Source organism: Camellia sinensis, chromosome 9, assembly GCF_055761805.1.
Source record: "Camellia sinensis isolate YWXY chromosome 9, ASM5576180v1, whole genome shotgun sequence".
Classification (NCBI taxonomy): domain Eukaryota; kingdom Viridiplantae; phylum Streptophyta; class Magnoliopsida; order Ericales; family Theaceae; genus Camellia; species Camellia sinensis.
Genome location: NC_138969.1, coordinates 84,852,590 through 84,996,768, shown reverse-complemented (window position 1 = coordinate 84,996,768; position 144,179 = coordinate 84,852,590). Strand labels below are relative to the sequence as shown.

The 144,179-nt window shown below is 42.8% G+C and overlaps 1 protein-coding gene across 1 annotated transcript in view; it reads left to right on the top strand.

Annotated features, from left to right (window-relative positions):
- Nucleotides 1-143,157: 143,157 nt before the first annotated feature.
- Nucleotides 143,158-144,179, top strand: part of LOC145799592 (uncharacterized) — a 1,124-nt gene continuing 102 nt past the window's right edge. The window contains exons 1-3 of the mRNA XM_082889191.1: nucleotides 143,158-143,650; nucleotides 143,734-143,795; nucleotides 143,898-144,179. The exon at nucleotides 143,898-144,179 is cut by the window's right edge and continues 102 nt beyond it. Of these exons, the coding sequence (XP_082745317.1) occupies nucleotides 143,158-143,650; nucleotides 143,734-143,795; nucleotides 143,898-144,179 (837 nt within the window). The remainder of the gene's footprint in view (nucleotides 143,651-143,733; nucleotides 143,796-143,897) is intronic.

Genomic DNA, 144,179 nt, shown 5'->3' with positions numbered 1-144,179 from the left:
ATTGCTAATAAAAGTGGAGGAAATCAAGGTTTTGGGGACTAGGGTTTTGGACCTAGAATGAGAAGAAAGAGGAGGGGAAAAGAAAATGTGAGAAATGATCTAAAAATCCCGTTTTTAAGCTGCTGAACTCGCGACATCCGTTCGAGCGCCTCTATTCCCGCTCGAGCATACCTGCTTCCAGTACAGATTTCAAAGCTTCGAATAGGTATAACTTTCCCATCCGGACTCCGTTTTAGGTCGTTCTTGTGTCCAAATTGAAGCCCCGAAAATAAGCTTTCCAATGGTTGTAACCTCACATCCAAATTCAAAGTGTGGAAAAAGAAAAAGAAAAATGAGTGATCGCTGATCGCCGGATGATTATCTAAATTAAAGTTTTTAGTCCAATCTTACTTTACCATCATATTACCACCTCAATCAATACCCCAAAATAAATAAGGAGGTTCCAAATACACTAATAAAAAAATGCCACAAACGACCCACATGCTTCAGAAATCCGCTCGAGTGTCTAACCTTGCGCTCGAGCTCTCAGACCAACAAAGTCGTCCGCTCGAGCGGCCACTTCTACACTCGAGCGGAAATTTACAACTCTCAGAATCTCAGGCAGCCTGAAAAAAAATACTGGGGGCCTCACAAGTCCACTCGAGCATCAACTCCCCCGCTCGAGCGGAAGGAAAAATTTCGAGATCGTCACAATAAGCATATAAATACGCATAATGAGGGACAGAAATATACCAGGAACACATGCGAGGGTTGGGTTATTACAGAGGGAGAGAAGAGAGCCTACGCATGTGTGTGTACATCTATGTGTTCTCCAAGAGGGAGAGAAAAGGAGTTATGATGTGTGTGTTGATCCCTTGAGAGAGCGATCAAGTTTCAGAGATGGGTTGGCTTCATTTTTTTTCTCCTTGTATATCAAGTTGCCAAACCCAGCTAGAGCAAGAGAGCGAGAATGCATTTGTTTTGTGTATATGTGCCCTGCCCTTCCACTCAACTGAAGTTATCTGCAAAAACCCCATTATCATAATCATACAAGGCTCCACAACAATTTTTTTTATTATCTTCTTCCTCCACCCATAAAACATTCCACCCAGAACAGCATAATCGTATGTTATCTTCTCTTCTTCTCTTCTTCTTTTTTTCTTTTTTTAATCTTCTTTTCAATATCTAAACATATGCAACTTGAATAGGTCGGCACCTCTCTTTTTTTGTTTTTTTATTTTATTTTATTTTTGTTCATTTTTTATTATTTTATATTTACAAAATATCTAAAATGTATTATTTATACCAATTTACTGAAAAATATGTACAAACACATTAAATTATATAAAATTATAAAATACTGGTGAGGTTTGGAATTTAAGCTTCAATCTGATTTCTTCACTGAGAAGTGTTCGGAATCAAGCGCCCAAGTCTTAGGGCCAGTCAAAAATAGGGTGTCTACAGGTTAGAAGATATGCACACACACACACACACACGCACGCACAGACACACACTTATTACAACAATGTGCCCTCACGAAGGAGTGTCCGAATGAATAAGCGCTAACTAGATAAGCTAATCAAACTAATCTAATTAATCTAATTAGACTAATTATTATAAATCAAATGACTAACTAGTAAACTAATTACTAACTATTACAACACTTAACTAATTAGCAAACTAGTTAATTAAAACAACATGCACACTAACTAAACATTCAAGACATTAGGCTATACTGCCACAGCTCCGTCTCGAGAACTGGAAGATGCATGCGCTTGGTTTTCGCCCCGAAAAGCCCTCTGTTTTGCTCTTGAGAGGCTCTGTTTGCAGGGTTGAGTACACTTCAAAACCTTTCTGCTCCAACATAGTAAATCTCTGCTAGAATTGCATCAGTGGCCTGCCAGCCATAGGAGGTTACTGCCAACCCCCTGCCGGCCAAAAAGGTGTTTTGCCGGCCCAAAATGAGGAACTGCCGGCCATGGATGAGGCACTGCCGGCCACTGATGCTCTAAGTCATCACAAAGCAGCAGAGCACAAACCTCCTTATCATCTCAAAACCTCAAAGGAGTGGCACACTTGGATCCAAAACCACCAACCAACCATTTTCAATGCATGATGGCCAAGGAACCAAGGAGTACAATTTCAATGTATATATATATAAAAAAAAAAAGACTCAAGACCATCACCTTATCATGTGTGATCAAAGGCGATGGAGACCAAGGAGATTGGCTCATTTTATCACTTTGAGTATGAAATGCTCCAATCTTCCTTGTGTTCAATATAACGTCCAATTGAACACATGCAATGCAACACAATATACTTATCTTGCTCAAGTTTTACTTATCACTTTTGTTTACTCATTTTAGTTACTGATCCATTCTCTAACCGGTTAAGTCCAAGGTGAGTGTCCTCTAATGAGAGAGGTGTCAACCAAGGGATGACTTAAGGCAAGAGAGAGGTCATGCCTTTGGTTAGTAGAAATCCCCAAAAGAGGATTAAAACCATTAAGCACAAATCTCAATCTCAAGCTTAAATACAACACGAAGGTTAACCAACACTCAAAGAAAATGAAAAGTGATGAAATGCGGGAGGTTGCAGAGATTGTGTGCTGAAATTAGGATGCAAAAAGAACTAAAACATCTTTCAACCCACAAGAATGATGATCAAAGCATTAAAACATCAAACTAATGAAGGAAATTGCACTACAACCATGTAAGGCAAAGCTCAAGGGACTTTACCAGCCCCAAACAGAGGTAAAACAAGTCAAAACAGTAGCAAAAACATGCTGAGATTAAGTCACAAAATGCTAAACAAACATAGTCACATGTTAAGCTATCTACGCATGCAAACAAGGCACAAGGAGGGGAGGCTAACCCCTCCAACTTTGGGCTTCAAAACAAATTTTTGCCACTGAAATAACTCTGATTTTCAGTGGTTAAAAGGGCCAAAAAGTTTGATTTAAAAGCTTTGAAAGATGGCACAACAACCTAACAACCAAGCAACAAGAAGGGTGGACCACCCCTAACTCCAAATAAACCTCAAACCACCATTTTAAACCATAAAAACAAAGATTTTAGAGGTTAAAACCAGCCTTAAAATAGTACTCAAAGATGGCAAAACAAGTATTTAAGTAAAGCTCAAAACATAAGTGTTCTACCTCTCGAAGACAAGATGCAATTTAGGCACCAAAGTCAAGCCAAATCAAGCCAAAACCCACTTCTAAAGCTCAAGAAGTTCCTGAAGAGACCTCAGCTCCAAGGTGAGAGTGTTTGGTTTGGGGTTGATGTGCAAAAGTGTAAGACACAAAATAATAAGAGAGAGAGGAATTGTAGAGAGAGAGAGAATTTTTTTGTCTTCAAAATTTTCTAACCCCTCCACATGCAAAAGAGGGCTTCTATATATAGAAAATACAAAATCCCCTCATAAAGATCTAGCCACACCCGTGTTGGAAGATTTATCAATCTGTGTTAACAGCTGGCACAAAATATCAAAAAATATCTGCTGAAACACTGCTGGTCAGCTGCCCATCAGTGATGGTCGGCAAGGGTTCATTGGTGGCCGGCCAGGCACATAAATGGTCGGCAGGCCAAAAGCCATGGCCGGCAGCCCTCAAAACTGGCCGGCAGACCACCACCGATCTAAATCTAAAAGGACCTAAGTATGGTACAAAGATGAGGCAAAAAGGATGTAGCGTTTGGAAAACTCAAACCTATGGCGTTCCGCCGCGGACTTCAAGCACTCAGTGAGTAATTTGCCTCGCCAGCGGTTGTATCTGGAAGATCATCCAAGTCTTAAAAGGCCGTCAAAAATGGGATGTCCACAGGGAGTTTTTCGACCAGAGAAGAAAGAATGTCGGCCACCAACAGTAGCCTACCGACCATAAAAGTGGTCTTTTGGCCATCAGAAGTGGCATGCCAGCCACCAATGTGCAGATGCTCCAAATTGTTGGCACCTAGCTTCCACTCACTGCCTTATCTTCTACCAAAGCTTCACCTTCATCATTTCTTCTCAATAACTCATTCGAGCTGCTGTTTTTTCCACAAATGGAGCCATTTCTTGCCCAAAACTTCGCGAATTGGACAGCTCGGAAAAGATGAATTTCTGGGGTTTCACCATAAACGCACTTTTTTTCGCTCAGTCGAACTACACTTTGTTTTCCATTTCTTCATGCTACGGCTAGATGCTCGAACCCGATTACACACGTCTTTAGCTTCGAGGGACAAGCAATGTGCCCAACAATTGAAGAATTTCAAGCATTAATGGAATCCTGGCAAGACGAGGAAATCATACCTCAACCCCGTTTCAGCCACATCCACGCTTTGGGACGAATGTGTGGGCTCACTCCACACGAGGCTAGATCTCTGGTTTACAGTGGAGAGCTCGATATTCCCAGCCTGATTCATCGATTTTCTGATGTCGGTGACCATGGCAACCTTTTTTGGTAAGGTTTTCGACAACACGCCGTTTGCTTATGCATGCTGGCTCATTTCCTTCTTGCCCCTAGTTTCGACGGGTCTAGCATTCGCCTCATTGAAGTGGCCCAAGATTTCAAAAATGGCAAGAGTTGCATTGGCTTGGTGCTAGCTGAGACTTTGATGGGTTTAGATGCCTTCCATCGACAAGAGACTACCAAATTCGCAAGGAGTTCACTGCTTCTTAAGGTAATGTTTCCCACCATTTCTCAAACGTGTTTCTCATATCGCTCGGCACTCATGCTCTATTTTTCTCTCAAAGCCCTTTTCTCACTTTTTCCTCAACATACTTCTCTCTATTCTTTAATCTCTATTTTCCTTCATCCCTTCCCAGGTGTGGCTGATGGACCAGCTGAAGGTAGTGGACTCTTGCCCTGCATACTCTGCTCGAGGTGACTTCTTCCACCATCGACTAGTGGATTTCCCCAACAAGGGGCAGTTGTGTCACTGGATGTGCAACAGCTCTGCCGCTGACATTGCTTGTCGTTGCCCTTGGCTTAACCCGACTGAAATAAGCTACAGCATGACTTGGCAACCTGGCATACAGCTGATCAGCCTTACACACTGTGTATTATACTTCCCTTTCTAGTTCAAACATCAGTTTAGACATAATCAGACTCGCCCAGAGGAGGGGGTAGAGTATCCGGTTTCATTCTTCATCCGAGGTTCACATTTGGCTATGTACCTCACTGGTTAGAGGATAAGAGAGCTTCTGGCCCCTGCCCCTAGTTTCAGTTGCGCCCTTTTTTCCTGGCGAGTGTTTGGCTTGGCTCGAAGATGAGGCACAAACCAGGCCCACTTTGGCATCAGAAGCTTCCACAAGCATGAGTGAGGGACGTAGAAGCACCTTACTAATCTATGCCCCTAGTTTATTGCTTTGATCTTTTTTTTCAAGTTTATAAAAGCAACTTTGATTTATATCGAGAGAGTTGGAGAACTTTGTATTGAAATTATTGAAATTGAAGTTGCGAGCACTGAAAATTTTCCTTTTAATCCAAAAATGTTCAAAGTTATAAAAGGTAAATTTGACTAAAACCATTTTCAAAAAGCACCACCACTTGACCCGCATAGAATCAATCCTCGAGATGTACAACCCCGAATCTAAAGATCACAACTTGCCCCTTGATTGAATAACACTACTCAGCATTGTAACTAGCTCTTCTCTTAGAGTAGAGATGACAACCGAACTTTCAGGTAAAGAACAAACAAAGATGGCCTGATCAAACATGTGGACAGGATAGTTGAATTGGAGGTGTTTACGGTTAGACATCGGGATGAAGTTGCGTACGTATCCCGAAGATAGGAATCAGGCCTTACGTAGTTCGGTTCGGGTCCACTCGAGTATTAACGCTCTCCTTTTGTGCTCTAACTTTTGCTAAGGCTGCCATCTAGGGTTTTCAACCTTGCGAACTCAATTTATCTTTGTTTCTAATTTTGTGTGCTCTAACTTTTGCCTAGGTCGCCCTTCCGGGTTTTCGGCCTAGCAAGCCTCTTAGGGATAGTATTTCTTTAACTTGTCCATGTTGATTGGTTGGGAAAATTCTAGGCCATCCAGGTCCATGATAATAATAGCTCCACTTGACTAGATAGCTTTCATAATGTAAGGACCAATCCAATTGGGCCTGAACTTGCCCCTAGGGTCATGGATGGGAGCTCGATTGTCTTTTAGCACCAAATCCCTCTCTTTGAGATTCCAGGACTTAACCTTCTTGTTAAATGCCCCAGGAATTCTGCGTTGATAGCCCTAAACATGGTACAATACATTCATCCTTCTTTCATCAAACATCATCAGTTCTTCAAACCTGCTCTGTTGCCATTCCGCCTATGCTATTTGACACTCAGCCATGACGCAGCGACGAGACTTCTATTTCGATAGACAAGAGAATAAGGAGTTTCTCCTGTAGATGTCTGGATTGAAGTTCTATAGCCCTAGAGTGCAAATGACAATTTGTTTGGCCAGTCCCTATAGGTCTCAACCATCTTCTGCAAAATATTCTTGATGCTCATGTTGCGGCCTTAACAACTCCATTGGTTTGCGGCCAATATATAGATGACTTATGGAAAGCCACATTATATTTCTCCAACAGGTCGATCACTTCTTTCTTGAAATGGAAGCCATTATCTGATATAATCTCATTTGGGACTCCATATCGGCAAATAATGTTGTTTTGGATGAACTTAACCACATGTGCTGCTTTCAACACTGCGTAGGACTGAGCTTCCATCCACTTCATAAAGTAATCAATTCCCACCAAAATGTATTCATGCCCATTTGACCCTTTTGGCGTGACCTCACTGATGACATCAATTCTCTAGGCTGAAGAAGGCCGTGGTGAAGTCATGTTGTACAGTTTTGACGGAGGGATATTCATGCGATTCGCATGAATTTGGCATTTGTGGCATCGCCAAACAAAGCCGATACAATCCTCCTCCATAGTGAACCAACACTAACCTTTCCTTAGAATCTTTCGGGCTAACATTACTCCGTTCATGTATGCTCCACACTCTCCCCCATGGATGGCCTCCATCAGGCACCTTGATTCCTCTGCTTCGACATACAACTTGTGCATTCCCGGATGACCTCTATTGCATAGTTTACCTCTGCTGATGATAAATTGAACGGCCATTCACCATATTGCCCTCTTGTCTTTAGCGTTTGCCCCCTTATCTTTGGCATTTGCCCCTAGTGGATAAACCTCATTTTCCAGGAAGTTGCAGATATCATAGTACCAGAGGTTTTGATCCTGCTCTTTATCTATTGTGGCAATAGTTTCATAGGCTGGCTTATATCTCTGCTCAATGATGATCGGATGCATCCGGACTCCAAGGGGAATGTCTATCATAGAAGATAGAGTTGATAAAGCACCAGCAAACCTGTTGTTCTCTTTTAGTAGATGCCTGAAAGTCAGCTTTTCAAACCTTGGAATCAGAACGTCCAGGGTCTGGTGATAGATCTTCATCTTTTCTTCTTTGACCTTCCAGTCTCCATTGGCTTGAGAAATAACTAGGTTCGAGTCCCCAATAACGTCCAACCTTTTTGCCCCTAGTTCTAGGACGGCTTTTAAACCAACGATACATGCCTTATATTTTGCTTCATTATTGGATACCTTGAACCGGAGTTTGAAGGCTAAAGGTATATGGGAATGGTCAAGTGCTATCAGCAACACACCTATCCCATAACCATACTGATTAGACGCTCCGTCAAAGTACATTGTCCAAATCTCTTCCTCAGCTTACAAAATGGCTTCATCCGGGAATAGGTATTCTACCACTTCATCCCCTTCTACTGGGTGATTTGCCAGGAACTCTACTATAGCTCTTCCCCTGACCGACTTGCGAGTGACATACTTCAGGTTAAATTTGGAAAGGAAAAGCAACCAACAGGCTAGCCTACCTGTAAGTGTTGGTTTCTCAAAGAGATATTTGATGGGATCTAATCTCGAAACCAGAATTACGTAGTGGGCTAACAAGTAGTGCCTCAACTTCTTGGTAGCCCATACCAAGGCTAAGCAAGCTGTCGCTAAAGGAGTGTAGCAGGTCTCATAATCAAGCATTTTCTTGCTCAAATAATAGATGGCTTTCTCCACCCTATCCTTAGATTCTTGAGCAAGCATGCATCCCATTGTTGTGTCCGTTACTGACAGATACAAAATCAAAGGCTTCCCCAGCTCTGATGGTGACAACACAGGTGGATTCCAAAGGTACTGCTTGATCTGCTCAAAAGTGAATTGACATCGATCATCCCATCGGAATTTCTTTCCTTTCTTCGGGAGACCAAATAGTGGTTCACAAGTCAAGTTTAATTTAGAAATAAATCGTCTTATGAATTGCATTTTACCCAGAAAGCCTCGCACCTCCTTTTTAGTCCTCAGTGGTGGCATTTCTAGGATGGCCTTGATTTTGGAAGGATCTACCTCAATGCCCCTCTGTGTGATCAAGAAACTCAACATTTTCCCGGTTGTTACGCCAAAAGTACACTTCTGTGGATTCAACCTCAGTCAGTATTCTCTAATCCGTTGAAAGAATTTTTTCAAGGTGGTGTAGTGGCCCTCTCTTTCTTTAGACTTGACAATCATCTCGTCTACGTACACTTCGACCTCCTTGTGGATCATATCATGCAGAATAGTGGTTGTAGCCCATTGATAGGTAGCCCTTGTATTCTTCAGCCCAAACGGCATCACCCAATAATAGTAGGTTCCCCACGGTGTAGTGAATGCATTTTTCTCTCTATCCTTGGGCGCCACTAAAATCTGGTTATACCGGAAAATCCATCCATGAAGGAGAGCAATGCATGACCTGCGGTGAAGTCTACCAACTTATCAATATGTGGCAGGGGAAAGTTGTCCTTCAGATTGGCTCTATTCAAATCTTTGAAGTCTACACACACCCAAATTCTGCCATCTTTCTTCAGCACCGGGACGATGTTGGCCAACCAAGTTGGATATTCAGACACAAGCAAGAACCCTGCCCCAATCTGTTTGGTAACTTCTTCTTTAATCTTCAAAGCCCAATCTGGGCGTATTCTCAGCAACTTTAGTTTGATGGGTCGGGCCTTGGGGTCAAGAGGGAACCGATGTTGTACAATCTCAGGATCGATTCCGGGCACGTCTTCGTAGGACCACGCGAAAATATCATCCAAATATTTTAATAAAGCAACTAAGCACTCACGCTCCTCCGAAGACAACGTTGACCTGATCTAGACCAGACTTGGATGCTTCTCAGTACCCACATTAAAAGCAATGATTTCATCAGCAAGGGGTTTTGCAAACCTCTCCTCCTCTCGATTAATCAAATTTTTCAACACTAGAGGAATTTCTCCCTCATCGTTTTCATTAAAATTTTGAAAATCCTGATCAACGCAATGAACATGCGACACAGAGAAATACTCAGAATCTGTAGTGGCATTTTCATTCATAAGGTCCAGGCCATCCAACTCTTCGGTTACAACCGACTCAAAAGAAAAAGAAAAGAAAAATATGACCTGGACAAGACCTTGGCATCCGGGTTATCACCCCTAGGAATACCGCAATCAGACTCAGAAGAACCAGAATCTGATTCTAACTCCACAGACTCCGCGAAATCAGATTTTGGCTCACTACTCGACTCAGAATTACTAGACAGGTAGCCCTCCTCTAGCTACCAAATGAGAGATGGTGCGTCAGATGCATCCAGAATGCTGCTAGAAGGGTTCACAGCCGGTTGGTCCGTGATCATGGAAATGGTCAGGTTATCTCTCTAAGTTGGCCGGAGGATCTGAAAGGAGACATGACAATGTTATCCATACTTCAAGTTTGCTACTGTCCGAGTCGCTGTCCATGCTCTGTCCGGCTTCAGCAATCAGTTTAGCCTTTTCCACTGTATCACTGTCTTGCAGTTGCAAGTCAAAGAAAATTTCAAAGCCAGGAACACGCTGCTTCTCATAATTCAACCAGGGCTTGGGGAAGTTGCAAAATGGGAAGTCTTCACCCTTCTGAACAAAATGGTTGTTCAGTGTTCCCCGAATCGGCCTGTGAACAAGCTCATAGTGCTTCTTGGTCTGCTTAGCTGTAGCTCTGCCTACTATCTCTTCTTTTTTCTTGACCCAATCCCCTTTGGTAGGTATATAGCGACGACCAAAGGCATGTGGATTATGTGGCACATCGGCCAATGTTGTGACACCTTTCCAGCCACTTCTTCCCAGTCCCATTCTTGGTATATGTTGGAGTCTATTCATGAAATAGATTGATTGGCTGCTGACATACAATCCCTCATCAGCTGCTAAGATGGTTTGCACTGCTCGGGCCTCAGCTAGAGTGACCCCTGAAAAGAATACATCCTCCTTGCCATGAACAATTTCCAGCACAGGTGTAGTTACCTCTAGCAGAGGATGAATAGAAGAATTCCCGAACAAAATAGCCACCCCCTTCCCATGAGGGTATTTCAGCATTTGGTGGAGGGTAAAGAGACAGCTTTCACCTAGTGCAACTAAGGTCTTCCTAGTAGTAGATTGAAAGTGGTCAACATATCCAGGACATAAAACTCAATATCCTGTTGAGCTGGGCCCACTTGAACTCTGATTTGTACCATGCCCATGACCTCTCTGCTCGTATTGTCATACGCCCGAATCACCTGGGCTATAGGTACGAAATCTGCTGGTTTCAAACCGATGGCATAAGCTGCATGAGATGGACAGACGTTGATAGCCGAACCAATATCGACCAACACCACTGGTACCTACTTTTCTCTGCACTCCACTGATATGTATAGAGGTTTGTTATGTGCTAAGCCTTCTGGCGGTAGTTCCTTGTCCGAGAAGGTTAGGGTTGGACTGGCACCACTTGGGAAAACTAACCCCACTAGTTGTTCAAGAGTGGTGTCAATGGACAATTTTGCTTTGTCCATTGCTAATAGTACAACCTGTCAATGCGCCCAACAAGCCATGAGCAGACCCCAAATTGAAATATCGGCTTGAATTTTCTTTAGCTGTGTTAGCGCCGCCTCTTCTTCCAACTATTTTTCCTTCTGCTTTTTAACCTTTTTATCTTTCCAAGACGCTTTAGCTTGGTCCAAGTGTGGCGACTTGAAGTATCGTCCACTTCTCGTTATGTGGTCAATATCTTTAGTGTACTCCGTGTTATCTGGCAGGCATCCACCTCAGTCTTCATCAGTGTGAGCCAAAAGTAGATCGTCACCCTTCCACCATGTACCTTCGACAACCGACAAACAGTTGTCCGACTCCGTTCTAATCATTTCCTCATCATAAATATCCCGTGCAGGGAGTTGAGATGTTTCAGCTTTCTGTTTGTCCTGATCCCTTTCTTGCACAAACCGCTTCAATGCGGCTTCCTGTTCTATATCCGCAGTACTCACAGCGCCTAGTTCCTGAGCTAAATTGTTGATGTCGACGCTCTCCGGCAGTTTTCCCTTTTCCTCGGCCATTCTAGTCACTGCAGCTATTCTTGCTTTATTTTCTTCAGGTTTTGGTTCAGTTCTTTCCTCTTTGTCAGGCTTGTCACTAAGGCACCCGGAGTTGTCTATCGACCCATTCAGATTAAACCAATAAATCTACATGTCCCCCTAATCTTGTTCATCATAGAACTACAGATTGTCTAAGTCCTCCTCCAACTCTGCTAGATCATCTAGTCCCTGACTTGGGCCATCCTCTCTAACCACATTGACCTCCACTGCTATTGGCAAAACCACTTCGGGCTTGGCTTGATCAACTGGCACAATGTATTGCCACGGATCATACTCTCCCTCAGTCAAATCCTCAAAGCACTCGGGCAGCGGACTCATGCTCTCCTCTAAGGCCAACCTCCCTCCTTCTACTATTGTTACCACCATGGGTCCAAGTTAATGTGTGGATGTGTCCATCATGCACAAATATGTGCTTTCAAGAATGAACATGCCAATTTGGGTAGGTGGGAAGGGGTAATATATATGCTGGGGTCATAGGCGATGGCCAGTGTATGTATTAGATTTAAGTGCCGAGGTGGAGGAACTTCATTGTGGGCCGGGAGAGGGTTAGTGGTTGCATTTGGCTTTTGGGGTGGCGCTATCACCTTATTGTCGATGAGATCTTAAATCTCATGATGTAGCCTAAAGCATTAGTCGGTGTCATAACCGTGCTGCTGGTGAAAAATGCAGTATTTGGCTAGGTTGTGTTTTGGTAGGAGAGGATCGGTAGTGGGCAAGGCTCTAATGGCTTAAGGTGCCACTTTTTGATTAGCACCCTTAGGGCTTGTGATAAAAGCATATAGAGTGGGGTGGATGCCCTCTGGGATCAGGCCTGGTTGTTTAAAGTTTGTGGAGTTGTGCTAGCGAAAGGGTTGGCGGTCTTGGCTGTGGTAGTGATAACATTCACGTCAGATGGCCGCGCAGTTGTGCTTCCACTAGTGGTTGCATTGGAACTGCGTACAAAAGGCCTCTTGACCTGCTCCTTCTCATCGGTTATCAACCTCTGTTTCATTGCATCATTAATCTGAACCCCTATCTCATGAAGCTCAGTGAATGTGAACAATGGTAAGATAATCATCTTCTGTAATAATTTCCCTTGTAGATTGCAAACCACCATCCTGATTTAATCCTTCTCGGATGGCCTAGTAATCATCATCGAAGCCTTGGTTCTCCACCTCGTTACAAAGTCTGAGAAGCCTTCCTTTGGCTTCTGGCGGGTTGCCTCAAGATCACAGGTTGTGACCTCGATTTGTGTGTTGTATGAATATTGTGTGATGAAGGCCTTAGCCATTTCCTCCCAACTCTGCTTCACAGAGTCCTCTAGCTTTGCATACTAGATAGCTACTATACCTAACAGTGTCTGGCCGAAAAGCAACAGCTTTTGAAATCTGGTGAGGCCCATCGGCCGTAGGATATCGAAGAACAACCGCAGATGAACCATGGGATCTCCAGAGCCATCGAACCAATCTGTGTGTGGCATTTTGAACCGATCCGGCAAAGTTACTACAGAGTCAGTATATCCATCTTCAATGTCGGGGATAGAGTTCACGCCCTATGCCTGCTTGAAAAGCTTCTCCAGCTTGTTGACCTTAAGTACAGTCGGGTCAACTTCAAATTCAAATGGAGGTTGGGTTTAGTACACTGGTGCCTTGGAGACTTATGGTGCGATGGAGTCCACTGGATTGCCCAGATTTTCTTGAACATTGACAGTGATTTCGGGTGCTGGGATACCCGCAGGAGGTGCGTGGGAAACAGAAGCCACTGCCAGCTATGTTTGCTATTACTGCAGCCTGTTTATTACTTCAGCTTGATGGGCTGTAACTTCAGCTTGGAGGGCAGCATCTTGTTGCATGGTTTCAACTGCTTTTTCGAGATGATGATTCAAGTCCTCCATATTGGCTACAGGGTACTAAGTCATTTGAATAGGCGAGTGATCTCTTGTTGGCCTAGATATAGAAGACTGTCCCCGACTAGATGCAGGTGAACTGAAGGGTGTCTGCTAGATTGGTGAGTTGTGCCTAACTCTCCTCCGTCTGGTAACCGGTGGCAGCGAAGCAAACACAAGTTGTCCCCTAACAAGATGCCTGGATCTATAAAGTCTCCTAACACGGGTCCAAAGTGCTCGGGGGATATCAGAACTATCTGAAGCACTTGTGATAAACTACCTAGCAAAAAGAAATAAAGTAGAAGGAAAGAAAAAATAAGAAACTGCACAGCACCTCAGCTCAGATGTTTAACCATACATAGATATAATCAAAGCCGATAGGACTGCACTCAGCACTGAATTCTGCCCCCCAAAACTGATACCCAATTTGCCAATGATACACATATTCTTATAGAGTTTGACTATAAAAGAACATACCAAGTAAGTAAGAACCAAAACACCCTTATGAGGGGATAGGGTTACCCTATGCTAGTTTCGTCAGGAACTGGGGTTCTCTATTCAAGAAAAATGATTTCACGCAATCCTGTATTCAGGTGAGCAACCTATCCTAGTTTGGAACATTCTCTATGACTTTCAATATGCAACTAGGGCGATTGGTCAAAAATGGTACCTCAGCAAGACTACCTAATATACCTCTCACACCTAACACCGAGAAGTGAAAGGAGGATCAAACGGTACAACGGTAATCCAGACCCAAGGGTTGTGTTCCTATTGTGGCAAAGCCCACGACCGGTCAGCATTTTTGCAAGCTCTTAGGCAAGCCTCTGGAAAATTGTCCAAGAATAGCAAATGGCAAACACAGTGACTTAGGCGCACCAATGCAAATGCAATGCAAAGAAGCATATAAGTGTAAATAAAATTTCATATCATGAGTTCAAGTCAAGTTCTCTTATTTCCCCAACAGAGTCGCCAGAAACTATGGCTCAGCTTTTTCGCGCCCCCTTTTGGAAGCTCGAAAGAAGCCCTACAGTTCGGACCCTCCGTGGTTCGGAATCTAATCTCATAAGTTCAATGTGAAATTGATAAACACCACAGAGTCCAAATCCAACAAATCTTTTGGAAAATCTATTTTGAATCAAATTGCCAAAAAAATGGACTGCTTTGCCAGATACAGAGTCGCCACCTAAATATTTTTGAGGGGGAAATTTAGGAAACCCATGACTCATGCCAAAGGCCATGTGTCTGTCATCAGCAAGATTGTCTCGTCTCGGGAAGGGAAGGTCATGAATTGAGCACCTCCACTCCCCCGATCAAAGATCAGCCTCTACTAATTATGATATGATTTTTATCAACATTATATGCTCTTGTTCTGGTTTATTAGGCTAGCATTTACTATGTGACACGCACACAAGGTATACCTGAATTTGAGCAATTCAATTTTATGTTTGTTTTTCGAAAAGGGTTTGATTTTGCCACTTAACAAAGTGGGCTTAAAGCTTGTGAATTTGCCATTTGACAAAGTGGGCTTAAAACATACATTCATTGAATCATTCCAATTCAAGCAGCGAGTCTTCATCCACAGGTACTCAAACATTTTAACAATTAAGCACTCAGCCTCATGGCAAGCATGCTAGTGATGGCAATCACTCACACTCATGCAAGTATGCTAAAGCACTAAAAACTCACCTAGTACTCCAAGCTAAGATAAAACAAAAGAGTTAGAAAAATATGTACGATTCCTAACTATACAAGATGGCTAATGGAACGCATGTAATAATGGAACTAAAATAGGCTCGGCTACTTAACTTGTTATTAGCAACAATTTCATAGCATGCGTTTAAACACATATTCAACGAGGTATTGAGACGACAATGCAAGTTTGAATGATAAACTGAGCCTCAATGCATGCGAAACAAATGAATGGTTAAAAACATACGATATGCTAACTGAGACGTGATGCTCCTAATCTAACCATCAAAACCAGATACATAAAAGGGAGAAAAACGTGGGGTTGGAATACATACACATTATTACATTATGGTCTCATGAAGGATAGTCCGAAGGAATAAAAGCTAAGCTACACTACTTAACTAATTATTACAAAACTTGAATGAATAAATTAACTAACTTCTAAGCTAATTAATTAAGAATTTAACTAGGCTAAGCTAATTAAATATTACAACACAAACTAATTTAATTAATGAATCTAAACTAAGTAAATAAGTACAAAACAAACTAATTAGCTACAACTAATTAATTACAACAAATAAATGATTAACTGCTAATTAAACTGATTAACTAGTCCTGGGAAGCGAGGGAGGCCCATTCATGCTCAGTTTCCACCCGAAGAACGTCCACTGTTTGCTCTCAAAAGCCTCTGTTGCACAACCCTTGCACTGATTTCCTCTGCCAGATCAACTCTACTATGCTTCACAAACACACTGCTCAAAATTCACTGGTGCCCGGCTGACCAAAAGTTGTGGTCGGTCGGCCACCGGTAGGGGGTTGCCGTCCAACACTAATGGCCTACCAACTAGTAGCAGTGGCTGGCTGGCCACTGATGATACACTATTCATTGCTGCAACAGAGAGCAAACAGGGCAAAGAGAGCATATTCTCATAGGTTGTGTGTACTGTATATCCCTCCTTATCATCAAAACATCTCAAAAGAGTGATACACTAAGTCCTTAAGCAATCAATTCAAGTAATTTCATTGCATGATGGCTAACGAACCAAGGTGTACAAGTCTAATAAATGCACAAAGTGAACAAGAAACATGACCCTATCATGCATGATCAAGAGCGATGGGGACCTTTGAAAAATTGGCACATTTCATCACTCTGAGTATGAAATGCCCCAATTTTCCTTGTGTTCAATTAATGTCTGATTGAAGACATCAAAACACAATCAAATCTTTGCACAATTTTAGTTTCAACTTTTATTTACCCATTTTAACTTGCTAACCATTCTTTAACCAATTAAGTCCATTGGTGTGAAGTCCTTTAAAGAGAAGGAAGTGTCAAACAAGGGATGGTTTCAGGCAAGCGAGAAGTGTCATGCCGTTGATAATGAACCCTCAAAAGAGGATTAAACCATTAAGTATGGACCTCAATCTCAAGCCTAAACAATCCTAAGGTTGAAACAACCCTTAAAGCAAACAAAAAAGTCAAGAAATGAGGGAGGGGGTTGAAGAGATTAGTAAGTGCTGAAATTAAGTAAAAAGAGCACTAAAACATGCAATCAACTCAAACAAGTGGTATCTAAGGGCCTAATACACCAAGCTTGCGAGGACACTTACACTACAACCATGTAATACAAGACTCAAATGCAATAACCAGCCAAAAACAAAGTTGAAATAGTCCAAAATAGAGCCTCAAACATGCTGGAATTAAGCTATAAAAGGCTATAAAATTAAGCTAACATATAGAGCTATCTAGGCTAGCAAACAAGATACAAGGAGGGAAGGCTACCCCCTCCAAATTTGGGGTTCAAAACATAATTTTTACCACTAAAAATAGTCTAAAATTCAGTGTCCGAAAGCCCCCCCAAAAAAAAATAGTTTGAAAGTGGGAAACAAAGGTGGAAAGGCCTTCGAAACAAGGAATAAAAAAGGGTGAGGCACCCCCTAACCTTAAATGGCCTAAAACCAACAATTTCAACCTACAAAAACAGAGTTTTCTACAGCCCAAAATCAGTAGGAAAAGATAGAAAAACAAGTATGCAAAACAAGTTAAAAGAGCAAGTGTTATACCTCTTGATGCAAAGATCAACTTTAGGCAACAATTCAAGCCAAAACCACCTTCTAGTGCTCCAAGAAGGCCTCAAGGAACTTCAGCTCAAAGATGATCAACTTTGGTTAAGGAGGTGTAGGCAAAAGTGTGGTGTATGTAGGCTAATATGCACAAATTTGCAATAGAGAGAGGGAGAGAGAGAGAGAGAGAGAGAGAGAGAGAAAGAGAGAGAGAGACAGAACTGTAAAGAGAGAGAAAGAGAGAGATTTTTGCCCCAAAATTTCTAACCCTCAAACGGGGGAAGAGACCTCCTATATATAGAAAAACATACATTTGGCCAAGATATATCCCTTCGTACATGTGTAGGGGATGAAGCCAATTGTGCCAACAGCTGGAACAACTGTCAACAAAAAATATCTGAAAAAAGACACTATGTGAGACCCCTAACTTTTGTAAACCTTATTAGATCCCAAAATTTTGAGTTACTATAACAAAGCCCTTAATTCGTTGATTGCTCGCAAATTAAACCCTAGAGTCGAAAATGCATCACGGACGAAACCATACAAACCCTAATCGACCCTGGAAGCTTAGAAATCATTTATAACACTCTAATATTAATTATTTAACTCTCAAATTTTAGATTAATTGCTCTAAACCCTAACTTCCGATTTTTACAGTCTTCATTCAGTTATTTACCTTTAAATTCAAAACAAGATAATACAAACCGAATTATTTTTCCAAAACACTAATTTATTAACTCTTCATTTGGAATAGATATTTTAATTGAGCCCAAGCCCTCACATTTTTATTAAATCATAAATTGACCTCAAACAAGTACCATTATATATTTATATATACACTTGTACCCTAAAATCTTTTTTTAACATTATGTTTTACAATTTTCAAGATTTGTACACAAAATAAATAGGGAAATCTCCCTAAATCTCGAGGATATGACTAGCCGTCATCATTATACTTTAGTACAAACAAATCCCTTGAATCTTGGAGCAATAATGACTTTGGTACCAATAAAGATTTGCTATGAGTATTTAAATTTTCCCTAAACCTAACTAGATCATAAGTAAATACATAAATAAGGTTCCAATACATGAGTTTAATTATAAGCCCTCATTTCTTTTATTAATTTCAAGAATTATCCCAAAAATAGTACATGTACCCTAATACTATTAGTACCATCAATCAATTGAAATCTATATATATGCATACATTGAGAACTGTGCCCCTAATACCTAAAATGATTAAAATAATAACCCCATCACCCTTCCCAAGGGCCAGCCACCATAGGGAAACGTGAAGAGACAACTTTCAAGATATATCATCATGAAATTCTAGAAAGAAACACCACCTAGTACCCTAGACCTAGGATGCTAATTCCTAAACTAGTTCTATTTTAACTAAATCTTGCCAAATCCTTGAGTAAGCCTCCCAAACCATCCCTTTTCCTTTAATATTTCAAACAAATCCTAAACTTTCCATCCATTTTCAACTAGTGGGCTTTTAGGACATTTTACATCATGAATTGTCTATAAATATCAACCTCCCCTAGCTTGGCAAAGCACAAACACCACACCCACATACACACATTAGGTTAGAGAGAGAGAGGAGAGCAAGAAAGAGAAGTCTAGAGGAGAAGAAGGAGGAAGAAGAGAGCTTCTTGTGCAGAGCTTCCTTTTTCAAATACATGTTTCTAAGGGTTCTAAATAATGTTTTCAGATCTGTTATTGATGAGTTCCTTTTGTTAAGAATGCTAAAAGTTGAGCATTGATTCCATCTCTCTTGTATTTTCCCCATTTTTGGCACAAAACCATCTTCTTTTTGTACCAATCTCTCAACTTTTCAAGAGCACTCTTTCAACCAAATTTTCTGAGTCAAACATGTGATAGTCAGCATATTTTCTTCACAAAAGAAATGAAACTTTCCCTGGATGGAACCCCTTTTTCATAAATCTTCTTGTTTTGGGCAAAGCACCTTAGAATCTGTTTTTTTCAGCCCACTCCAGAAATTCTAGAAAAATTTACAAAATTATTCTGGACCTCTATTTTATATCAAAACCTTCCTTAAGATTTTAGCTTTCAACTAAAATTAGTTTCATCGAAAAACATCAAGCGGTTTGCAAGAAAATCAAATTTTCGTAACGGTCGACGGATCTGGACAGATTCTGGACAGCGCTGGAGTATTTTCTAAATAACTTAAAATCTGGAAAAGCAATCCCATTTCCGAAAATTGTTCTAGAAACTAGATCAAATTATCTACAAACTATAGGAAGACCAAGTCCGGTGGAAGATCTAAAATAGTCCTTTCATTTTAATCTTATGTGATGTTGAATCTGGAAACTGTGTTATGCATGGATGTTTATTGCCCTTGAATTCATGAAATTGCCTACTTACTTATGAGCATATCTTGGCATGATATTATATGTGTTATGGTTATGTTATTTATCTTCCTCGTCGTAAGGATGCATGCTTATGTGGATATTATTGTCTTATCAATTAGACTAACCTCGATGTAAAACATTTAACTTCAACGGGAAACCTAATTGGGAGGGTATTGGGTTTTAGAGAACTTGAGTAATGAAAAGATGAGAATATGTGATATATGGATGTTTGGGATGCGTTCCCTATTTGAAAGTTAAAGTCTTGCGCAAGCAATTGTCGCGTAAACCCTGGAATGGAACGGACGTATTCGGACTCCTTGCGACGGTTTGAACGGTGAGATAAGGTTGGGTCCGGATGGGACATTCAGGATGATAAAAGTTTTTCTGGAAGGATGAGGTTGGATTCAGGAGATAAAACTTTTTCTTTTCATTGTCCCTTTTGAGGCCCTGCGGTTAGCGCTACGCGGTATATAACCGTTGGTAGGCATCCGAGGTTAGTTCTGCAACAAAGCAGCAAAAGAGGGAGTTCTGAATAGTCCGGTGTCCAAGTCTTGTGGTTAGGAGGATGAAATCTCTTTGGGGGATTTTTAGAATACTAACCACTAACATTATAACCTTGTTATCTATTTGAATGACATGCTCCTTTTCTCTTCTATTACTATTCTTGGCTTGGATATCATGCTCCACTACTTGTTTGCCATAAATGTGATGGTGTATTGGATTGTGAAAAGGGGACGGGGTGTGCGTGTGTTTACTGGACATTCAAAGCTCACGGCGTGTCATGCCAGGTGCCGAAGAGGAGCTTATAGCTGGAGACGACAAACCTGAAACCTTCGAAGACTTTTGGCTATCTTAGGAAAGTTAGAAATTCCTTTCGATATTTTGTATGACTCATATGAAGATTTAAGTTTTCTCTTGGGATGTAATGTAATGGATCAAGCTTTTGAAATTAAGAATATTCAAGGTTGTTATGTACTTATGTTCTATATATTTATATGTATGAACCTTATCGTTGCTTATGAGACCTTGTGTCAATACCTTTTAAGATCTGTCAAAAGGGTAGTGCGCTGCCTAAGAAAGCTGGACTTAGAAGGGAGGCTAACTTGACTCTTTCGGCGATCTGGGATCTTACTTGGTTATTGACCATAGGACTCATTAGTGACTCTCCCTTGACTGCAACCAATAGTGTAGATTCAGGGCGTCACACACTAATGGCCGGCAGGCCACACCATTGGCTGACAAGGCACAAGGGTGGCCGACAACCCACCAGTGGAGGCCTGCAGGTCCTACGGTCTTGAGGTTTGAAGCACTAAGGTTTTGGGCTTGAAACACTAAGGTTTTGGTCCAAAACAAGGCATAGAATGGACAAGGTTTTAAGGCTTAAAGACAGGGAATTCCCCCGAGGACTTCGGGCACTAAAACGAGCACATACAATCATAATCATCGAGTGCACAAGAGATGACGTCCAACTCTTGAGAACGGTCAAAAATGGGGTGTCTACAATCCCAAAGATAGGAATCAAACTTTACGTTGTTCACTATGTAAGTCTCAATCGAGTATTAAAACTCTCCTTTTGTGCTCTAATTTTTTCCAAAGCTGCCCTTTTGGGTTTTCGACCTTACAAGCTTTTTTTTTCAATTTTTTTTTTTCAATTTTTTCATTTTTTATTTTTCATTTTTTTCTTTTTCTGCTCTAACTTTTGCCTAGGTCGCCTTCCTTGATTTTCGGCCTAGCGAGCCTCTTAAGGGTAGTAGTTATTTTATTTGTCCATATTGATGTTTGTAAGATCTCTAGGCCATCTAAATCCATGAGAATGACTACTACTCTTGACCAGATAGACGTGATAATGTAGGGACCCGGCTAATTGCGATTGAATTTACCCTTAGGGTCATAGATAAGAGTTTAACTGTCCTTTAGCAATAAACCTTATTTTCTCAAATTTTGGGATTTGACTTTCTTTCTGATCTCTATTGGCTTAGGAAACAGTCTAGTTTGAATCTTCGATTATATCTAACCTTATTGTCCCTAGTTCTAAGGTTGTTTCCAATCCAGCTATACATGCCTCATATCCAGCTTGAATTTTGGAAATTCTGAATCAAAGTTTGAAAGCTATGGCAGGTTGGGCCCCAGATCGAGAGGCATCCAATATTGTACAATCTCAGGATAATTCCAAGCATGTCTTCGTAAGACCACGCAAAAACATTTTTTGAAATCTTTTCATAAAGTAACTAAACACTCGTATTTCTTTGAAGACAATGTAGAACCAATCTAGACCAAGTCAGGATCCTTCTTAGTACCCACATTAATAGAAATCATCTCATCCATTAAGGGCTTAGCACGCCTTTCTTCCTCTTAGTCGATCAAATTTTACAAATCACGAGAAATTTCTTTCTCTTCATTTTTATCAGAGTTTTGGAAAACATTTTGAAAACTTTTGATCAAGGCATTGAACTACAAGCACAAAGAAGTAGGCAGAATCTATGGCACTTTTATTCACAAGAAACTCCAACTTAGTGGTGACAACAGACAAAAGAAAATGAAAAGGAAGACCAAGAGAGGATAGTGGTGGCCGAATTTCCACTCCCAAAAGCAATAGACTCTGACTGGCTAGACTGACTCGAGCCTGAAAGCAAACTCAAGCTCACTACTTAATTCAGAACTCAGAATAAAACCATTCTCAATAGTTACGTATAGGCCATCAACTGCACTTACAAAATTCATGTCATTCACAAGTGTTCCACCTCCGATTACAGAATTGGTCACAATATCCTCTAAGTTTTCTAGTCCCACGATAATCTTAAGATCTAACATAGATTCAGCCAGTGTCAGATCAGAATTTCTCTCGTGCTTCTTTGCTGCATGATTATTCCATGGCTTAAGGAAACCACAAAAAGGGAAGTGCATGGCCGTGAGAATATCTACCATAACATCCAATTCTAGCTCCAAAACATCTGCCATCACAGGGTTTTGGGGTTTTGGTTGGGATTGAGGTGCATATATCATGAATAAATCAGTGCCCTCTAGAATAAAAACCTCGGGCTTAGGCAAATAGGAAGGTGTGATGTATATGATGTGGCTAAAAGTGGGTAGTAGTGCATGGACGAGGTTGAGTTGGGAAGGCGATGGGGCTTGGTCATAGGGAGGGAATGGGTTGAAGGTGGCTTTTGCTCTTTGGAGTTGATGCGGAGCTGTGGTTTTACTATCGATGAGATCTTAAATCACACGATGAAGTTGGATGCAACGGTCAGTATCATGATTGTGTTGCTGATGGAAGGAAAAATATTTGGTAAGATCATTGCTTTGTAGAAGATGAATATGAAGGGGTTGGGGATCAAGGAGCTTGAGGTGCCCCTCATGTAGAGAGGGTGAAACCTTCGGGTTCATGGTCGGGCTGACATGGTCCGTTATGGATCAACATCAGCAAAAGGCTTGGCTATTTTGGTAAAAGTGGTGGCCGTGTTGATCTTTGAGGGTATGGAATTGGCAGCTGTGCTACTACTAATAGTAGCATTGGAATTGCGAGTAAATGTCTTTCTCACGAGCTCATTTCCTTCTGTAATGATTCCCTGTTTGATAGCATTCTCAATTTGAACCTCAATCTCATGGAGGTCCTTCAAGTTGAAGAGTGTAAGAATTGTAATCTCTGTAGTAATCTTCCATGTAGGTTCTTGAAAACCATGTAGACTTGATCTTATTCCAAGGGTTGGTTTGTCATCATGGCTGCCTTTGCTCTCAACCTGGTGATAAATGCCCTGAAGCTCTCATTGGGCTCTTATTGGGTCGCCTTCAGTTCCCAAGTGGTTACTTCAATCTGTGTATTACAGAAGTATTGTGTAACAAATGTTTTAACTAACTCTTCCTAGTTTTTCATGATCGAATTATTTAACTTGGCGTACCCAATAGTAGCCACTCCTGACATGGTTCTTCTAAGATTTTGAGCTCTAGCTAAGCTCATAGGCTTCAGAATGTCTGAGAAGAGGCGGATATGAACCATAGGGTCATCAGTCCCATCAAATCTATCTATGTGCGACATTTTGAGTTGCTTAGGCAACCTTACAATTTTTTCCGTAAGCCCATCCTCGATGTCTGGAACAGAGTTAATCCTTTATGATTTTTTTTTTGAACATTTTATCTGATTCAGATATTTTCAACATAGTCGGGTCAACTTCATCAATATCCATGTGAAAAAGTCCTCTCATTAGCTTAACATCTTTTTGCAACTTAGGTTCATGAAGTTCCACAATTGGAGTAGGTGGTTCCAGATACCGATGAACCACTAGGGGTGGATGAGCTATAAATGTCCCGAATGGGTGTTGCGATTCGGTAAGAGCCTCACTATTCACAACAACCATGTTTGTAACAACATCCATGCTTTGTTGAAGGGACAAAAGCGTGTTTGCTATATTTGTTGGAGATTGATTTTTTAGTATATCTATCACCACTAGAGGCGGATCCATCATAGATTCTAGAAATTACAGCTGGAGAGATACTGATTGTGAGGTTTTAACCTTTCTCCTTGTAACTAGTGGCAGAGAAACTAACATTGGCTGTCGCTGAACCAAATATGTCCACCAACACGAGTCCACAAGACTTAGGGAATATTAGACCTTTCTGAAGCTATAGTTCTATGACTTTTTAGGAAAACAAAAAACAGAACTCCTAATCAAAATTTTCATAGCATTTTGGCTCAACTTGTAACGCCCCAACCCTTCACATGTCATCGATATTATCCGCTTTGGGCCACGCCTGCACGGATTTGTTCTTCCCAGTGGATCACCCATCCTAGAACTACTCCAGCCTAAGCACGCTTAACTGGGGAGTTCTAATAGGGATTTCACCACCTGGGAAAAGGCCTCGATGCTACCGAAAGGTCCAGATTTTTACTTTTATAGCCCAAGATCTCTCCCTCCATTCCCGATGTGGGACACCGGGGCCTTACAATCCACCCTCCATAAGGCTGCACGTCCCCGTGCAGTAGCCTGCCAGCTCGCAAGCCCGCCCACATGCACCAAGAGACGCCAGGGGCCCACACTCGGTACTCCGGAGAGTCGGCTCTGATACCATTTGTAACGCCCCAACCCTTCACATGTCATCGATATTGTCCGCTTTGGGCCACGCCTGCACGGATTTGTTCTTCCCAGTGGGTCACCCATCCTAGAACTACTCCAGCCTAAGCACGCTTAACTGGGGAGTTCTAATAGGGATTTCACCACCTGGGAAAAGGCCTCGATGCTATATAAGGGTCCAAGTTTTTACTTTTATAGCCCAAGAACTCTCCCTCCATTCCCGATGTGGGACACCGGGGCCTTACACAACTAATCACTGCTAAAACTGAACTCAACCCTACAAACTGAAATGCTTGAACCACTGAATCTAAGAAGCCCTGTATACATCCGTTACATTGCATATAACACATAGTAGGAAAGAGAAAAAACACCCCTATGGGGGCTAGGGTTACCATGTCCACGCTTTAAAATGATCTACAATTTCACTATTCAAACAAGTTGCATGACACATCCTAGAAATGGGAGAACAGTCTATCCTAATTTTGGAAAGTACTATAGCTCACTATATGTACAAGGTTGGTTCTACTCTAGGGGTTGAAGTCAAGTTGATGTTACTAATGAGTCCTTTTGTTAATAGCCAAGTAAGATCCCAGGAAGTCAGAACAGTCAATATAGCCTCTCTTCTGAGTCCGATAACTTAGATAGCAGAGTTACCTTTTTGACAGATCTTAAGAGGTATTAACACAAGGCCTCAAAAGTAATGCGGACATAGGTATAGTGTCACAAAAAGCTAGCATGTGCCCTCACCAAGATTTGGGCAACATAGGGACTTTAAGTTCACCAATGCATGCAACACGATGAATATATAATTGAAAATAAAAGTCATGTCATGGAGTTTGAGTCAAGGTTTCTTAATATCCCCAACAGAGTAGCCAGAAAATGTCCTATCTCCCAGAGGATACCTGAGCACGCACTACAAAAAATTAAAGTTTTAGATATTAAAATTTACGGACAAAATTATTTTTTAGGGACCAAATAATTTTGTTGCGAAAAATGTCGTTATTATATTTTTAGCAACAAAAACTAGAAATTAGTGATGTATTATTATCCTTTTGGGACCAAATTTTTTGTCTTAAAAAATAAACCATTTTGAGACCAAATTATTTTGTTCCTAAAAGTCTATTTATTAGTGACATTTTTAAAATTTTGTCGCTGAAAGCCTTGTTTTTTACTTTTCGGGACGACCTTTTAACGACTATTCTCATGACGATGAAAATTGGTCCCGAAATGTCGTTTGTAACAAAATTTTCACTTTTAGGGACCAAAACATTTGGTCTCTAAAACTCTTATATGTTGTAGTGGTGCTAAATAGTTCAGACCATCGATTTTTTTTCAATCTTGTGTCACGAGTGCAATGTGAAACATAGATGAGAGTCCAAATTTGAAAACTTTATAGAAAATCCATTTTGTTGCATAAACCTTTGCCAAAAATGGACTTTGTCATCAGATCTCAGAGTCGCTACATAATATTTTAGGAAAATTAGGAAACCCGTGACTCGTGCCATGGCCATTGTACGTCGTAATCAAAGATGTCTCTGTTCGGAACCTTAGGTATGAAAGGGAATGGTCATTAATTGAGCAGCCCTGCTCACCCGATCAAAAGATCGGCCTTTACTAAACCATGATATGAATTTTATTAACTTTATATGTTCATATTCTGATTATTTAATAAATCTAAAAATTACTATGTGAAGCAAACAAGTATAGGATTTGTCGTTCATTTTGGAACATTTGATTTTATGTATTTTTGAATGAGTTTTGAATAATGTATAACTCAAAAGAAATTGAGTTTACAAACATTAAAATCAATTTTATTCCAAATTGAACAACAAACCTCCATCCACTAGCATTCATAGAGATATATTACATAAGCAAATAGCCTCATGGCAGTAGGATGCTAAACATAGTAAGAAAAATACACACAAACAGGATGCTAAAGCATAAAAACTTACATATTTACCGACGTCCCGTGAACAATTACAAAACAAAGTTAGAAACAGGTGCATGATCTTATATACAAAATCCTAATGCAATTCACTCATGAAATGCAACTAAGGATTCGGCTTCCAATATATGACATGTGAATCATCTCAAGAATATGAGGTAGCGCACATAATCACATAAGAATTCATTAAATCTATAGATGCAAATATAGCCAAATCAAGATGCATGAAACATGAATGCAAAGCATGAATATGATAAAAAGAAAAATATGATGCTTATTTACAAATATGGAAAGTGAGTAAATGAAAGGGATAGAAGGAAGCAGGGGCAAGAATTATTACAACACCGAATATTTACAACACTTAATAAAAGATGTGAGGTACGAATTATTACAACAAACGACTATCTAATTTAAACTTAAGCTAAATCTAACAAATCAAATATAATAATAATAATAATAATAATAATAATAATAATAATAATAATAATAATAATAATAAAATACATACATATATTTGAGAGAAGTATGCGTGGTGGTTTTATCCACCCCCGCACAGAAAACATATATTATTATGGTATAATAATATAATAATATATAACATTATATAATTAATATATTATTATATTAACAAATAGAAAACAAGAATAGAGATTGATTAATCCAAAAATAACTAATCAATTAGCAACTATCTTCAATAGCTCTGATTCCATGGGGGAAGCGGAATTAATAACACTTAAAACAGAACACTGAAATAACTTAGAACCGATAATCAAAATAACTTAAAACTAAAATAACTTAAAACTGAAATCAAAATTACCTTACAATTGTTTACTAGAAGCTGGAAATCATAACTTCAAAACAGAACCAAATAGATTTTATAAAAAGAGAGTTTGAGAGAGAGTTTGAGAATTTTCTAAAATTTTGGATCCCCTTCCTCATGACTAAGGAGGTCTTTTATAGAGAAACTGAATGACTATGGTGCTCTGAGGAGCTGGCATGGACTGAAGATTAGCAGGTGTAGGCACATGGGTGTTGTTTGTTGCTCTCTAAAAAGTTAAAGATGCGTGATTGCACAGTGTTTGATGGAGAATCTGATTAACTGTTGAATAGTGAGAAAAGTCAAATATACTATTCACGTGAATAGTAAAAGTCAGAATTACTATTCATTTATCGATTGCTTTTAGTGAAAATGTTGTTGAGTCGTGAATGCATAGTGATTGATTGGGAATCAGAATATATTCAGAAGCAGCTTTTCTCAAAAGAAGAGTATTGATTAAGGCTGTTGAATGTATCTGGAATCTAATGCTGATGATATGGAATCCAGTTAAGCATATGGATCCTGCGCATCTTAGTATTGGGAGCCATATGGATCATGACTAGTAGAGACTTCAGAAGAGGTTGGTCCATCTGAAGCATTGTCTTCATCCTGTGACTCGGCTTGGGCTAGTAGTAACTTCGCAATTTGAATGAGTTCATCATTGCTTGTTTTTTACTTGGGTTTCACTTTTGGCTTTGACTTAGATGACCTGGATTTGGAAGGCTCATACTTGGCTGTTGGGCTTCCAAGTCTGATTGCTATAAGAGAAAGTGGGCTTCCTTGAATAACTGAAGCAATTGGGTTCTATAGCATTTCTGGTTTGGACCCAACCCATTTGATGTTTTGGATCCTGGTTTCATTGTCTTATATAGTTATCCATGTCTTGTGTCCCCTTACAGCTCTTTGAGTTTGGCTTATGGGTTGTGTTTATTGCGTTTCACTACAACTGTGGCGGCCGAGTATTGGGAGTCGTAGTGATTTCGGATAGTCGAATCTGGGAGTCAGGATTCAAAGCATTCGGCGATCGGCTCGAAAACTCAAATCCAACCCTACTCGGCCAAATAGCCGATTAAGCAAGGGTCGTGTGAAGATCGGCCAATTATAAAATATGTCGAATAGGAGGTTAGAAATGGATCTAATCCCGAGGCCCAAAGAGGAAAGGATATAAATAGAGAAGACATCAGCCAAAAAGAGGTATGTAAAAAAGAATGGTGCTTAACTTAGAATACAAGCAATATTGAGTGTGAAACTGACTTGCCCGTCGGAGTGCTAATTCCGGCACCCCTGACCGGAGTGTTCATTCTTTTTCAGGTGACTAGAAGAGGATCAAGAGCATCCCCCAGGATCAGAAAAGTATTTCCAAAACCACATCTCCACAATTGGTGCCATCTGTGGGAATACTCAACCATATCCATGGCGGGTATGACAGAGGACCCTCCAATGGTCACTGATGGTACAACGCAGAGATACGACCTCAGTCTAACAAACATGCATGGCCCGGAGTTCATCCCTGCCAGACGCGCTTTGCACTGCGCCTCACCTTCAACTCTAGATCATGAGGCAACGCAAGCGATTGTGGAAAAAGCAAAGAAAAACGAACAGAGATTGGAGAACATGATCGCTGAAAATGAACGTCTCCGTCAAGATTTGGCCTCGAAGGTGGAAAAGTCCAAACGAGCTATACACCAAACCCCGGAATAACTTGTGAAGGCAGATGGTCGATGATCTTGAGCCCGACGACACGACGCTGATAGCAACTCCGACTTATTATCCCCGGTCCCCAAGAAGAAAGGACGATCTGAAGTTTCCAGTTCCTCCGAAGAGAGTCCGCATGTAAGGTGGGCCCCCTCATTCTTCAAATGGCCGTAAAAAATGGTGGGACCTCCCGACACGAGAAGAAGGGATAGGTGGTGTGCATATCGCAAACACCACAGTCGTGACTTTGACAGTAGCTATACTTTGAAAGATCATCTTGAGGAGTCATTCCAAGATGGTCAGCCCTAGCAGCACGTCCAAAAGAGCGCAACCAAAACAAATGTACTTCGGCAGGATTCACCTCCGCTTGGTGTCGTTCATATGATATACAGCTTGCCAACGCCCCCAGCCGTGCATACAATTCAATCACACCCAGTATCCCAGAAGCAACTCACGCCGGGAAAATGACCACGTGAAGCTCTGAGTATTACCTTCGATGATTCTGATCTTATCGGCATAACAGTCCCCTACACTGATCCACTGGTCATTGAACTACGCGTAAACCGATTTTCCATCGAGCGTGTTCTCATAGACCAGCGAAGTACTTCGGAGGTTATGTATTACAAGACCTTCATCAAACTTGGCTTCAATAAATCAGACCTGTCTCCGGCTCCTTATCCATTATTCGGCTTCAACGCAAATCCAGAATATCCATTGGGGAAAATCATACTACCCGTCCGAGCGGGCTCCCGAACAGTGGATGTGGAATTCCTAGTCGTCAAGCTTCCTTCGCCGTATAATCTCATCATGGGGAGAACTTGGTTGCATATTATGCGGGCTGTCCCAAGCACCTATCACCAGCTTCTACGCTTCCTGATGGAACACGGCATTGAGCAGATCTGTGGTTCCAGCAATCCGCATAAGCATGTTATCTCGTCTCCGGAAAGATGCCAAAGGAGTTGCACGTCAATTCCATTGAGGTGCCAGATCGAGAAAGCCTCGACGATGTCGGGCGGTTCCCAAATGAGAAAGCCATGGAAGATCTAGACCGCGTTGAGATTGACGGCAATCCAGAGAGGTTCTTCATGGTCGGCACCTCCCTAAGTCAAGCAGACAGACAGCAGCTAGTATCCTTCCTGCTCGACAATCTTGATGTATTTGCGTGGACCCCATATGAAATGCCGGGCGTAGACCCATCTGTTTCAGAGCACCGTTTGAATGTTGACCGTCGGTGCAAACCGGTCGTGCAGAAAAGCCGGCGATCAGCCACAGAGCACACTGCCACCGTCGTTGAAGAAGTTGACCGGCTGCTTAATGCAGGGGCAATCAGGAAAGTGACCTACCCCACATGGCTCTCTAATATTGTGATTGTGAAGAAGAAGAGTGGGTCTTGGCGAGTCTGCGTTGATTTCACGGACCTAAACAAAGCCTGCCCCAAAGACTGTTTTCCTCTCCCAAGGATAGACCAACTGGTAGATGCAACAGCATGTCATCAACGCATGAGTTTCCTCGATGCCTACAGAGGCTACCATCAAATTGCCATGCATCCGGAGGACCAGGACAAAACTGCATTCCTCACCTCAAGAAGAACCTATTGTTACAAGGTTATGCCTTTTGGGCTGAAGAATGCAGGGGAAACCTACCAGAGACTAGTCACCACCATGTTTAAAAAGCAACTCGGCTGCACAATGGAAGTGTACATTGACGATATGGTGGTCAAGTCCATGGTAAAGCAGAATCATATAGCCGATCTTGAAGAAACATTCGGCATCTTACGCGAATATGGAATGTAGCTTAATGCTTCCAAATGTGCTTTTGGAATCGGCTCTAGCAAATTCTTGGGATATATTGTCAACCACCGAGGAATCAAAGCTAACCCAAGGCAAATCACAGCAATCCTGGAGCTCAGCTCCCCTCGATCAGTGAAAGAGGTTCAAAAGTTAATAGGGATGGTTGCCGCGCTCAACAGGTTCATCAGCTGGTCCACAGATCGCTGCTAACAATTTTTTCGTACACTACGGCAGGGCAAGGCTTTTCAATGGTCCACCGAATGTGAAGCCACTTTCAACGGCCTTAAGGCTTACCTCCGTTCAGTACCACTCTTGGCAATGCCCTCTCTTGGTGACCCGCTCATTTTGTATCTGGCAGTTTCCGACCAGGCCGTCAGCGCCGTACTGATAAAGGAAGAGCTAGGAGAGCAACGGCCAGTGTATTATGTGAGCAAGGCATTGGTTGATGCCACCTTTCGCTGGAAAAGCTCATCCTAGCCGTAGTCATGGCGGCGAGGAAGCTGATGCATTACTTCCAGGGGCATAACATTGGGGTGCTAACAGACTATCCCCTCCGGTCAGTACTACGCAGTGCAGAAGCGTCTGGACGTGTATCAAAGTGGGCTCTGGAACTTGGCCAGTACGATATTCAGTTTCTACCCAGAACCTCAATCAAGGGGCAGGTGCTTGCCGACTTTGTCGCCGAATTTACTAGGGGTCTGGTCGACTTCAAGACTGATGAAATTCGACCGAAGCCGAACTGGAGGATTTATGTTCGGGATATTTGGCAATTGTATTGCGATGGATTGTCCAATCAGCGGGGCAATGGAGCCGGAGTTGTGATCATGTCTCCCGATGGCGCAATAATCGAGCAGGCCGTCAAGCTCGGCTTCAAAGCATCAAATAACAAAGTCGAATACGAAGCCCTTCTAGTCGGTTTACGGAACGCGCACGTTCTTGATGATCGGCGCTTGCTTGTGTTTTGTGATTCAAAACTGGTGATCAATCAGCTAAAGGGGGAATACGCGGCAAGGAACGACCGCATGGCGGCCTACATGAAAGCGACCAATTCCTTGTTGGCAAATTTGACCATCATGAGTTGAACCAGATAACACGTTGTAGACGCGCCCGCGTGGGGCCCTCACTACAGTTCGGACTCGATTTGTGTCACGGTTCTTAATCTGAACCAAAGAGTCCAAATCCGGCAAATCGTTTTGAGAAACAAATTTTTTGAAAAGAAGTGCCAAACATGGACTGCTTCGCCAGATACAGAGTCGCCACCTAAATATTTTAAAATGGGAGAATTTAGGAAACCCTGACTCGGTGCCAAAGGCCACGTGTCCGTCATCACCAAAGTTGCCTCGGCTCGGGAACTTGGGTACGATTGGGGAAGGTCAGCTATGAGCACCCCCTCTCACCCGATCCGAAGATCGGCCTCTACTAACCATGATATCCATTTTTGAAAATGTTATGTGTTCTTAATCCAGTTATTTTGCCTAGAATTACTATGTTATGCGCACAGCAAACAAGTATAGACTAGATCGCCTAATTTGGAAATAAGCATTGCATATCCGTTTGTCTTGAAAAGCACTTTGGAATTTTCTACTCGCAAGTAGGCTAAAATACGGATTTCAACTCAGACAATCCAACCTTCACCCACAGGCATTCAAACAGTTTATCACATAAGCATCTAGCCACATAGTAATCATGCCGTCATGATAGCATTCATACGCATGCGATATGCTAAAGCATGAAAATACTTACATCGTACTCCGTGCCAAAACAATAAACTAGTTAGCCAACATGCATGGTCCTAGTTCATGTCAAATTGACTAATGCAACACATACAGGATGCAATTAGAGTAGGCTCGGCCGACCTAAACATGGCATGTGAAATGTAATCAATTGATGCACGTATTCAATTTGGAATTGAAGTACAAATGCAGTTAGCATGATGTACCGAGCCCGGTGCGTGCGAGACAAATGTATGGATGCACGCATGCATAGCATAAGGTATGCTGATTTAAACATGACCTATTACTAACCATCAAAGCAGATAAGTAAAAGGGAGAAAGAAGTGGGGGTTGGAAGACATGCACACACTCACCCACACTTATTACAAATTCGCCCTCGCTCGGAGGGACCGAAAGAATAATACAAATTAAATAACTCGCAAGCTAATTAATTATTACAAATCACCTAATTAATTAACAAATTAACTAAGCATAAGAAAAGCAATAAAAGGGGCCTCGGGAAGAGGGTTCGATGTGCGCGTGCTCGGGTCTTGCTCGGAAGTGCACTGCCATGCATAGGCTGCCTCTGTTTTCCCTGCTCTGCCTCTTTGAAGACTGCCAAAGTCTCAGAATTGCTTCCCTGGACATTGGGAGACACCACTGGCTGAGTAGAATGACCACCGGCAGTAGTGTGTAATCATCGGTTGTTGGTGAAGCTATCGGCCCAGGAGGGATTGCCGGTCGGCACTGAACACTGCCGGTCGGCAGAAAGTTCCTGCAGAATCTGCAATTGATAGCAGCAGAGGGCATGGCACAGCATGGCAATGCAATTCAAGCCATATATGCACCAATCATGTCCCTTATCATGTTAGTGACTCAAAGGGACATGCTCCTTGGTTCTCAGACCATCAATCGCTCATTTCCATGCGTGATGGCCCAAGGGACCAAGTGTGCACATTTGATGTCAAGTGCAATGCAAACCATCAAACCAAAGGGGCCCAATCCCTATCACTAAATCAAGGGACAAGGCATGCATGTTCAATACAACCTAAGCATGTTAACTAACATGCAACATGGTATAAAAGGGAGCATGCAAACATGCCATGCACATTAGGTACACAACCTAAGCAACAAGGCAAACAAGCATGCCACAACTATGCAAACTACTTAGAGCATGCAAGATGTGATCTAATCATGCAACATGCTAGTAATTTGACCAAGGGAATGCATGCCAAATGCAAATGATTTCAAGCATGCAACACATGCAACCAAAGCATGCAAACATGGGATAATGTAACAACACTTGAATGGCATACAAGGGATGGACTTACACTAATTGGACGGCTCTAAGTTAGGTCCCAAAACAGTGGCCAAAGCTTAAGAAGATGGGACCAAACACACATACACACATGCACATGTTAAGGCCTAAATACTCAAGCATCAAGGGGCATCTTTCAAGCACACTTAAAAGGGAATAATCAGGGACATGGGGCATGCATTAAGCTCTGAAAATCATGCAAGGACATGGTGCCAAACCAAGCAAACAAGATAGGCTAAACATGCAACAAATGGCCCAAGCATTCAAGGCAAGCTAAAGGGGTATTTGACCACACTTAGAAAGACCAAACATGGCATGAATTTAATGACCAAAAACAGAGTTTTAGCACATAAAGCAAAGCCTAAAAGACCACTTAGATGGCATCTAAATGGATTGCATTCAAAAGCATGCACAAATGCACTTTCAAGGAGCATGCCACACAAGTTCATAAGACATCAAAGGGGACTGAAATGATGCCATAAATGGTGCCAAACCATTAAATCAAAGCAAGTAACGCATGCTATACCCTCACATACTTAGGGCTAACAAGCCAAAATACAAAGGGGCTATACTAAACACGTCATGGCCGACCAAAATGACTAAGGATAGACCTCTAGCATGGCAAAATAAGCACAAAAGCTTCACAAAGCTAGACCTAAAACATGCTCGAGCAATGGTTTACAACCTAAGGCATGTTAAGGCCTAAACATGGCATTACAAGGTAGGTATGCTAAGCATGCATGGTGTACCAAAACCAACATACAAAAATGCTATTTCATGGCAAAATAAGCATAAATAATAGCCAAGGTATGGTCAACATGAGGCTTAGCTAGGTGCTCATTAAAGAGGTAAAAATGGCCCTTTTCAAGGACAACAAGGAGAGGGGGTGACCTTCTCCTTCTTGGGACATTAAGGCACCATCTTTACCACTGAAATCCCTCAAGATTTCAATGGTGAAGAGGCCCAAACACCAAAGTCCCGGAGCTCACTCAAAATGGCGCAAAATGGAGCCTCTCAAGGCTTAAGAGGGGTCAAACACCTCGAAACCACAAAACACTCTAAACAAACTATTTAGAGGGCCTAAAAACAGAACTTTTCTATATTATACACTAAGCTCAAAAGCGGTTCTAAGATAGGCAAAAATAGTATGCAAAAATGGGGAATAAATGAGTAAGATTGTTACCCTTGAAGACCCTCTTCACAAATGAAGCTCCAGCAGCTTCTTTGAGCTCAAAACAGCTCCCAAGCTTCAAGAACAAACCTCTGGCCCTTCAAGAATCATGCAAAGGTGTAACACTATGTGTTTGTGTGCAATAGTAACACACAAACACACTTATACACACACAAGAGAGAGATATAGAGATAGGATATGTATGAAACCCTAACCCTAGAACTCAAAACCCTAAAATGGCTGTCTAAAATGTCTAACCCCCTTTTTTCTAACCCTCAAGCCAAGAGAGGAGGGCTCCTCTTATAGAGAAGCCAATCTTGTAAAGCTCACTCAAGAAGCTAACAAGGAAGCCATCCCTCCATACACGTATATAGAGGGGAACAAAATGCAAGCCAGCTGTATTAAAATATCTGCAAAACCAGATGAACAGTAGTCGGCTGCTCAAAATTGCCATTTTGGAAAAATGGACTGCCGACCGGCAACAAAGAATGCCGACCGGCAATACACATTGCCGATGGCAACAAAACACCAGCCGGTGGCCTCTGGCCATGGCCGGTGATGTGTGGGGATGCCTCACAAGGCATTCCCTGCCCCTCCAAGGCAAAACACAAGTGTTTGGTGCAAAACCAGACACTAAACAGTCGAGTTCGGAGATCCTGAGGCAAAGCGCATAGCCGAGACCTTCGGGAACTCCAAACGAACACAAACATGGATGATCACCGGGTGTTCAAACGGTGACGTCCAAGTTTTGAGGATTGTTAAAAATGGGGTGTCTACACACGTGATCAGAACACCCATGCAGATGCCTTGGCTTGCCTAGCCTCCGCCATCAACTCATAGATTAAACGGACCATCGAAGTAGGTTTCATCCCGGAGCCAAGCATTGGCCCTTCGGAGGAAGTCCAAATCAACGTTATAGAATCTGCCCCGAGTTGGATGGATCCCATTGCTGCATTCCTGTCTTCTGAGCAACTCCCAGAGGACAAGAAAGAAGCACACAAGCTGCGAAACAAAGCCATGCGATACTACTTGGATCTGCAATGAAGGCTCTATAAAAAATCCCTCTCTTGTCCATATTTGGAATGCGTGCACCCAGACAAAGTCGAGGAGCTCCTGACTGAGATACACGAAGGCAGTTGCGGTGCCCATTCTGGCGGGCGCTCTTTGGCCCATCGAGCTATAACGCAGGGGTATTATTGGCCCACAATGAGAGCGGACACCGAGTGTTATGCGAAAAAGTGTGAGCAGTGCCAGAAGTTCTTCTCATTAACCCATTTGTCTGCAGAAGAGTTGAACTCCATCACCAGTCCCTGGTCGTTCGCCCAGTGGGGGCTCGATATCATAGGACCACTGCCGAGGGCCCCTGGGAACAAGCGATACTTGATCGTCGCAACAGATTACTTCACAAAATGGGTCGAAACAGAGGCATTAACACACATTCGAGATGTTGATGTTAAGCGATTTGTGTGGAGGAACATCATAACACGATTTGGCATTCCAAGAGCCCTTATCTCAGACAACGGTACCCAGTTTGATTGTGGTGTTTACCGAGAACTGTGCGACAAGTATGGTATCTAGCCGTATTTTTCTACGCCGGCTTATCCCCAAAGTAATGGTCAAGCCGAAGCCTCTAACAAATCTATCTTGGACGGCATCAAGAAGAGGCTGGAGAAAGCCAAAGGCAAATAGGTCGAGGAATTTCCGAGTGTATTGTGGGCTCATCGGACAACGTTGAGGAGTCAACTGGAGAAACGCCGTTTGCCTTATGCTTTGGAAACCAGGCGATCTAACCCCTGGAGATCGGCCACCCAACTCTCAAGTTGTAAGTTTTTGATACGGGCCGAAATGACATTATGCTAGCTTTGGATTTGATTCTAATTGAGGAACGAAGAGACTGTGCCCTTGCATCCATGGCACGGTACCAACAACAACTGGCAAAGTCATACAATCAACGAGTTCAGCTCCGCCGCTACACACCGGGAGAATTGGTTTTGAAAAAGGTGCAGCCAGCTGATAGAAAGTCGGCAGATAGAAAACTTGTTCCAAACTGGGATGGCCTCTATCAAATAGATTCTATCGCAGGAGCAGGGGCGTATCGGCTGAAAGATATGTCAGGAAGGAGTCTTTCACGGCCTTAGAACTCGATGCATTTGCAAAAGTTTTATCATTAAACCCGACCTGTAAGGAATGATTTCAGTTTTAAAACAATTCGTCATGTACAAACTCCACTTTTGTAATACGAGGATTCTTTTTGAAAAGTGTTCCGATATAAAGCCTCCGAATTCGGAGTGCCCGTCATGGATATCACGATTAGCCAATCAAAGTCTCCGGATTCGAAGCCCCTTCGGCGCATGACGTCGTTGGGCTGATAAAGCCTTCAGATTCGGAGCGCCCTTCGTGGATATCACGATTGGCCACTCAAAGTCCTCGGATTAGGAGCGCCTTCGGCGCATGACGTCATTGGGCCGATAAAGCCTCCGGATTCGGAGCGCCCTTCGTGGATATCACGATTGGCCAATCAAAGCCTCCGGATTCGGAGCGCCCTTCGTGGATATCACGGTTGGCTAATCAAAGTCTCCGGATTCGGAGCCACTTCGGCACATGACGTCATTGGGCCGATAAAGCCTCCAGATTTGGAGCGCCCATCGTGGATATCACGATTGGCCAATCAAAGTCTCCGGATTTGGAGCCCCTTCACCTCATGACGTCGTTGGGCCGATAAAGCCTCTGGATTCAGAGCCCCCTCGGTGCATGACGTCATTAGGCCGATAAAGCCTCTGAATTCGGAGCTTTATCAACACCGTCTTTGGGCAGTGTAACATGCATACTAAATAAATATTTGGTGAAGTGCTCCATGATGACGAGCCGGCAAAAATCATTTATTCGAACAATGTTTCTCCAATGAAGCACAAAACATGCAAATATAAGTATGCCAACGCAAAAATTATAATGTTTCTCCAACAGGAATATTAAAAATGGATCATTTTATTCATTCGACAAGTAATTACATAATTTTTGATGCAATCTGCGCTTTAACATTACAATGAATATTTTTATGCGGCGTCTCCCTTATCGTCGCTCTTTTCGACTTCAAAGGAGGAAAAGGGCAAATGATTACGTCGGTACCGCGGCAACTCCGAATCGACACCCTTTGCTCGAAGGGCCTATGCGACCCGAAATGCTGCGATCCAACCGTGCTTAAAGCCCCGATTCTCACAGCGGCAGACCTCCTCTGTAAGTTTCTCTTTCGTTTTGTCAATCCCAACCTTCCGGCCTGCATGAAAGCCTTGCTCATAACCCTTGGACCTCGCATTTTCTACGACAAACATGCTTGCCGTATCTCGATCGGCGATGGCATGACTCAATAGCCGTTGGGTCACCCTCTCCTCCACGATCAGGTTAGATTGACCTGTCGCGTAAAGCTCGGCGGATTTAACCGTTCTAAGCTCCCTAAGCTCGCGTTCGGCTTTCTCTGCCCAAGCCTCCGAACTGCGGATCCGTTGGTCCATCCTCTCTATCTCCCGCCGCGCGGCGCGCAGGCGCATGCCGATTTCGTAGGCGGTGTATAGCCCCTTCACCACACCATGGATACCCTCTTGAAATACGTCGAAATCCTGTCGTCCAACCATCGACTGCTGGACTTCCGGTGGAAAAATTTGTTGAGAAAACTCGACCGCCACCCCTGGGTCCTTGATAATGGAGTCCGCCTCCATCATCAGTTTATTCCCCACGAAAACTGCAAAACTCAACGGTCGCGGAGAGCTTCCCCGTTGCTGTTTCTCCTTTTGGGGTGATCTGCTTCGACGACTTGAAGGTTGACGTTTTTTCCATTTTTTGGACGACCCACTTCCCGCATGGGTAGTTTCTTTGCCGTGATTCATTGCAGTATCAAGCTCAGCCAAAGTTCGACCTTCGCCTCTGCTGTTGAAGAAAACTCTATTCGACATTCGCGACAAGTTGTCCTGAATTACGTCTGAACACAAAAAGCGAAGTTACTGGCGCGAAGAGCCCATTTATTTCTAATGCTTGCAGCGACCCCGAGGCAATCTCATTAACGCTACTTTCCAAATGATGGATACTGATTTTGGCTTTTAAAATGGCCTAGTTATCTAAATGGCAATTTTAGATGAATGCCTTGGAGTTCATGCACTGGTTGGGGCAAGGGCAGATTTATTAATCTATCCGGCCGAACACCTTGACCTCATGCTGATTGATATGTGCCACAGCCACTTCATGCACTGATTTTGGCTTTTAAAATGGCCTAGTTATCTAAACGACAATTTTAGATGAATGCCTTGGAGTTCATGCACTGGCTGGGGCAAGGACAGATTTATTAATCTATCCGGCCGAACACCTTGGCCTCATGCCGATTGATATGTGCCACAGCCACTTCATGCACTGATTTTGGCTTTTAAAACGGCCTAGTCATCTAAACGGCAATTTTAGATGAATGTCTTGGAGTTCATGCACTGGTTGGGGCAAGGGTAGATTTATTAATCTATCCGGCCGAACACCTTCGCCTCATGCCGATTGATGTGTCACAGCCACTTCATGCACTGATTTTGGCTTTTAAAACGGCCTAATCATCTAGTCGGCAAGTATACAAAACATTTTTATTCACAACAGCAACCAAACAATTCCATTCATTCGTAACAGCAAAGTACAAAATGAATTTTCATTAAGTAAATTGGGCACAAATTGTAACCATTTTACATATAAAAATTACTAAACAAAAAGCTGTAAAAAATTGAAAACTACACGTAAATCCTAAAACAAAAACAAGAGCTGCCCAAATTAACCATCGGAGTCTGACTCCAGTGGCTCAACATCCACTTGCTCATATGGAATTGGCATAGCCAATGTCACATCAGCAGCAGCAAGGGCTTTGAGCCAACCGTGTTTAAATCTTCGATTCTCAAATTTGGGGACTTCGTCAACATATTCATCATAAGCAGATTTTTTCCCAGCATCGAATGCATTGGAAACCTTCAGGTCGGCTGTTTCCTTCGCCGCCTTCATCTCTTCCAACTCAGCCTCTAATTTAGAGATCGCCTCCTGGGCAAATTTAAGCACGTCGTCGCTCGCATCTGCCCTTCTCTCGGCGACAGACCTCAATTCTTCAGCATTGCGGGCTCTCTCCATCTCAGCCTTGGCACGGGTGCCCTCCGTCTGTGCCCTACTCCTTTGGTCCTCAATCTCCGCTTGTAAACAGCCAATTAGCTCGACGGCTTCATGATAGCGACGGCCCATGTCGGCTATCCTCCCGATAGCCTGTAAGAGAGGAAGTTAAAAACAAATTAATATCCACATAAAGAAAAAAGACAAAGTCCAGATGTAAACCAAAAGAGCCGATTGCATGGTCAACGCAATGGCAACCAGATCAGGCTCAGCCCGAAAAGTCGCCTTGTCAGCTGGCAGTGAAATGGACGTCGCCAAGCTGAGTGCAACCGATGTATCTCTGATCACCGAAGCATCGGAGGAGATCGGCGTATTTTTTATCTTGGGCTGAACAACAAAGGGTACAATCACATCCGACTCCTCCAAACGAGGTTGTTTGTCGGCAAGATCTTCCTCTGAGCCGGCCTCGACATCGGTAGGGCGCTTCTCCACCCTTTGCTCAGCTTCTACACTTGCCTGCGCAAAAGGTTCCAGTTCTGTACTTCTGTCTTTTGCCATCCCCTCCTCAATAACAGGCAAGGACTGGGACTGAGATTTGGTAACCCGAATCTCATCCGCCCTTTGTTGCGCGGCCATCCTTTCTGCGTTCACCTTCTTGGCAAGTTTAGTGAGGCTCAACCCAGCCATATCTTCTCAGTACGCGCCGGGAAGATCCTCCAGACCGTGAAAAATATCGCCAACTGAACGGTCCTCTCGACCCGAAGTGGACGAAGGATCAACCGAATTGAGGCCGACTTCTTCAAATGCTAATTTTAAAGCCTCGTCAACCTCAATTTCGGATTCTTCTGATTCATCGGCCTCAGCTACTTCCGGTCGCTCCGAATCTGATCCCTCGCAACCGACTTGTCTCAAATTTCTGAAATCAGTCAAGATAAGGACAGTACGAAACTCCTCACCCTTCGAAATTGGTATATTTTTCGCCACCGAAAAGGTCATATAAGTCGGCTCGTAGCGGAGCAGAACGTGGGCCGCCCTCCCCTGCTTTTGAAGACTCTGTCGGCCGAAATACTTGAGCTCAGTCTTGATTTCTAAAAGGACGACTTCATCAGTCGAGGTCAAGATTTTCTTCAAATCGTTTCCTGCAAAAGCAGAACCATGAGGTCCCGAAAATGAAGTTTTATAAATATAACAAATAAATAAAGGCAGATATTCGGCCACCTGGTTCTCCCCCTCCGTCTAGGAATACGATCAAGGCACTCCTCACCTTCGTCGAATTCCCAGTTTCCTTGGACAACGACCAGAACATCATCGACTCGCTTCCCAGAGCTGGAAAGCATAGGCACTAGTTGATGGTCGGTGTCTTTGGCCCTAAGGAAATAACGCCCATGCCGACCAGAAGACTTGGCCAAGGCGTAGCAATGCCGAATAGTGGGAATGCCAAGGTTAAACCCAAGGCGGCGGTTTAGAGCGATAATCCCCATCACGATTCTAAAGAAGTTGACGTTGGGTTGGGAAGGGATTAACCCCCAATAGCAAAGCACGACCCTAAGGAGTGGGTGGAGGGGGAAACGGATTCCACCCTCTACGATTGATAGAAGAGGGAAGACGATAGTGGTTTCATCAGCCCTCTCCATATCGAGGGTGCCGTCTGCCACAAATTACAGACGAACGTTGTCAGGAATGGAAAAATAACGTCGGAAGCCAGAAATTTGATTCGGTGAGAGGAGATCTTTTAAATGTTTCACCATTCTCCCCAGTCAATAGGGTTATGCTAAGCCAAAAAATAAAGCAAGGAAAGAGATTCAATGCAAAGAAGGAGAGAACTTACAAGAGGCGAAGGAGATGGAGATGAGCAGGAAGTTGCAGAGGTAGCTCGGATGGCAGTCCAACGACCGGCGTCTAAAAGCGTGTATGCATTTGAAAAGACGTCGAAATTTTAAATCACAATAAATAGAAGTGTACGAAGAGGCGGGAAGTTGAAATGATAACCGAGAAGCGTGTGCACAGACATTTGCATTGGAATGCGGTCTGCCGCCAAATTTCGGCTCTGGCTCTTCGAAGTTCTAAGCCAAACACTCCAGCCAACTGTCATTAGAGGAGCGTTTGATTATAGGGGCTGAGTATTGAGAGTCGTAGTGATTCCAGATAGTCGAATCTGGGAGTTAGGATTCAAAGCATTGGGCGATCGGCTCGAAAACTCAAATCCAACCCTACTCGGCCAAATAGCCGATTAAGCAAGGGGCGAGTGAAGATCAGTCAATTATAAAATATTCCGAATAGGAGGTTGGAAATGGATCTAATCCCGAGGCCCAAAGCGGAAAGGATATAAATAAAGAAGACATCAGCCAGAAAGAGGTATGTAAAAAAGAAAGGTGCTTAACTTAGAATACAAGCAATATTGAGTGTGAAGCTGACTTGCCCATCGGAGTGCTAATTCCGGCACCTCTGACTGGAGTGTTCATTCTTTTTCAGGTAACTAGAAGAGGATCAAGAGCGTCCCCCAGGATCAGAAGAGTATTTCCAAAACCACATCTCCACAACAACAAAACTGGGTTTTCATGGTGCCACATCAACGATAAACAATAAATGCACACTGTGATTTTTCACTTTTACGACTTGTTTTTTTTTCACGTCGCAAATAATTTTCCAACCACGACGTGTCTATTGTGTAGGTCGTGAATACTAATAACGATGATTTTTTTACAGCTTGCAATATTAGCTGCAAATAATAAGACTTTCTATAACGTTCATATGATATGCCGTTAATACATTCACTATACATGACACGCGTACACCAATTGTTAAAAATATTGAACATTTCACGACGCATAAAAAATCACCCATTAAAAAATACACTTTTTACAACGCACATATGTTAACCATTAAAAATATTTTACTTTTTAAGACATGCAATTTCTATCGTGAGTCATATGACCAAAATAAAAATAGGCGCCAAAATGAAATGCTCTAGCGCCAAACCCCAAACCCAAAAATATATTAGACAAAAATAAATATATCGAACTTCTAATCGTAAAGGAACATAGAAACTGAGAAGGTGGGGGAGAAGAGGGAGGGTTCGAAGAAGATACTTGGCCAAAACCAAGAAGAGAGGGTTAACCCAAAAGGCTTTGGCTCTGGCTTCTAATCAAAATGAACCCAGAAGGTTTCATCAAAAGGGAGAAGTTCAGAGGGGGCTCAATCTCATCTCTCTGAATTGTCTCATCGAAGAAGGGTTACCTGGTACATTGCTTCCTCATCTCCTTCCTTTTATCTTTGTTGATTTATATGAAAGTGATTACTCATTGTTTGTTTGCTTTTTATTTCGATTTTTATTTCAATTTTGATCATCTCATCAATTTCGATTTCAACTCTTCACTGTAGATTCTCTTTTTTTTTATGGTAAACTGCTTCTTCTTCTTCTTCTTCTTCTTCTTCTTCTTCTTCTCTCTCTCTCTCTCTCTCTCTCTCTCTCTCTCTCTCTCTCTACGAAGCTAGGGTTTCAAAACCAGCACTGTCAAGAGGAGTTGATTGAACGAAGGAAAATTTTTCTTTTTCTTGCGAAACTCTGTTCAGATTTTTCAATCACCATTTGTTCTAATTCATGTATATGTCTAGTGATTTGGGGAAAAAATGGTTTTGAGAAGTTAGGTTTTAAATTGAAAGTTTAGGGGTTTTATTTGGGGGTTTTCATCCAAAAATTAAGATTTTGTTGCCATTGCCAATTTTTCAGGTAATTTTTATTTTTACTTCTAATGGCTCCTATTTTACTTTGACCATTCTTTTTGTTCAAGATTTGTGCTAGGTTTTTATCGGAAAGAAAATTCATATCAGGTGATTCTCTTCCTTGTCTCTCAGTGATGTTTGCACATGTTTGTATGTATCTAAATATTAACATATACCCAAAATTGTGACTCCATATCAAGATGATTTGTGTTTTGTATGATGATTGCTTGCCTTTGTTTCTCATTGTTGTCTTTGGCTGGTTATGTTTGTGTATCTATGTTTGTTTAGGTATCTCTACATATCTTTATTATGTTTCTACTCTCCAGTAGAGAAGAAAACTATATACATGTTATTTATGCCTCCTAGGTGCTTGATAAAATGCTACTAAGAGTGGTTGGCTTTTACTATACTTTTATATTATTTTCTTGTGAGTTTTTGTTTTAAATATATCTATATAAATGGCTATGTTTGAAACTTGTCATGTTATATATGAGAAATCACTAAGGAGATGAACAGTTTAGTGAAATAAAAATGTTATATATAACTGCCCTTACAAAAAAAATTATGGATTTTTTTTTTAAAGAAATTTTTTTTGGTTATTTAAAAATAAAATAAAAATTAAAAAATGAATTCAAGAATGTATTCCTAAAATGATAATAACATTGGCCACAAGCCCAAAAGTCCACCGAGCAATCAAACTAACGATTAAAAGCGGTCCAAGAACTTGGGACGATACAGTTTGATTGTAGAGAGAATGCTCTGCCATGTCTTAACTGCTATTGATTGTTTCTTGGTGTAAATCACAATTATTGTTGCATTTTGGAGTGTTTGATTTTTTACCTTTTCTATCTTTGTCATTAAAAATTATATAAATATTTTACCATGTATAGTTCTCAGTTTGGATTGAATGATCTTTTACACACGTAGATAGTTCATTTAAATTAGTGTTTGGTTCATTGGAATGAAATGCTTAATACATCAAAATATGCATTATTTTGTGTTTGGGTGACTAAAAGAATAATAAAAAATACATTGCAAATGATCATTCCATAAGGAAATTTAAGAAATGAGTATTTCATTATATTCCATGTGATTGCAGTGAACTAAATAGAATATCATTTTTTCTAGGCTTTGGTGCTGAATTTACTAATTACAAACACTCCTAGGCATTGGCATATGTTATCTAAATATAATATGTAACTTGTGGTTTGACTTTCATATCCTTTGCTTGTGTTTTTGTTTTTTGGTTTTGAATCCCTTCCTTAGCACAATGTATTTTTCAAGAACATGGTTGGATATATTACAAAATATCAGTTTTTTCTAGGCTTTAGTGATGAATTTACTAATTTCAATCACTCCTGGACATTGGCATATGTTATCTAAATATAATATTTAATTCTTAGCACAATGTTTTTGTAGACACCCCATTTTTGACAGCCCATAAGACTTGGGCGTTACTGATGGTTTACTTGGTGATAAAAGGTGTGCAGGGCAAAGATCCAGTTTCTTCGGCAAGGAGAGAGACAAGTCTCAAATTCACACCCCGTTTTGGACCAAAGCTATTTTGGATGGTTTTTAGACCTTAAAACCCTCTTTTTCAAAAAAATTTTTGAAATAAAGTTTCTGCGATGTTCCGAGGCTCGCATTTTGTCAAACGTTGTGCTTTTCGGTAAACAGAGCAGGGACGACGTGGAAATGAATGAAAGAGAGATGAAATCTTTGAAAAATCTTTCAAAGCACCTTGCTTAGGGGTTTGAAGTTGAAGAAAGGAGGGGAAGAGAGAAGAAACTAAGTTGGAGGAGAAGACAAGCATGAATATGGGTAGAAGGGAGTTGAACAGTCCTCGCTGAATCGGGCTTATTAATCTTCATACTTGGATTTTAGCTATGGGGCCACCACCGTCGGAAAGCTCACTTCCGGGGCTTCATTTTTCACTCAAGAATCTCTTAAAGCCAAGTCCGGGTGGGGGAGATATGATCAGTTGAAGTTGGGCATCATCCCGGTTGGATCGAATCTGCGCGGCTTCACCAAAAAGGACATAACTTTTTCCACAGGAGGAATTTTAATGCAAGGTTTGCGCCATTGGAAAGATAACTTCCGGGGCTTCAATCTAGACACCCACCGGCCACTTGTTGACCTTGTAAGAATCTGTCGGCAATCTATTTATCCGACCGGCAATTTATTGTGCCGACCGGCCATTTATTTTAGCCGACCGACGATTTTTACTGGCCGACGACCTTCCGGAGTATTCTACAGATTGAGTGGATGCCAGCTGTGCCAACTGGAGGGCATAGACTGGATCCTCCATACACGTATATGGGAGATCTTTGCTCTTGGTTTGAAGCTTGTAAGAGAAGCTTTAGTCTCTTGGCTCTATAAAGGAAGCTCTCATCTTCCTTATACTAGGTTAGAAAAACCAGCTAGGATTGATATATACATCCCTCCATATATCTCTCTCCATATCTCCTCCATTTTAGCTCCAAATTGCTTGGTTCTTGGCTCCTTTGCACACCAACCCCTAGCCTAACACTTCCATCATCACTTGGAGGTTCTTGGAGCATGTTTTCAGAGGTTGAGGACTGGTTTTTGAGACCTAAAGGCTGTTGGTTCTTGCTGGTCTTCAAAGGTAACTTCTTACCCTCTTTATTCCCCGTTTTTGCACACCCTTTTAGCCTGTCTTGCTTGCGGATTTGGGCTTTGTGTATAACATAAAAAAGTTCTTTTTTTTGTGTTTAAGATACTTCATTAAGACCACTTTTGTGTTTAGGGTCGTTTACCCCCTCTTAGGCCTTGTTTGGCCCCCATTTTTGTGTGATTTTGGTGAGCTCCGGGACCACCTTGTTTGGGCCTCCTCACCACTGAAATCTTGAGGGATTTTAGTGGTGAGGATGGTGGTTTGAGGTCCTAAGAAGGAGAGGGGTGACCCTCTCCCTTGTTGCCTTGTTTGTTGCCCTTTTTGGCCTTCCAAAGGGACTCCTATTTGCATGCTTCCAAGCCTTGTTTCAAGCATTTTTCAGTGGGTTTTAGGACCCCCATAAGCCATTTCCAGAGTTGGTTTGGTCTTGCTAAATGTCTACCTTGCATGTGCTTAATAACTCCTTGCATGGCCCTCTAAAGTAACTCATCATTTTTGCATGCCATGGTTGCATATCAGTGGTTATTTGGGCCTATTTTCCCATGTTTTATTCACTGATTTTTGATGGTTTGGTGAGATTCCATGTGCATCATATATTTGCCATACATCCCATGCTTGCTAGTCAAAGTTGCATGCTATTTTAGTCCATCTTGCTAACATCTTTTGGCCATGCTTTGAACTGATTTCATGCATCTTTTGGACTGCCTTAGCACTGTTTCCATGCCTCATGGTCGAATAACGCTTTTTATGCATGCTTGTAGTGCAACGCCCATGCCTAGCTTTGAGTTTTGAAGCTTCTTGCATGCTTAAATGGTAGTGTTTTCATGTTTTGGGGTCATTTTGGAGTCATTTGGTATGCCATTTCAGATCTGGAACATGCACCATTGTATGCCATATTTCTTCCTTGCCATGCTTTGGTAGAGTTGCATTTTTGTGCCTTAAGCTTGGTTAATGCATTGTGCATGCATTCCATGTATTTTGTTGCCTCACTTGCATCATTGTGGCCACTGTTTTGGACCTAGTAGAGAGCTATCCAAATTAGTTTAAGACCATCCCTTTGGCATGTTGTTGCATGCTATACATGTTTGTATGTTTAGGTACTTAGTCTATTAACATGTTGTATGTTTAAGTGCCATTGCATTTGGCATGCTCCTTGTGTTGAGTTGCTTTGCATATTTACATGTGTTATGCCTTTCATGTTGTTGCATGCGTGTCATTAACATTGATGTTATATGCCTTGTATGCTTACTTGTTTAGTTCATGGCCCCTTGCACATGGTTTTGTTGTTTGCATGATCATGTTGCATACTTAGCTCACATGCCTAGGTTGCATTACATTGGCATGCATACTTTGCCTCTTGAATTGAGTATGATAGAGGTTGAGTTCATTGTTTGTTTATGTGCACTTCATTCCACATTGAAATTGCACACTTTGGTTCTTTGGGCCATCACGCATTGAAATACGCGATTGGTGGTCCGAGAATCAAGTACCATGTTCCTTTGAGCCATAGACATGATAAGGAGTGTGGTTGTGCACACATTTTCTTGAAATGCATTGCCATGCCATGTTTTGTCCTTTGCTGCTGTCAAACCAGTTTCTGCAGGAAGATTTAGCCGGCCGGCCATCTTCAGTGCCGACCGGCAAATAGTGTTGGCCGATGGATCAATTTTGTGGCCGGTGATCATTTCCCTTGGCCGGTGGCCATTCCCCTCAGCCGGTGGTGTTCCACAGTGTGCAGAGAGCATATCCTGGGACTTGTACAATTTTTAGAGGAGCAGAGCAGGGAAAACAAAGGCAACTTGTGCATGGTGGCGGATTTCCAAGCAGAACCGAGCACGCATTGCATTGGACCCTCTTCCCGAGGCTGATTTTATTGCTTAATTAGCTTAGTTAATTTGCTTAGCTAGCGAATTGTCTGTAATAATTAATTAGCTTGATAGTTAGTTAATTGTATTATTCTTTTGGTCCCTCCTAGTGAGGGCTAATTTGTAATAAGTGTGGGTGCGTGTGTGCATGTCTTCCAACCCCCACTTCTTTCTCCCTTTTACTTACCCGCCTTGATGGTTAGTATTAGGACCTATTTAATTTAGCATACCTTATGCAATGCATGCGTGCATTCATACATTTGTCTTGCATGCACCGGGCTCGGCGCATCATTCTAACTGCATTTGTATTTTAATTTCAAATTGAATACATGATTAGTTGTTGCATTTCACATGTCATTATAGATTAGCCGAGCCTATCTTAATCGCATTCTGTATGCGTTGCATTAGCCACTTTAACATGAACTAGGATCACGCATGTTTGCTAACTAGTTTATTGTTTTGGCACGGAGTACATTGTAAGTATTTATGCTTTAGCATACCGCATCCGTGTGAGTGTTGCCATAACAGCATGATTACCATGAGGCTAGCTGCTTAGGTGATATAACTGCTTGGATGCCTGTGAATGGAGGTTGAATTACCTAAATTGGAATAATGCATTAAAACTGTGAGTTTTAAGCCTACTAGATAGTGGCAAAACCACCTTTTCTAAAAGCCCACTTGAGGGTGGCAAAACCTGCATTTTAGCCTACTTGTGAGTAGCAAGCCATTTTCAAAACAAGCATGTAATGTTTTGTTCCAATTTAGGCGACTTGGTCTATACTTGTTTGCTGTGCGCATAACATAGTAATTATAGGCTAATAACTGGAATAAGAACACATAATGCTTTAAAAACAAGATATCACGGTTAGTAGAGGCCGATCTTTGATCGGGCGAGAGGGGGTGCTCATAGCTGACCTTCCCCAATCGTACCCAAGTTCCCGAGCCGAGGCAACTTTGGTGATGACAGGCACGTGGCCTTTGGCACCGAGTCAGGGTTTCCTAAATTCTCCAAAATAAAATATTTAAGTGACGACTCTGTATCTGGCAAAGCAGTCCATGTTTGGCACTTCTTTCAAAAATCTATTTTTCCTCAAAATGATTTGCCGGATTTGGACTCTTTGGTTCAGATTAAGAAACGTGACAATTCGAGAGTCCGAACTGTAGTGAGCCCAAATGAACAGAACGGGACTCATCCTCCCGGAGCGTTCGGGGATGTCTACAGTTTCTGGCGACTCTGCTGGGGATTTAGAGAGCTTGACTCGAACTCGTGATATCTTGTTTTGATTTCATTTATGTGTCTCTTTGCACTGCATGTGCATTGGTGCGCCTAGGACACAGTGTTTGCCATCTGCCATTCCTGAACGGTTTGTCGGAGGCTTGTCTTGTCAAGGCATGGCCATATGGCTGACCGGTTATGGGCTCTGACAGTATGGGAACACAAACCCCGGTTTTTACCGGGGCACCCTTTTCGACCATTCGACCTAGTGCATATTGAAATCCATAGTGACCATTCCAAACTAGGACAGGTTGCTCACCCGATGTTAGGTTGTTTGAAACCGCTGGGTGCATAGTGAAACCCTAGTTCCTGACAAAATAGGACAGGGAAACCCTACCCCAACATAGGGGTGTTTTGGCTCTCTCTTACTTGCTATGTGCTTTTAGAGTGTATCTCTACAGTAACACATATACCAGTTTGCAAGTCTGGGTATCAGGCCTGTGGGCATCAGCATCGGTATTTGGGGAATCAGTTTTACCCAAGGGTATCAGTTTACAGGCAGATATTTGGGAAACAGTGATCAGTATTGAGTACAGTCATCCTAGTATGCTCAAATCCGTTCCAGTGAAATTGTGCTGAGATGCTGTCTGTTTTCTCTTTTGCAAGGTAGTCCTGGAACTATAGCTTCAGAAGGCTCCGATATCCCCGGGGTACATTGGACTAGTGTTGATAGACTTTGTTAGGTCAGAAATTCAATTCAAGGGCAACCAGTGTTCTTTCGCTGAGGCAAGGAAAAAAAAGGCCAGTCAGGGCTCACCGGTTCATCTGATCCATCAGTCGCCAGTCACATCACCTTTGTTCAGACTCAGCAGACCATGATGGCCCAGGGTTCAGAAGAATTTGTGGCCGTGATAGCAGCGTTAAATCAGGGAACTGCCATGCAGGCTGAGACCAGTATTGAGATGCAGCGTCCATCTGGGGCATCTGCCTCACATCCAGCTTTGAGACCCCAGCCAACTTTGACCCACTTCCGCCAGTTGAAGATTTGCAGTGTCCGAATCCTCGAGAAAGGTTGACTCAAGGTCAGGTGCTCAGACCCCTGGTACAGCCTAATGAGAGGCTTTATTCCCTTGATATTAATGAGCTCAATCCGACTGCAGTGAAAATCGCAAACCTTGAAAAGCACTTCAAAAAGGCACAGGGCCTTAATTCCATTCCTGACATTGAGGATGGGCATACTGAGTCTGCCGTACGGCTCCCGGACATATTCAAAATGCCATATATTGACCGTTTCGACGGGTCTGGAGATCCAATGGTACATATCCGACTTTTCTTGGATGTCCTGAAGCCGATGGGTCTAACCAAGCCACAGAAACTCTCTCTGTATGGAAGAACCCTGTCGGGTGTAGCAGCCACTTGGTACGCTAAATTGGAAGATAAAGTGAAGCAAGACTGGGAAGAATTGGCTGAGGCCTTTGTTGATCAGTATTCCTACAATACCCAAGTTGAAATGACCGTGCAAGAGCTTGAAACAACCCGCCAGAACCCAACAGAGCCTTGTGTGGAATTTGTTGCAAGATGGAGAGCAAAGGCAGCACAGATGACAGATCGGCCTTCCGAGAGGGATCAAGTGCAAATGATGGTGCGAAACCTCGAGCACGATATGTTGCAAAAGTTGATAGTCGCTCCACTATTCACTTTCAAAAGTTTGCATGAACTGGGGGTTCAGGTCGAGAATGCGTTCAACAGTGGGATCATCCCCAGAACAAGTGAACCGATAAGGAGGGTGATTTCAAGAAGTACCAATGCTGGTAGTAGCACTATTCCCAAACCCACCGAAACCAATACAGTCACCACAGCCGACCCTTTTGCCAATCCAAGCCTACAAACAGCCGGCCCAGCCCGAGCTCAAGGCAGAACCTTCACCACCCTCTATATGAGCTTGACTAGCGCACTAAAAGCCTTGATGGAAAGAGGGCATCTCAAACCCCTCGATCGTCAACCTCTACCTGACCCACTTCCAGCCAGACATAATCCCTCCAAGTACTGTATGTACCATCAGCAGCGCGGTCATGGCACCGACCGTTGCTACTGCCTTCGTCATGAGGTCCAAAATCTCATCGACAACCGGACGATAGCTCCACCTTCAGCCCCCGATGACCAAGTACCTCATCCACATCTCAATCTGATCCATACACTGGCCGTCCCTTACGACCCCAGCGTTTACATCACCCCGGCCCATCTACCCAAGCCTGAGGTGTTTATCCCGGAAAGCATGGACTTATGCATGATGGGTGCATCTGAACCCCAATTATCTCAAACCCATGAACCCACTACTTCTGAGCTGATGAAGATGATCGAAGATCTTCAGAGAACTATGGCAGATCTGGCCTTTGTAGTTTTGGCCCCGTCATCAACCGCATCACATACCAGGGAGTTCATGTCAAAAGGCTCCTCAGGACGGGCTGCATTTGAAGAAGGCCAATCCCTTGGCAAAGTGGAGGCAAGTGGTAAGAACAAGGTAGGGGCAGGCATTGGTCCCCATGAACACCTTCAGTGGGATATTGAGGCTTTGAAAGCCGAAGGGCTGAACAAACAGCAAGTACTCGCAGTTGTTGCAGAAATTGTAGATGACACTTTCGCCACTCAGAATGAGAGCAGTCTGAATCAAGGGGCAATCCGGGAGAAGGGCCGCTGTACCAGGAATGTTCCTTTCAGCTCTAAACCCTTGCTTGGAAGAGATCAGTAAACCCAGTCAGCGCCTACTAATCCCTTTGCTGGTGTATCCAGCAGAACTCCACAAACCTCAAAACACCCACCTCGAGGCTAGAGGGTGTTCGCACCACTGTACATGTCTTTATCAGCGGCCTTGAGGGTCCTGATTAGAGAGGGGGATAGACTTTCTTCCTCCCATGATCCGACCAAGTACTATGCCTTTCATCAGCAAGTCGGCTATGTCACTGATGGTTGTTTCCGTCTTCGCTACGAAATACAAGATCTGATTGACAATAAGGTCATCGTCGCACCAACTCAACAAAGTCTATCGTCGTTGGATCAGTGAACCTGAGGGATAATGTGGTGCGATCGGCGGATGAACCACCTGCGGGCGGCGCTCAGTTTACTTCAGATGTGGCGTTTGATAGGCACAGTTTTGAGCAATGTGCGAACACTAGTTTTTGTACTTTCTGACTTGGGTATTGGGTCAATTTTGTTGTTTTGTATATGGTCAGTCTTTTTGTACTAAGTCGGTCAGGTCTGTCTTGTTGTATCGAGTCAGTCCTGTTTTGTTAGAGTCAGGTGATTCTGGGGGTGTTACCTCCGGCATCACTATTTTGTTTTGTGTTTGTCTTTTCGCTTTCTTTTGAGTCTGTTTCTACCATGGAGCCAGTTACACCAGCAGTTATGAATGAAACAGCAGTGGTTTTTCATGTTTTTGTGCTTACTTCTGCCTTGTGTCAGTTGTACCAGAAAGTCGAATGGAACGACAGTGCATTTCACCTGCTTCTCTGTGCTTTTAAGTCATTGCGTTGACCTAAGTTTTTCAAAGCTGTTTTTGAACATTGTGATGAAAACGAAGAGGAAGGAATTCCTCGGGTTTTTGCAAAAATTTGATCATTTGAGAGAAAGAGAGGCATGCTAAGCCTTTAATGATTAAGATCATGCTCGTTAATGTGAGTACTAAGAAGGATCCTGGCTTGATCCAGATTGGTCTCACACTGTCTTCAGCGCGAGCGACTAGTCGCTCTCTTAAAAGATTTAAAAAAAAAAATATGTTTTGCGCGATCCTGCGAAGACCTGTGTGGAATCGCTCTTGAGATTGTGCAGCCTAGGATCGCTCTCAGCCTCGAGACTCGACCCCTCATTTTCAAACCTTGAACTTGGATTCAGAAGGTTCAACGATCAACCACAATGTGAGGCCTGTGTGGCCTGATTTGAAGCAGCCTATGAATTAGGGGCAGGGAAGTCAGATCAAGAAGATTAGATGTCATCAAAAGAAGCTTGCAAAACTAGATCAGAAGCACCCCTCGAACTAGGGGCAAAAGATGCCAGATTGTGCTCGAAGAACCGAAGATGGATCATTCCACAAATCAATGAAGGTCGGCAAGAATGCCAAATCCCAGAAGGAAGAAAGAAGAAAGTATTGCTGAAGAAAAACTGAGTTCCGATCCACAACACTAGGGGCAAATTCTGCCCCCATTGGATGGACTCCTGCATCGTCGGTGAATAGCAGCCATTCTCTTGGATTCAGATGACTTCAGGATCTCAAAACCATTTGACATGGACAAAGCTACACTTTTACCCTTGAGAGGCTCGCTGGGCCGAAAACCTGGAAAGGCGACCCAGGCAAAAGTTAGAGCAAGAAAAAGAAGAAAAATTTCAAAAAAAGAAAAATGCAAAGAATGAAAGGAAAAAAAAATGCAAAGAATGAAAAAAAAAGAATTGAAAAAATTATGAAAAGAAATGAAAAAAAAAGAAGATGAAAAGAATTGAAAAGAAAAGAAGAAAAACATAGCTCGCAAGGTTGAAAACCCGGAAGGGTGGCCTTGGCAAAAGTTAGAGCGCAAAATGAGAGGTTAAATACCCGAGTGTACCTTAACCGGAACTACGTAAGGCTTGATTCCCATCTTTGGGATACGTAGGCAACTTCATTCCGAAGTCCAGCCGTAAAACACTTCAAAATCAACTGTGTCCATGTAATGGTTTTAATCATCTTTGCCTTCTCTGTATCCGAGAGTTCGGTTGTCATCGTCACTCTGAGAACTGATTACAATGCGCTGCGATGCTATCCAAACAAGGGGCAACTTTCCGTTGCCATATAGTGTGCCGTGGTGCCATTCAAACAAGGGGCAACTTTCCGTTGCCGTGCAACTCTCTTCAAGCAAGGGGCAATTTTCCTTCGGATCTGAGGTTGTGCATCTCAAGAGTAGGTTCCGTGCTTGTTGAGCATTGGCCGTTTGCAAAAATAGTTTTTGAGAATTTTTACAGAGGTTGACTGATTTTCTCGAAAAGTATTCCATTTTTTTCAAAACTGGACCATTTCTTGGATCCAAAAAAGGAAAATTTTCAGTGCTCATAGCCGAACTTGCATGATTTTAAATCAGAAAATCAAACAAGTATGTTAATCTAACTCTCATATTGGTCAAAATTGTTTTAGTAGAAAACCAAAACAAAAAATGGTCAAAATGATGAACTAGGGGCACAGTTGAGTCAGTTGTTCTGTCTTTTCCCCATTATTAACATGCTTGCCAAGAAAGGCACCATACCTGCCGGAAAAAGGCACCACTGAAGCTAACCGCAAAAGGGCAGAAAACTCTCACATCCTCCAAGCAACGAGGTATCAAACCAAGTGCGAAGCACAAATTGGAATGGATTAGGATATTCCACTCCTTTATCTGGACAGATCTGATCAAGTCCAAACTCCCCAGCAGAGCATCGTCAACCGATGTCAGCTGCAGATCTGCTACCCGTCCAGTTGTAGCACAGCCCCTCTTTGGGAGAAACTCACTGTTGTGAACAAGAAGAAGAATCTAGCGGAATGTTAGGGGCAAGAGCCCGCAACTTTCTGTTTATCCATCAACCACCCAGGGAAGGGATTTAAAATGAGTGATTGAAGAATAGAGAGATGTGCGCTGAGAGAAAAAGTGAGAAAAAGGATTTTTCAGAAAAACGGAGCCTGAGGGCCGAGTGATGTGAGAATCACAAATGAGAAAGGGTGGGAAACAATACCCGGGGAAACAGGCTCCATGTGCACAATTGAGTCTTGTATTTTATTTTGTCTGTCTCGATTCTTGTTTCGAGTCGCTTCGAGTGTTACTCGATGTGTTTCGGTTGTTTACCTTTGTTTTTCCCTTGTCGAGTCGTTTTGGCTGTGGCCAGTCGGCGGCTCAATAGCCGGTTAAAGAACTCATTTCTCAATTTCTAAAAAATCATCTTGTGCTCAGAGTGCTGTGCCATTCTCCACATTTGTGCAAAACAGTATTTGTTCTTTCATAAAACTGCAGGGTCCACCCCCGATGAGTGTGAACAGTAGAACAAGGACCTATCTGAAGCTATGTAGGTTCCAGACTACAAAGCAAAATAAAAAAAGGAAAATTTGGAGCATCTTAGGGTGTTCCAGCTTTGGCAAGATCGGAGACTGCATTTCAGGTGCACCTTCCCAGACCTCACTGTAGCACGTCCGCGAGGGACCCGGCTACAGTTCAGACTCGATTTGTGTCACGGTTCTTAATCTGAACCAAAGAGTCCAAATCTGGCAAATCGTTTTGAGAAAACAGATTTTTAGAAAAAGAAGTGCCAAACATGGACTGCTTTGCCAGATACAGAGTCGCCATCTAAATATTTTATTTTGGGGAATTTAGGAAACCCTTACTCGGTGCCAAAGGCCACGTGTCCGTCATCACCAAAGTTGCCTCGGCTTGGGAACTTGGGTACGATTGGGGAAGGTCAGCAATGAGCACCCCCTCTCGCCCGATCAAAGATCGGCCTCTACTAACCGTGATATCTTGTTTTGAAAGCATTATGTGTTCTTATTCCAGTTATTAGCCTAGAATTACTATGTTACGTGCACAGCAAACAAGTATAGACCAAATCGCCTAAATTGGAACAAAACATTTCATGTTTGTTTTGAAAAATGGTTTGTTACTCGCAAGTAGGCTAAAATGCGGGTTTTGCCACCTTCGAGCGGGCTTTTAGAAAAACATGATTTTGCCACTATCTAGTGGGCTTAAAACTCACAGTTTTAATGCATTTTTCCAATTTAGGTAATTCAACCTCCATTCACAGGCATTCAAGCAGTTATATCACATAAGCAGCTAGCCTCATGGTAGTCATGCTATTATGGCAACACTCACGCATGCGGTATGCTAAAGCATAAATGCTTACCGAGTACTCCGAGCCAATACAGAAACTAGTTAGTAATCATATGCATGATCCTAGTTCATGTTAAGATGGCTAATGCAACACATGCAAGATGCAGCTACAATAGGCTCGGCTAATTTATGGATGACATATGATGATGCTACAACTAACACATATTCAACTTGGAATTGAAATACAATGCAGTTAGTATGATGCACCAAGCCCAGTGCATGCAAGACAAATGTATGGATGCACGCATGCATAGCATAAGGTATGCTAATTTAAATATGACCTAATACTAACCATCAAAAGCAGGTAAGTAAAAGGGAGAAAGAAGTGGGGGTTGGAAGACATGCACACACGCACCCACACTTATTACATATTCGCCCTCGCTCGGAGGGACCAAAAGAATAATACAAATTAATTAACCTACAAGCTAATTAATTATTACAGACCAATTAATTAATTAACAAATTAACTAATCTAATGAAAGCAGTAAATGGCCTCGGGAAGAGGATCCAATGCAATGCGCGCTCGGCTCCGCTCGGAAAGTCACTGCCATGCACAAGTTTGCCTCTGCTTTGATTGTTCTACTTCTCCGAAAATTGCACAACTCCCAAGGTTTCTTCTCTGAGTGTTGTGGGACACTACCGGCTGAGTGAGATCATCACCGGCCAAGGGAAATGATCACCGGCCACAAAATTGATCCATCCGCCAACACTATTTGCCGGTCGGCACTGAAGATGGCCGGCCGGCCAAATCTTCCTGCAGAGACTGGTTTGACAGCAGCAGAGGACAAAACATGGCATGGCAATGCATTTCAAGCAAATGTGTGCACAACCACACCCCTTATCATGTTTATGACTCAAAGGGGGGCGGTACTCGATTCTCGGAGCACCAATCGCGCACTTCAATGCGTGATGGGCCAAAAAACCAAGTTGTGCATTTTGATTTCAAATGACATGCAAACCAAATAAACACATAAAGCCCAACCTCTATCATGGTGATTCAAGAGGCAAGGCATGCATGCAAAATGCTATGCAACCTAGGCATGGAAGCTAAGTATGCAACATGAACATGTGAATATGTATAGCATGCAACAATCATGTAAAATGGAACAAGGATGTGACAATATGCGAGACAAGCATGCAACATCATGCAAAGATGGACTCAAACTAATATAGGTAGCTCTCAAGCATGCCAAAATCAGTGGCCAAAATGATGTAACAAAGGCATGAAAACTCACACACAAGCATGCATGCACAAAGGCCTAAACATGGAGCATAAGCTATCAACTCTCCAAAGCATGAAGAGGGATGTAAAACGCAATTATTAAAGCATGGAACATGGACTGAAATATGGTCTCCAATGATGCCAAATCATGAGAACAAGCCAAGTAAAGCATGCTAGTGACACACACACCCAAGGCTAACAAGCTAGAATGCAAAGAGGCTATACAAAGCATGGCAAGCATGACCAAAACGACACCAAACAGAACTTAAACATGTTAAAACATGACTAAAAACTTCACAAAGCTAAGCCAAAATATGCAAGCATGGTGGTCCAAATGCAAGATGCCTTTCTAGGCAAAATAAAGGAATGCAAGGCAAGTGTAAGGTGCATGCAAGGGACCATTAAACCAAGCAAAGACAGTAACATGGTATGTCAAATAAGCCCCAAAAACCCGTGGAAACAAGGCCCACACATGCTAGAATGGGGCGTTCCTTTGAAAGGCCAACAAGAGGGTTACTCTACACATGCAATAAGGACATTCAACAAGACCAAACCAACTCTGGAAATGGCTTATGGGGGTCCTAAAACCCACTGAAAAATGCTTGAAACAAGGCTTGGAAGCATGCAAATAGGAGCCCCATTGGAAGGCCAAAAAGGGCAACAAACAAGGCAACAAGGGAGAGGGTCACCCCTCTCCTTCTTAGGACCTCAAACCACCATCCTCACCACTGAAATCCCTCAAGATTTCAGTGGTGAGGCGGCCCAAACAAGGTGGTCCCGGAGCTCACCAAAATCACACAAAAATGGGGCCAAACAAGGCCTAAGAGGGGGTAAACGACCCTAAACACAAAAGTGGTCTTAATGAAGTATCTTTAGCACAAAAAAACAGAAATTTTTTATGTTATACACAAAGCCCAAATCCGCAAGCAAGACAGGCTAAAAGGGTGTGCAAAAACGGGGAATAAAGAGGGTAAGAAGTTACCTTTGAAGACCAGCAAGAACCAGCAGCCTTTAGGTCTCAAAAACCAGTCCTCAACCTTTGAAAACAAGCTCCAAGAACCTCCAAGTGATGATGGAAGTGTGTGGCTATGACGTGGTGTGCAATAGGCCAAGAACAAGCCCCTTTCAGACCCTCTAACCCACACAAATGTAGAGAGAGAGGGAGATATATAGAGGGAGTGATATATATATCATATATATCTGATTTTTCTAACCCTTAAAATGGAAGGAGAGGCTCTCCTTATATAGGCCAAGGCAAGGTGCCAAGCTTCTAAGAGAAGCTAACAAGTTTCAAGCTTCTTCAAGAAGCTAAAATGGTTCAAGCTTCTTGGAGAAGCTAAAAAGGGCCAAGCTTCTTGGAGAAGCTAAAAAGAGTCAAGCTTCTTGGAGAAGCTAAAAAGGTTCAAACTTCCTGGAGAAGCTAAAAAAGGGGCAAGCTTCTTGGAGAAGCTAAAAAAAAGGTCAAGCTTCTTGGAGAAGCTAAAAAGGGTCAAGCTTCTTGGAGAAGCTAAAAAGGTTCAAGCTTCCTCAAGAAGCTAAAAAGGGTCAAGCTTCTTGGAGAAGCTAAAAGGTTCAAGCTTTCTCAAGAAGCTAAAAAAAGGTTTAAAAGGTTCAAAAGGGTCAAGCTCCCTCAAGAAAAGGTCTCGGCCAGGAAAATTGGCCGATTGATAAAAAACAGTGGCCGGCCGACCAAACACAATGCCGACCGACCATCAATAGTGCCGACCGGCCATCACCAATGGCCGGTGGCAAGGAAACAAGGCCGGTGGCCTCAAGCCATGGCCGGTGAGGTGTGGGGATGGCCTACAGGCTACTTCCCACCCTCAGAAGCAAAACAACAAGTGTTTGGTGCAAAACCAGACACAAAACAGTTGAGTCGAGAGATCCTAAGGCAGGGCACGTAGCCGAGACCTCCGGGAACTCAAGACGAACACGAACAAGGATAATCACCGAGTGTTCAAACGATGACGTCCAAGTCTTGAGGACGGTCAAAAATGGGGTGTCTACAGTTGCCCCTCTTTGACAGAACTCGAAAGTCATAAAAATGACGGGAGTGAATTTCAACGCCCAGAGATGACCCATTTTTGACAAGGCCGAAGACTTAGACAAAGCATACAAGTAGCATACAAAGATATGCGCCTGAGGGCAGGGGCAAAATGCAAGACAACGCACAAAGCCGAGCATAACTTATGATCATACAAGAAACATAGGGACGTATCCCAGTGTTTCGGAAATGTATAAGCATTGGAACGTATTCCAAATGGTCTTAACCAAAGAGGGAGAAGCATAGGGACATATCCCAGTGTTTCGAAACGAATGAGAAACATAGGGACGTATCCCGGTGTTTCGGAAAAAGAAGGAGAAACATAGGGACGTATCCCGGTGTTTCGGAAAAAGAGAAGAAACATAGGGACGTATCCCGGTGTTTCGAAACGAATGAGAAACATAGGGACGTATCCCGATGTTTCGGAAAAAGAGAAGAAACATAGGGACGTATCCCGGTGTTTCGAAACGAATGAGAAACATAGGGACGTATCCTGGTGTTTCGGAACGAATGAAAAACATAGGAACGTATCCCAGTGTTTCGGAAAAAGAAGGAGAAACATAGGGACATATCCCGGTGTTTCGAAATGGTGTGAGCATTGGAACGTACTCCGAACGCTTTTAACCGAAGAGGGAGAAACATAGGGACGTATCCCAAAGGTTAGGGACGTATCCCAAGGGTTAGGGATGTATACCAAAGGTTAGGGACGTATCCCAAGGATTAGGGACGTATCCCAGAGGTTAGGGATGTATCCCAAGGATTAGGGACGTATCCCAAGGATTAGGGACAAGGAGGAGAAACATAGAGACGTATCCCGGTGTTTCGACAAAGGAGAAGAAACATAGGGACGTATCCCGGTGTTTCAGAGAGGAGGAGAAACATAGGGACATATCCCGTTGTTTTGGAATGGAAAGAGAAACATAGGGACGTATCCCGTTGTTTCGGAAAAAGAGGAGAAACATAAGGATGTATCCCGGTGTTTCGGAAAGAGAGGAGAAACATAGTGACGTATCCCGGTGTTTCGGAAAGAGAGAGAAACGTAGGGACGTATCCCGGTGTTTCGAAAAGAGAGAGAAACATAGGGACGTATCCCGGTGTTTTGAAAAGAGAGAGAAACATAGGGACGTATCCCGGTGTTTCAAAAAGAAAGAGAAATATGGGGACGTATCCCGGTGTTTCGGAAAGAGAGAGAAACGTAGGGACGTATCCCAGTGTTTCGGAAAGAGAGAAACGTAGGGATGTATCCCAGTGTTTCAAAATGAGAGAGAAACATAGGGACGTATCCCGGTGTTTCAAAAAGAAAGAGAAACATAGGGACGTATCCCGGTGTTTCGAAAAGAAAGAGAAACGTTGGGACGTATCCCGGTGTTTTGGAAAGAGAGAAACGTAGGGACGTATCCCGGTGTTTCAAAATGAGAGAGAAACAGAGGGACGTATCCCGGTGTTTCAAAAAGAAAGAGAAACACAGGGATGTATCCCGGTGTTTTGAAAAGAAAGAGAAACGTTGGGACGTATCCCGGTGTTTCGGAAAGAGAGAAACGTAGGGACGTATCCCGGTGTTTCAAAATGAGAGAGAAACATAGGGACGTATCCCGGTGTTTCGGAATGAAGGAGAAACATAGGGACGTATCCTGGTGTTTCAGAAAGAAATGAGAAACATAGGGACGTATCCCAGTGTTTCGAAAAAGAAGAAGAAACATAGGGACGTATCCCGGTATTTCCGAACAAAGGAGCGCGCAAAACAATGCAATGCAGGTGCACAAGACAGTGCGATAAAATGCAATTTCTATACAAGTATGGGGGCATTTTCTATGCAACATTAAAAGCATATTCTATGCAGAAACATAACGATGCACGACACGCATGCAACCGAAGTGTATATGAAAGTTCACATTCTATGCAATGGAAGGGCACCAAAGATGTACTCTGGTGCCTCCGATTTACCTTTCGGAGGACTTGGCAACAAAACTCTGCTCGAAAAAGGGACACTCTGTTTACATTGGCGAGAGATAACTTCTGTTGCTACTTTAATTGCCATTCTGACTTGAAGCAGGCTTAAGCTTGGAGTAGAGACACACTCATTCTTCGGAGCACTAACAAGGCCTGAAGAGGTATATCCAGAGTACAATCACGGAATTTGCTGAGGGTGAAACACAATCAGATGCTTCGGTTTTCCCTCTTTTCTTTTGCTTTGCAGTCTGGAAGCCATATAGCTTCAGATAGATCCTGATTTTACTGTTCTCACATGACTTGGGTTGAACCCTGCAGTTTTGGAAAGAACAAATTCCCTTTTTTTGCACAAATGTGGAGAATGGCACAACACTCTGAGCACACAACAAATCATTTTTTGAAATTGAAAAAATGAGTTCTCGACCAGGTATTGAGCCTACGACTGAACACAGCGAAAAAGACTCAACAACGAAAAACAAAAGGTAAACAACCTAAACATATCGAGACACGCTCGGAATGACTCAAATCCAGAATCGAGACAAACAAAACAAGGGACACGACACACAGACGTGTTACAAAGACGAGAGACCTCTCAGCGCACGAGGAGCCAGTTTCTCTGGGTATTGTTTCCCACCCTTTTCTCATTTGTGATTCTCACGTCACTCTGGCACTCAATCTCTGTTTTTCTGAAAAAGCCCTTTTCTCACTTTTTCTCTCAGCGCACATCTCTCTATTCTTCAATCTCTCATTTTTTATCCCTCCCCTAGGTAGTTGGTGGATAGACAAGGAGTTACGGGCTCTTGCCCCTAGCATTCTGCTAGATTCTATTCTTCTGCTCATAACAGTGATCTTCTCCCACGGAGAGGTTGTGATGCGGCTGGATGTGCAGCAGATTTGCAATTGACATCGGTTGACGATGCTTTGCTGGGGAGTTTGGATGTGATCAGATCTGTCCAGATGAGGGAGTGGAATATCTTGATCCTTTCCAGTTTGTGCTTCGCACTTGGCTCGATACCTCATTGCTCAAAGGATGTGAGAGCCTTCTGCCCTTTTGTGGTCAGCTTCGGGGGTGCCCTTCTTGGCAGGTAGAGTGCTCTTTCTAGCAGGTATGTTGATAATAGGGGAAAGACAGGACACCTGACTCAACTGTGCCCTTAGTTCATCATTTTGACCATTTTTTGTTTTGGTTTTCTACTAAAACAATTTTGACCGATATGAGAGTTAGATTAACACACTTATTCGATTTTTGATTTGAAATCATGCAAGTCAGGCTATGAGCACTGAAAATTTTTCTTTTTTGGGTCCAAGAAATGGTCCAGTTTTTGGAAAACATGGAACAATTTTTGAGAAAATTAGTCAACCTCAGTAAAAATTCTCAAAAACTATTTTTGCAAACGGCCGATGCTTAACAAGCGCAGATCTTACTCTTGAGACGTACAACCTCGGATTTGGACGAAAATTGCCCCCTTGCTCGAAGAGAGCTGCATGGCAACGGAAAGTTGCCCCTTGTTTGAACAGCACCGCAGTGCATTGAATGGCAACGGAAAGTTGCCCCTTGTGTGAATGGCACCGCAGCGCATTATAATCAGTCCTCGAAGCGATGATTGCAACCGAACTCTCAGATACAGAGAAGGCAAAGATTATCAGAACCATTACATGGACATGATCGAATTTGAAGTGTTTTAGGGCTGGACTTCAGAATGAAGTTGCCTACGTATCCCAAGGATGGGAATCAAGCCTTACGTAGTTCGGGGTAAGGTACACTCGGGTATTATCCTCTCATTTTTAGGCTCTAACGTTTGCCAAGGCGCCCATTGCGGGTTTTCGACCATGCGAGCTTTGTTCTTCTTTTCTTTTCAATTTTTTTCATTTCTTTTTCTCTTCTTTTTTTGCATTTTTTTTTCTTTTTTTTTCTTTTCTTTTGCAATTTTTTTTTTGCTTTTTTTTTTTGTATTTTTCTCTTGCTCTAACTTTTGCCTGGGTCGCCCTTCTGGGTTTTCGGCCCAGCGAGCCTCTCAAAGGGTAAAATTGTAACAAGTCCATGCCAAATGGTTTTAGGGTTTTGAAGCCATCCGTATCCCGGAGAGTGGCTGTTGTATTGATTTACTGAAGGATCCATCTTCGGCTCTTCGAGCATATCTGACATTTTTGCCCCTAGTTTGAGGGGGGGCTTCTGATCTAGCTTTACAAGCTTCCTTTGATCTGATCTTCTTGATCTAACTTTGGTGCCTCTTGTTCGAGGGCTGCTTCAAAATGGCCACACAGGCCTCACGTTGTGGTTGACCGTTGAACGTTCTAAACTCAGGTTCAAGGTTTGAAAGTGAGGGGTCGAATCTTGAGGCTGAGAGCGATCCTAAGCTGCACAATCTCAAGAGCAATCCCACACAAGTCTTCACAGGACCGCGCAAAATATTTTTTGAAATTTTTTAAGAAAGCGACAAATCGCTCGCGCCGAAGGCAGTGTAGAACCAATCTGGATCAAGCCAAGGTCCTTCTCAGTACTCACATTAACAAGCATGATCTCAATCATTAAGGGCTTAACATGCCTCTCTTTCTCTCAATTGATCAAGTTTTGCAAAACCCGAGGAATTCCTTCCTCTTCATTTTTATCACAATGTTTCAAAAAAAACGTTTTGGAAAACTTAGGTCGATGCAATGAATTCAAGGCACAGAAAAAGACACAGCTTCTAGTCAAATACTGCCATCTCATTTAGAATTCCTGGCACAACTGGCACACGGCAGAAGCAAACACAAGAGTGTGAAAATCACTGCTTTTCCATTCAGATCTGTTGGCGTAACTGGCTCCAAGGCAGAAACAGACTAAAAAAAAACAGACACAAAACAAGCAAGTGATGTCCGAGGTAACACCCCCGGAATCACCCGACTCTAACAAAACAGGACTGACTCGATACAACAAGACAGACCCGACTGACTTAGTACGAAAAGACTGACTCTATACAAAACAACAAGACTGGCCCAATACCCAAGTCAGGAAGCACAAAACTAACATTCGCAAATGCTCAAAATAGTGCGTGCCATACGCCACATCTGGAGTAAACTGAGCGCCGCCCGCAGGTGGTTCATCCCTCGATCACATCACATTATCCCCCACAAGTTCACTGATCAAGTGCCGATAGACTTTGCAGGACTTGGTGCGGGGATTACCCTGTTGTCAATCAAATTTTGTATCTCGTGGCGGAGACGGACGCAACTGTCGGTGCAATGACCGATTTGTTGATGGAAAGCACAGTACTTAGCCGGGTTATGCTTTGCAGGGAGAGGATCAGGTAGAGGCCGTTGTTCTAATGGTTTCAAATGTCCTTTCCTGAGTAGGATCCCTAGGGCTTTAGACAAAGGCATATAGAGTGAGGTGAAAACCCTCTTGCCTCAGGGTAGATAGTCTGAAGTTCGGGGGTTTGAAGTGGATGTACCAACAAAGGGGGTGGCTGCTCTCGGTGTGGTGGTGGCGACCATGCCCACGTCTGAAGTCCTAGCAGCTGCATCACCGCTAGTGGTTGCATTCGGACTGTGGGTGAACGCCCTCCTGGGCTGCTCCTTCTCCTGGTCAATGAGGCCCTGCTTCATGGCATCCTCGATCTGTACTCCCATCTCATGCAAATCTGAAAAGGTAGGGAAGGGGAGCACGATCATTTTCTGCATTAGCTTAGGCTGGAGATTGCGCACAATCATCCGGATTTGATCCTTATCAGTAGGCCTTAGATTCATCATCGAGGCCTTCGCCTTCCATCGGGCCACGAATTTCGAGAAGCTCTTTGTAGGCTCCTGCCTTGTCGTCTCAAGATCACGGGTCGTAATCCCGATTTGAGTGTTATAGGAGTACTGTGCAATGAACGCTTCAGCCATCTCATCCAGTTTCTCTTGACATCATCTTCTAGTTTTGCATACCAGATGGCCGCTACACCTGACAGGGTCCGACCAAATAGTGAAAGCTTCTGTAGTCTGGTGAGGCCCATTGGCCTTAGAATATCTGAAAACAGTCGCAGGTGCACCATGGGATCCCCAGATCCGTCAAAACGATCAATTTGTGGCATCTTAAACCGATCTGGCAGCGTCACGGCTGCGTCGGTATATTCGTCCTCAATGTCCGGAATGGACTTCACACCTTGAGATTTCTTGAACAGCTTTTCATGCTTGCTCACTTTTAATGCCATGGGGTCCACCTCGGACTCGAAGGGAGAATCCGGTTGATTGATAGGAGTGGGTGCCTTGGATAGTTGAGGTAGAATCGAGGGCGGAGCCGGCCCCGTTGGGATGTCTGTATCCTCCTGAACATTCTGAACATTCGCCGTCTCCCCGGGTATTGGGACTCTTGGTGGGGGAGGGACCTGGTGTGGAGCAGATTTTCCGGTTTGCTGTTATAACCGGGCAATTAACTCTGCCTGTTGAGCCATGACCTCGGCCTGTTGTTTGGCAAATTCGGCTTGACGAACAGCGTCCTGCTGCATGGTTTTCCTACTTTCTTGGAGTTGGCGCACCATCTCGTCCATTCCTGCCATACTGCCCTGATCTAACTGATCTATCGGTATATCTGTCTTTGTGGTAAAAGCCGATATCTCAACCCAACTGCACGCAGGTGAGATGGATAATGACTGCTGATCCGAAGACTGTTGAACTAATGATCTGTGCCTGACTGGCGTTTTTACCCTGTCTCTGGTGAAGGAACACCGATTGCCCTTGAACTGAATCTTTGACCCGACAAAGTCTATCAGTACAAATCCAATGTACCCGGGGGATAGTGGAGCCTTCTGAAGCTATGGTTCCCATACTACCTAGCAAAAGAGAAAACAGACAGCACCTCAGCCTGATTTCGCCAAAACAGATATGAGCATAGTAGGATGACTGTGCCCTTCTACTGAATTCTGCCCCAAAATTCTGCCTATAAACTGATACCCTCAGGTAAACTGAATCCCAAAATACTGAACTGGTGCCTGCAGGCCTGATGCCCAAACTTGCAAACTGATACACGCATTCCCTGTAGAGGCCAACTCTAAAGCACATAGCAGATAAGTGAGAGCCAAAACACCCCTATGTTGGGGGAAGGTTTCCCTGTCCTATTTTGTCAGGAGCTAGGGTTTCACTACGCACGCAGCGGTTTCAAACAACCTATAATCGGGTAAGCAACCTGTCCTGGCTTGGAATGGTCACTATGGATCCAAATATGCACTAGGTCGAATGGTCGAAAAGGATGCCCCGGTAAAAATCGGGGTTTGTGTTCCCATACTGTCAGAGCCCATAACCGTTTAGCCTTATGGTCATGCCTTGACACGACAAGCCTCCGGCAAACCGTTCAGGAATGGCAGATGGCAAACACGGTGTCCTAGGCGCACAAATGCACATGCAATGCAAAGAAACACATAAGTACAGTCAAAACAAGATATCATGAGCTCGAGTCAAGTTCTCTATTATCCCCAGCGGAGTCACCAGAAACTGTAGCACGTCCGCGAGGGACCCGGCTACAGTTCGGACTCGATTTGTGTCACGGTTCTTAATCTGAACCAAAGAGTCCAAATCTGGCAAATCGTTTTGAGAAAACAGATTTTTAGAAAAAGAAGTGCCAAACATGGACTGTTTTGCTAGATACAGAGTCGCCACCTAAATATTTTATTTTGGGGAATTTAAGAAACCCTGACTCGGTGCCAAAGGCCACGTGTCCGTCATCACCAAAGTTGCCTCGACTCGGGAACTTGGGTTCGATTGGGGAAGGCCAGCTATGAGCACCCCCGCTCGCCCGATCAAAGATCGGCCTCTACTAACCGTGATATCTTGTTTTGAAAGCATTATGTGTTCTTATTCCAGTTATTAGCCTAGAATTACTATGTTATGCGCACAACAAACAAGTATAGACCAAATCGCCTAAATTGGAACAAAACATTTCATGTTTGTTTTGAAAAATGGTTTGCTACTCGCAAATAGGCTAAAATGCGAGTTTTGCCACCTTCGAGCGGGCTTTTAGAAAAACATGATTTTGCCACTATCTAGTGGGCTTAAAACTCACAGTTTTAATGCATTTTTCCAATTTAGGTAATTCAACCTCCATCCACAGGCATTCAAGCAGTTATATCACATAAGCAGCTAGCCTCATGGTAATCATGCTATTATGGCAACACTCACACGCATGCGGTATGCTAAAGCATAAATGCTTACCGAGTACTCCGAGCCAAAACAGAAACTAGTTAGTAATCATATGCATGATCCTAGTTCATGTTAAGATGGCTAATGCAACACATGCAAGATGCAACTACAATAGGCTCGGCTAATTTATGGATGACATATGATGATGGTACAACTAACACATATTCAACTTGGAATTGACATACAATGCAGTTAGTATGATGCACCGAGCCCAGTGCATGCAAGAAAAATGTATGGATGCACGCATGCATAGCATAAGGTATGCTAATTTGAATATGACCTAATACTAACCATCAAAAGCAGGTAAGTAAAAGGGAGAAAGAAGTGGGGGTTGGAAGACATGCACACACGCACCCACACTTATTACATATTCGCCCTCGCTCGGAGGGACCAAAAGAATAATACAAATTAATTAACCTACAAGCTAATTAATTATTACACACCAATTAATTAATTAACAAATTAACTAATCTAATGAAAGCAGTAAACGGCCTCGGGAAGAGGGTCCAATGCAATGCGCGCTCGGCTCCGCTCGGAAAGTCATTGCCATGCACAAGTTTGCCTCTACTTTGACTGTTCTACTTCTCCGAAAATTGCACAACTCCCAAGGTTGCTTCTCTGAGTGTTGTGGGACACTACCGGCTGAGTGAGATCATCACTGGGCAAGGGAAATGATCACCGGCCACAAAATTGATCCATCAGCCAACACTATTTGCCGGTCGGCACTGAAGATGGCCGGCCGGCCAAATCTTCCTGCAGAGACTGGTTTGACAGCAGCAGAGGACAAAACATGGCATGGCAATGCATTTCAAGCAAATGTGTGCACAACCACACCCCTTATCATGTTTATGACTCAAAGGGGGGCGGTACTCGATTCTCGGACCACCAATCGCGCACTTCAATGCGTGATGGCCAAAAAAACCAAGTTGTGCATTTTGATTTCAAATGACATGCAAACCAAATAAACACATAAAGCCCAACCTCTATCATGGTGATTCAAGAGGCAAGGCATGCATGCAAAATGCTATACAACCTAGGCATGGAAGCTAAGTATGCAACATGAACATGTGAATATGTATAGCATGCAACAATCATGTAAAATGGAACAAGGATGTGACAATATGCAAGACAAGCATGCAACATCATGCAAAGATGGACTCAAACTAATATAGGTAGCTCTCAAGCATGCCAAAATCACTGGCCAAAATGATGTAACAAAGGCATGAAAACTCACACACAAGCATGCATGCACAAAGGCCTAAACATGGAGCATAAGCTATCAACTCTCCAAAGCATGAAGAGGGATGGAAAATGCAAGTATGAAAGGATGGAACATGGACTGAAATATGGTCTCCAATGATGCCAAATCATGAGAACAAGCCAAGTAAAGCATGCTAGTGACACACACACCCAAGGCTAACAAGCTAGAATGCAAAGAGGCTATACAAAGCATGGCAAGCATGACCAAAACGACACCAAACAGAACTTAAACATGTTAAAACATGACTAAAAACTTCACAAAGCTAAGCCAAAACATGCAAGCATGGTGGTCCAAATGCAAGATGCCTTTCTAGGCAAAATAAAGGAATGCAGGGCAAGTGTAAGGTGCATGCAAGGGACCATTAAACCAAGCAAAGACAGTAACATGGTATGTCAAATAAGCCCCAAAAACCCATGGAAACAAGGTCCACACATGCTAGAATGGGGCGTTCCTTTGAAAGGCCAACAAGAGGGTTACTCTACACATGCAATAAGGACATTCAACAAGACCAAACCAACTCTGGAAATGGCTTATGGGGGTCCTAAAACCCATTGAAAAATTCTTGAAACAAGGCTTGGAAGCATGCAAATAGGAGCCCCTTTGGAAGGCCAAAAAGGGCAACAAACAAGGCAACAAGGGAGAGGGTCACCGCTCTCCTTCTTAGGACCTCAAACCACAATCCTCACCACTGAAATCCCTCAAGATTTCAGTGGTGAGGAGGCCCAGACAAGGTGGTCCCGGAGCTCACCAAAATCACACAAAAATGGGGCCAAACAAGGCCTAAGAGGGGGTAAACGACCCCAAGCACAAAAGTGGTCTCAATGAAGTATCTTAAACACAAAAAAAATAGAGAAGTTTTTTATGTTATACACAAAGCCCAAATCTGCAAGCAAGACAGGCTAAAAGGGTATGCAAAAATAGGGAATAAAGAGGGTAAGAAGTTACCTTTGAAGACCAGCAAGAACCAGTAGCCTTTAGGTCTCAAAAACCAGTCCTCAACCTCTGAAAACAACCTTCAAGAACCTCCAAGTGATGATGGAAGTGTGTGGCTATGAAGTGGTGTGCAATAGGCCAAGAACAAGCCCCTTTCGGACTCTCTAACCCACACAAATGTAGAGAGAGAGGGAGATATATAGAGGGAGTGATATATATATATCATATATATCTGATTTTTCTAACCCTTAAAATGGAAGGAGAGGCTCTCCTTATATAGGCCAAGGCAAGGTGCCAAGCTTCTAAGAGAAACTAACAAGTTTCAAGCTTCTTCAAGAAGCTAAAATGGTTCAAGCTTCTTGGAGAAGCTAAAAAGGGCCAAGCTTCTTGGAGAAGCTAAAAAGAGTCAAGCTTCTTGGAGAAGCTAAAAAAAAGGTCAAGCTTCTTGGAAAAGCTAAAAAGGGTCAAGCTTCTTGGAAAAGCTAAAAAGGTTCAAGCTTCCTCAAAAAGCTAAAAAAAGGTTCAAAAGGTTCAAAAGGGTCAAGCTCCCTCAAGAAAAGGTCTCGGCCAGGAAAAGTGGCCGATTGATCAAAAACAGTGGCCGGCCGACCAAACACAATGCCGACCGACCATCAATAGTGTCGACCGGCCATCACCAATGGCCGGTGGCAAGGAAACAAGGCCGGTGGCCTTAAGCCATGGCCGGCGAGGTGTGGGGATGGCCTACAGGCTACTTCCCACCCTCAGAAGCAAAACAACAAGGTGCCGTTTGGTAACACTTACGTTTTCAGTTTTCTATTTATATTTACAAAATTTTTAAAAACTCAAATACAAACTTGTTTGGTAAATTTTTAATTTATAAATCAGAGGTCTCAATTTATGAATTTGGCCATAAAATATAAACTCAAAAAATATGTTTTCGTTTTGAGTTTTGAGTTTATTTTTTTTTACCACCCAACACTAGCCATCACCCGCCACCATTTTTCACCACCGTCTTCCGCCACCACCACCTACCACCCACCCCCCACCACCACCTGCCACCACTACTCACCATCCACCTGCCACCACCATCCACTACCACCCATCTGCCATCCACTCGTCGCCGCCGCCACCGCCACCACCACCACCCGCCACCCACCACCGCCACCTACCCGCCACCACCACTCACCAGCCACCTGCCACCATCATCCACCACTCGCCACCACTAGCCACCCACCACCACCAACCACCTGCTACCCACCCGCCACCACCACCCACCACCACCACCACCACCATCACCCATCATCCACCCGCCACCTACCTGTCACCGCCACCCACCCACCACCACCACCCGCCACCGTCACCCACCCACCCACCATCAGCACCCACCACCTACCTGCCACCACCTACTACCACCCGCCATCCACCACCACCACCCGCCACCACCACCCATTCGCTACCACCCGCCACCGTCACCTACCCACCTGCCACCACCATCCACCACCCACCACCACCACCCACCTGCCACTCACTCACCGTTGTCGCCACCACCACCACCACCACCCACCACCCACTTGCCATCCAGCCGCCACCACTTGCCACTACCATCCACCGTCCGCCGCCACCACCACCCGCCACCTACCCGCCACCACCCACCTGCCACCACCAGCCACCCACCACAACCAACCACCAGCCACCTGCCACCCACTCGCCACTACCACCCACCACCCACCACCCACCACCACCACCACCATCCCCATCACCCGCCACCCACTTGCCACCTACTCGCCACCCACTTGCCACTACCACCCACCACCCACCACCCACTCACTACCACCCACCCATCCACCACCACCACCACAACCACCCCCCATCCGCCACCCACCTGCCACCACCACTCACCACTCGCCACCACCACTACCACCACCCACTCGCTACCACCCACCACCCGCCACCGTCACCGTCACCCACCATCACCACCCGCCACCACCTACCACCACCGTCATTCGCTACCCACCTGCCACCACCACTCAACTGCCAGCACCACCACTACCACCCACTCGCTACCACCCGCCACCGTCACCCACCACCACCACCACCACCCACCACCACCACCCGCCACTGCCACCCACCCACCACCACCCGCCCGCCATCCGCCATCCGCCACCCACCCACCACCACCAGCACCACTACCACCACCCACTCGCTACCACCCGCCACCGTCACCCACTCACCCACCCGTCACCACCCGCTACCCACCACCCACCGTCACCACTTTCCACTACCGTCTTCCGCCGCCACTTGCCACCATTTGTTATTTCTCACTCTTTTTTATATTTTAAAATTTTTTAAACATTTTGTCAATTACCAAATGCATTTGTAGTTTATGTTTTTCTAAAAATAAACAAAAACCAATTTATAAATTTTTTGTAAATATAAACTGAAAACGTAAACGTTACCAAACGGACCCCAAGTGTTTGGTGCAAAACCAGACACAAAACAGTCGAGTCGAGAGATCCTGAGGCAGGGCGCGTAGCCGAGACCTCCGGGAACTCAAGACGAACATGAACAAGGATAATCACCGAGTGTTCAAACGATGACGTCCAAGTCTTGAGGACGGTCAAAAATGGGGTGTCTACACTCGCCATTTCTCTGGAGTATGAGTGTATCTCGACCCCAAGTGTAAGCCTGCTTCAAGTCAGAATGGCAATTAAAGCAGCAGCAAATGTTATCTCTTGCCAACATAAACAGGGTGCGCCCTTTTTAGGCTGAGTGTGTTACAAAGTCCTCCGAAAGGTAAATCGGAGGCACCAGAGTACATGTTTGATGCCCTTCCATTGCATAGAATGTGCACTTTCATATACATTTCTATTACATGTGTGCCGCGCATCGTTATGATTTATGCATAGAATATGCTTGCTTTCGATTCTGCATAGAATATGCTTTCAATATTGCATAGAATATGCTCCTGTTTCTTGCATAGAAAATGCCCGTATCTTTTGCATAGAAAATGCACTCTTCCATACTTGCATAGAATATGCATTCACTCGCATTGTCTTGTGCACTTACACTTTGTATCTCACTAGCACTATCTTGTGCATCTTGTGGTTGTATCTCACTCGCACTATTTTGTGCATTGCATATCACTCGCGCTGTTTAGCGTATCGCACTGTCTTGTGCATTTCAAAATCAATCGCGCTGTTTAGCGTATCGCACTATTTTGTGCATTGCATATCAATCGCGCAGTTTAGCGTATCGTACTGTCTTGTGCATTTCAAAATCAATCGCGCTGTTTAGCGTATCGCACTATTTTGTGCATTGCATATCACTCGCACTGTTTAGCGTATCGCACTATCTTGTGCATTTCAAAATCAATCGCGCTATTTAGCGTATCGCACTATTTTGTGCATTTCAAATCAATCGCGCTGTTTAGCGTATCGCACTGTCTTGTGCATTTCAAATCATTCGCACTGTTTAGCGTAACGCACTGTTTCGTGCAATTTACTTTCGCGCCTTCTTGCGCATCGCACTGTTTTGTGCATCACATTGTTTCATTCGCGTTATTTTGTGCACCTTACTTGCATTTTGCATGCATTCCATCGCGCTATCTTGGGCACCTCACTTGTACTTGTTAGTACATTGCATTGTTTTGAATACAAACTGGCTTCGCGTAGCGTATAAGTCCAATTGTCAAAGTCTTCTTTCATATCATTTGCATCCTGCCCCTGAACTACGCTGGTTTGATTCCTTGCAAAGGGATACGTAGGCAGCCTGCGGGCACAACCATTCATTCATTTGTATTTTGTTTGTTTGTCCAAGTCTTCGGCCTTGTCAAAAATAGGTCATCTCTGGGCTTTGACATTCACTCCCGTCATTCTTATGACTTCCGAGTTCTGTCAAAGAGGGGCAACTCTAGACACCCCATTTTTGACAGCCCATAAGACTTGGGCGTTACTGATGGTTTACTTGGTGATAAAAGGTGTGCAGGGCAAAGATCCAGTTTCTTTGGCAAGGAGAGAGACAAGTCTCAAATTCACACCACGTTTTGGACGAAAGCTATTTTGGATGGTTTTTAGACTTTAAAACCCTCTCTTTCAAAACTTTTTTTGAAAAAAAGTTTCTGCGATGTTCCGAGGCTCGCATTTTGTCAAACGTTGCGTTTTTCGGTAAACCGAGCAGGGACGAAGTGGAAATGAATGAAAGAGAGATGAAATCTTTGAAAAATCTTTCAAAACACCTTGCTTAGGGGTTTGAAGTTGAAGAAAGGAGGGGAAGAGAGAATAAACTAAGTTGGAGGAGAAGACAGGCATGAATCTGGGTAGAAAGGAGTCGAGCAGTCCTCGCTGAATCGGGCTTATTAATCTGCATACTTGGATTTTAGCTATGGGGCCACCACCATCAGAAAGCTCACTTCTGGGGCTTCATTTTTCACTCAAGAATCTCTTAAAGCCAAGTCCGGGTGGGGGAGATATGATCAGTTGAAGTTGGGCATCATCCTGGTTGGATCGAATTTACGCGGCTTCACCAAAAAGGGCATAACTTTTTGCACAGGAGGAATTTTAATGCAAGGTTTGCGCCATTGGAAAGATAACTTCCGGGGCTTCAATCTAGACACCCACCGGCCACTTTTTGACCTTGGCAGAATCTGTCGACAATCTATTTATCCGACCGGCAATTTATTGTGCCGACCGGCCATTTATTTTAGCCAACCGACCATTTTTGATGGCCGACGACCTTCCGGAGTATTTTACAGATTGAGTGGATGCCAACTGTGCCAGCTGGAGGGCACAGACTGGATCCTCCATACACGTGTATGGAGGATCTTTGCTCTTGGTTTGAAGCTTCTAAGAGAAGCTTTAGTCTCTTGGCTTTATTAAGGAAGCTCTCCTTTTCCTTATACTAGGTTAGAAAAACCAGCTGGGATTGATATATGCATCCCTCCATATATCTCTCTCCATATCTCCTCCATTTTAGCTCCAAATTGCTTGGTTCTTGGCTCCTTTGCACACCAAACCCTAGCCTAGCACTTCCATAATCACTTGGAGGTTCTTGGAGCTTGTTTTCAGAGATTGAGGACTGGTTTTTGAGACCTAAAGGCTGCTGGTTCTTGCTGGTCTTCAAAGGTAACTTCTTATCCTCTTTATTCCCCGTTTTTGCACACCCTTTTAGCTTGTCTTTATTGCGGATTTGGGCTTTGTGTATAACATAAAAAAGTTTTGTTTTTTTGTGTTTAAGATACTTCATTAAGACCACTTTTGTGTTTGGGGTCGTTTGCCCCCTCTTAGGCCTTGTTTGGCCCCATTTTTGTGTGATTTTGGTGAGCTCCGGGACCACCTTGTTTGGGCCTCCTCACCACTGAAATCTTGAGGGATTTCAGTAGTGAGGGTGGTGGTTTGAGGTCCTAAGAAGGAGAGGGGTGACCCTCTCCCTTGTTGCCTTGTTTGTTGCCCTTTTTGGCCTTCCAAAGGGACTCCTATTTGCATGCTTCCAAGCCTTGTTTCAAGCATTTTTCAGTGGGTTTTAGGACCCCCATAAGCCATTTCCAGAGTTGGTTTGGTCTTGCTAAATGTCTACCTTGCATGTGCTTAATAACTCCTTGCATGGCGCTCTAAAGTAACTCATCATTTTTGCATGCCATGGTTGCATATCAGTGGTTATTTGGGTCTATTTTCACATGTTTTATTCACTGATTTTTGATGGTTTTGTGAGATTCCATGTGCATAATATACTTGCCATACAACCCATGCTTGCTAGTCAAAGTTGCATGCTATTTTAGTCCATCTTGCTAACATCTTTTGGCCATGCTTTGAACTGATTTCATGCATGTTTTGGACTGCCTTAGCACTGTTTCCATGCCTCATGGTCGAATAACGCTTTTTATGCATGCTTGTAGTGCAACGCCCATGCCTAGCTTTGAGTTTTGAAGCTTCTTGCATGCTTAAATGGTAGTGTTTTCATGTTTTGGGGTCATTTTGGAGTCATTTGGTATGCCATTTCAGATCTGGAACATGCACCATTGTATGCCATATTTCCTCCTTGCCATGCTTTGGTAGAGTTGCATTTTTGTGCCTTAAGCTTGGTTAATACATTGTGCATGCATTCCATGTATTTTGTTGCCTCACTTGCATCAATGTGGCCACTGTTTTGGACCTAGTAGAGAGCTATCCAAATTAGTTTAAGACCATCCCTTTGGCATGTTGTTGCATGCTATACATGTTTGTATGTTTAGGTACTTAGTTTATTAACATGTTGTATGTTTAAGTGCCATTGCATTTGGCATGCTCCTTGTGCTGAGTTGCTTTGCATATTTACATGTGTTATGCCTTTCATGTTGTTGTATGCGTGTCATTAACATTGATGTTATATGCCTTGTATACTTACTTGTTTAGTTCATGGCCCCTTGCACATGGTTTTGTTGTTTGCATGATCATGTTGCATACTTAGCTCACATGCCTAGGTTGCATTACATTGGCATGCATACTTTGCCTCTTGAATTGAGTATGATAGAGGTTGAGTTCATTGTTTGTTTATGTGCATTTCATTCCACATTGAAATTGCACACTTTGGTTCTTTGGGCCACCACGCATTGAAATGCGCGATTGGTGGTCCGAGAATCAAGTACCATGTTCCTTTGAGCCATAGACATGATAAGGAGTGTGGTTGTGCACACATTTGCTTGAAATGCATTGCCATGCCATGTTTTGTCCTCTGCTGCTGTCAAACCAGTTTCTGCAGGAAGATTTGGCTGGCCGGCCATCTTCAGTGCCGACCGGCAAATAGTGTTGGCCGATGGATCAATTTTGTGGCCGGTGATCATTTCCCTTGGCCGGTGGCCATTCCCCTCAACCGGTGGTGTTCCACAGTGTGCAGAGAGCATATCCTGGGACTTGTACAATTTTCAGAGGAGCAGAGCAGGGAAAACAGAGGCAACTTGTGCATGGTGGCGGATTTCCAAGCAGAACCGAGCACGCATTGCATTAGACCCTCTTCCCAAGGCTGATTTTATTGCTTAATTAGCTTAGTTAATTTGCTTAGCTAGCGAATTGTCTGTAATAATTAATTAGCTTGATAGTTAGTTAATTGTATTATTCTTTTGGTCCCTCCGAGTGAGGGCTAATTTGTAATAAGTGCGGGTGCGTGTGTGCATGTCTTCCAACCCCCACTTCTTTCTCCCTTTTACTTACCCACCTTGATGGTTAGTATTAGGACACGTTTAATTTAGCATACCTTATGCAATGCATGAGTGCATTCATACATTTGTCTTGCATGCACCGGGCTCGGCGCATCATTCTAACTGCATTTGTATTTCAATTCCAAATTGAATACGTGATTAGTTGTAGCATTTCACATGTCATTATAGATTAGCCGAGCCTATCTTAATCACATTCTTTATGCGTTGCATTAGCCACTTTAACATGAACTAGGATCACGCATGTTTGCTAACTAGTTTATTGTTTTGGCACGGAGTACATTGTAAGTATTTATGCTTTAGCATACCGCATGCGTGTGAGTGTTGCCATAACAGCATGATTACCATGAGGCTAGCTGCTTAGGTGATATAACTGCTTGGATGCCTGTGGATGGAGGTTGAATTACCTAAATTGGAATAATGCGTTAAAACTGTGAGTTTTAAGCCCACTAGATAGTGGCAAAACCACCATTTTTAAAAGCCCACTTGAGGGTGGCAAAACCTGCATTTTAGCCTACTTGCGAGTAACAAGCCATTTTCAAAACAAACATGTAATGTTTTGTTCCAATTAGGCGACTTGGTCTATACTTGTTTGCTGTGCGCATAACATAGTAATTCTAGGCTAATAACTGGAATAAGAACACATAATGCTTTAAAAATAAGATATCACGGTTTGTAAAGGCCGATCTTTGATTGGGCGAGAGAGGGTGCTCATTGCTGACCTTCCCCAATCGTACCCAAGTTCCCGAGCTGAGGCAACTTTGGTGATGACGGACACGTGGCCTTTGGCACCGAGTCAGGGTTTCCTAAATTTCCCAAAATAAAATATTTAGGTGGCGACTCTGTATCTGGCAAAGCAGTCCATGTTTGGCACTTCTTTGAAAAATCTGTTTTTTCTCAAAATGATTTGCCGGATTTGGACTCTTTGATTCAGATTAAGAAACGTGACAATTCGAGAGTCCGAACTGTAGTGAGCCCAAATGAACAGAACGGGACTCATCCTCCCGGGGCGTTCGGGGACGTCTACAGTTTTTTTCAAGCACATAGTGGGATATATTATTGGAAAGTGCAATTGCTTTAACTAGGTTGATTAAATTTTTATATTTTAGCTTTCATGTTGGTAAGTTTACTTATCTTAGAGCCTGTGATTTGAAGGTAGTCTTTTTAGTTAAACTAGGTTTCTACGATCAATTTTCCATCACACATCCTACTTTTTTTGGCACGTCCTTTAATAGATTTTAGTTTTTTTTGGTTGATGATTTCATTGTCTAGATGATTTAAGATTATTCTAAATAACAAATATAAGTGGTAAACGAATATTGCAAGACTGGTCTATCTATTTATTTTCCTTTCTTACAATTCTTGTATGCTTTACCCTGCCTCTACAAGCATATAATTGATGAAGGCTGAGGTTTTTACTTCTATTATTTTGAAATTTTATGCCATATCGATCACAATCAATCTCCTGTGTTAATTAAGTGGCCACTTTCTTCTTTGTTTTGTGGTACACTCTTATTCCTTCTTCGAAAAATTTAAACAGTGTGGAAAATAGTATAAGTGAAGTTGTTGCTCCTACATTGGCATATAAACTTGTGGGGGTCGAGAAGAGGGAATCGTAGAGATTTCGGATAGTCGAACCTCGGAGAGTCGAGATTCGAAGCACTCGACAATTGGCTCGCAAGCTCAAATCCAACCCTATTCGGCCAAATAACCAATTAGGCAAGGGGCCGAGTGAAGGTTGGTCTATTATAAAATGTGCCGAATATGAGTTGGAAGTGGATCTAATCACGAGGCCCATGGAAGAAAAGATATAAATAGAAGAACATCAGCCAGAAAGAGGTATGTGAGAATTGTTGTGCTTAACTTAGAATACAAGCATTCTTGAGTGTGGATTCTGACTTGTCCGTCAAAGTGCTAATTCCAGCACCCCCGACCGGAGTGTTTATTCCTCTTCAGGTGACTATCAGCGGATCTCGAGCGCTTCCCAATATCAGAAGAGTATTTTCAAACCACATCTCCACAAGATTCTCCGACAGTCACTGTCGACCTTATACCGCAAGATGAAACCACTCCAACAAACATGCTTGGAACAGAGACTATCGCCGCAAGACGTGCCTTGAATTTCGCCTCACCCTCGACTTCGGAGCACGAAGCAATGCAAGCGATCCTGCAAGAAGCAAAGCAAAATGAACAAAGATTAGAGAACATGATCACAGAGAACGAACATCTCTGTCAGGATTTGGCCTTGGAGGTGGCGAAGTCCAAACAATCTACATACCAAGGCCCGGGACGACTCGTGAGGACTGCTGGTCGACGTTCTCGAGCTCGACAACAAGATATTGATAGCAACTCCGACTCAGTATCCTCGGAGCCCAAGAAGAAGGGACGATCTGAAATTTTCAGTTCTTCTAAAGAGAGTCCCCGTACAAGGCGTAAGCGAAGAAGAAACAGCTCGGATGACGATCCACACGATCCTTTTGAATGACGGATTGCAAAGGCAGTGTTACCTAAGAAATTCAAAGCACCGTCATTCACCTTGTACGACGGTAAATTGGTACAAGATGGCCGACTATAACGGTATGTCCGAAAAGGCAACCCAACCAAAGTAATAGCCTTGACACAGGATTCACATGCGCTCCGCGTGATCCACATGATACACAGCCTGCCAATGTCATCAGCGGTGCACGCGATTCAGTCGAAGTCTAACCCTCAAAAGCAACTCACTTCGGCTAAATAGCCCCATGAAGCCGAGGTTATCACTTTTGATGATTCAGATTTGGTCGGAGTAACACTGCCCTACATTGATCCCTTGGTAATTGAGTTACGCGTAAACCGATTCACAGTTGAGCGTGTACTCATTGATCCGGAGAGCACATCGGAGATTATGTACTACAAGACATTCACCAAACTCGGCTTCTCTGAATCGGATCTCTCTCCGGCCCCTTATCCACTATTCGGCTTCAATGCCAATCCAGAGTACCCGTTGGGGAAAATCAGACTTCCCGTTCAAGCAGGCTCCCGAACAGTGGATGTGGGATTCTTGCTCGTCAAGCTGCCGTCGCCGTATACTCTCATTATGGGGCGATCCTGGTTGCATACTATGCGAGCCGTGCCCAGCACCTATCATCAGCTGCTCCGCTTCCCTACAGAAAGCGGTATTGAGCAAATCCGTGGCTCCTAGAAATCGGCACAAGCATGTTATCTCCTCGCTGAGAAAACGCCAAAGAAACTACAGTTGAATTCCATTGAGTTGCCAGATCGAGAAAGCCACGACGATGTCGGGCGGCTCCCAAATGAAAAGGCAACGGAGGGCTTGGAACGAGTTTAAATCGATGGAAGCCCAGACAAGTTCTTCATGGTCGGCGCCTCCTTGAATCAGGCTGACAAACAGCAGCTAGTATCTTTCCTGCTCAGCAACCTCGATGTCTTTGCATGGACTCCGTAAGAGATGACGGATATAGATTCGTCAGTTTCACAGCACCATTTGAATGTCGATCCTAAGTGCAAGCCGTTCATTCAGAAAAGCTGGCGGTCAGCCGCAGAGCACACTGCTGCCATTGTTGAGGAGGTTGACAGGCTGCTTGACGCCGGAGCAGTTAGGGAGGTGACCTACCCTACATGGCTCTCTAATACAGTGGTGGTAAAGAAGAAAAATGGGACTTGGCGAGTGTGCATCTATTTCACGGACCAAAACAAAGCCTGCCCAAAGGATTGTTTTCCTCTTCCCAGGATACACCAGCTTGTAGATGCTACGGCGCGCCATCAGCGTATGAGCTTCCTTGATACCTATAGAGGTTATCATCAAATCGCTATGCATCCGGAGGATCAAGAGAAAACTGCATTCCTCACCCCAAGAGGAACCTATTGCTATAAGGTAATGCCTTTTGGGTTGAAGAATGCAGGGGCAACCTACTAGAGACTGGTCACCACCATGTTCAAGGAGAAACTCGGCAAAACTATGGAAGTGTACATTGACGATATGGTGGTTAATTCCAAAGAAGAGCAGAATCATATAGCCGATCTAGAAGAGACATTCGGCATCCTACGCAAATATGGAATGAAGTTGAACGCTTCCAAATGTGCGTTTGGTATCGGCTCTGGAAAATTCTTAGGCTACATTGTCAACCATAGAGGAATTGAAGCCAACCCAAGGCAAATCACAGCAATCCTGGAGCTCGGCTCCCCTCGTTCAGTAAAGGAGGTTCAAAAGTTGATGGAGATGGCTGCCGCACTCAACAGGTTTATCAGCCGGTCCACAGATCGCTGCCGACAATTCTTTCATACACTACGGCAAGGCAAGGCCTTTGAATGGTTCGCCGAGTGCGAAGCTGCTTTCAATGGCCGAAAGACCTACCTTCGCTTAGTACCACTCCTGACAACACCCTCTGCTGGAGACCCGCTCATTTTGTACCTAGCAGTTTCTGACCGAGCCATCAGCGCCGTATTGATAAAGGAAGAGATGGGGGAGCAGCGGTCAGTGTATTATGTGAGCAAGGCAATGGTTGACGCCGAAACACACTACCTTCCTTTGGAAAAGCTCATCCAAGCCCTAGTTATGGCAGCAAGGAAGCTCATGCATTACTTCAAGGGACATAGCATTGGGGTGCTAACAGATTATCCTCTCCGATCAGTACTACGCAGTGCGGAAGCATCTGGACGTGTTTCAAAGTGCGCTCTAGAACTTGGCCAGTACGATATTCAATTTCTACCCAGAACCTCAATCAAGGGACAGGTGCTTGCCGACTTTATCATCGAATTCACAGGGGGCCTTACCGACTTCAAATCAAATGAAATTCGACCGAAGCCGAACTGGAGGATTTATGTTGGGGACATTTAGCAGTTGTACTGTGATGGATGGTCCAATTAGGGGGTAGTGGAGCTGGAGTTGTAATCATGACCCCTGACGGCGCAATAATTGAGCAGGTTGTCCAGCTCGGCTTCAAAGCATCAAATAACGAAGCCGAATACGAAGCCCTTTTAGCCGGTTTGCGGAATGCGCATATTCTGGGTGCTCGGCGCCTGCTTGTGTTTTGCGACTCAAAGCTGGTGATCAATCAGCTAAAGGGGGAGTACGCGGCAAGAAACGACCGTATGGCGGCCTACATGAAAACGGCCAATTCCCTGTTGACAAAATTTGACCATCATAAGTTGAACCAGATAACACGTGATCAGAACACCTATGCAGATACCTTGGCTTGCCTAGCGTTCGCAATCAATTCAAAGATTAAATGGACCATTGAAATAGGATTCATCCCAGAGCCAAGAATTGGCCCTTTGGAGGAAATCCAAATCAACGTTATAGAATTTGCACCAAGTTGGATGGATCTCATTGTTGCATTCCTATCTTCTGAACAACTCCCAGAGGACAAGAAAGAAGCACACAAGCTGCGAAACAAAGCCATGTGATACTACTTGAACCCGCAAGGAAGGTTTTATAAAAAGTCACTCTCTGGCCCATATTTGGAATGTTTGCACCCGGATAAAGTCGGGGAGCTTCTGACTGAAATACACGAAGGCAGTTGTGGAGCCCATTTTGGCGGACGCTCTTTGGCCCATCGAGCTATAACGCAGGGGTATTATTGGCCAACAATGAGAGTAGACGCCGAATGTTATGCAAAAAAGTGTGAACAATGCCAAAAATTCTCTCCGCTAAACCATCTTCCTGTTGAAGAGTTGAACTCAATCACCAGCCCTTGGTCGTTCGCCCAGTGGGGGCTTGATATCGTAGGACCATTGCCGAGGGCCCCAGGGAACAAGCGATACCTGATCGTCGTAACAGATTACTTCACGAAATGGGTCGAAGCGGAGGCATTAACACACATCCGAGATGCTGACGTTAAGCGCTTTGTGTGGAGGAACATCATAACACGATTCGGTATTCCCAGAGCTCTTATCTCAGACAACGGCACCCAGTTTGATTGTGGCGTATACCGAGAGCTGTGCAGCAAATATGGTATTCGGCCTTACTTTTCTACGCAGGCTTATCCCCAAAGCAATGGCCATGCCGAAGCCTCTTATAAATCCATCTTCGACGGCATCAAGAAGAGGCTGGAGAAAGCCAAAGGCTGATAGGTCGAAGAATTGCCGAGTGTACTGTGGGCTCATCGAACTACACTGAGAAGATCGACTAGAGAAACGCCGTTTGCCCTATGCTTTGGAATCCAGGCAATCTTACCCCTAGAGATTGGCCACCTGACACTCAAGTCGCAAGTCTTTGATACGGGCTGAAACGACATGATGTTGGCTTTGGATTTGATTCTAATCGAAGAGCGAAGAGACCGAGCCCTTGCATCAATGGCACGGTACCAACAGCAGCTGGCAAAGTCACGTAATCAACGGGTTCAGCTGCGCTGCTACACACCAGGAGAATTGGTCCTGAAGAAGGTGCTTCCAGCTGACAGGAAATCGGCCAATGGAAAATTGGGTCCTAATTGGAACGGCCCCTACCAGATTGATTCAATCGCCGGAGTAAGGGCATATCGGCTTAAAGACATGTCAGAAAGGAGTCTGCCACGACCCTAGAATTCCACGCATTTACGCAAATTTATCATTAACCCGACTTGTGGGACATGATGCTTGCTCCACTCTGTTGGCTATGTACATCTCTTTTTCTGTAATATAAGGATTCCCATTCACCTACTACAAAATCTAGTTCAAAGATGTTCCGATTAAAGCTTCCGGATTCGGAGCGCCCCTCATGGATATCATGATTGGCCAATTAAAGTCTCCGAATTCGGAGCCCCATCGGCGAATGACGTCTTTGGGCCGATCAAGCCTCTAAATTCGGAGCCCTTCGTGGATATCACGATTGCCCAATTAAAGTCTCCGAATTCGGAGCCCCATCGGCGAATAACGTCTTTGGGCCGATCAAGCCTTCGCATTTGAAGCGCCCTTCGTGGATATCACGACTGGCCAATTAAAGTCTCCAGATTCCGAGCCCCATCGGCGAATGACGTCTTTGGGCGGATCAAGCCTTCGGATTCGGAGCGCCTTTCGTGGATATCACGATTGGCCAATTAAAGTCTTCGGATTCGGAGCCCCATCGGTGAATGACGTCTTTGGGCGGATCAAGCCTTTGGATTCAGAGCGCCCTTCGTAGATATCACGATTGGCCACTTAAAGTCTCTGGATTCGGGCCCCATCGGCGAATGACGTCTTTGGGCCGATCAAGCCTCCGGATTCGGAGCGCCCTTTGTCGATATCACAACTGGCCAATTAAAGTCTCCGGATTCGGAGCCACATTGGCGAGTGACGTCTTTGGGCCGATCAAGCCTCTGGATTCGGAGTGCCCTTCGTGGATATCCCAATTGGCAAATTAAAGTCTCCGGATTCGGAGTCCCATCGGCGAATGATGTCTTTGGGCGGATCAAGCCTCCGGATTCGTAGCGCCCTTCGTGGATATCACGATTGGCCAATTAAAGTCTCCGAATTCAGAGCCCCATCGGCAAATGACGTCTTTTGGTCGATCAAGCCGCCGGATTAGGAGCGCCCTACGTGGATATCATAATTGGCCAATTAAAGTGTCAGGATTCGGAGCCCCATCGGCGAATGACGTCTTTGGGTATCACAATTGACGTCTTTGGGCCGATGAACCCTTCGGATCGTGCATAACACAATGTCAATTAAATCAGGTCGAACAATGTCCATACAATCATCTGAAATACGTTTATTCAAACATTTATATAATAAAACACATGCAATCACGTGTGTGCCGAACACAATTTATACAAAACACTGAAAATAAAATGCTTTTTCATTCGACCAACCAATAAGTACATAATTTTAGACACAATCTGCGTTTGAACATTTATAACGAGTATTTTTATTCGGCGTCTCCCTCATCATCACTCTTTTCAACTTCAAAGGAAAAAAAAGGCAAATGATCACGATGATCCAGGCCACATAAGTTGAAATCGACACCCTTCGCTCGGAGAGCCTCCGCGGCCTAAAGAGCCGCGATCCAACCATGCTTAAAACCGCGATTCTCGCATCGACAGACCTCCTCAGCAAGTGTCTCTTTCGTTTTGTCGATCCCAATCTTCCGGTCATCATGGAAACCCTGCTCGTAACCCTTGGCCCTCGCATTTGCTACGGCAAACATGCCTGCCGTATCTCGATCGACGATGGCATGACTCAATAGCCGTTGGGTCACCCTCTTGTCCACAATCGGGTTAGACTGACCCGTAGCATGCGGGTCGGAGACTTTAACCTTCCTAAGCTCCCTAAGCTCGCCCTCGGCCTTTTCCACACGAGCCTCCGAACTGCCGACCCGTTCGTCCATTTTCTCCATTTCCCGCCGCGCAACGTGTAGATGCATGCCGACTTCGTAGGCGGTGTACAGCCCCTTCACCATCCCATGAACACCTTCTCGAAACACTTCGAAATCTCGTCGTCCAACCATCGACTGTTGCACTTCTGGTGGAAAGATTTGCCGAGTGAACTCGACCGCTACACCCGGATCATTGACGATGGAATCTGCCTCAGTCATCGGTTTATTCCCCACGAACACCGCAAAACTCAATGGTTGTGGCGTCGTGTCTGACTCATTCCTCGGTCATGGTCGGGGGGAGCTTCCCCGTTGATGCTTCTCTCTTCAGGGTGATCTGCTTCGGCGGCTTGAAGGTTGACGTTTTTCGCCTTCCTTGGATGTACTTTCTCCCGTACGCGCAGGTTCGCTGCTGCGATTCATCACAGTAGCTAGCTCAACCAACGTTCGTCCCTCTGCTCTGCTGTTGAAGAACAGTCTGTTTGACATTCGCCCTCGCCTCAAGCTTGTTCAAATCGAGTGTGAATAAGAATAAGTGGACCCACTGGCGCGAACCCACCCCATTTATTCGTAGGTATGCAGCGACCCCGAGGCAATTTCTCCAAACAACGGAGATTTATTAATCTAACCGGCCGAGCATCTTGGCCCTATGCCGATTGATATGTGCCACAGCCATTTCATACACTGATTTTTGGCTTGTTAAAACGGCCTAATTATCTAAACGACAATTATGAGAGAATACCTTGAAGTCTACGCACTGGCTGGGGCAAGGGCAGATTTATTAATCTAACCGGCCGAGCATCTTGGCCCCATGCCGATTGATATGTGCCACAGCCATTTCATACACTGATTTTTGGCTTGTTAAAACGGCCTAATTATCTAAACGACAATTATGAGAGAATACCTTGAAGTCTACGCACTGGCTGGGGCAAGGGCAGATTTATTAATCTAACCGGCCGAGCATCTTGGCCCCATGTCGATTGATATGTGCCACAACCACTTCATGCATTGATTTTTGGCTTGTTAAAACGGCCTAATTATCTAAACGGCAATTATGAGTGAATGCCTTGAAGTGCACGCACTGGCTGGGGCAAGGGCAGATTTATTAATCTAACCTGTCGAGCATCTTGGCCCCATGCCGATTGATAGGTGCCACAACCACTCCATGTACTGATTTTTGGCTTTCTAAACGGCCTAATCATGTAGTCGGCAAGTATACAAAATGTTTTATCCAAAACAGCAACCAAACAATTCCGTTCATTAGTAACAGCAAAGTACAAAATGAATTTTCATTAAGTAAATTCGACACAAATTGTAACCATTTTACATATGAAAATTACTAAACAAAAAGCTGAAAAAAAAAACTGAAAATTACATGCAAATCTTAAAACAAAAACAGGAGCCGCCCAAATTAGCCGTCGGAGTCAGACTCCAGCGGCTCAACATCCACTTGCTCGTATGGAATTGGCATAGCCAATGTCACATCAGCAGCAATAAGGACTTTGAGCTAGCCGTGTTTAAACCCCCGATTTTCAAATTTGGGGACTTCGTCTACATATTCATCAAAAGCAAACATCTTCCCAGCATCGAACGCGCTGGCAGCCTTCAGGTCGACTGTTTCCTTCGCTGCCTTCATCTCTTCCAATCCAGCCTCCAATTTAGAGATAGCCTTCTGGGCCAATTTAAGCGCATCGTCGCTCGCATTCACCCTCTTCTTGGCAACTGATCTCAATTCTTCAGCATTGCGGGCTCTCTTCATCTCGGCCTCGGCATAGGCGCCCTCAGTCTACGCCCTACTCCTTTCGCCCTCAACCTCTGCTTGTAAATGGCCAATTAACTCGACAGCATTGTGATAGCGACGGCCCATGTCGGCTATCCAACAAAATAATATTTGCGTAAAGAGAAAAGACAACGTCCAGATATATACCAAAAGAGCCGATTGCGCGGCCAACCCAATTGTAACCAGATCAGGCTCTGCCCGAAAAGCCGCCTTGTCAGCAGGCAGTGAAATGGATGTCGCCAACTTGAATGCAACCACTGGATCTTTGATTACCGAAGCATCAGAGGAGATCAATGTGTTTTTTATCTTGGGCTGAATAACAAAAGGTACAATCACATCCGACTCTTCCAAACGAGGTCATTTGTCGACACGGTCTTCTTCTGAGCCGGCCTCGACGTCGGCAGGGCGTTTCTTCACCCTTTGCTCAGCTTCTGCACTTGCCTGCACAAAAGGTTCTACCTCGGTACTTCGGCTCTTTGCTGCTCCCTCAATAACAGGCAAGGAGGTCTGGGACTGAGATTCGGCAGCCCGAATCTCCTCCGCCTTTCGTCGCGTGGCCATCCTTTCCGCGTTTGCTTTCTGGGCAAGTTTAGTGAGTCTCAACCCAGTCATATCTTCTGGAAACGCGCTGGGAAGGTCCTCCAGACCGTGAAAAATATCATCGAGCGGACGGTCCTCTCGACCCGAAGTGGACGGAGGATCAGCCGAATTGAGGCCAGCTTCTTCAAATGCTAACTTCAAAGCCTCGTCAACCTCAGTTTCGGATTGGTCTGACTCGGTGGCCTCAGCTACTCCCGGTCGCTCCGAATCTGATCCCTCGCAACTGACTTGCCTTAAATTTCTGAAATCAGTCAAGATAAGGGCGATAAGAGACTCCTCACCCTCGAGAATTGGGATATTTTTCACCGCCGAAAATGTCATATAAGTGGGCATGTAGCGGAGCATAACATGGGCCGCCCTCCCTTGCTTCTGAAGACTCGGTCGGCCGAAATACTTGAGCGTAATCTTGATTTCTGAAAGGATGGCGTCGTCGGTCGAGATCAAGACTTTCTGCAAATCATTTCCTGCAAAAGCAAAACCATGAGGTCCCGAAAATAAAGTTTTATAAATATAACAAGTAAATAAATAAATGAAGATACTCAGCCACCTGGTTCGCCCCTCCATCTAGGAATACGATCAAGGCGATCCTCGCCTTAGCCGAATTTCCAGTTTCCTTGGACGATGACTATAACATCATAGACTCGCTTCCAGAGCTGGAAAGCATAGTCATTAGTTGATGGTCGGTGTCTTTGGCCATAAGGAAATAACGCCCGTGCTGACTAGAAGACTTAGCCAAGGCATAGCAATGCCGAATAGCGGGAATGCCAAGGTTAAGCTTAAGGTAGCGGTTTAGTGCAATAATTCCCATCACGATCCTATAGAAGTTGTCGTTGGGTTGGGAAGGGATTAACCCCCAATGGCAAAGCACGGCCGTAAGGAGTGGGTGAAGGGAAAAGCGGACCCCACCCTCTGCGATTGATAGAAAAGGGAAGACGATTGTGGTTTCATCAACCCTCTCCATATCGAGGGTGCTGTCTGCCACAAATGACAGACGGATATCATCAGGAATGGAAAAATGGCGTCAGAAGCCAAAAATTTGATCCGGTGAGAGGAGATCTTTTAAATGTTTCGCCATTTCCTCAGCCAATAGGATTATGCTAAGCCAAAAAACAAAGCAGAGAAGGACAGAACTTACAAGAGGCGAAGGAGATAGAGAAGAGTAGGAAGTTGCAGAGGTAGTTCGAAAGGCAATCCAGCGACGGGCGTCTAAAAGTATGTATGCATTTGAAAAGACGTCGAAATTTTAAATCACAATAAATAGAAATGTACGAAGAGGCGGGAAGTTAAAATGATAACCGGGAAGCGTGTGTACAGACATTTGCGTTGGAATACAGTCAGCCGCCGAATTTCGGCTCTGACTCTTCGAGTTCGAAGCCAAACATTCTAGCCAACTGTCGTTAGTAGAGTGTTTGGAGGGCAATTGTGGAGGCCGAGAAGAGGGAGTTGTAGAGATTCCGAATAGTCGAATCTTGGAGAGTTGAGATTCGAAGCACTCGGCAATTGGCTCGCAAGCTCAAATCCAACCCTATTCGGCCAAATAACCAATTAGGCAAGGGGCCGAGTGAAGGTCGGTCTATTATAAAATGTGCCGAATATGAGTTGGAAGTGGACCTAATCCCGAGGCCCATGGAAGAAAAGATATAAATAGAAGAACATCAGCCAGAAAGAGGTATGTGAGAATTGTTGTGCTTAATTTAAAATACAAGCATTCTTGAGTGTGGATTCTGACTTGTCCGTAGGAGTGTTAATTCCGGCACCCCCGACCGGAGTGTTTATTCATTTTCAGGTGACTATCAGCGGATCTCGACCGCTTCCCAGGATCAGAAAAGTATTTCCAAACCACATCTCCACAAAATTATAGACAAGTTTCCTATCAAGGAAATAGTTGAAAATCAGTTTTCCCTGCCCTACTTTATTTTCATTGTTGTGTTTTGATTTTGTAATTTTCTTTTCTTCCTCTTTGTTGGTTTTGTTAAGGTTGGTAACCTGGAATCCAAAGAAGGGGCAGCTGATTGGGATGAAAATTGGGACAAGTTTGAAGATGAAGGTATTTCAAACAGTTTTCGTATAGGATTAAGTGGCCATTTAGCTTAAGTATCTTTTTCGCAAAAAGTGTTTGATGCTGGATCTTTGAGTGTTTTGTGGATTGAAAAATTTCTGGTGTAGGGAATTTGAAGCCAAGATGTGCAAGTTGTAGTTGTATTATTGTAATTCTGATGAACTCTTGCTACTTCCAGGTTTCACATTTGTTAAAGAGCTCACTCTTAGTGTGGAAAATGTTGTAGCCCCTGCCAAACCAAAATCCTATTCAGTTGTTAGTAAAGCACCTTCCACAAAAGAGCGTGTACATGTTTCATATTCTTTAACATCTCTTATGGTTGAAAGTTATGGATACCATGATTGCCTATTGTAATATCTCTTCACTTTTACATATATGCATCACGCACTTTGATCATTAATGCAAGTAGTTTGTGTGAATATTATTTGCACATAGATTGGCAAGCATAAGTTATTGCTATTTAACAGTACTGTGTTGATTTTTGATGCTAAGTACCTATATTATCTTTCCTAATTGCTCCTTTGGGTGCAGAAAGTCGCAATCAAGAAGATGGATATACAAGTTTCAAAGGAATTCCTTGCTAAACAGATGGTATAGTCACAAGTTCATTATCTGAACCTGGTAGCACTCTTATCCATCTTATTAGTAAATACATGCATATGCCATTCTATCGTATTTGATATGGACTTTGCTGACATTTATAACCTAGAGTAATTGAAATTCATTCCAATTTTGGGAATCCTTTTTATTTTTAATCCTCTAGAATTTAACATCATATTATGGTAATTTGATAACCAATATATTTACATTGCGACATGTAGCAACAGTTAGAGTCCTTTGGCTTCAGATAGAGTTGGACTTGCTTTGTTTTTTCTTTGTTGGCTAATTGTACCTAACTAAATGACCTATAGATAAATCAATGGTTATGTTATGCAACTTATAAAAGAAAATTTGAAATGAAAGCGGACTGGTTCTATGTTGTGTTCAAATTTTAGAACCTAAAGAGATCCTAAATGGTTTACAAATCCATTCTGTTGGCCTGTATTTCTAACTTGTAAAACTGTAGATATTTAGAAGTTTTCAGGTAACATGCTTGAAGATTATCATATGTCAAAATGTTTATTACCTATTCACCCTGAAGCTTGAGCTCTGTTGCATCCCTATTACCAATCACTTTTATTGTTTTAGAATCAACTGAATGCAGATTTTCTACAGTCATTTTGAGTCTAGTTTTTTACTTTTGGTTATGAGTGCTGAATATTTTATATTTAGAATGATGATCTCATTTTAATTTTTCTCTGCAGCTTGATATTTCTTGCATATGTAATTTGGTTATCTTGTCAAATGTAGATATTGGGGCATAAAATATCTCAAACTTCATCTCTAATTATGCAATCAGTGTGCCAAATTTAGCGGTGAGGAACTTCTCATGAATGTTGTTGGTAATGTCCTTGAGGTCACAATTGTTTGAAGCACTTTTGCACTACAAGCAGTTTGCACTTTCTATTTTCAAGTAAAATAAACTTCTGTAAGCCACCTACCGTAACTCAAATAAACTTGAATGGTGTAGTTTTCAATTAATTATTCTTACATGTTTAGTTACAAACATGAAGTTTTTTTCATGATATGTAAAAATTTATAAAGGCATTTGCAGAGAAGCTATACACGTCCAAGCTCCGAAAACCACCAAATTTACAAGTCTAGATGGATTAAAGGCTCTTAATGACCATTACTAACATATTTGGTTCAACCTCCATTTTAATTTTTTTCTACCAAGATTTGATTGTTTAATGAAGGCCAAATTAGCTTCTGTAATATTATTTATTGGCTTCTCAAAAGGGAATTTCCTTTTCTGCTTGTCATTCCATGATTTTGTTTGTTACTTTTGGTAAGAATGAGAATGTTTGGTTAAAAGTTGGTCTAGGAAGGTGATGCACATGTATAGTGAGTTGTCTTCTTACTAGTGTGTAGCTTTTCTTCAAGGTCACATTTTTGTAGTTTCTCAAATAGACAAGTATATATTAGTAATGGTTCATGTTATTTAGATGTTGCTCAATGTGACCTTGGATATATGAAGCACCCCTGCCAATTCATTTGGCAAATCACTAGTTTATGCTATCTGTAATTTTTTTGTTGTAAAATATTACAGCTTTTATAGCTACTATATCTTGCAATGTGATCTACTGCTGTTATACAGGAGTTCACAAAGTTAGGGTAAGTGCTTTCTATCAATTTACATCTCATATTGTTTATCTTTTTGGCTAGAAATTTTGACTATTGTTAACTTGAAATCCTCAAAATTTTAGCATGTGAGGTGCATTTGCCTTATAGATGGTTCAGATGACGAGTATGAACCCAATAGTAGCAGTGACGACGATGATGATGGTGATGGCTAGTTTTTGAGGACTTTGATGAATAGATTTCTATAATCATTGAATAGTTTTGAATTTTGTTTACAAACTTATATATGACACAGTTTTGGATGGTTTTTAACTTTTTGGATAATTTAGAACTTAAGCATAGTCCTTTTGGATGGTTTTGCACTTACGTTTAATTTTTGGATGTTTGAAATGTATTGACAATTTTTTAATGTTCATAATTTATGGATGCAGTTTATTTTTTATGCTTGAAACAATATTTTTGGTGGAGATTGATATTTTGTGAAGCTTGTTTGTAATGTTTGTTAGATTGTACAAAGCAGGTCAAAATAGAACCTGCTGAATTAAAAAAAAATCAAAATAATAATGCACATTCTACAACAAGCAAATTAAGCCATTATATGATATATTCCATAGCATTCTACGGATGTCGTGGCATGTTCTACTAATTTATGGCAGACTGAGCAAGTTATTGTATTACATATTCTACAGTGTGCAATCAGCGTTATTATTTATCCCACCAATTAACGACGTGCAAAAGTAGCCGTAGAAAAAAGTACAAACGACGCGCAAGATCTGCTATTAAATAATGGCATGCCATTGAAAGTGAATGACTTTTCAGGACTGGCCATAATATGACGTTACGTTGCACGTCGTAGAAGGGTTTTTACGGCGTGTAATGTGCACCATTAAAAGCCTTTTTTGTCACGACCCAAACCCGCTCCTAAAAATTTGGTTCATGACCGGCTTGTACATAGGCCTCAAACAGAATTTAGAATAATATTTAAACACATACGGGGCCTTAAGCGGAAACAATGTCAATAAAAGACAACATCCATTGAGCTTGTGCATACATGATGGTTTAATTATATTCAAGTATTTAAATACATTCCCAGAGTTAAACATACAATCACAGAATCTATATAGATCTCACACACATTTAAATAAGACTCCAAAAATTACACAACTCCCCGTAATCAAAATTACGGCCTCAACACGAAGGCGTACCCCAGGCGGCTTGACAGACAAGTAGATCTCAATACAACTCTAGTGTCAATCCCCAATGGCTCACCTACAGAAATGTTCATAAAAACGGAGTGAGCAAGGCTCAGTGAATAATAGCAATGTAAGGAGGTTAATTAATTCAGCATAGACTTAGAGAATGTAAATATGCATATCAAACTGTACACAGATCTTATACATAATCATATTTTAAAACGGCCTCAGACCCACATGTAACACAGAACGGCCTCAGGCCCATATATAATACAGAGCGGCTGCAAGCTCAGATATGATACAGGACGGCTGTAAGCCCAGAGATAATACAGAACGGCTGTAAGCCCGGATATAATACAGATCGGCTATAAGCCCAGATATAATACTGATTGGCTATAAGCCCAAATACAATACAGAACAGCTGTAACCCAGATATAATACAGATCGGCTGTAAGCTCGGATATAACACAAATCGGCTATAAGCCCAGATACAATACAAAACGGCTGTAAGACCAAATAAAATACAGAACGGCTTTAAGCCTAGATGTGATACAAAACGGCTTTAAGCCCAGGCATGATACAAATTGGCTTTAAGCCCACAGATACACAAAGATATCGTTGTTCCATAATACACATATGTTCTATTTGTTCGTCATGAATTCAGATAGTTAACTCGTAGATAACAGAACGTCAGTATTAACTATTAACAGTAAGAAAAATGTACTGCTACAGTGCTATTACTTAATAGTGCACAAAGATTTTCCCATGGTTTATTACAAGTCGGCATAGTTGTCTTGCGGATAACAGAACATTAATAATAACTATTAACAAAAGGCAAATGTATCACTGCATTAATAGGGACAGAACAATTCACATCATAACGGCCTCAAGCCCACGTCTATTACTAGGGACAGAACGACCTTAGGTCCATATCACTGCCATTATTCAAGCATATCGATTAATTGAATCAAAGCACAACATAAATGGAATAGACCATTCGCAAATAATAATACATAAATCATAATCACAGGAAGTAAGTGAAACATATTGTTACACTACTATTACTCACAGTGATCGGCTCCCGGTAGTAATGGGACGGTGTCCTCGTCTCGACCTACAGCACAGTGCACAACACATAATATGAGATTATACTCGATCCTTTAGTTATTCTCTTTGATCATTCAATCAATTAGCCATGGTGGTACTGTCATAACCCGAACCCGCCCCTATGGGTTTAGGACATAACCGGCCAGTAATCAAGGGATTACCTGCGGCCTCAAACCAAACCAGACATAACTCATAAGAGTAAAGGGGCCTAACGGAAGCAAAATTTAAAACTTTGTCCATAGAGCTGTGTTTACATGGCACATCATAACAAACCATGCACATACATGTTAATAACTCACATCAAAATATGTACTAATACAAATAACTCTATACATACAGGATCATTCAGTCTGGGTCAACCAATCAAAACTATATACAAACATAAACCAAGGTCCTCACCGACATGACAAAAGAAAACAAGATAACAAAAGGGCGAAGACGAGTCGTGTGCGTGAGATGTAAGGGCTGACTCTTCAAAACCTTGGTTGTTCCATACGGACTTCACTGAGGTTGGGTTGGGACCTCTCTTGGCTCACCTACAAACACATGAATGAGCGTGAGTGAAAGTCCAGTGAACAATATTAATAAAGAAGTTACACAAATGGTATTTAGAACAACATGTTTCAAACGGCCTCGGGCCCAATTCGCATTTCTATCCAACATATGTACAAATATAGGTCAAGTGATTGCGGTTCCAAACACATCATACGGCCTTGGGCCTAATTCATTCATGTCATATGGCCTCTGGCCCACTTATCTTTCATTCCTATCAAACTAGCCTTTGGCCCAATTCATACTTTCATGTCAAACTGGCCTTTGGCCCATTCATACTTTCGTGTCAAACTGGCATTTGGCCCATTCATTCTATCATTCAGATCATACTGGCCTCTGGCCCATTGTGGACGTCCTCGAACGTCCCGGGAGGGAATCCCGTTTTGTTCATTGGGGCTTACTACAGTTTGGACTCAATGTCACGGTCCTGTATCTAATCTCGCGGAGTGCAATGCAAGACCGATGAATCATCAAAGAGTCCAAATCCGGTAAATCGTTTTGAAAAATTGATTTTTAGAAAGAAGTGCCAAACATGGACTGCTTTGCCAAATACAGAGTCGCCACCTAAATATTTTATTTTGGGGGAAATTTAGGAAACCCTGACTCGTGCCTAAGGCCACGTGTCCATCATCACCAAAGTTACTTCGGTTCGGGAACTTGGGTACGATTGGAGAAGGTCACTTCATGAGCACCCCCGCTTGCCCAATCAAAGATCGGCCTGTACTAAGCATGATATTTTGTTTTGAAAACATATGTGTTCTTATTCCAGTTAACTAGCAAGAATTTACTATGTGATGCGCACAACACACAAGTATAGACTAGATCGCCTAATTTGGAACAAAACATCGCATATCCGTTCTGTTTTGGAAAATGGCTTGAAGTTTGCTACTCGCAAGTAGGCTAAAACACGGGTTTTGACGTTTTATTCCAATTCAAGCAACCCAACCTTCACCCACAGGCATTTAAGCAGTTATATCACATAAGTAGATAGCCTCATGGTAAGCATGCTATCATGGCAACAACTCACACTCATGCGAGATGCTAAAGCATAAAGGCTTACCTAGTACTCCGAGCCAAAACAAGAAACTAGTTAGGAATCATGCGTGATCTTAGTTCATGTTTAAGATGGCTAATGCAACATATGCAAGTATGCAACTAAGATAGGCACGACTATTCTAAGATGGCATATGAAATGCTACAAAAATCATGTATTCAACTTGGACATGAAATACGATGCAGTTAGTATGATGCGCCGAGCCTGGTGCATGCAATACAAATGAATGATGCAAACATGCTAACATAAGGTATGCTAATTGAAACATAAGCTAAAACTAACCATCAAAAGCAGGTAAGTAAAAGGGAGAAAGACGTGGGGTTGGAAGACATTCACACATACACGCACACTTATTAAAAATTCGCCCTCTCGACGGAGGGTCCGAAAGAATAATACAAACCAAATAAATGATTAACTACTCGAGCTAATTAATTATTACAGACCCTTAACAAATTAAATACAAAATAAACTAAGTATGAAACTGAAAAGACTGTCGTAGCTCCGCCACGAAATGATTGGATGATGCATGCTCGATTTGCCTTGCTCGGAAACCCGTTGCCATGCCTCTGTTGCCTCTGTTTGCACTGTTCTACACCTCTTATAATTGTGAAAATCCTAAGGTTGCCTCTGAACCACTCCCTGAGCACTTTGGGATGTCACCAGCCAAGATAAAACACCACCGGCCACGGAAATATGGTCATTGACCAAAAAAGGGACCATCGGCTGGATATTGATAGTCGGCCGGCACTGAAAGTTGCCGACCGGCCAATTCTTCCTGCAGAACACTGGTTTTGCTGCAACAGAGGACAGACAGTGCATGACATGGAATTTGCAAGGCAAATGTATGCACAACCACCCTCCCTATCATGCTATGAACTCAAGGGAGTATGGCTTTCGACCCTCGGGCCACCAATTACGCATTTCAATGCATGATGGCCAAAGATGTCAAGTGTGCAAACCAATATGAATGAATGCAACAAAACAAATGAATGCTACACACTCTATCATGTTGAATCAAGAGTGTCGATGACCGAGGATTGAGGTACGTTTCGTCACTCCAAGTACGAACGTCCCTCATTCTTCATGTTTGGGTTGACACCCCAAACCAAACATAATGCAATGTATGCATGCCATATACAATGCAAAGCATGTAACCAATGCAATGCAACATGGGAATGTAAGGCAATGTAACATGAGCATGCCAAAAGTGCAATGTGATGCAAGCATGTACACAAGACTAAGGTAACAAACATGTCAAATATAACACAACCTAAGCATGCAATTCAAACTAACGTAACATGATCATGCCAAGTATACAACAATGTTATGTAATGCAACTAGTTAAGCATCATGCAATATACCGAACACGCAAACATGATGCAATACAAGCATGCAAATATCATGAATGCAAACATGCCCAAATGGACTTAAACCAAAAGGCACCAATATGCGAAACAAACATGTACACATATTGGCCTAAACACTATGCAACAATGCACAATCCTCAAACATGAGCAAAATGGGACACATGAGAGCATGACATTGCAATGAACTCTGAAATCATGTGAAGAATGATGCCAAATCATAAACACAAGTGAAGCATAGCATGCCAATGGACTCAATGCTCAAAGCTTGCCAAAGGACTTACACCATGGCCATATCAACCAAGCCCCAAAGGGCTAAGATGACCCAAAACAATCCCAAAGAGGACCAAAACAAGGCTAGAACACGCATGGGATGAGGCCCAAAACATGCTATAAAGGCGAGCACGAAACAAGACGCATACAAGACCCAAAAGGGGAAATGCACTACACCTACTACAACTAATCACGGCATGAATTAGGCCAATAAAATCAGAGTTATAATATGTCAAAATAAGCCCCAAAACCCAATGAGAAGGCCTCCCAAAGACCTAATCATGGAGGCACATACAATGGTCCAAACATGGAGCATAAGACAATAACTCTTCAGAGCATTGAAAGGATGGTGAATGCAAGCATACAAGCATGGAGCATGGACTGAAATGGCATGATAAGTGATTCCAAATCACTGAAATAACCCAAATAAAGCATGCTCATGACTCATACACTCAAAGCTAACAAGCTAGGATACATGGTGGCTATACAAAACATGGAAAATATGACTGAATCAACACCAAACAGAGCTTAATCATGTCACCACATGACTAAAAGCTTCATGAAGTCAAGCTAAAACAAGCAAGCATGATGGTCTAAATACATGGAATATGTTATGACAGTAGAGGGGATTACAAAGCAAGTGCATGATGCATGCAATAGGCCATCGAACCAACATGAAAAAGAGGTCTAACATGATAAATTAACACCAAATATCCTCTGAAATGGAGCCAAATCAAGCTATGCAAACATGCTACCTTTATGAGCCCTAAATGCAAGCAAATGAGTCATAAGGGAAGAGGGGTGTCCCTCCCCTATACAAGACCTCAAAACCACTTCTCTACCACTGAAAATCCTCTAGATTTTAGTGGCGAGAAAGCCAAAACAAAAGGGTTACAAAGCCCAAAGAGGAAGGCACAAAAAGAGACCATACAAGGCCTAAGAGGGGGTGGACGACCCCCAACACAAAAGTGACCTTAATGAAACATCTTAAGCATGAAAATACAGAACTTTTATCAGTTATACACTAAGCTCGAAACAATATGCAAATAGGTCTAAAACCTTAAGAAAAAATGGGAAATAAAAAGGTAAGTTCTCACCCTTGGAGAACACTTCAAGAACACCAACTCCAGCACCTCTTTTTTATCAAAACCCAACTCAAAACTCTGAAATCAACCCCTTAAAACCTCAGCAACCAAAGTATAGTGTAACACTAGGTGTTTTAGTGCAAAACTAAGAACAAAACCCCTTTTGAACACTATTACACACACAAATATAGAGAGAGAAGGAGATATATAGAGAGAGTGATATATAGGTTATATCTCAGAGTTTTTCAACCTTTGGTGAGGGAGGGGAAGCCCTCCTTTTATAGGAATTCAATTCCTAAACTTCTTGGAGAAGCTAACATAAGGGAGCAAATCTCTCCATACACGTATGGAGGGGGTGTATCGTGGATGCCAGCTGTGACAACTGAAATAAAATATCTGCCAAAAATAGATGGAAAGGGGTCGGCTGGGAAATATGGCCGATTGACCAACGAAAATGGCCGGCCGACCTAAAACATTGCCGACCAACCAAAATATTTGGTCGGTAGCAAGAAAACAAGGCCGATGGCCTCAAGCCAAGGCCGGTGAGGTATGGGGATGGCCAACACGCCATTCCCTACCCTCAGAAGCAAAAACACAAGTGTTTGGTGTACAACCAAGCACAAAATAAATAAGTCGAGAGGTCTTGAGGAAAGGCGCGCGACCGAAACCTCCAAAAACTCGGGACGAACACGAACATGGATGATCATCAAATGTTCAAACGATGACGTCGAAGTCTTGAGGACGGTCAAAAATGGGGTGTCTACACCCATTCATTCATTCATGTCAAACTAGCCTTTGGCCCATTCATTCTATCATGTCAAACTGGCCTTTGGCCCATTCATTCTATCATTCAGATCATACTGGCCTCTGGCCCATTCATTCGTTCATGTCAAACTGGCCTTTGGCCCATTCATTCTATCATTCAGATCATACTAGGCTCTGGCCCATTCATTCGTTCATGTCAAACATTGTCCACCAATCGAGTCAACGAACTTATAAAACTTACATAGGAGTAAGCAATTAGACAATAACATATTTCAGATATCTTTGTTAAGATATTACTCACAGTGATTGGTTGGTTGGTTTGCCCTGGAGCTTGACGCTACACATCACATAACACATACGGGTCACAAATGATTCAATCCGTTCTTTAATTCACATATTCTTCTTTAGGCTTTATTCTTATCCCTTTAATTCATTTAAAATGCTTAATGCATGCCTAAGAGTACTTAGAAGTGAAAGAGAACGGAAAACGAAACACAGAATGCACTTTCAAAATTTTCAGAAATAGGGTCCCCGCTCGAGCGTGGATTTCCTCGCTCGAGCGGACCCATGAGGCCTGCAAAAGTACTGGTTATGTCAATTTTACGCTCGAGCTCGAAGTCTGGCGCTCGAGTGGAAGGCCTCACTACATGGCTCCCCGTTCGAGCATAAACTTCCCCGCTCGAGCGGACATCCATGTCTGCAAAAATATTGGGAACACGAATTTCCCGCTCGAGCGGCACTTCCCTTGCTCGAGCGGACATCATAAATTTTGGATTTTCCAGAATGGTTCTTGAGCTCAAATTCATCATTCCAACCAACATTTCTTGCATATTATGGCTCAAACTTCATATATACATGTACTCACATGGTACAAACACCAAATTACAACACAATGAAGCTCAATTCCTTGAATTACCTACATGCATGTTCCAAATTACACCAAACTTGTTTCCATCATAACAATTCCATGTATTTCAAACTTATATTCTCATGGATGGTACATGCATGTGGAACACAACTTCTATTCTCAACTTAGATTATGAAGAGATGGTAAAAAACATGAGCTTCAACTAAAACTTAGATGGATCATACGTTTTGTGCTCAAACATGCAAATTCAAAGCAATTACACACATGCATGCATACATTGACCTTTAATTCAGCATGATCAACTCAATTTCATTTCAATTCTTACTCTTGATTACCCAACTAGCTTGAATACTTAATTTACAAACTTATACTTTTGAATTCATGCTCACATGCTTACCTAGAGGTTCAATTCTTCCAATCTATAGCAAATTCTTGAGTAATCTTCAAGATTTCCAAGCTTCTTGAGCAAACCCTCAATTCCGTACACTCCCTCCCCCTAATTCGGCTCTCTCTCACACTCAAGAGCCCAAAATCAGCCAAAATGAATAAAAAAGAGAGAGATTGAGTGTATATGGCCCTTTATATAGCCCCACTAAGTCAATTTATCAATATTAAATAATTGAGCACTTAATTAATCGTTCTGAATCTAATTATTTTGATTCGAATCAATTTTCAATTAAATTTCACCGTAGGCTCTAAAAATTATGCTAATTACAACGGCGCTATCAATTTCGGGTTTCGTGGCCGATAAGGCTTTCAATTTAATTTCCAAAGTAGATAATCAAACAGATATTCCTACGGTGAACAGATAGAAATTCAAAATCACATATTTTCACATAAATGGCACACAAAATCATATCAAACACATAATCATATTTATAATAAGGAACAGGGTTATCACAGTCTTCCCCTCTTTAGGAAGTTTGGTCCTCCAAACTTATTTTACCTTCGTCGAGAAACAAATGTGGATAGCGTAGTCGCATGTCCTCATCTTTTTCCCACGTGGCATCTGTCCCATAGTGTTCTTTCCATTCCACTTTCACCATTCGGATGGACTTGCTTCTTAGTTGTTTCACTTGCCGGTCAACGATTCGTTCTGGCCATTCGGCGTACTCCATATTTTCATCGAGAGCTACCCGGTGATAATCGATCACATGAAACGGGTCTCAAAGATAACCCCTTAACATCGACACATGAAACACATTATGGATTTGCTCAAATCCCGACGGCAAAGCAACTCTATAAGCAACTGGACCAAGCCTTCTGAAATTTAGAACGGCCCAATGTAACGGGGCGACAGCTTGCCCTTCTTCCTAAACCTGACTTGGCCCTTCATCGGAGACACACGGATGAACACATGGTCACCAACCTCATACTCAAGAGGTGTTCTCCAAACATCTGCATAATTTTTCTGTCAGTCCTGAGCTGCTTTGAGCCTTTGTTGAATGGTTTTGATCTTCTCAGAAGTGTCTTGCACAATTTCAGGCCAAGTAAAGCTCTATCCCGGACTTCTGTCCAACAAATCGGTGATCTACACCTTCTACCATACAAAGCCTCGTATGGTGCCATACCGATGCTGGAGTGGAAGCTGTTATTGTATGCAAATTCTACAAGTGACAAATAGTCTTCCCAACTCCCCTGAAAATCTAAAGCACACATCCGAAGCATATCTTCCAAAGTTTGTATTGTTCGTTCTGACTGCCTATCCATCTGTGGGTGGAATGTAGTACTGAACCTTAGTTTTGTCCCCATAGCTTCCTGAAAACTCTTCCATAATCTTGAAACAAATTTCGGATCCCTATTTGACACAACAGATACCGGAACTCCGTGTAAACGGACAATCTCATCAACATATATTGTAGCCAATCTATAAGCATTAAATGTAGTTCTAACTAGTAAAAAATGCGCAGATTTAGTCAGTCTATCAACTACAAGCCAAATAGAATCCACAACTCGAGGAGTTCGAGGTAGGACAACAACAAAATCCATAGTTACATGTTCCTAATTCCATTCAGGAATAGGGAGATGTTGAAGTAGACCGCCTGGTTTCTGATGTTCGGCTTTAACTTGCTGACATTGAAGACACTTGGACACATATTCTACAATTCCTTTCTTCATTTTTGGCCACCAATAGCTTTGTTTCAAATCCTGATACATTTTATTGTTACCCGGATGCATAGCAAACACGGATTTATGGGCTTCATCTAAAACCCTTTTCTTTAGTTCTGGAATATCTGGGACACACATACGGTTCTGAAATCTCAACACTTCATTTCCAATGCTAAACTCTGCTTTCGGACTTGTTTCAAATTCATCAATCACTTTCTTGAGCAGTTCATTTTTGTTTCTATTTTTGTTTAATTTCCTCAATGATTACTGGTTCGGCTGAAATAGCGGCTATCAATCCGCCCTGTTCACACAATACCACTTCAATTTCAGATTTTTCAAAATCTTGCAAGATTTCCTTCTGTTCAGTAAGCAAACAAGCCATACTCCCTGTTGATTTCCTGCTCAAGGCATCAGTAACTGTATTAGCTTTCCCGGGGTGATACTGAATCTCAAGATCGTAGTCTTTTATCAGTTCAAGCCATCTCCTCTGTCGCATGTTCAACTCCTTCTACGTAAAGAAGTATTTCAGGCTTTTGTGATCCGTGTAGACTTCACACTTTGCCCCATACAAATAATGCCGCCAGATTTTCAAAGTGAAGACAACTGCGGCCAATTCTAAATCATGTGTTGGGTAGTTCTTCTCGTATGGTCTCAATTGACGGGAGGCGTAAGCAATAACCTTTTCATTCTGCATTAATACACAACCCAAACCCTTATAAGACGCATCATTGAAAATTACAAAATTTTTCGTACCTGTGGGCAATGTCAATACTGGTGCAGTGGTCAGCCTCGTTTTCAGTTCATGAAAGGCGGATTCTCTTTCGTCATTCCATTCAAATGGTTGCCCTTTGCGTGTTAGTTGGGTAAGAGGCACAACTATTCTTGAAAAGTCTTTCACAAACCTCCTGTAATACCCTGCTAAGCCCATGAAGCTGCGGACTTCTTTCACATTAGTCGGTGTCGGCCAATTCACAATTGCCTCTATTTTCTGTGGGTCCACTGAAATTCCCTCATTGTTGATAACATGCCCTAAGAAAATAACTTCATCCAACCAAAACTCACATTTCTTTAGTTTAGCAAATAATTTCCTTTCCCTAAGTATTTGCAGGATAGTTCTCAAATGATGTTCATGTTGAAGTCTATTCTTGGAGTATATCAAAATGTCATCAATAAAAACCATAACAAAATCGTCAAGGTAGGTTTTAAAAATTCGGTTCATTAAGTCCATAAATGCTGCTGGAGTATTAGTCACTCCAAATGGCATGACAAGAAATTCAAAATGACCATACCACGTTCTGAATGCAGTTTTCTCAACATCTTCTGCCTTTACTTTCAGTTGGTGGTACCCGGATCTCAAATCAATCTTGGAAAATGCTTGTGATCCCTGCAACTGGTCAAACAGGTCATCAATACGGGGAAGGGGATATTTATTCTTTATTGTTACCTTGTTCAATTCCCGGTAGTCGATACACAAACGCAAGGTTCCATCCTTCTTTTTCACAAGCAACATCGGTGCACCCCAAGGTGAAGTGCTAGGTCGGATAAACCCCTTGTCAAGCAGGCCTTGCAACTGTTCTTTTAATTCTTTCATTTCAGCAGTAGCCATTCTGTAGGGAGTTTTAGAAATAGGCTGGGTACCTAGCAAAATCTCAATTGTAAGCTCTATCTCCCTGTCTACCAATTCCCCTGGTAATTCATTTGAAACACATCCAGAAATTCTCTAACAATAGGGATGCCATTCAATTCAGCATTTACAGATTGTTCAGACAACACATAACACAAATAACCCTGACATCCTTTCCTGATCAGTTTACATGCCTTCATTACAGATATTAAATAAGGTGGAGGTACTACCCTGTTACCCACAAACACAGTTTTCTCCTGTTCTGGTGGTCTAAACACAACCCGTTTTGTCACACAATAAATGGTGGCACAATATTTAGTTAACCAGTCCATGCCCATAATTATATCAAAATGCCTAAGGTTCAGGGGTAACAAGTCCACATATAAAATGGCATTCCCAACACGCGTATAGATTCACACAATACAGATTCCCCGGATGGAGCAGATACACATAGCAGATATGGCAATAATTCTAGAGGTCTACTTAGTCTAGATGCAAATATACATGTTACAAAAGAGTGTGTTGATCCGGAGTCAATTAACACAAAAGCATCCTGAATACATATAGAAATAGTACCGAGACAACTGCGTTGGCATTCCGTGTATCGCCCGGAACAAGCGCAAAAACTGTCCCTTGCCTCATGGTATCCCCAGTGGTAGCAGATCTCATAGTGTTTCCCAACTTCGGGATTGATGCAGTTGAGCTAGCTGCTAGCTTTCCACTATTCTGATTACAATCTCGGGCCATGTGCCCCTGTTTACCACATTTGAAACAGGCTCCTGATACACGGTAACAAACCCCACAGTGCCTTTTGATACAAATATTGCACATGGGAGATGTGTCTCGGGAAGAATTCAAAGTATTCGAGGAGTCCGTGTTTTGCTTTTTCAAAAATTTCTTCTTTGAGAAGAAGCCTTGCCTTTTATTGCCTTTTCAGTTAGTTGTGGACTTAGTTTGTCTAGCTATGTTAGCTTCTGATATTATGGCCCTGTCTAGCACCCCAATGTAGGTTTCTAGCTTCAAGACATTCACCCTTTTCTAAAATGTCACTTCGAAGCCCACCTTCAAAATGTCTCGCCTTCTTATAATCAGTGTCAATCATGTGTGGTTCAAACCTAGCCAATTTAGTGAATTTGGCCTCGTACTCGGCTACAGTCATACTGTCTTGCCTAAGTTCCATGAACTCTGACACTTTCCTATCCCGAACACATTGCGGGAAGTACTTATCGTAGGAAATTTCTAAAAATTTCGTCCAGTCAACATCCTTATGATTTTCACGAATTAACATTCACCATCTTCTTGCCTCGTCTTCTAGCATAAAGGTGGCTAGAAGTACTTTCTGTGTCTCTGAACACGGGAACACTTCAAATAGCTTTTTGACACCGAGAACCCATGCTTCGGCTTTCAACAGATCTAATCCCCCGTGGAACTGTGGTGGTTTCGTTTTCTTGAACTCTTTGGTGAGAGCTATTATTCGGTCATCATTCTGATTATCTAGCACAAGTGGTGCCGGAGATGGAGGTGGAGGATGTGGTTGCTGCCACTGTTGTTGCCACTCTTGTTGTTGCCTCAATGTTTCTGCCATTTCCTGAATCAACCTTTCCATTCTATCCATTCTGGCAGTAGAGGACTCCTCTATCTCATCACCTCTTGTTCTCACCATCTGATTAAACTTGCATTATATTTGATACAAAAGGTTCACAGGTATGCATATTCTAAAGAGCATACATATTCAAATAATTTATAATGCAAGCAAATCACAAACTCATAACACATAGTTGTTCACATTAAACATTTAAGCGTATTCTTGATGCTTCCAAATTCATACTTAACACATAAATGCATCCTAGATCTTTTCTAGACACTTATTGCTCTTTTGGACAAGTGTGTGAGTTATTAACTCGTGCTCTGATACCACTCTGTCATGACCTGAACCCGCCCTTATGGGTTTAGGACATAACCGGCCAGTAATCAAGGGATTACCTACGATCTCAAACCAAACCAGAGATAACTCATCAGAGTAAAGGGGCCTAACGGAAGCAAAATTTAAAACTTTGTCTATAGAACTGTGCTTATATGGCACATCATAACAAACCATGCATATACATGTTAATAACACACATCAAAATATGTACTAATACAAATAACTCTGTACATACAGGATCATTCAATCTGGGTCAGCCAATCAAAACTATATACAAACACAAACCAAGGTCCTCGCCGATATGACAAAACAAAGCAAGATAGCAAAAGGGCAAAGACGAGTCTCGTGCGTGAGACGTAAGGGTTGACTCTTCAAAACCTTGGTTGTTCCACACGGACTTCACTGAGGCTGGGTTAGGACCTCTCTTGGCTCACCTACAAACACATGAATCAGCGTGAGCGAAAGCCCAGTGAACAATATCAATAAAGAAGTTACACAAATGGTATTTAGAACAACTTGTTTCAAACGACCTTGGGCCAAATTCGCATTTCTATCCAACATATGTACAAATATAGGTCAAGTGATTGCGATACCAAACACATCATACGGCATTAGGCCCAATTCATTCATGTCATATGGCCTCTGGCCCGCTTATCTTTCATTCCTATCAAACTGGCCTTTGGCCTAATTCATACTTTCATGTCAAACCAGCCTTTGGCCCATTCATACTTTCGTGTCAAACTGGCATTTGGCCCATTCATTCTACCATGTCAAACTGGCCTTTGGCCCATTCATTCTATCATTCATATCATACTGGCCTCTGGCCCATTCGTGTCAAACTGGACTTTGGCCCATTCATTCTATCATGTCAAACTCGCCTTTGGCCCATTCATTCTATCATTCAGATCATATTGGCCACTAGTCCATTCATTCGTTTATGTCAAACTGGCCATTGGCCCATTCATTCTATCATTCAGATCATACTGGCCTCTGGCCTATTCATTCGTTCATGTCAAACATTGTCCACCAATTGAGTCAACGAACTTATAAAACTCACGTAGGAGTAAGTGTAGACACCCCATTTTTGACCGTCCTCAAGACTTGGACGTCACCGTTTGAACACCCGGTGATCATCCATGTTTGTGTTCGTTTGGAGTTCCTGGAGGTCTTGGCTGCGCGCCTTGCATCAGGATCTCCGAACTCGACTATTTTGTGCTTGGTTTGACACCAAACACTTGTGTTTTGCCTTTGAGAGGTAGGGTAGGGCTTGTAGACCATCCCCACTCATCACCGGCCATGGCTTGAGGCCACCGGCTGTGTTTTGCTTCTACCGGCCAAATATTTGGCCGGCCGGCACTATAGATGGCCGGCCGGCTATCTTTTTTTTGGTCAATTGCATTTTTGGCCGGCCGACTACTGTGCAGCTGCTTTTGCAGATATTTTGACACAGCTGTCTTGCATTTGGCTCCCCTCCATACACGTGTATGAAGGGATCTCTCTCTTGAGAAGCTTGTCTTGTAAGCTTTACAAGACAAGAAACTCTATAAGAGGAGCCCTCCTCTCCCTTGTTTAGGTTGGAGAGTTTAGACAGCCATATTAGGGTTTTGAGTTCTAGGGTTAGGATCCATACACATTCTATCTCTATACCTCTCCCTCTTTTTACCTTTGTGTGTGTTTAATTGTGTTTGTGTCTTACTATTGCACACAAACACATAGTGTTTCACCTTCCCTTAGCTACTGAGGTTCTAAGAGGTTGTTCTTGAGGTTCTTGGGTGGTTTTGAGCTTGGAGAAGCAGCTGGTCCACCATTGTTGAAGATGGTCTTCAAGGGTAACAATTTTGCCTTTTTATTCCCCATTCTTGCATTGTATTTTTACCTATCTTAGAACTGTTTTTGTGGTTAGTGTATAACATAAAAAAGTTCTTTTTTTAAGCCCTCTAAATATTTTATTTGAAGTGTTTTGTGGTTTGGAGGTGTTTGACCCCTCTTAGGCCTTGAGAGGCCCCATTTTGAGCCATTTTGAGTGAGCATCGGGACTTTTGTGTTTGGGCCTCCTCACCACTGAAATCTTGAGGGATTTTAGTGGTAAGAATGGTGCCTTGAAGTCCCAAGAAGGAGAGGGCCACCCCCTCTCCTTGTTGTCCTTGAAATGGACCATTTTTGGCCTCTTGAGGGAGCACCTAGCTAAGCTCAATGTTGACCATGCCTTGGCTGTTTTTTGTACTTATTATGTCATAATATGCCTCTATTTTTAGTTGGTTTTGGTACACCATGCATGCTTAGCATACCTACCTTGTCATGCCATGCTTAGGCCTTACCATGCCTTAGGTTGTAAACCTTTGTTCAAGCTTGCTTTAGGCCTAGTTTTGTGAAGCTTCCATGCTTATTTTGCCATGCTATAGGTCTGTCCATAGTTGTTTGGGTTGGCCATGGCATGCATTGTATAGCCCCTTTACATTTTTGGCTTGTTGGCTTTAAGTGTGTAAATGTGTGGCATGAATCCTTGTCTTAATTTAGTGATTTGGGGCCATTTGCCATGTTATTTCAGTCCCTTTAACATGCTTGTATGCTTGCCTTGGACACTCTTTTAATGCTTTGAAAGCTTGTGTAGCATGCTCCATGTTTTGGCGTTTGTGCGTGTCTTTGAATTTAGGTCATTTGGAGGCCATCTAAGTGATCTTTAGGCCTTGTCTTAATGTGCTAAAACTCTGTTTTTTGTCAATAAGTTGATGCCATGTTTGGTCTTGCTAAGTGTAGTTTGATACTTCATTGGTTTTCTTTGAATGCTTGGGCCTTTTGTTACATGTTTAGCCTATCTCGCTTGCTTGGTTTGGCACCATATTCTCGCATGATTTTCAGAGCTTAATGCATGTCATTTGTCTAAGTTTGTACCCTCTTGAGTCTGCTTGAGAATTGCTCTTTAATGCTTAAGTGTTGGTCCTTGTGGGCATGCATGTTTGCATGCCATTTAGCCCTCATTTTATAGCACTTTGGCCACTGTTTTGGGCCTATTTAGAGCTGCCCAAACCATGCTCAAGTTCACCCTTTGCTTGTTTGCATGTTTGCCTCGTATACTAGCTTGCATACTTGTTCATTGCTTGTTTGTTTGCATTGCCATGTTGCATGCCTAGTCAACATGCTTAGGTTGCATTGCATTGGCATGCATGCTTGGCCTCTTGATTATCCATGATAGAGGTTAAGTCCCCATTGGTTTGGTTGTGTGCATTGCATTTCATTTGAGATGAAAATGCACACTTGGTCCCTTGGGCCATCACGCATGAAAATGCGCGATTGATGGTCCGAGAACCGAGGTGCATGTCCCTTTGAGTCATTACCATGATAAGGGACATGATTGGTGCATACATTGCTTGAATTCTATCGCTATGCTCTGCCTTGCCCTCTGTTGCTGTCAATTGCAGGTTCTGCAGGAATCCTCTGCCGGCCGGCAGTTCCAAGTGCCGACCGGCAATCCTCCCTCGGCCGATGGCTTCATCAACGGCAGGTGACCACATTCCACTACCGGTGGAAATTCCATTCAGCCGGTGGTGTCCCCCAATGTCCAAGGAAGCAGTCCTGAGACTTTGGAAGTCTCCGGAGGAGTATATCAAGGAAAACAGAGGCAACCTAGGCATGGCGGCGCACTTCCGAGCAGGACCGAGCATGCATCGCATCGAGCTCTCCTCCCGAGGTGGTTTATCTGTTTTCTCTAGATTAGTTAATTTGCTTAGCTAATTAGATGGTCTGTAATATTTAATTAGCTTGTAGGTTAATTATTTGTAATATTCTTTCGGTCCCTCCGAGCGAGGGCAAATCTGTAATAAGTGTGGGTGCGTGTGTGTGCATGTCTTCCAATCCCCATTTCTTTCTTTCCTTTTTACTTACCTGCTTTGATGGTTAGTAATAGGACATGTTCAATTTAGCATACCTTATGCTATGCATGCGTGCATCCATGCATTTGTATTGCATGCATCAGGCTCGGTACATTACGCTAACTGCATTTGTACTTCAATTCCAAATTGAATACATGCATCAATTGATTGCATTTCACATGCCATGCTTAGGTTAGCCGAGCCTACTCTAAGTGCATTCCGTATGCGTTGCATTAGACATTTAAACATGGACTTGGATCATGCATTAGTTGCTAATGAGTTCTTTGTTTTGGCACGGAGTACGATGTAAGTATTTATGCTTTAGCATCCTCGCATGCGTGTGAATGCTATCATGGCAGCATGCTTACCATGTGGTTAAATGCTTATGTGTTAAACTGTTTTAATGCCTGTGGGTGAAGGTTGGATTGTCTGAGTTGGAAAAACTCGTTGAAATCCGTATTTTAGCCTACTTGCGAGTAGCAAATTCCAAAGTGTTTTTCGAGACTAACGGATATGCAATGTTTATTTCCAAATTAGGCAATCTAGTCTATACTTGTGTACTGCGCGCATAACATAGTAATTCTAGGCTAATAAATGAAATAAGAACACATAAAGTTTTCAAAACTAGATATCACAGTTAGTAGAGGCCGATCTTCGGATCGGGCGAGAGGGGGTGCTCATAGCTGACCTTCCCCAATCGTACCCAAGCTCCCAAGCCGAGGCAACTTTGGCAATGACGGACACGTGGCCTTTGGCACCGAGTCAGGGTTTCCTAAATTTCCCCATTAAAAAATTTTTAGGTGGCGACTCTGTATCTAGCAAAGCAGTCCATGTTTGGCGCTTCTTTCAAAAATCTGTTTTTCTCAAAACAATTTGCCGGATTTGGACTCTTTGGTTCAGATTAGGAACCGTGACAATTCGAGAGTCCGAACTGTAGTAAGCCCGCAAAACGAACGGAATGGGACTCATCCTCCCAGGGTGTTCGGGGACGTCTACAGTTTCTGGCGACTCTGCTGGGGACATCTACAGTTTCTGGGCCCCCCAGCTATACCAGCCCCGCGAGCCCACTACATTCGAGCTGATGGGAATGATAGGTGATCTCCAGAGGTCTGTGGCAGATCTCGCCTATGGAATGTCAGCTTCACCTCCAGCCGCACCATATGCCGGGAGTTTTGTACCCCAGGAGCCCCCGCTGTTGGGGCGAATTGTGATTGAACTTAGCCAACCAGAGATGGCCTCTAGCTATGGTAATGACATATCAACATCAACCCAAACCCTCGATCAGGCTGAGGCCAGAGGAAAAGACAAAGTAAAGGCAGATGCCGATCCTATTGAACAACTGCTGCGGGCAGTCGAGGCTTTGAAAGCCGGGGGGATGAACAAGCAACAGATATCTGCAGTTGTGGCAAAAACTTTGGAGGATGTTTTCCCCACTCCACCTGAGGGTAGTTCAAGTCAGTCAGAAAATCGGGATAGGCCCCGTCGTGCCGGAATGGTTCCTCCTATTCCCGCCCCTGCACCGGGAAAGGATCAGAAAGCCAAGGTGGCGCTTGCCGACCCTTTCGCTTGTGCGTCTAGTAAGAATGCTCAGACTTCAAAATACCTGCCCCGAGGGCGCAGGGTCTTTCATGCTCTCTACATGCCTTTGTCTAAGGCACTTCAGATCCTTGCCGAGAGAGGGCACCTTAAACCCTTAGAGCCTCGGCCTCTCCCGAAGGATCTCCCTACCACGCATGATGCTGCCCAGTACTACGCGTACTACCAGCAGACAGGCCATGCAACCGACAATTGTTTCCGCCTCCGTCATGAGGTGCAAGATTTGATCGACAACGAGGTTATGCTCCCACCCACCTTAGCCAAGTCCGTTACCACCCAGTTATTGGATTTTGAGGACACAGATACTGCAAGTATGTAATCAGAAAGTGAACCACCTACGGGCGGCATTTGGTATATTTTGAATGTGGCGTTTGGCACGCATTTTAGAGCATCTGTGAATGCTAGCTTTGTAAATTCTGGCTTGGGTATCGAGTCAGTCTTTTGTTTAGAGTCTGTCTCTTTGTTTTGAGTCAGTCTTTTTGCTTAAGGGTCTGTCTTGTTGTATTGAGTCAATCCCCATTTGTATAGAATACCAGGTGATTCTGGGGTTGTTGCCTCGAACACCGTTTTGTCTTGTAATTACCCATTTCTGTTTTTGAGTCTGTTTCTGCCGAGGGGCCAGTTATACCAACAAATCTGAATGAAACAGCTGTGGCTATCTCATTTTCATGCTTGCTTCCAATGTAAGTAAGTTGTGCCAGAGGACTTGAATGGGCTGATAGTACATCTCGCCTGCTCTCCTGTGCGCCGAACTCATTGCATTAGCCTAAGTTTTTCAAAAACCTTTTGAACACTGCGGTGATAAAAACGAAGAGGAAAGAATTCCTCTAGTTTTGTAAAACTTTGATCAATTTGAGAGAAAGAGAGGCATGCTAAGCCCTTAATGAATGAAGCCATGCTTGTCAGCGTGAGTACTGGGAAGGACCCTGGCTTGATCCAGATTGGTTCCACACTATCTTCAGCACGAGCGATTCGTCGCTTCCTTAAAATGTTTCAAAAACAAATGTTTTACACGGCCCTGTGAAGACTTCTGTGGAACTGCTCTTGAGATTGTGCAGCCTAGGATCGCTCTCAGCCTCAAGATTCAACCCGTCCGTTTCGAACCTTGAACCCGTTTAGAAAGTTCAACGGTCAAACGTCATGCAAGGTCTGTATGGCTAGATCAGAAGCAGCCCTCGAGCAAGAGGCACCAAAAGCCGAATCAAAAGGAGTAGATCTTACCAGAAGAAGCTCGTGGAGCAGCCATGATGGATTCTCCTACAAATCATTGCAACAGTCGTTCTCTTAGATGCAGAGAGGCTTCAACTTCAAAAACCATTTGGCACAGACTTGTTATACTTTTACCCTTTGAGAGGCTTGCTGGGCCGAAAACCCGGAAGGGCGACCCAGGCAAAAGTTAGAGCAAGAGAAAAATACAAAAAAGCAAAAAAATACAAAAAAAAGAAAAGAAAAAGAAAAGAAAAAAATGCGAAAAAGAAAAGAAAAAGAAATGAACAAAAAAAGGAAAATAAAAAGAAGCTCGCAAGGTCGAAAACCCGCATCGGGCACCTTGGCAAAAATTAGAGCCTGAGAAAGTGAAGGTTAAAATTCCCAAGTGTACCTTAACCGGAACTACGTAAGGCTTGATTCCCATGTTTGGGATACGTAGGCAACTTCATCCTGAAGTCCAGCCCCCAACGCTTTCATAGCGTCTCGGTCCATGCAATGGTTCCGACTTCATCTCAAAGTCTAGTCGCCAACATCTTCCAAGGTGATTGTGTCCATATCTCTGTTATAACCGTCTTCGTCATCTCTGTGTCCAAGAGTTCGACCACCACCAATGAAGACTGTTTGCGGACTGCTGCGGCACCATCCAAACAAGGGGCAACTTTCCGTTGCCACAAGTCGTCGTGAGCCGCCATTCAAACCAGGGGCAACTTTCCGTTGCCGTGCGGCGTTCTTCAAGCCAGGGGAAATTTCCCATTGCCTCCAATCCGAGGTTGCGCATCTCAAAGAGTAAGTTCCATGCTCGTTGAGCATCAGCTGTTTGCAAAATAGTTTTTGAAAATTTTTACTGAGGTTGACTATTTTCTCGAAAACTATTCCATTTTCCAAAACTGGACCATTTTTCAAAACTGGACCATTTTCTTGGACCCCAAAAGGAAAATTTTCAGTGCTTGCAGCCTGACTTGTGTGGCTTTCAAATCAAAAATTGAACAAGTACGTTAATCCGACTCTCATCTTGATCAAAACTATTTTAGTAGAAAACCAAAACAAAAAAAAAATGGTCAAAATGATGAACTAGGGGCACAGTTGAGTCAGGTGTTCTGTCTTTCCCCTGTCGCCAACGTACTTGCCAGGAGGGCACTCTATCCACCAGAAGAAATAGCTGTGAGCTAATGGCACCGAGCATGAACCCGCAACTTCCTATTCATTCGTTAATCACCTTGGGGAGGGACGAAAAATGAGTGAATAAAGAATAGAGAGGTGTAAGTTGAGAGAAAAAGCGAGCCAAAGGGTTTTGAGAGAAAAACCGAGCTTGAGTGCCAGAGTGACGTAAGAATCACAAATGAGAAAAGGGTGGGAAACAATACCCAGAGAAACTGGCTCCTCGTGATCTGAGGTCCCCCGTCGTCGTTAACGCGTCTGTATGTCGTGTCTTTGGTTTTGGTTACCTCCAACCTTTGTTTTAGGTCTCTTCCGAGCGTGTCTCGTTGTGTTTAGGTCGTGTACCCTTTTGTTTGAGTCCTCCCCACTGTGTTCAGTTGTAGGCTCGATGCCCCAGTTTGAAAAACCCTTATTTAATTACAAAAATCGTTTATGCTCAGAATGTCGTGCCATTCTCTATATTCGATTGTGTTTCAACTCCAGCTGGTTTCACCTCCGTAGTCCGTCTTGTCAGGTTGGGCTGTTTGTTCAGGATTTGCTGTGTGCAAAATGAACCAAATGCTGTGTTACGGGCTGTATGCAGATTAATCCCCAGTTGAGTAAGGGCTGTGTGTCCAGAATCAGGTAGTGGGTTGCTTGGGTTATTTTGCTGTTGGCTGTTTAGTTATCTGATTATTACAGCGCAAGTGTTCAATTTTCAGACAACCAATCAATTTCATTTACATTGAGATGTAATATGGTGTGATGCAATGCAAAGTATGAAATGTAAAGATATACAGATGTAAACACTTTTTCAGATAAAAAGCCTGTTTCATTTCATCATCTTTTCAAACACACAAGTTTTGGAAATAAAATCTGCCTGCGGCAGTACAAAGTATCCTAACTACCAACAAAAGGGAAAAGTACAAGAAAGAAGAAAAATAACAAAAATCTGTATCCATGTCAACCGGCTCCGAGGGCTATCGGTCTGTCCTAGTCCTCTTCCTGGACGAAGGTCCAGGAGCATCATCAGCATCGTCATCAGAGCCCAAGCTAGTGCTGCCTCCGGTCTCCTCCTCCGATGACTCCGCCTCCGACTCTGCCTCCGCCTCCGACTCCTCATCGTCGTCATCATCAGGGACTGGAGCTCGCGAACTACTCCCGACATGAGTGCGCCCCGCCTTGGTGCGGGGGAATGCTCTGCCCTCCTCATCTCTCCCTCGGGCGGGGATGAAAGGTCCAGCTGGAGCACCTCCTACAACGGGAATCTGGAAGGGAGGCTGAAAAAGTACATAAAAGTCAAATGCATCAGTATACTGTGAACAGTTTATCAGTACAGAATGCAGTGTATGAGTACAGTGTGTGAATACTGTGGACAGTTTATTAGTGCAGAATGCAATGTATGAGCACAGTGTGTGAATGCCGTGAGCAGTTTATCAGAGCAGAGTACAGTGCAGAATGCAGTGTATGCAGTGTATCAGACGCTGTGAGATCAGTGTGTCCGGTGTTATGTCGTGCATCAGATTATGTGAAGCAGTGTGTGAATGGTTTGAGACAGTGGTCAGAAGAACATACCGGAATGCTGTAGAGGGCCAGAAGGTCGAAGGTCCGCTGTAGCATCCCCATCATGGAGGCATTCAACTCCACGGACTACCGGGTGTACTCAGAAGACGCCTGCAATAGTACAAGATATATCAGTATTCCGCGGAATATCAAATAAACTGAAATGAAATGCTAGATACAAGATGCAAAATGAAGTAAAACATACCGGAGGCAGGTCGGGGATGCCGGCTAACTCATGACCAGCCGAGGGAGGAGCAAAGGGGATCTGGTAGATCGCCCGATCCTGCCCTCTATATAACAGTACAGTGGGCAGGGCAGGCCAGCCAGTCCCCCGTCCTCCCTAAACTCCGCCCCTGCCACGAACTCGAGCCCTCCTCGAAGCTCCTGCTCCAGCTCCCGCTCCTGTCCTAGCTGTTGGTGCCACGAGCCTGGCTTCCTCAGCTCGACGGCCGCCACTCAAAGATCGCATAATGTACATCTGCACGTACTCCCGGTAGTCGCCAATTCCTCTGAAGCGGGTCGCCTCCCAGCCAATAGTATAGTCGGCCATCTGCTCGGCAGTGAGCCTCTCGGTCTCCCTCATGTCCTCAGGAGGGTGAACCGAGACTATCTGCTCCGGTAACCCTAGGGTCTGGCGTAGGAAACGCTCACCCAGGTACCAAGCCCGATAGACCGGGCGCTCCAGTAAGATCCGGAAACGCGAGGTCTCCTCAGCACCGGCAAATCGGTCCCGAATCGTCGACGGCAACGGAGCCCAAGGCTGCCACATGATCTGAAAGTGACACACAATTTGTTATCCATCGTTATTGAAACATGCAGTGAAAAGCAAACCTTAGATAAATTCTGAACTAAAAACATACCTCGGCAGGGGTGATAGTGTCGAAGTAGCGGCGAAAGAAGCTAAATGTCTCTCGTGGCCTCCGCACGCATCTCACGTCAAAGCGTCGCGAGAACGGGACGACGAGGGGGGTCTCCCTGTCTGGCACGGGTGCAAGCCTGGGAAAGTAGGCATACACCCACAACTGCAGAGAAAACATCAATATGACTATCAGATAAAGCAAAATACAGAATAAAGCAGAAATGGCAGAGCCGTGTGTTGCGCAGTGTATTGTGTACAGTGTACTGTGTGAGCAGCGTACAGTCAGTGCAAAGCAGAGTGTATGTGTGTGCCGTGTGTGCAGTATACAGTTAGTGAAAAGCAGACTACAGTGTGTGCAATACAGAATGCAGTATAGAGTACAGAAGATAGAAAAGCAGAAATGAAAAGCGGAACAGAAACGTACCTCCCAAGCACGCTAGTAGCCCCCGAGCAACTATCCGCTGCCACGGGAAGCCGAGCTCATATACCCGTAGAGTGTGGCCAGAGCGGCGCCACCCCAATCATAGTGCAAGATCTGCCTGACGTCCACCAGTGCACTAAGTAGGCAGAGGGGCACGGTGTTTGCCCGGTCGGCGAAAATGGTCGTCCCCAGCAGGAACATGAGAAAGTCGCGCACATATCTCTCCAAGGCCTCCAGAGTCATCAGAGCCTCCTCCACCAACGCGGGCTGGACCTTGAACTGCACCTCGAACCAGGAGTAATGAACAAAGCCTGGACGGGCGAGAGGCAGCACCTCGCCAAGCAGATGGATCTGAGCGGCAGTCCACTCGTCCATATCAGTGTCGAAGGGGATCGGATCACCCCCTATCCCGATGCCTGTGAGCATCGAGAAATCATAGGGAGTCATCGTCATGTCTCCCATCGCAGATAGATGGAACGAGTCGGTGGTGTCCCACCACCTCTCCGCTAGAGCAGTAAGGAGAGGCCTGCTCGCGGTGAGTCTCGATAATTCCCTACAGAAAGCGCCGAAGCCCGCCTGGTCCATAATCTGGCAAACCGCGCCGGGAAGCTTAGCATACCAGTCCCAAGCGGCAATGTTCCCATACCCGCGGACGGTATGGGAATCTACCTGTTTTCAAACAAATAATTGCGAGGCAATACTGAATATACTAGTTTTGAAGGGCATTTAGAATTCAGTACAAATATAGCATGCGTGCAAGTGTTTCAGATTCAAACAGATCCCGGGTGCTGGTGTGCTTATGGTGAACTACAACGTGTGTTGTGTCAGCGTGTTTGCGTGGTTCAGTACAAATATAGCATGCGTGCAAGTTTTTCAGATTCAAACAGATATCGGGTATCGGTGTGATTGCAATAAACTACAGTGTGTGCAGTGTATACTGTATTGGTGTGTTTGAGTGATTCAGGGCCAACGCAGTGTGTGTGCACATGTCAGCCTCAAACAGATATTAGTTGCCAGTATGGTTGCGATCAACTACAGCGCACAGTGTGTCAGTGTATCTGAGTCAAGGAGTTAAAGGATGTAATCAGCTATGGCAGTTTCTATATTCTACATTGCGGAAAATAAAACAGAGAGAGGAATGTTACCTCAGAAGCGCCAAAGGATAAGTGAGATGTAGGCTCACGCAGCAGGAGCTCTGGTGGCATCGCTCTGTCGAAACTCCGAAACTGGCGAAGTCCGTCAGGAGGTAGCGCATGAATCGCCGGCCGATAGATCACCGGGTCGAACGGGCGGACGCTCAACGGGAGGAGCTCGACCCTGGGATCCATCTCGTGATCCGGGGGAGTCCCGCCCTGTGGAATATCATCGGCCATGTCAAAAATGGTGAGAAAATAGCCGGAAAAGGGAAAACCGGGCAAAAATGTGGAAAGTCAACCGGAAAGTCAACCTGAGAGGGTAAAAAAAAGTGGCCCGAGAAGCCGAGAAGTGAAAAAGGCACGCGAGTCGCGAGAAACTCGAGGGGAATAAGCCCCAAAAGGTGGAAATGGCAAAGGGAGCACCGAAACAAAGAAATGTTCGGTTCAAAATGTTCAAAACGCGAAGAACTTCGCGAATCCAATGATGAAACGGGCGTGAAACGTAAGAAAACGGAGAGAGGAAGAGGGGAAAATGCTCTAGAAAGAGAGGGGATGAAATTTCAGCTAGAGGGAAGCAAGAAAATAGGGTTTCAAACCCTATTTTAAAAGACCCGAGGTGAAAAGTCAAAACTGCCCCGATTCAGGCATTTTTGGCCGGTCGGCTACATTTTTGGCCGGTCGGCCAAATATTTGGCCGGTGGAATGTATTGATGGCCGGTGGACAGCCGGTGGCCTCCTATTCCGGTCGGTGAGCCTCCTTCATCCTTGTTTGGGTCAGATATGTGGTTTTGGGTCTTCACAGCTCAAAGAAGTACAAGAAAGTGCATCTCCGACACTCAACCGGCCTCCGTTTTGACCTCGGGCCGTGCCTTCTGTGCGTGGCACTCGAATTCGTGCAAGGTGTATCCTTTTCGTATCCTTTTTGGCTTTTGTAAAACTCAAAAAGTTGCCCCATGCGTATCGCATTTCCATCGCACTGTCTTGTGCATCGCATTTCAATTGCACTGTCTTGTGCATCGCATTTCCATCGCACTGTCTTGTGCACTCGCGTTGTCTAACGCATCGCGCTGTTTTGTGCATCTCATTGCATTTTACATGCATTCCATCACGCTATCTTGCGCATCGCACTGTCTTGTGCGCTTGCGTTGTCTAACGCATCGCGCTGTTTTGCGCATCTCATTGCATTTTACATGCATTCCATCGCGCTATCTTGCGCATCGCACTGTCTTGTGCGCTCGCGTTGCCTAACGCATCGCGCTGTTTTGTGCATCTCATTGCATTTTACATGCATTCAATCGCGCTATTTTGCGCACTTCTCCGCACTTGTTAGTGCATTAGCATCGCACGACGAACTGTTTTGTGCATTTGTTTTGCGCATTCGCACTGTCTAGGAGACCTTAAATCCTTGGAAGGTGCAAGACCTTTAGTGCATTGATGTGCACAGTTCGTCACATATTCAAGTTCACGTGCATCTCAAAAGCCGCGCGTTGTCGCGCACTTCAAAATCATGCATCATCGTGCATTTGCATTCGAAAAAAAAAAAAAAACAAAAACATGCATTGTCATGCATACATTTTGCATCCCGGTCCAGGAGACCCTAAATCCTCTGCAGGTGCAATTCCTTTGGTGTTTGTCGTGCCCGAACGACTTTCGGTGGTCTGGTAAAGCCACCTGCCTATGTTCGCGGTGAGTTCCTAGAAGACCAACTGGGACGGTGGAAACTAGAGTTCGAACGGCTTATGCCTAGAACGCAAAGGTTCGGGAGTTCCGATACTAAAGTCTGGTTTAAATACCCAGGGGTGTATCCTCGGCTTGAAATCTGTATGGATGCCCCATAGATTGAGGTAGCATGTCTGCACCTCAGTTCTGGATACTGAACCAACCTAGTATATCGCCCTGTTGGTAAGATAGGGAAAGCTGCAATCATAGCCGTTGCATCATAGTGCCTTGTCATGCATCCATTGTAAGTAGTGCATTGTCATGCATACATGGTAGATATTGCATTGTAGTTTGCATGCATTTATTGCATCACCTTCCATCTATGGCTTGCGCCTTTCCAGGTTGAGCTTGGTTTGGTATGTGCCCTTACTTTTCACGTTAAAGCACAGCTCTGCATGTGTACGCGCCTATTCCACACTGGTATGTTGGTTTGAGGGTTGCGACACCTTTTCTGTGTCAGACATGGCTCGTATGCGTACATGCCTTTCCTAGGCAAGATTTGGTTTGGCCGCGTGCCATATCCATTGTATCCATTCCTATTCCATTGCATATTTGTAGATATTGCATTGTAGTTTGCATGCATTCATTGCATCACCTTCCATCTATGGCTTGCGCCTTTCCATGATTGAGCATGGTCTGGTATGTGCCCATACTTTTCACGTCGAAGCATAGTTCAGTGGACCGTTCTATGTTAGCCGCGGCTTGTTTGCGTACATGCTTTGCCTAGGCAAGATTTGGTTTGGCCCGCGTGCCATATCCATTGTATCCATTTCCATTCCATTGCATTTTAGATTGCATGCATTCATTGCATCACCTCCCATCTATGGCATGCGCCATTCCATGTTGAGCTTGGTCTGGTATGTGCCCATACTTCTCGTGTCGAAGCATAGTTCAGTAGACCGTTCTATGTTAAACATGGCTTGTATGTGTACATGCCTTTCCTAGGCAAGATTTGATTTGGCCTGCGTGCCATATCCATTGCCGTCCCCCCCAGCATATTTATATTACATTGTAGTGTAATCTTTGCATCCGGCATTAGGATTGTAGTCCTTTCTCCAGCGGGTCGTTTCCCCACTTGTGTCAATCCCCCCCAATACTTGTTCTTGTGTCCGTCTACATTACTCATAGTTCAATTGACCGTTCTATGGTAGACAGACTTGTTACCTCCATCAATCTATTTGACGTAGGTGTGGTTTCGAACCGCTCATGGTTGGATCATGATTCAATTGCTTTGCATGTAGTTTGCATTGTTTCAATTACATTGCATCTTCATTCGCATTGTTTATACATTGTTTTGTATACATTGCATATCATTTTGCATCCACTTTTGCATTGTCATGCATGTTACTAATAACATCGTACCTGTTGAGTGGTTTTCTTTGCAGGCACGATATTGTATGTACGGTTCATTTGAGGCTAGTGCAACCAGACGAGCCGGACAGGTATTGTACTCTCCGCGTGAGACGTATTGAGAATTGCATAATTCTCTTACATCCTTTCTGCATTGTAGTGTAGTTCGGTGTATGCTAGCTTAAAATTGTCGCATGTATGCTTCATTACAGTTTTCTTTGCATGATCATAAGTTATGTCCGGCTCTGTGCATTGTCTTGCATTTTGCCCCTGCCTTCGGGCGCATATCTTGTTTGTCTTGCATGTTTGTCTAAGTCTTCGGCCTTGTCAAAAATGGGTCGTCTCTGGGCTTTGACATTCATTCCCGTCATTGTTATGACTTTCGAGTTCTGCCAAAGAGGGGCAACTGTAGACACCCCATTTTTGACCGTCCTCTAGACTTGGACGTCACCGTTTGAACACCTGGTGATCATCCATGTTTGTGTTCGTTTGGAGTTCCCAGAGGTCTCGGCTACGTGCCTTGCCTCAGGATCTCCGAACTCGACTGTTTTGTGCATGGTTTGACACCAAACACTTGTGTTTTGCCTTTGAGAGGCAGGGTAGGGCTTGTAGACCATCCCCACCCATCACCGGCCATGGCTTGAGGCCACCGGCTCTGTTTTGCTTCTACCGGCCAAATATTTGGCCGGCCGGCACTATAGATGGCCGGCTGGCTATCTTTTTTTTGGTCAATTGCATTTTTGGCCGGCCGACTACTGTGCAGCTGCTTTTGCAGATATTTTGACACAGCTGTCTTGCATTTGGCTCCCCTCCATACACGTGTATGGAGGGATCTCTCTCTTGAGAAGCTTGTCTTGTAAGCTTTACAAGACAAAAAGCTCTATAAGAGGAGCCCTCCTCTCCCTTGTTTAGGTTGGAGAGTTTAGACAGCCATATTAGGGTTTTGAGTTCTAGGGTTAGGATCCATACACATTCTATCTCTATACCTCTCCATCTTTTTACCTTTGTGTGTGTTTAAGTGTGTTTGTGTCTTACTATTGCACACAAACACATAGTGTTTCACCTTCCCTTAGCTACTGAGGTTCTAAGAGGTTGTTCTTGAGGTTCTTGGGTGGTTTTGAGCTTGGAGAAGCAGCTGGTCCACCATTGTTGAAGAGCGTCTTCAAGGGTAACAATTTTGCCTTTTTATTCCCCATTCTTGCATTGTATTTTTACCTATCTTAGAACTGTTTTTGTGCTTAGTGTATAGCATAAAAAAGTTCTTTTTTCAAGCCCTCTAAATAGTTTATTTAAAGTGTTTTGTGGTTTGGAGGTGTTTGACCGCTCTTAGGCCTTGAGAGGCCCCATTTTGAGCCATTTTGAGTGAGCTTCGGGACTTTGGTGTTTGGGCCTCCTCACCACTGAAATCTTGAGGGATTTCAGTGGTAAGGATGGTGCCTTGAAGTCCCAAGAAGGAGAGGGCCACCCCCTCTCCTTGTTGTCCTTGAAATGGACCATTTTTGGCCTCTTGAGGGAGCACCTAGCTAAGCTCAATGTTGACCATGCCTTGGCTGTTTTTTGTGCTTATTATGTCATAATATGCCTCTGTTTTTAGTTGGTTTTGGTACACCATGCATGCTTAGCATACCTACCTTGTAATGCCATGTTTAGGCCTTAACATGCCTTAGGTTGTAAACCTTTGTTCAAGCTTGTTTTAGGCCTAGTTTTGTGAAGCTTCTATGCTTATTTTGCCATACTATAGGTCTGTCCATAGTTGTTTGGGTCGGCCATGGCATGCATTGTATAGCCCCTTTACATTTTTGGCTTGTTGGCTTTAAGTGTGTGAATGTGTGGCATGAATCCTTGTCTTAATTTAGTGATTTGGGGCCATTTGCCATGTTATTTCAGTCCCTTTAACATGCTTGTATGCTTGCCTTGGACACTCCTTTCATGCTTTGAAAGCTTGTGTAGCATGCTCCATGTTTTGGCGTTTGTGCGTGTCTTTGAATTTAGGTCATTTGGAGGCCATCTAAGTGATCTTTAGGCCTTGTCTTAATGTGCTAAAACTCTGTTTTTTGTCAATAAGTTCATGCCATGTTTGGTCTTGCTAAGTGTAGTTTGATACTTCATTGGTTTGCTTTGAATGCTTGGGCCTTTTGTTACATGTTTAGCCTATCTCGCTTGCTTGGTTTGGCACCATATTCTCGCATGATTTTCAGAGCTTAATGCATGTCAATTGTCTGAGTTTGTACCCTCTTGAGTGTGCTTGAGAATTGCTCTTTAATGCTTAAGTGTTGGTCCTTGTGTGCACACATGTTTGCATGCCATTTAGCCCTCATTTTATAGCACTTTGGCCACTGTTTTGGGCCTATTTAGAGCTGCCCAAACCATGCTCAAGTTCACCCTTTGCTTGTTTGCATGTTTGCCTCGTATACTAGCTTGCATACTTGTTCATTGCTTTTTTGTTTGCATTGCCATGTTGCATGCCTAGTCAACATGCTTAGGTTGCATTGCATTGGCATGCATGCTTGGCCTCTTGATTATCCATGATAGAGGTTAAGTCCCCATTAGTTTGGTTGTGTGCATTGCATTTCATTTGACATGAAAATGCACACTTGGTCCCTTGGGCCATCACGCATGGAAATTCACGATTGATGGTCCGAGAACCAAGGAGCATGTCCCTTTGAGTCATTACCATGATAAGGGACATGATTGGTGCATACATTGCTTGAATTGTATCGCCATGCTCTGCCTTGCCCTCGGTTGCTGTCAATTGCAAGTTCTGCAGGAATCCTCTGTCGGCCGGCAGTTCCAAGTGCCGACCGGCAATCCTCCCTTGGCCGATGGCTTCATCAACGGCCGGTGACCACATTCCACTGCCGGTGGAAATTCCATTCAGCCGGTGGTGTCCCCCAATGTCCAAGGAAGCAGTCCTGAGACTTTGGAAGTCTCCAGAGGAGTATATCAAGGAAAACAGAGGCAGCCTAGGCATGGCAGCGCACTTCCGAGCAGGACCGAGCATGCATCGCATCGAGCTCTCCTCCCGAGGCGGTTTATCTGTTTTCCCCAGATTAGTTAATTTGCTTAGCTAATTAGATGGTCAGTAATATTTAATTAGCTTGTAGGTTAATTATTTGTAATATTCTTTCGGTTCCTCCGAGAGAGGGCAAATCTGTAATAAGTGTGGGTGCGTGTGTGTGCATGTCTTCCAATCCCCATTTCTTTCTTCCCTTTTTACTTACCTGCTTTGATGGTTAGTAATAGGACATGTTCAATTTAGCATACCTTATGCTATGCATGCGTGCATCCATGCATTTGTATTGCATGCATCAGGCTCGGTACATCACGCTAACTGCATTTTACTTCAATTCGAAATTGAATACGTGCATCAATTGATTGCATTTCACATGCCATGCTTAAGTTAGCCGAGCCTACTCTAAGTGCATTCCGTATGCGTTGCATTAGACATTTAAACATGGACTTGGATCATGCATTAGTTGCTAATGAGTTCTTTGTTTTGGCACGGAGTACGATGTAAGTATTTATGCTTTAGCATCCTCGCATGCGTGTGAATGCTATCATGACAGCATGCTTACCATGTGGCTAAATGCTTACGTGTTAAACTGTTTTAATGCCTGTGGGTGAAGGTTGGATTGTCTGAGTTGGAAAAACTCGTTGAAATCCGTATTTTAGCCTACTTGCGAGTAGCAAATTCCAAAGTGTTTTTCGAGACAAACGGATATGCAATGTTTATTTCCAAATTAGGCAATCTAGTCTATACTTGTGTACTGTGCGTATAACATAGTAATTCTAGGCTAATAAATGAAATAAGAACACATAAAGTTTTCAAAACTAGATATCACGGTTAGTAGAGGCCGATCTTCGGATCGGGCGAGAGGGGGTGCTCATAGCTGACCTTCCCCAATCGTACCCAAGCTCCCGAGCCGAGGCAACTTTGGCAATGACGGACACGTGGCCTTTGGCACCGAGTCAGGGTTTACTAAATTTCCCCATTAAAAAATATTTAGGTGGCGACTCTGTATCTGGCAAAGCAGTCCATGTTTGGCACTTCTTTCAAAAATCTGTTTTTCTCAAAACGATTTTTCGGATTTGGACTCTTTGGTTCAGATTAGGAACCGTGACAATTCGTGAGTCCGAACTGTAGTAAGCCCGCAAAACGAATGGAACGGGACTCATCCTCCCGGAGCGTTCGGGGACGTCTACAGTAAGCAATTGGACAATAACATATTTCAAATATCTTTGTTATGATATTACTCACAGTGATCGGTTGGTTGGTTTGCCCTGGAGCTTGACGCTACACATCACATAACACATACGGGTCACAAATGATTCAATCCGTTCTTTAATTCACATATTCCTCTTTAGGCTTTATGCTTATCCCTTTAATTCATTTACAATGCTTAATGCATGCCTAAGAGTACTTAGAAGTGAAAGAAAACGGAAAACGAAACACAGAATGCACTTTCAAAATTTCAGAAACAGGGTCCCCGCTCGAGTGTGGACTTCCCTGCTTGAGCGGACCCACGAGGCCTGCAAAAGTACTGGTTATGTCAATTTTATCCTCGAGCTCGAAGTTCAGCGCTCGAGCGGAAGGCCTCACTACATGGCTCCCCGCTCGAGCATAAACTTCCCCGCTCGAGCGGACATCCATGTCTGCAAAAATACTAGGAACACGAATTTCCCGCTCGAGCGGCACTTCCCTCGCTCGAGCAAACATCATAAATTCTGGGTTTTCCAGAATGGTTCTTGAGCTCAAATTCATCATTCCAACCAACCATTCTTGCATATTATGGCTCAAACTTCATATATACATGTACTCACATGGTACAAACACCAAATTGCAACACAATGAAGCTCAATTCCTTGAATTACCTACATGCATGTTCCAAATTACACCAAACTTGTTTCCATCATAACAATTCCATGTATTTCAAACTTATATTCTCATGGATGGTACATGCATGTGGAACACAACTTCTATTCTCCACTTAGATGATGAAGAGATGGTAAAAAACATGAGCTTCAACTAAAAACTTACATGGATCATACATTTTGTGCACAAACATGCAAATTCAAAGCAATTACACACATGCATGCATACATTGACCTTCAATTCAGCATGATCAACTCAGTTTCATTTCAATTCTTACTCTTGATTACCCAACTAGCTTGAATACACAATTTACAAACTGATACTTTTCAATTCATGCTCACATGCTTACCTAGAGGTTCAATTCTTCCAATCTATAGCAAATTCTTGAGTAATCTTCAAGATTTCCAACCTTCATGAGCAAACCCTCAATTCCCTACAATCTCTCCCTCTAATTCGGCTCTCTCTCACACTCAATAGCCCAAAATCAGCCAAAATGAATCAAAAAGAGAGAGATTGAGTGTATATGGCCCTTTATATAGCCCCACTAAGTCAATTTATCAATATTAAATAATTGAGCACTTAATTAATCGTTCTGAATCTAATTATTTTGATTCGAATCAATTTTCAATTAAATTTCACCATAGGCTCTAAAAATTACGCTAGTCACAATGGTGTAATCGATTTCAGGTTTCGTGGCCAATAAGGCCTTCAATTTAATTTCCAAGCAGATAATCAAACAGATATTCCTACGGTCAACAGATAGAAATTCAAAATCATATATTTTCACATAAATGGCACACAAAATCATATCAAACACATAATCATATTTATAATAACGAACAAGGCTATCACAGGTACCAAGCTCATTATTCCTTAATAAGTTATAATCCATGTCTCAGAAAACAGGAGAAATCGATGGGAAATGGTTTAGGTGAAGAAATGGTATAAAATTGGTTGACAGAAAGTGAACAGTCGTCACTAATTTGGGCATAACTATTTCTGTATTTACAATTTTGACAATTTTGGAGTGAGACCACCACCATTGGAAACTAGACTTCCGGGGCTTGATTTTAGGCTCAAGAATCACTCAAAACGGAGTCCTGAGGCAAAAGATATGCTTATTCAAAGTTGGCTGAACAAAGCTGTCTCCCGCACGTGTGGGAAATAGAGCTGCACGTGCGGCCCTGGGCAGTTTGCAGTCCGAAAATGGATGAAAAATTGGAACTTCTCGTTTTCCAAATCAAACCTCAATTCCATGTAAATCAAAGCCCAAAACCCTTTAATACATGACAAATTTCACATTATTAATCTCTATCAAACATCATAACCTCAAAATATTACTTAATTCCCAAGCACAAGAACACAAGAGCTTAATATAGCCATAGTTGGGGTTCAAAGTTCACATCTTCCATATCAATCCTTGATTTCATGTAATTGATGCTTTAAACATAAGGATTCAAGATAGATGATCATACCTTAGTTCAATCTTTGTCTTCCTCTTAATTCTCCTCAATTTCCTCAAGCCTCAATGGTTGATCTCCATTCTCTTTCTTCAATTCCCTTCCATCCTCTTCAAACCCCCCATGGTTGTTAAGCTTTTCTTCAAGATTCTTGGTCTCTCTTCTCCTTTCTCCCTCACAGTTCTCTTCTCTCTCTTTTAGATATTTTGGGCTCCCAAAGGATGAGACCAATCACTCAAAGACATATCTATATATATAAATAAACACACACACATGGCTTAACACAATAGGGAGAGCCAAACGTGGCCTTACGAATCGCACGAAATCAAATTTCAATTAAAGTTCCCAGGTGACTCTAAAAATTGTGCTGATCATAAATATGTCCCCTGTTCTGGTTTCTGAAGCCTTTAGGGCCTTCAATTTGTAGTACAAAGTTGGCCACCCAAACATGCATTAACGAATCAGACAAATTAAATTTCCAATTACTTATCCCAAATAGCTTTAAAAATTCCCATTAACATATCTATGTACTCAATTTCGATTTCTGAACCCACAAAGGTCGTCAATTCCAGTTTTAAAGTCATAACTCAACAGATAGTTCTTCAATTCCAATAGATATAATTAAATTAAAACACATTATCGCATAGTTAAATAAGGATGACTTCTTATACGCGTTTTGGGGTCGTTATATTCTCCCCACCTTAAGAAGTTTGGTCCTCCAAACTTGATCCACCTTGTTACAAGTCTAGTTCTATCTTGGGTATACAACACTCCCTAATTACTTAGCAAATCACAATCCTATACAGTCAATTTCAATGGAATTGCTCCTAAAATCACAAGTAATTCATCTTTACTGGCAAATTGGTAACCATATGGATAATAACGTAAGGATGTTCAGAAATAAATTCACTTCATGTATTCCATTGCATGCGACTCATAAGCTATCAAACGTAATTCAAACTCTTTAGGTTCACAAACAACCCCAATTATCATAATTCCTTAAGGGTTAAGGAAACATTCACTACTCGATCGGATTTCAAATGGCACAAACATACTACAACAATTAGGCCCAGAATAAACAAATAAGTTCTAAATCAACGACCATATGGCTCTTGCTCACTAATAAGTTAATTATTCAGAATAATGGTTTGGTAATTTGAAGTATCTCCAAGCGATTTACTTTTATAGCAGATGGAATAAATGAGGTCTAAGTTTTTGAATAACCAAATGTAGATTCAAATCCTCAGCTTCAACGAAGGCTCAAATAATCAGAAGTAAACTTATCAATTCGAATCAGATTTCTAGCAGACTTCAAATAGTAACCCAAATTCCAAAATAAATTGTTAGCAAAATCAATTACGGATCGAACCTTAATTGTCACAATTCCCAAACTATAGTAAGGTAATAATCATTTAGAATCGATATTCACTTGGAAGATCTTAAAGTCAACATCGTGACATCAAGCACAAAATGCATTCACTATAAAGCTGTTATATTCTTGTTCCAGTAACGTCAAAGTAAGCTGAGTATTGCGCCTAATCCGATCTCTTTCTTTTTTTGTTCCATATTTAGTAAAACATTCTAATCATGGACAAAAACATTTTCCAAAAAATATGCAATTAATAAAATTCATCGAACCTTTCATAATTACACACAATCCGTTGTTCAGAGACATTATTCTGAAACTTATCAGACCTTTCAAAGATTATCAGATGATGGGATAATTCCTAATAGCATTAAACATACTTAAACTTTGATAGAACAATCTCCGGTCCAACTTATAACATATAAGGCAAAATGATTTCAAGTTCATCATAAGGCATTCATCAAGCATGCCACAATAATTTATTAAATGGAAAACTCATTCATGTATAGCAAAATCTCTTTTCTAGAAAACTTGTCATATCCTGAACAATCGGAGTTTCGTAGCATATCTAGTCATTTTGGGGAAATTACTCGGAAAACTCATCATTTCCTAAACATGTCGGAGGTTCATAACATATTTTATCATTTCAAAAAATACTTATCATATAGAATAGTTCGTAACCAAAATATAAATTTCATTAAACATCGTAAAGCATAGCCATTTTCAAAATGATTTATACGAAAGTATCTTTACAAGGACATTACTTACTTAGGTCTATAGTCAACTCACACAGGATCACACATTATTCATCTATGTCAGAAGTGCTGAATGTAATTGGTGGTATGACATCTCTAAATAACACAGATCACATAAGTTTCGTTCCAATGAGCACTCATTTCCAGATCACAATAAAGGAACAAGCCTTGAATCAATTCTCATACAAATATTTCATCCTTCATTAGTAACGGTAAGTTTATGATAGCAATATGCTAGGTTTAGAACAAAACGTATGAAAACAACATTATGTCTTTCAGACAAATAGCAGTCCACAAATGAAACATAATTTTCCTTTTATTCACATTCATTCACAAGAACATATGTTCGTACTGAAAGGAGGAACAAAACTTCACTTATCATCCCATAGAAAGATTCACAACATGACCTTCTTTTTACCAATGATCCACTTCCATTCCCAAGTAATTTGATTAACAAACACATCATCTCGCTACGTTAACAATGCCCATTCGTATTCTTACACGTGGTAAGACAACATAAGCATCACGTCATTCTCACTACCTTTCCCTCAAGCCACTAAATACAAATTGGCTTAATACATATGATCATACCAAGTCATTTAACTCCATGGTTCAAGATTTTAGATAATATTCTCCTTCGCCAGCAAACATATCTCAATTTCCTCGACATACACTCTATCTCTAGAAATTAACATACTCAACACCACCAACATTCTAGTCAAAATTTCAATTTCCCTGTATCACAAAACTTCCATAAAATACCACTGAATACTATGTGATCATAGATCATAATACTTGTATTTATTAACATTCCATTTTATCCCCACTCCTAGAGTCATAAGATGCAGACTGTTAACATATCGCATATCATTCATTAATTATTCCATAACACATAGTTTCGCATACCTAGTCATAACATACATAAGCATACAAGGATATGAGTGGGGAAATCCCTTTATCTCTACTTCTTATATCAAATCATTCTCAAGTCCCATACTCGATATTAATCATTGCATTTCTCAATTGCCATAATTCCATACATTTCATTGGTTCACAACAATCCTAGTTTCCCCGAAATTTCCCAAGGTTATTTTCACATATAACACAGATAGAAGCTAAGTTTAATCTCTTTTCACATTACGTTTCCGCGAACATGCCTATAATTATCAATTTGAATAGCCGAAGAACACCGATATTCCACATCTTTCAAAACTTTAGCCTTATGAATCCCATTCTCGCTTCATAACAATTGTCTAATTTTCCTCAGTCACAAAACTCAGTCTATGAAACAAAACATATGAATCTTCTTTTATTACCTTAAAGTCCATGAGAATTCTCATTCTTAATCTCAATACTTAACGCATTGTACAAGCTCACATGCATCTTTTAAAATGCACATCATATCCTTTCGTTACTAGATACATGCAACTTAAATGCATTCTAGACACTCTAATGCTCAATGGACACATGTGTGAGATCTTAACTCGTGCTCTGATACTGCCTGTCACGACCCAAACCCACCCCTAAAAGTTTGGTTCATGACCGGCCCGTACATAGGCCTCAAGCAGAATTTAGAATAATATTTAAACACATACGGGGCCTTAAGCGGAAGCAATGTCAATAAAAGACAACATCCATTGAGCTTGTGCATACATGATGGTTTAATTAGATTCAAGTATTTAAATACATTCCTAGAGTTACACATACAATCACAGAATCTATATAGATCTCACAAACACTTAAATAAGACTCCAAAAATTACACAACTCCCCGTAATCAAAATTACGGCCTCAACACGGAGGTGTACCCCAGGTAGCTTCACAGACAGGTAGACCTCAATACAACTCTAGTGTTAATCCCCGATGGCTCACCTACAGAAATGTTCATAAAAACGGAGTGAGCAAGGCTCAGTGAATAATAACAATATAAGAAGGTTAATTAATTGAGCATAGACTTAGAGAATGTAAATATGCCTATCAAACTGCACACAGATCTTATACATAATCATATTTTAAAACGGCCTCAGACCCACATGTAACACAGAACGGGCTGTGGCCCATATATAATACAGAGCGATTGTAAGCCCAGATATGATACAGGACGACTGTAAGCCCAGAGATAATACAAAATGGCTGCAAGCCTGGATATAATACAGATCGGCTATAAGCCCAGATATAATATAGATCGGCTATAAGCCCATATACAATATAGAACAACTGTAAGCCCAGATATAATACAGATCGACTGTAAGCCCGGATATAATACAGATCGTGTCATGACCCGAACCCGCCTCCGTGGGTTAAGGACATAACCGGCCAGTAATCAAGAGATTACCTACGACCTTGAACCAAACCAAACGTATTTTAACAGAGTTAATGGGGGCCAAACGGAAGCAATTAAAACTTTGTTCATAGAGCTATGCTTACATGGCACATCATAACAAACCATACATACGCATATTAATAACTCACAACAAAATATGTACGACATAAGGTTTTGTACATACAGGATCATGAAAGTCTAAGTCAACCCATCAAAACTATGTGCAATAGATTCAAGGTCTTCGCCAATATGACAAAACAAAACAAAAGGGCAAAACGGCGAAGGCGAGTCTCGTGCGTGAGATGCGAGGGCTGACTCTCCCAAAACCTTTGTTGTTCCACATAGACTTCACTGGGGTTGGGTTTGGACTTCTCTTGGCTCATCTATAAACACATGAATGAGCGTGAGCAAAAGCCCAGTGAATAATATCAATTAAAGGAGCTATACAAATGATATGTAGAACAACATGCTTCAAACGGCCTTAAGCCCAATTCATATTTCTATTTAACATATATACACAATTTAGGTCAAGCGACTGCGGTTCCAAACAAACTAGCCTTTGGCCCATTCAAACTTTCATTTGTGTCAAAACGGCCTTTGGTTCATTCAGATGACAAAATGGACTTTGGCCCATTCATTCGTTCATGTCGAACGGCCTCCGGCCCATTCATTCATGTCAAAATGGCCTCCGGTCCATTCATTCGTGTCAAAACGGCCTCCGGCGCATTCATTCATGTCAAAACGGCCTCCGGCCCATTCATTCCTGTCAAAACGGCCTCCGGCCCATTCATTCGTGTCAAAACGGCCTTCGGCCCATTCATTCATGTCAAAATGGCCTTCGGCCCATTCATTCTTGTCAAAACAGCCTCTGGCCCATTCATTCATGTCAAAATGGCCTCCAGCCCATCCATTCATGCCAAAACGGCCTCTGGCCCATCCGTTCATGTCAAAACGGCCTCTGGCCCATTCATTCTATTATTCAGATCAGACTGGCCTCTGGCCCACTTATTTGGTATAGCAAACATTGTCCACCAATCAAATCAATGAACTTATAAAACTTACATAGAAGTAAGCAATTGGGCAATAACATATTTCAAATATCTCTGTTAAGATATTACTCACAGTGATCGGTTGGTTGGTTTGCCGTGGAGCTCGACCCTACACATTCCATGAACACAAAAGGGTCACAAACAATTCGATCCGTTCTAAATTCGCATTTTCCACTTTAGGCTTCATTCTTATCTCTTTAACTCAATTACAATGCTCAATGCATGCCTACGAGTACTTGGAAGTGAAAGAGAACAGAAAATGAAACACAGAATGTCTTTTCAAAATTTAAGAAAACAGGGTTCCCCGCTCGAGTGGACCCTTGTGTCCTGCAAAAATACTGGATATGTCAAATTTACACTCGATCATGAACTTTGGCAGTCGAGCAGAAGGCCTCTCTCCATGGCTCCCTGCTAGAGCGCGAACTTCCCCGCTCGAGTGGACACCATGTCTGCAGAAAATACTAGGAACACGAATTTCACGCTCGAGCGGGAGTAAAAATTCTGGAAAATCCAGAGCATGTTCTTGAGCTTCAATTCGACATTCAAAGGTTCTAGATGCATGTTTTTGGCTCAAACATCGCATATACATGTACTAACATGGTATAAACACCAAATCACAACATTATGAAGCTCAATTTCACAAATTAATCACATGTATGTCCCAATTTACACCAAATTCATTACCAACATAATAATTTCATGCATTCAACACTTACACCCTTATGAATCGTACATGCATGTGGCAAATTACTCTCATTCTCAACTTAGATGATGAATAGAAGGTCAAAATAAGAGCTTTAATCAAAATCTCCCATGGATTATACATTTTGTGCTCAAACATGCAATTTCAAAACAATTCTTCACATGCATGTGCATATAGACTACCAAATCAACAAAACCAACTCAAATAATGTTAGCTCTTACTCTTGATCACCCAACTAGCTCGAATACACAAAATCACAAGTTCAGACTTATGAACCAAGGGGTGATTACTCACCTAGGAGCTTAATCCTTACAATTTATGGCAAATTGTTGAGTGTGCCTTCAAGATCACCAAGCTTTGAGGCCAAAACTCCAATTTCCTTCACCCTCTCTCTCTCTAGCTGACCCTCTCCTTTTCCTTTGAGTTTATAATCAGTCAAATCAAGCTAAAGAAGAGAAATTGAGTGTGTAGTGCTCATATAAAAGCCCCTCTTGTTATATTATTTTAACATATAATAATAGAGCACTAATTCACTAATTAAATCAATTTAATCTGATCCGAATCAATTTCTAATTAAATTTCACCGTATGCTCTAAAAATTAAGCTAATCACAATAGCGTAATCGATTTTGGTTTCGGTGGCCGATAGGGCCTTCAATTTAATTCCCAAAGTAGATAATCAAATAGATATTCCTACGGTGAACAGATAGAAATTCAAAACCACATATTTTCACATAATGGCACACAAGATCATGTTAAACACATAATCATACTCATATTAAGGACCAATTAGCATATTGCGAAACAGGGATATCACAGATCGGCCATAAGCCCAGATACAATACATAACGGCTGTAAGACCATATATAATACAGAACGGCTTTAAGCCCCGATGTGATACAGAGCGACTTTAAGCCCAGACATGATACAGATTGGCTTTAAGCCCACAGATAATACAGAACGGCCTTAGGCCTAACATATTACGCAGAGCGGCCTCAGGCCCAGATATCAACAGATTAGCCTCGGGCCCATTATTAACAAAACAGAATGATTCCAGATACACAAAGATATCATTGTTCCATAATACACATATGTTCCATTTGTTTATCATGAATTCAGATAGTTAACTTGTAAATAACAGAACGTCAGTATTGACTATTAACAGAAAGCAAAATGTACTGCTATAGTACTATTACTCAATAGTGCACAAAGATTTTCCCATGGTTCATTACAAGTCGGCATAGTTGTGTTGCGGATAACAGAACATTAATAATAACTATTAACAGAAGGAAAATGTATCACTGCATTAATAGGGACAGAACAATTCACATCATAACGGCCTCAGCCTCACGTCTATTACGAGGGACAGAACGACCTTAGGTCCATATCACTGCCATTATTCAAGCATATCGATTAATTGAATCAAAGCATAACATCAATGGAATAGACCATTCAAAAATAATAATACATAAATCATAATCACAGGAAGTAAGTGAAACATATTGTTACACTACTATTAATCACAGTGATCGGCTCCCGGTAGTAATGGGACGGTGTCCTCGTCTCGACCTACAGCACAGTGCACAACACATAATATGAGATTATACTCGATTCTTTACTTATTCTCTTTAATCATTCAATCAATTAGCCATGGTGGTACCAAGCTCATTATTCCTTAATAAGTTATAATCCATGTCTAAGAAAACAGAAGAAATCGATGGGAAATGGTTTCGGTGAAGAAATGGTATATAATTGGTTGACAGAAAGTGAACAATTGTCACTAATTTGGGCAAACCTATTTCTGTATTTAGAATTTGGGAGTGAGACCACCACCGTTGGAAACTAGACTTCCGAGACTTGATTTTAGGCTCAAGAATCACTCAAAACGGAGTCCCGAGGCAAAAGATATGCTAATTCAAAGTTGGCTTAACAGAGCTGTCTCCCGCGCGTGCGGGAAACAGAGCCGCACGTGTGGCCCTGGGCAGTTTGCAGTCGGAAAATGGCTAAAAAATTGGAACTTCTCATTTTCCAAATCAAACCTCAATTCCATGTAAATCAAAGCCCAAAACCCTTCAATATACATTACAAATTTCACATTATTAATCTCCATCAAACATCATAACCTCAAAATATTACTTAATTCCCAAGCACAAGAACGCAAGAGCATAATATAGCCATAGTTGGGGTTCAAAGTTCACATCTTCCATATCAATCCTTTATTTCATGTAATTGATGCTTTAAACATAAGGATTCAAGATAGATGATCATACCTTAGTTCAATCTTTGTTTTCCTCTTAATTCTCCTCCATTTCCTCAAGCCTCAATGGTTGATCTCCCTTCTCTTTCTTCAATTCCCTTCAATCCTCTTCAAACCCCCCATGATTGTTAAGCTTTTCTTCAAGAATCTTGGTCTCTCTTCTCTTTTCTCCCTCACGGTTCTTTTCTCTCTCTTTTAGATATTTTGGGCTCCCAAAAGATGAGGCCAATCACTCAAAGACATATCTATATATATAAATAAACACACACACATGCTTAACACAATAAGGAGAGCCAAACGTGGCCTTATGAATCGCACGAAATCAAATTTCAATTAAAGTTCCCAGGTGACTCTAAAAATTGTGCTGATCATAAATATGTCCCCTATTCTGGTTTTTGAAGCCTCTAGGGCCTTCAATTTACAGTACAAAGTTAACCACCTAAACATGCATTAACGAATCAGATAAATTAAATTTTCAATTACTTTTCCCAAATAGCTTCAAAAATTCCCATTAACATATCTATGTACTCAATTCCGATTTCTGAATCCACAAAGGTCGTCAATTCCAGTTTTAAAGTCATAACTCAACAGATAGTTCTTCAATTCCAATAGATATAATTAAATTAAAACACATTATCCCATAGTTAAATAAGGATGACTTCTTATATGCATTTTGGGGTCGTTACACTTTTTGTTCTAGTGTTTGGAATAGGTTGGTAGCTTGTTTTTAAAACTTTTGTTTCAAGAATTTTGCTCCTACGCTCGAGCGTCACTTATTGCGCCCAAGCGGTCTTTGTGAACTCTCAGTACTTTTGCAAGTTGCAAAACTACTAGGAAATGGTATTCTTCACTCGAGCAATCTTGGCTCGAGCGACCCTTATTGCGCTAGAGCTGTGGTCCTCTATCTGTAAAACTACTAGGAGTTTGTATTTCACGCTTGAGTGTCAACTTCTTGCGCTCGTGCCGTCACATCTTTTGTATCTTAAGCCCGAGCATCACATCTTGCGCTAGAGCAGGCTGCGCGTATATCAGTCCATAAAAGTCACTTTTTATATCACTTTTTCATTTCTTTTTCTCTAAACATTCCAAAAACCATAGATTAAGACTCTCTCTCTCTCTCTCTCTCTCTAAAACTTACATTCTCTCTACAAAAACACCTAGATCCATTAATTTGTCTACCTTATTCCCTTTGAGAAAAAGGTAGAGCTCAGTTAGAGCTTCATTTTTATCTAAACAAAGTTGGGTTTCGGCATTGTTAAAGTTTCTTCACTCTCTCTCTTGTCTTCTAAGCTTTGAGGTAGGGATTCTTCACACTCTTGAATGAGTTTTACCTTAGCTATCTGTTATTTCAAAAGATTATAATGATTTGGGGGTTTTTGGTAAAGCCTAGGGTATGAAATCAAAATGAAAAAAGAGTGATTTTCAAATGGTTTCTTGGAAAAACTTGTGGGTATGAAATTGGAATTGATATATGTTGAAATGAGATATTTCCTACATTGCAATTGATCTTCAAAGAGAGAGAGAGAGATTTTTCCCTAGAATATGAATGTTTGAGATTGTATAGAGAAAATGGAATTGATGTTGAGAATTATGAAATTTAAGTAATGTTGATGATGATAGCGGAGTTGGATATGTGTTATCACTACCACCATGAGAATTTGGAAAAGTGCATCTTTAATAAAATTTATCTATCTGTTTAGAGTTATCTGTTTTGGGCTATCAGTGGAGGATAGCTATAAGTGTTGTAAACATTGCATGAGTATTAGGTGAATTAAAACTAATTGCTCATCCATGTGCATTGAACACTTTTGCTCATTTACTACATTGAAAATGTATATGATTTTGAGAAAAATGGGTGAATGTGGGAAAGAGTGTGCATCACCAAATCAAGTTGGCCTGCGTATCGAAGGTGAAAGTCCCTAAAAATGCACGTATAAATTGGTGTCGATTCCCGTGGACTAAATATCCGTAAAATGGCAATAGTAGCACTTGTATAGGCTACGTTTACATGGGTGCGGTTTGACGGTTTCCCACAGACGAAATATCGGCGAAAGGTTATACTAGTTTGAGATTTCCCCCTAGTTTCTATTATACAGGGCATGGTTTTGAGAATTGTGATATAAACCTGGCATAAAACGATTTTTGAAAAAGGTTATAAATGTTTTGGTACAGGCATTGCATAAGCATAAAACCTTATGGCTTTATTAAGGTTTATACATTGTGTTGTAGTGTTTCTATTTGGCTTTGTTTCACCCAATGTGGGACAAACCATTTTCAGATGGTGGTGACATGCCTCAACCAAGGACTTAGCTTGGGAGGACTGTGGAGCTGAAGGCTCAGTGTTGTCATTTTGTATTTAATTTTGTATAAGCACTTTATTTGTATTGAGCTTAAGACTCACTTTGGATGTACCCAAGCCTTTACTTGGAAAAATGCAAGCCTTTAGGGCATATGAATATCTGTTTAACTTTCATTTCTTTGCACAATCATGTAACACATGTTGTAGATTCAGGACGTACTATTTATGAATGTATATCGCATGTGGCACTTTTTGTATATCAAACTCTGATTAATGAAAGTTTATCAATTCATTTATGTTATTATTTATTGGTTGTTATGAGATGGGTATATTATGTTTATTTCGGGGCATTATAACTTGGTATTTGAGCTTACTGGGTATGATTACTTTGGGTACATTGAAGGTGGTTATTACCTCAATGGTTTTGTCTCACTTGATAGAGACATGTGTATGTATGGTACGCTATGTGATTGTAGACCGCCTTAAATTCGCTCCGTGCGCCCCCCTTTCGGAGAGGGTACGAATTGGGTTCTAGCTACTACAGTTCGGACTCCTATTACGGTTCTAAATCTAATCTCACAAAGTGCAATGTAAGACTGATAAATTACCAAAGAGTCTGAATCTGGCAAATCGTTTTGAAACATCAATTTTAAATAAAAAACGCCAAACATGGACTGCTTTGTCAGATTTTAGAGTCGCCACCTAAATAATTTATTTTTGAGAAATTTAGGAAACCCTGACTCGTGCCTAAGGCCACGTGTCCGTCATCACCAAAGTTGCTTCGGCTCAGGAACTTGGGTACGAGGGGGGAAGGTCATGAAATGAGCACCCTCGCTCGCCCGACCAAAGACTTGCCTCTACTAACATGATATGCTGTTTTTGAAAACACATGCGCTCTTATTCCGGTTATTAGCTAACTTACTATGTGATGCGTACAGCATACAAGTATAGACTCGATCACGAGAATTGGAACAAAACAACTCATGTTTGTTTTCGAAAATGGTTTGAAAGTGCTACTCGCAAGTAGGCTAAAGCGCGGATTTACCACCCTTAAGTGGGCTTAGAAAAAAAACATGATTTTGCCACTTCAAGTGGGCTTAAAACTCGTAATCATCGAATTGTTCCAATTCAAGCAATCATGCCTTCATCCACAGGCATTCATGCAGTTATAGCAATTAAGCAAATAGCCTCATGGTAAGCATGCTATCATGGCAATCACTGACACACATGCAATGATGCTAAAGCATAAACACTCACCGAGTACTCTGAGCCAAAATAGAAGCTAGTTAGTAATCGATGCATGATCCTAACTATGTCAACAATGCCGAATGCAACACATGCAAAATGCAGCTAAATAGGCTCGACTATTCTAAGATGGCATATGAGTGCAACACTCGATAACATGCTTTGAATCACGTATTCTAGTAAATATTGAAATTCAATGCAGTTTGAATGATGCACCGAGCCCGGTGTATGCAACACGAATGAACGATGCACGCATGCAAAACATAAGTATGTTAATTGAAACATGCCCTAAAACTAACCACTGAAAGCGGGTAAATAAAAGGGAGAAAGACGTGGGATTGAAAGACATTCACACACACACACACACACACACACACACACACACACACACACACTTATTACAACATTTTCCCTCTCGACGGAGGGTCCGAATGAAATGAAAGCTAGCTATGCTAATTAAGCTACTTATTACAAATCAATTAATTAACTAAGTCAAGCTAACTAATTACAACACCAATCAATTAGCTAAGTACGTTAACTAATTAAGTACAAAACAGACGAATTAACTAGCTAAGCAAAGTAGTTAAAAGGAGCCTCAGGGTGAGGGATGCATGCATGCTCGGTTGCTTCTTCTCGCAATCCCGTCGCCTTGCCACCGGTTGCCTCTATTTGCATTCGTTTTGATTTTGAACACCAAACCAATTCCTAGACTGCTTCTGCTCCAGAACCAGAACAACTTTGAACCATCTTCAAGCTGGTGGACTACCGGCCACCAGGGGAGGCTGTAGGCCACCTGTCGACCACTTAAAGAGGCTGTTGGCCACTTAAAGTGGCCGGTCAACCACTTCCTCTGGCCCGTCGTCCAGTTGCTTCTGCACACTTCCATTTTGCTGCAAACAGAGTTCAACAAGGACAAAACAAGGCATTTATAGGGTATGTGTGTATAACCACCCTCCTTATCATTTCTCAAGCTCAAACGAGTGCGGTACTCGACTCTCGGGCCACCAACCGAGCATCACAATGCACGATGGCCGAGAAGCCGAGTTTGCACAAGTTAATGAATGCACAAATAACGCACAAGACTCGAGAGGCCGCCACCCTATCATGCACAATTAAGGGGACAGCGACCAAGAAATGAGACACGTTTCATCACTTCAAGTATGAGACGCCCCTCGTTTCTCGTGTTTGGATTAGCGTCCGATCCAAACACATGCTATGCAACATGCAAACAACATGCTTATCTATCAGTGCTAGAGTGGCATGCTCGAGCCTCTATCAGATAAGCAATGCATGCGTGGCATGTTTAGAAGCTAAGGCATCAAATGAGGCATGCACCACAATGCTCAAATGGTCAAACCACACATGGACAGACCAACATCATGCCAAAACAGTGGCAAAATCATACTGGAAATGAAGCACCAAGAGCTACAACAACATGCTCATGCATTGGCTCGCAAGCTAGGCATTAAACACAACTCTCAAACACAATGAAGGAGTGATAAACAAGAGAGTATGGCAGAGATGTAGGCACTGAAATTGCATACCAAAAGATGCTATATCATGCAAACAACACAAGTATGGCATGTTTAGAGGACTCAAGCATAAAAGCTAATGAAGTACACAATGCTAGGGCTATGCAATGCTATGCACAAACAACCAAACCAGCCCTAAATAGACCTCATGCATACCAAATCAGTGGCAAGAACATGCTCAAACTAAGGCTAAAAAGAGTTGAATATCATGCTCCTTTGGTAGCTCACAATTAAAGCACAAAGGCACAACTCTTAAAAGCTCTCAAGGAGTGAAAGAAGTGAGAACATGAGAGTATGACAGAAGTTTATGTTCTGAATTTACATGCCAAATGATGCTACATCACACAAATGTCACAAATAAGGCATGCTAGGAGTCTCAAGACACATGACTGGCAAAGGCCATTACAGTATGGCCATACAAGGCAGGCCTCAAAGGGCCAATATCATTCCAAACAGAGTTTAAGCAAGTCAAAAAAGGCTAAGAACCTGCTAGAGCAGAGCTAAAACAAGCTATAATTAGAGGCACAAAGCATGATGCATGTTAAGGCTATAAGGAGGATTGCACTACAACTGTGTGGAGCATGCAAGAGGCAATCAAACCAACCCAAAATAAAGTTATATCATGTTAAAATAGGGCCTAAAACATGAGAAAATAGAGCCTCAAGAAGGTAGAAAAACATGCCAAAGTGTTAAGCCAACAACACATGCAAACAAAGCACAAAAGGGATGGAGGGACCACCCCCATCCATTTTGGGTCTCAAAACCCACTTTCCACCACTGAAATTCCTCTAGAATTCAGTAGTAAAAAGGGCAAAACAAAGGTGATCTCAAAGGCCTTATGAGATAGCACAAAGCAAAGCAAAATAAGCCACCAAAGGGGGTAGACCACACCTAACTCAAACTCAAACAATCATTTTTAACACTTAAACACAAAGGTTTTTTGTAGTTAACAACCAAGCCTAAAACAACATGCAAAGGTGGCTTAAGAGAGTATACAAAACAAGCTTAAAAGGGGATAAAGGGATTACCTTTGAAGCACAACAACAATAACACCTTCTTGAGCCAAAAACCAGCCTTTTAGGCTCTAAACAAGACCTCCAGGTATCTCAGCAACAAGGTAGAGTGTTTGGGTAAGAGGGTTGTAGGCAAAAATGTGAAGAACACTCACTTTTGAGCACAATGGAACACAATATATAGAGAGAGGGAGAGAATTCTAGAGAGAGAGAGTGAAACTTTTGACTCTAAAAATTCTGAACCCCTCAAATGGGGGAGAGACCTCCCATTACATAGAAAATGCAAGCTAAAGCTTCCTTGACAAGCTTAGAGCTTATTTGAATCCATCCATACACGTGTATAGAGTGGCCTACAGGAGGAAAAAGTGGCCTACAACCACCAAAAGTGGCCGATAGGCGCTCCCCTCCTTCTAGGCAAGGGGTAACAAGGTATGGCACAAAAACAAACCAAAAGGAAGAGATCCAAGACGCCCCGAGACAAGGCACTCAGCCAAAAGCTCTCGAAACTAGCCTACGGGCCACTACAAGTGGCCTACAAGAGGGAAAAGTAGCCTACAACTACAAAAAGTGGCCTACATGCCTCTCTCTCCATCCAGGCAAAGACACCAAAGGAAGGGTCCAAAAACAAACCAAGAAGAAGAGAGTTAAGAGACCCCGAGACAAGGCGCTCAGTCGAAAGCCCCAGAAGCTAAAAACGAGCACAAACATGCGTAATCACCGAGTGCACAAACAATGACGTCTGAGTCTTAAGATCGGTAAAAAATGGGGTGTCTACAGTGATAACATGCTTATTTTGTTATATAGGTATGGGATTTAGTTCCTAAGATATTGATTAGGTCTACGAGTTTCTAGAAGTCCTACTAGAAGAGCACTTGATCACTATTGTTTCTAATTGGAACTCTGGCAGTGTAGTGGGACGGTCATTATCTAGGAAGCAAACTCGTAGGTGTTTATGTGACTATGTGCTTATATGGAGTGAATTAATGTTGTCCACCGAATTAGGACATGAGTGAGCTAGCTTTGGGACATTTGTAAATGTGCTAATCTCTTTTGTTACCGTCATTAGGATGTCCGAATGTAGACGTGGTAGTGGTAGGCGTGGTAGGCCTAGAAGGCGTGAGGTGCCTTTACCGGATGAGATTTTGGCATAAGAGAAAGGGGTTGGTTCGGCTAATGTGGCTCAACCAGTTGGTCGGAAGGCCATGGGTTTTTTGGGCCGTGAGATGGCCAGAGCCTTGCGGGAATCCATGGACATTCTCAGGGCTAAGAATCAAGTCCAAGTCCAAGTAGTTGAAGCAGGGCCATCTTTCTTAAAGAGGGAGTTCTTTCGGTCTAACCCGAACGAGTTTTTGGGTGATCCTAGAGAGCCTTTGAAGGCGGTTGAGTGGCTAGTGAAAATAGTGAAGACGTTTCAGAAGCTTCGCATCAAGGACGACAGACTGAGAGTGACCTTGGCATCCTTCCAGCTAAAAAAAGATGCGGGTCAATGGTGGAAGTATACATGTAGGTGCATTGGAGTGACTTGGGAGGTTTTTGTCAACTCCTTTTAGGACATGTTCTTACCTCCCACTATTAGGGAGAAGTTAAGAGAGCAATTTCCTAGGCTCAAGCAGTTGTACTCACTGGTGGTTGGGTTTGAGTCTGCATTTACTAGTCTATCAAGGTTAGCACTGGAACTCACGGCGACTGAGGAGTGTCATTGTATAGAGTTTGAGAAGAGGTTGAGGACCAGGCTCACGTTGAAAGTGGCCGGGTCAATGATTAGAGATTATGGACGACTTGTAAAGGCGACGGCTCATCTTGAGGCCGTGATGCAAATAGAGGAGGAACGGATGAGGGGCTCCAGGAGGAGTCAAGATGTTCAGGGGGACAATAAGAGGCAGAGGGGTTTTCCCCCACAGCAATCCCAGGGACCTCAGTCGAGGTCCAGTTTTCCAGTACCGAGTTCGGGTTTTGGGATAGCTGGTCAGGGAGAATTCATTTGCTTTAAGTGTGGCCATTTGGGCCACAAGTCTCCAGCTTGCCAAAAGGGGGAGGAGGGCAACGGTCTGTATCGTCTTCATCACGTTCTCAAAGCCAGAGTCAGGGGAGAGGGCAGCCACTTATTTGTTATCAGTGTGGGCAATCAGGGCATATGAAGAGGATTTTCCCACAGTTAGGTGGCACACCAGGTTCGTCTAGTTTGAGACAGGTACAAAGCCAATCTGCACAGTCGGTTTAGGCCTCATGGGCGAATCAGAGAGCCTCTTTGGCTCAATTAGTGCATCAGACTTATGCTCCAAGGGGTGAGCAGGTGGAACAGAGACCTTCAAGATGTGTGTATTCTATTGCCACGCTAGACCTAGTACCAGCGCCTTCAGTTGTGAGAGGTACTTTCTTGTTATGCGATTCTATTGCTAATGGGCTGATTTATACGGGTGCATCCTATTCTTTTGTTTCATCTACATTTGCATCGACATTGGGGTTAGAATTGGTTTGCTTAGCATCTCCACTCAGTGTAGAATCAGCTATTGGTGGTGGGATTATTTTGGAACAGGGGTGTTGGGGTTGTGACATAGAGGTTGCCGATTGCCGA